A 122,688-nucleotide genomic window follows, 5' to 3' on the forward strand; every position below is an offset into this window, starting at 1 on the left:
ATCTTTGTTAGTTCGGAGCGGTTTAGAGCAGGAAGTGACCATATTTGGACGAGCTGGGGGAGGAGCCAGAGGTGGATCTGACCGATCTGATCGGAAACCTGACGATACTACGTCCCGCCCACCGATAGCTGTAACTTGACTGCACCACAGGCCTGTCAATCAAACAGACACGCCCCCAAAAACAGGTCTTCTTGAATCTTCTTTTCTAATGAATGAGGGATTATTTTCAGATGGACCTCCAGAAAACTAAGAAGAAGGAGTGACTTTAGCTAACAACACCGAGATAACTGATGGACACATTTTATTCACTTTGGATTTGATGAGAGAAGTTGAATGGGAGTCTATGGAGCCGGAGGCTTTTTGGAGCCGACCTCTAGTGGCACTCGCTGGTATTGCAGCTGAAGACACTTCTGGATCAGAACCATTTTACAGACCTGGAAACTAAGAACACTTATAAACAGTCTGTCGTAATAATTAAGTACTCAAAAGCTAAACACATTCTGTAATGTGTGACAACGTGCACCGTTATGAGCTTTCACCAAGTTGCACACTGAAACTTTAAATCAATCTGTTTACCAAAGCCTAAAACTTTGCTCTACACATTAAACAGACCTGAACATACAGTATTGTGTGATCTGCAGTCAAAATATGGTTCCTGCTTATCAGTTTCTGGCCATTTTAAAAAGATAACAAACGTCTCAGCAGTGTGGTTGTTAACTCTGTCGTTAACTTACAACATGATACTTATTATTCTGCTCCGTACATTAAATCACTTGAAGAACATTAGGGTAGACGGATATTTCTGACCAATAAGAGATGCTTTAGGGAAGTTTTCTGACACTAAATTCAATAAATAACATGATCTAAAGTTATTTTTTATTAAGTATTTTAATTCAGTGAACAGAATATGAAGACTAACGCTTGATGAATGAGCTGAATAGGCTCGATAATGACACCAAGATTTGAACAAAGGACACAAGAATTCAGTAATGCTTGTAAGGAAATTAAATTTCCTGTTATTGATGAGACAATCTGTGATACAGCTCATGCCCTTAGTGATCCATCTGTGATACAGCTCATGCCCTTAGTGATCCAAAAACATGCACCTCAGGTCAGGTTACCTGGCGCCGCGGTCGTGGCAGCCTGCGGCAGCATCTCCCCCCTGAGAGCCCCCCTGCTGTAGTGAAGAAATTTCCCCTCGGGGATTAATAAAGTGTATAAAATCAAAAATAAAATCAAAAAAAAATTTCCCTTCAGTGTGTACATGTGTGCAGGAGAGGAAAAGGAGACATGAAGGAGGCTGGGATCCGTTTCATATCCTGACGGGTAATTGTCAGTGATTGCTGCTCATCAGACCGGCTGTCACACATAAAACCAAACAAGATATCACCGCATGCGTTTCTCTGGAGCAGCTCCATCTCTGAAGCGTTTGAGTTTAGAGGGTTTACAGGCAATTATCAACACAAAACATAAGAGCTTTCAAATGTTGTTGTCGGCAGTAAAGAGACACTGAAATTCTACAATTTACAGATGTCCCATAAACACCTCACATGCCAACTAACAGCAGATTCTATATCTTGCTGGTCTGTACTCTGCAGTTATAACAGCGAACACAACTCAGGCAGGCATGCGGACAAAACATGTTTTAAAAGAAGGAAATAAGGTGTTTTAATGTGAGATTTAACTGAGCTGAGCCTTTGTGTGGTAAACACGGCAGCCCATTAACGCTGATGAGATTTACTCCTGCGTAAACTAAACACGTCAGTGTGGATGTAGCCTGGGTTCAGAAGTTTGGTTCTTTCTACCGCTCGTGAAATCTTCTCTTCAGGAAACATCCTTAAGGGATAAAAGGGCTTTCTACTCATCCACAAGATGATAGTTCCCATGGGCATATTTTTAAAGAGCAAAACCAACTGTCTTCAATATCGTAGAGATTTTTTTTTTTTTTCTGAGCATCAGTTTTGTGTTCTTAACTAGCACGGTCCCATGTTTTCATTCAAAGCTGACTTTTTTTTTTTAACTCTCCATGACATGAAAAAAAAACACAGAAAAGGCGTTCAGCGCCTCGTACCCCTGCTGGAGTTTGAAACAAACATGGTTCTCCCTTTAAAAACTATTTGCACTCAGGGTGTACCGAGGTCTACGCCCAGGAGGATGGAACGACTGTGAACTCATTCATTATGGAGCGTTACCCACAGACTGGATATAAAAGAGTTCGTAGCTTCAGGTCTGTAAAATGGTTCTGATCCAGAAGTGTCTTCAGCTGCAATACCAGCGAGTGCCACTAGAGGTCGGCCGAATGGATCAAATTCTGATTTTGTGACACTTAAAACAAGTTTACAACTGTAATGACACGTAGGCTACCGTGTGTGTTTGTGTTCAGAGTTCACGATTAATAATGAAAAAATTAAACAAACAAAAAACGAAATCCAATCTACGTTGTACCTGTGTCATTATTATAGTAATCACTTGTTATTACTCTGAGTTAAATTGGCGTGACAACTCCTTGGAGACATTAACTTCAACACAGGAACAAACATGCAGACATGAAAAGGAGGCATAGCAATTATCAGCTACTTCTGTCAGCGCGCTGCAAAGACGGCTAATTTCTATCGAGCACGATGATGAGAATCTGGAGCCTCAACACAGACTCGTATATCAAAGATGTAGCGACAGCACGAGGCGGCCGATGGCACCAAGAAATGTCTTGTTCATTCAGGCACAGAGGATCAAACACACACACACACGTCTGAGAATCTGAAAACTACAATTACACACAACACATTTGTCACTCACACTTCACATTCAAGAAACCAAGAAGCACAAATCAGAGGCAGGTCTCCCTCTGGGGGTCGCAGCGACTCGTGGATGCTCTTAACCCTTCAGGTTAGTAGATATTCTCGGTAGGGTGAGAGGCCAGGTCCTTGAGCTGATTAAACCTACACTAAGCCTGCAGAGGCTATGGGAACCTGGACCTCCATACACGCATGTCCAAACACCCCGACAGGCTGGTGAACACACGGCAGTGACATGTTTGAGGCATTTGTGATCTCGAAAGGAAAAGACCAGAATTCTCCAACTTTTTTCTCACTGAATAACAACGATAAGAAAATAAGTTATTCACTTTTCTAGATTCCCTCGTCACTGAAAAAGCAACCGTTAACAGAACACGCTCTTCAGTCGGTTAAAATACACACTTGGAGAATCTGAACTCTTCTGTCCTTTAATCTGAACGGCTGCTTAATCAGGTAGGAATGTGTGCAACAGTGTCAGAAACCTGCCTCACGGCCATGAGAGACCTGCTGGAGTGCACACACACACACACACCCACACACACACACACCCTTACTTGCCTTACCTAAACGGTATCTTAATTGAACCTTAGACTAAAAACTGAATGATTCACACGGCCCAAAAGGCAGTCAAGTCCCCACATTTTGAGTTTATATCTCCGCAACATAAGTAAGGCAGGCACACACGCGCACACACAAACACACACACACACACAGGCAACACACACACACACACACACACACACACACACACACACACAGGCAAACACACACACACACACACACACACATGCGCACACACACACACACACACACACACACACACACACACACACACACACACACACACACACACACACACACACAGGCAAACACACACACACACACACACACACACACACACACACACACACACACACACACACACACACACACACACACACACACAGGCAAACACACACACACACACACACACACACACACACACACACACACACACACACATGCGCACACACAAACACACACACACACAAACACACAGACACACACACACATACACACACACACACACACACACACACACACACACACACACACACACACACACACACACACACACACACACACACACACACACACACACACACACACTGTGGTCATCAATTATTTAAGGTGTAAAAGTTGCCAGTTGTCTTGGTGTGAGCTGTGACGTCACCTCGGCTCTGATTTGATGTGTTGACGTCACACAGAACAAACGTTACTTTGTAACGGAGACATCACCAGTCTGAGGAAACGTTGTATCCAACATGTTTCCTTTCAAAAGCCTCATTCATTCAGTCCAAAAAGCCTCTTGTCCTTTCTTAGCGCACCTCTACCTCAGTACCTCAGGTTGAGCTCAGACAAACCTGACGAGTGTCTCCACATAATGAGCACTTCACTTCCAGCAAGAAACACAAATATTCATCCAGTGGAAAACAGGAACTATTCAGAAGAGCAACACCGTTTTTAGTGCTCTAGCAGGGAGTCGCAGTTAATCGTTTATATTTATTTTCCAAGGGGCTCACCTGTTTCCTGACCAACGCTTTCTTTTAATTAAGCTAAAACAAATAAAAAGTGGTCCACTACTTAAACATGACAACAAGCTAACAGCTAACGAAACAAAGATTAATTAGCCTAGCATAAAAGCTGCACAAAGTGCAGTGAGGTTCGTTAAAAGTCCCATTTCAGTGTCGGTAGGGAGATCACAGCAGCCGGACAAACCAGCACTTTCATATCAAGTCAATATTCACTTATGAGAGCACAATGCCCGTCGGAGCCCCTGTGGGAATATTAAAGTACTAAACTTTCCAATCACTTCACCGGTGTGGTCTGGAGGGAACCAGCAAACCCGGGAGGGACACGGAGAGAGCTCACCTGCTCGATGCTTTCCTCTGCGACTTCTTCTCTCCCACTAACACACGCTCACGTCAACTTTCTCTCTTTCGCTTTCTTTCTCCCACACACACACACTCACACACACACACACACACACACACACACACACACACACACACACACACACACACACACACACACACACACACACACACACACACACACACACTCACACACTCACACACACACACACACACACACACACACACACACACACACACACACACACACACACACACACACACACACACACACACACACACACACACACCGACACTCCCCTGTTCCGCAGCGACCGCAACGCCCCGTCTCGTGAGCTCGGTCTGCGGTCCCGCGGAGGGCTCGGCCCCCGCTGGGAGGAGGTGTCTGCCGGCAGGAAAACGGGAGCAGGTGGGACCCGTTGTCGGTGCTGGACCCATCCCACTGAGGCCGAGCCCGCCGGAGATCACTCACTCGTTCAGCAATGCTCAGAAGCAGTTTTTCTCTTCAAACTTTTTGAATAAAACCCATGCAATCATTTTTGCAGACGGAAATAGTCTACAGTCCAATTTAGACAGAAAAGGGGGAAAATGCCACACACTTGTGAATTTTACATTCTTAATTCTGATAGTTATCCAATAAAAGCTTCAAGATAACAGTTAAAAAGATGATTTTACTTTGAAGGAGTGACTCTGAGCCAATGAGTGGCTTATTTTATTATCGGCACCTGGGCTTCTCTGAATGTGACATCACAAAATATCTCCTGTGGAAATGGCCTGTTATTATTCTTGTGCAACAATCCTTTAAACTTTTTTTTCGTGTTTTTTTCTTCCCAGTGCATTATGGGCCTTTTTGCCCATAATGGCCCTTGATGCATAATACACAGTGCACTGTTCATATTTATCTTTTCTCTCAATTACCCATTGTTATTAAAGTGAAAGAGCAACCCAATTTATGTTTTATTACTGTTTCAAATTGGCCTGAAACTTCAACAGACCTGATGTGAGTTGGTTTGCAGAAGTTGAAGCTTTTGTGCCATACATGAGCAATATTTGACTTCTGTTGTCTGTCATTTCTTACAATTCGTTAAAAAGCATGAGGTCTTACCTGCAAATGGAAAGTTGCACATTTAAGTTCAATTCCATCCTTTATCAAGTGTTCCTGGGACGATCTGTGCTCCGGTGTGGTTTTCTCCTGTCCGTAAGGAGGTGTGTTTGTGTACTGATTTCTTCCCATATGAAAGTGACAATGCTGAATAAATAGCACAGAATATGTAAGGTGAAAATGATTTCAGTCTCAGCGTGTCCTGCCTCACAGGGGGAAGATGTAGCCGCAGCTCATCAATGACAGGATGAGTACCGCGAAAATGATCACGAGATGATGACAGTGTCCATCGGCGAGCTCATTATGTGGTGCCAGCCGAGTTAACGGATACAGATCACGTGTCCTCCACCTCACACTGGGACTGTCTCCCCTGCAGGAGGTCAGTGCGTGTTTATGTGTGTGACGGTCTGATGGCTTTTTTGTTCTGTTTTAACCTGACAACCTTACATAAAAGCTAAAGTCGTGATTCACAGACATTTTTACACATCTGTCTGTTCTAGTTCAATTAGTAGCAGAGGAGTTATAACAACATAGATAACAAAATGGAAAATACCTCAATTGACGTTTTAGCCAAAGGATGCAAAATAGGCCTTTTGAATCATCTGAGGCAATCAGGACAAAGCGTGAAATAGACACGCTGGTCTATGACAGCAGAACATGAGATTATCACGCCTTGGGCTGTCTAGGCGTGAAAGTTACACGTTTTGTGGGTGTGAAAGTTACATGCAGGTAAATGTAATCTGACGTGGGATCATGTGACGAAGGTCTCGCAACAGAGGTGTAGAGATCAAGTACAAACAACATTTTGGTTGGTATTAGGAGGGAGAAGAAGTCCAGGAGGTGACAACAGTTTCTTTGAGTAGTTTTTTCTTTCCAAACCCCAACCATGTGCTTATTTCGTAACCTCAACCACGTTTTTTTTGCTAAAAGTTTTCATTTTCCTGTAAATCACTTGGCTCTAAGCATGCAGTACGTTTAATTTTAGTCCACAACAGGAAAACGTGTAACTTTCACACCTAGACAGTGCAAAGCGTGGCTATCTCACGTTTAGCTGTGGTGGACAGGCGTGCATATTTCACGCTTTGCCGTGACACCGGGTTGTCTGATGACAGGAAAAAACCTTCCCTGAGGACATCTGTTATCTGTTTGGTGGAGTTAACAGATAAAAACAAAACCATGTATTTGGACAAATTAATACTAAACTAGGAAACTCACACAAAGTACATATTGACAAAAACATATCGGACCACAATGTTCTGACATAGCGGCAGCTAAAAATCATGTGCAATGCTGATTTTTATTTGAGATTTAAAAGCAGTCTCAGTTGATCGCTGAGCATTTGCTCATTTTAGTAAGTATTGAAATTGATGTGTCACAGAATAAATGTTTCCAGGAAGTTGAAATGCGATGGAAAAAGTGTGGGTTGATGTGTTTACACTGATACTGGGTTGAACTAAACTGAACTGAGATGGAGTGAGATGGACATACAGAAAACATCAGGACAGAGGAGAAGGACCTGTGGAAGCCACTATTTAACACACATTGTGCAAGATGAAGCGCAGGAATGGCTGGAATCCATAATTATCAGCAGCTCTGTCGGAGGATTGTCCTGTAATACAAACATGAAAGCAAACAGCGGGTTGAAGAGTTGTACGTGAAATATAGGATCAGGTGCCAGCCTATACAGCACTGTACGCTCAAGAATGCAGGACACTCGTCAACAAACATGCAAAGCTTTGCTTCAGCAAATGAAATAAACCATGAGATTAAAAAGGAATTTAAAAATGAGACTAAAAGAAACAAGAGAGGTGAGAATCCTGGAAGAGGGGAAGGCTGTAATTGTTAAGAGCTGCACGATTTGGATGAAGAAACATCTGCAGTGTTTTACATGACTGCTACGCTCAGAAAGCAAAAATGAACAGAAGAAGACCTGGATTATCTTCTTCGTTTCATTGTGCATGGGTTGATTTGCTATGTGTGTGTGCATCAGTGGTTGAATGGACATTATTGATTTTGAACATGTGACGAAAAGGAAGCGTCAGAAATACGTATGTACTTTTATTTTGTGGTGGAAGGTTCAAACTTTGAGTGTTGTATTTTGGTTTAAAATGTTTGTTTCAATTCATTTAATTTTTTTCTTAAATCTTAACAATGCATAATTTTAATAGATCAAAAACACCAGTTGGCGTATTTTAAATCTGCAGACAGCTCACAATAGTAATAAACAGGTTGAGTCGGGTAAATCAGGTCACAGATGAATAAAACGGACCGTTTATGGGATGTTTACAGTACAATGCAAATGTGCACATTATAACAGACAAGATTGAATTATAGAAAAACACATTGAGCAGTATTTCTCCAGCATTTGACTTTGATTCCTGATGCATGCTGACTGAAGCACTGACAATACACTCTGACGTGTAACAGCGTTACACTTCACTCACCACAAACGGCCTTTTTGTGTTGACACATAATCCAGATCTGCACCTTCACTTTGCGGCCCAAGTTTAACATGACAGTCCCCTCTAGTGGTGGTTCCTGTTCACTTTGGGCCAGCGGAGGTTGTTACAAACTGAGCTCTAAAGTTTGGAAATGCTTTTATACAATCAAATTTAGCATCAGATTTAAAGGGAAAAAACCATTATCCCAAAACAAATGTGGCTTTTTAACTATATTGCTTCATAATATATAATAACGTGTTATTAAAAATACCAAACGTGTCGAAAATGGTATTTTCATAGCTTGGGAAATGTTATAATACGTCTGGTACTCATTTTAAAATCAGGGCACATACATTCATAAAATTAAAAGTGATTTAAGCGCATAATTAACCCTGTCCATAATATAAAACCCCATTTGAATTTGATTTAAGTTGTGATCATGTAAAGGTCACAGGAGCTAACTGAGTCTTATCGTGAGCCACAGAGGTGTGTTTAAATCTTGATCGGCAAAAACGTATATTTCCAGAGCATCCCTCACAAATGTTCAAAGGAAGAGAGGATCCAGACCGCAGACTGCATGGAAACATTTAAAAGTTTAGGCTAATAGACTATTGGACTACTCCCACAGACTCCAACAACTTCTGTTCAGTGTTCTGGTGGTCCTTCTGAAAAAGATTCCCTCATTAATTACATATTAGGCCACCAGGAGAGGTAAGAGAGGTATGTGTGTGGGTGTGTCTGGTTTGATTGACATTCCTGATGTGCAGTCAGGTTTCCTGTATATTGGTGGGCATAGTGTCTTCTGCTCAGATTCACCACTGGCTCCTCCCTAGTTCGTCCGAATGTGGTCACATCAGGCTCCGAAAAATTAGATGGCAACGGCAAAAATACAAGACTGGAGGTTTCAAAACAGCAGTTCACCATTCAGTAGGTGACATCACGGTAGACTGGTAGGTGGGCCAAACACACAACTCCAGAAGATGGCAGGTTTGAAACAAATTGCTAGCTTTACTGATGTATATCCAGAGTTTACAGGCTAAAAAGAGAGAATAAAAAGAACCATAGGTTGCAAAAAGGGAAAAAAAAACCTCAATAAATTGGCAAGTCATTCATGAAAAGAATAATTACCTGAAAAACCATGAACTTGTGACAAAAAACAAAGACGCAAATACTCAGAGTGCTGATGCGCTAATAAGATACAGGTGAGCACAAGAAGTGGCGGGAGGAGATACAAGGCACAGGAAGTAAAGCACAAGAGATGGGTCATTTCATGCAAAGCTTTGCTTCAGCAAATGAAATAAACCATGAGATTAAAAAGGAATTTAAAAATGAGACTAAAAGAAACAAGAGAGGTGAGAATCCTGGAAGAGGGGAAGGCTGTAATAGTTAAGAGCTGCACGATTTGGATGAAGAAACATCTGCAGTGTTTTACATGACTGCTACGCTCAGAAAGCAAAAATGAACAGAAGAAGACCTGGATTATCTTCTTCGTTTCATTGTGCATGGGTTGATTTGCTATGTGTGTGTGCATCAGTGGTTGAATGGACATTATTGATTTTGAACATGTGACGAAAAGGAAGCGTCAGAAATACGTATGTACTTTTATTTTGTGGTGGAAGGTTCAAACTTTGAGTGTTGTATTTTGGTTTAAAATGTTTGTTTCAATTCATTTAATTTTTTTCTTAAATCTTAACAATGCATAATTTTAATAGATCAAAAACACCAGTTGGCGTATTTTAAATCTGCAGACAGCTCACAATAGTAATAAACAGGTTGAGTCGGGTAAATCAGGTCACAGATGAATAAAACGGACCGTTTATGGGATGTTTACAGTACAATGCAAATGTGCACATTATAACAGACAAGATTGAATTATAGAAAAACACATTGAGCAGTATTTCTCCAGCATTTGACTTTGATTCCTGATGCATGCTGACTGAAGCACTGACAATACACTCTGACGTGTAACAGCGTAAAAAGAACCATAGGTTGCAAAAAGGGAAAAAAAAACCTCAATAAATTGGCAAGTCATTCATGAAAAGAATAATTACCTGAAAAACCATGAACTTGTGACAAAAAACAAAGACGCAAATACTCAGAGTGCTGATGCGCTAATAAGATACAGGTGAGCACAAGAAGTGGCGGGAGGAGATACAAGGCACAGGAAGTAAAGCACAAGAGATGGGTCATTTCAAAATAAAACAGGAAACACAACAACACTTAAAAGCAGAATCATGACAGCGTGTGGTGAATTAAATCTAATTTGGTAATTTCTTCCGGTCCTTCTCCGTGTGATCCAAACGAACACTTGTGGAGTTGTCCAGGTTCTACTGGAAGAAAAGCAGCAGAAGTTTTGGCTTGGCTTGATATGGGGTCCAAATTCTGGACTCACCAGACCAGAGAGGACATCCAGACAGCCTCAGGTTCATCCAGGTATTTTTGTTTCGTCATTGAAGTATGCACATGTATCTCAGAGACAGCAAGCTCTGAAAATATCTCAATGTTACGTTCACACATCATCTCTCTTGGAGAGAATCAGCTTCCAGGCCGTGTTACAGTCCTGTTGAATGCTCTCCAGTTGTAGGTTGGTGTCCTCAGTGGACGGGTAGCCTATATTGTCTCTCCTCACTTACACTAAAATCTCATTAGGATGGAATTTCTTTGTGGGCATAAGGACAGGAGGAACAATTCAAGGACTAAGACGCTGCTTTCACTGAGCGGTGTAACGTCTAAGAGACGTTCGTTAGAAGTGCGGGCAAATGGAGACAATTAATTTAAAGAAATCCTAAAGTTCAGGAGGTGCAGCCGTGTTCGTTACCACGTTTCCCCTCCCTTCCAATGAAGAGTGGGTTTGCATGGATCATTCACATCTTTCTCATTACTTTTTGTTTTGTTCTGGTTATCTTTCAGTTTAAAGATCTAATTTTGTCTGTTGACCTTCAATTCATATTAAAAGAAAATATTAATTTGAATTTGTCACCAAGCAACATGGGTTTTATTGCATTGTTCTTGTTTCAGTTAGGTTGCTAAGATCGATGCTTCATGTCATCAGAACACACAGGCGGGTCTGATAATGAGCTTCAGACAGCGTGGACACAAGCAGCAGGATGTAGGGATCCAAATAAACTTTCATTTCCAGAGTGAGACTTTCTATGAGGAAAATAATTCTCGTGTTTTGAACAAAAGAAGGATAAACAATCCTGTAAGAGAAATGATGTGGTGAAAAACCGACGCAGCTAGAAAGAGAGCAGACAAACGCAAAGGCGGAATAAGTGCAAATGTGAAAAAGTCTGGCGTTGTCAGAGACGGTAGTGAACGGTCTCCTTCTGCATTAAAACCAGCCCACTCATGCACGGATACCAACAAATCTCTGCTGTGTTACTTTACAAAATAGATAATGACCGATATGATATAAAAAAATTAAAAAAAACATAATCTAGATTGCCATTCATGCACCTAACATCCAAATTAATAGAGGTATATAAAAATTTTTTATTATTTTTTTTTTTTTTTTAAAAAGCAACATTTCCTTCTGTCCACTGATAAGATATTATTTAGGGATTTGGTCAATGCTGAAAACTGTCCTCTGCTTTCTGTCACTAACAACGGCTGCATCCACCTGATCTCACCTAGTTTCAGAAAAGGGGCCAATTATTGATACAAACATGTGATCGGGATCCACCGACGCCTCTCCTGCCTCTGTGAACAGTGATAGACTGGTACAGGAAAATAAACGGCACATTCATCACGTAAACATGACACATGTCCTCCAGGTCTTTCGTTTTTTGGCCTCCCATCCTGCTCAGGCCTTCAGCCTACTTGATGCCCACCACCATGTGGATCCACCAGTTGGCCTGCACTGTCCAGCCCAGCTGCTCGCACTCACAGATCTGCTGCAGGAAATGCTGCCTGGCCTCCTCCTCCACCTGGTCCTCCTGCAGCGCCTCCCGCAGGTACCGCATGTCCTCTGCAGCGCTCAGCTCGGGGATGCCCGTGAGCAGCATGAGGGAGAAGAGAGTGACCAGCAGGCGAGAGTGGGAGCGCAGGGAGAGGTAGGCCTGGGTGCACGTGTCCTGATACGGGAAAGACGAGGCAAACAAGACCATAAAACATAAGAAATAATCACATTTGATAAATATCTACATTCATACACATGCAGAGTGGATTGACTTGTCTATTTTCTACGTAAATTAATTTACCCCACTGACTAAATCATCCTGTTATGAGCATTTCAAAGGAATAATGTGCTATTTTTGAAAATAATTGCAAAATAAAAGCCTAATTGAAATGGCTTTGAGTTCTAGAAAAAACATTCATCTCCAAGAAACACATAGCCGTCATTAGTTATGTATTCACATACAACAGACTTCCCTCAGTACACTAACACATAATCCATGTCAGGACTCTTACTGTGCAGTGCAGGAACTTTAACAGAGTAGTGTTGTTTCAAATCACACTGACAGGAAATGACCTCATCATGTGAACACATCAGCCTCCAAAATATCTGCAGCTTTAATTGTTTTACCCAGAAATCAGTGTGTTTATGTGTCCTGTTTAACACTCAATAAACACACTGATTCTTCTGTCCAGCAGTGGAAAAGAAACACTTTGTGTTCAGGAACAGCTGCAGCTTCCTCAGATACTTTTAATTTGAAAATCCTTTATGCCTGTGGCCCCGCCCCCTTCCTCTACGGAGCCAAGATGGCGACCGTTTAGGGTTGAAAGTGTCCAGAGTTTCACACTTCTTGTTTTGTAGCGTTCTGAGTGATTCATCCTGGAACTTGTAGTGTTCTGATGGTTCTGTACTGACAGAGAGAACACACTGATGTACTCAGAGTAGAGAGTTAGTACACAAGTAGAACATCTGGAACACCAAGTAGAACGTCTGGAACACCAAGTAGAACATCTGGAACACAAGTCGAACATCTGGAACACAAGTAGAACATCTGGAATACAAGTAGAACATCTGGAACACAGCAACTGCACTTCTTTTTCTCCCTTCATTTCAAGCTTGAAGATAAGATTAGAGATATTTGTCTACGTTCCTCATTAAACTGATGCTGTAAACAAGTGCTGCGTGTGTTTTAAAGATATTCCTCCAAATAAAACACCACCAGCTCCACACAACCCAGGAACACAATCCCATCTACTGACATACTGACGCCTTCTTACCGTGAACCGCTGAAAGTAGAGGCTGTTGCGACCTTTGACCCTGCCCATGACATACAGGAAGTCGGGTGTGAGGACGAACGGCACGCGCTCCCTGCTCACGCCCAGAAAGTGCTTCCTGTTTCCCAGGATGTGACCGAAGTCGATGTGGAACAAGTTTCCTACGGAGCCGAGAAAAATGAAACTGCTTGTCAGCTGGTAGGATTCAGTGTTTTCTGTCATTAATTCAGCATTCATTCATTCTCTTGGTGAAGAAACAACATCTGTCATATGATAAAGATAATTCATATATATAACAACACAGAGAGAGTTTGTCTCAGCTACTAAGTTCAGTTGATAGTCGGTGCAGTGTGAAGGAGGACTCGTGCCGTGCACCTTGGTCTGTGATCATGATGTTGTCGTTGTGTCGATCTCCGATACCCAGAACGTAAGTGGCCACACAGTAACCGGCGCAGGACTTCACGAACCTCTCCACAGTCTTGTAGTGCTGCAGTTCATAATGAAACGACAGCAGCATAATAACCACTGATGGAAGAAGCACTCTGATATTTTATTAAAGTAAAAGCAGCAGTGTAGAAATACTCTGTTACAGCCCTGCAGTTCAATTGAGCTTAACTAAAACATTTTATGTTAATGCTGTGTTAGTTTCAAAGTATAATCAAAGAACCGAAAGTAAAAGTTTTCATTATAAGCCTATAGATAGGTCAATGAAAAGTGATTAATCACAGCAAAGATAAACAATTTTTTTTTTTTTTTAAATCGGATTCTTCTGAAAATCTGAATTTGACATTTTGTTTTGTCATATTTCATGATTTGGAAAGAAAGCATTTTGAATATAATATCTCTCTTCTTTTTTTTTTTTTACATTTTATCAACAAATAAATTAACTGAGATAATAATCAGATAATTTCTTACTGAAAATAATCCTTAATTGCAGTTTTCGATGCATAAGTGCATATATGACTGGATCCTCTTCTACACCGGTAACCCAGTATCACGGCAAAAGGGTGAAATAGACATGCCGGTCCACTGCAGCAAAACAAGATGTAGCCACGTTTGGGCTGTCTAGGTGTGAAAGTTACACGCTTTGAAAGTGTAAAACACGCATGTAAATATCATGTGATGCTGGATCATGTGACCAAGGTCCCGCAACAGAGGTTTGGAGACTAAGTACAAAGGATATATTTTGGTGGAGGTAGGAGGATGGAGATGTGGTCAGGTGGCATTAGTCACAGACTGCATGCAGGATGAAGATGTTCAAATTCAGGAGGTATCAACATTTTTCTTGAGTAGTGTTTTGTTACCAAACCCCAACCACATTTTTTGTATTTTTTGCTAAAAGTTATATTTTCCTGTAAGTCACGTGGCTCTAAGCATGCAGTCTGTTTAATTTTCGTCCACTACAGGAAAATGTGTAACTTTCACGTCTGGACATGGCTATTTCACACTTTGCTGTGATACTGGGTTGACCCTGTCGTGTGACCAAGCAAAATATCTCATAAAATGCAATCATTTTACAAAGGTTCAGAGTGTATTTGAATCATAACTATAACCCGAAGACAGCTGAACAGACAATGTGCACGCTTTTTCTTTTCCAATCCAATCTCCAAACCATTTGGCTTTGAATTATTTCTTTGCATTTCATTTTACTCACAATTTCCTGGAGTGGACATTTGGACTTGAGCCACTCGAACAGAGCGTCGTTTCTGAAGGCTCCGTTTGTTCCTCCGTGGCCGCGCTGAACCGCAGCGATGGTCGCCGCGTTCCTCACGATCTCAATCATACCTGTTGAGGAAAGCTCAATTAAAAGATGGTTTTCTTTCACAGAGTATGAGGCCCATTAAGTAAAAACATTACTTAAAGAGGATGCTCTTTAAAAAAGAAAACAGTTGATATGTGGAAAATGAACTTGAACTCCAGTTGAAATTTTGAGAATAAATCAAACTACTTTGTGCAAGTTTAGTCTCTTTTAGCAAATAAACAGTTTGGTAATAAGTGTTTGGACTTTAAAGAGATTGTGCTGTCGTCTGTTCAGAAGGAGAAACCAAACAAACTTGGAGGAAGTTTCTATGTACTGAAAATGGACAGATGTGAGGGTATCCATGGTTACACCGGTGCGCAAAACACAATAAGACAACTGATCAAGTTGTTTGAGCCTGAAGGTGGAGCTCAGGTGAGCTCTGCGTCTGAGGGGCCAACAGTATCTTGGAAAAGCGGGAAATAGACACGCCCGTCCACTATAACAAAACGTGAGATAGTCACGCTTTGCGCTGTCTAGGCATGAAAGTTACATGTTTTCCTGTCGTGGATGGAAATGAAACCTACTGCATGCTTAGAGCCACGCGATTAACAGGAAAGTGGATTTATTTTTTTATTTTTTTTAGCAAGAACACGTGGTTGGGGTTACTAAATAAGCACATGGTTGGGGTTTAGGAAACAAAAAACAACTCAAGAAAAACGTTGTCACCTCCTGGATTTGAACCTCAACGTTGAGCACGGCAGGCGGACCAAACCTTCCCTCCTCGCTGCTAATAACACCAAAGAAAATGTCCCTTGTATTTGGTGTCAAATCCTCTGTTTCGGGACCTTAGTCACGTGATCCCGCATCACATGACATTTATGTGTAAGTTTCACGCTTACAAAACGTGTAACTTTCACACCTAGACAGCCCAAAGCGTGGCTATTTCACGTTTTGCCATAATTGGAGGGGTAGGCATCACCGCAACACAGGTCCCAATGCTTTTTCACTTTTGACCATTTCAACTTTATTGTGGAAATGTAAAATAAAAAAGAATTAAAAATCTACCCCCTCCATATATTTTTTTTTCTCACTGTGGCCCTGATACTGTAAATCCTCCTCGTTAAAAGAGAGCATAATTTTGAAGCACTAGCTGCTTCACACACTGTCTTAAAGTGCTTCTGCCTGCTTAGTTCTTCTTTATCTCTGTCACATTCTTGAGAAATTTGCCGTCCTTCAATGTGACAAAAGGTGAACATATTAAAGGGACATTTCACCAATGTCAGACATGAAGTTCTGAGTCTAACAAAATATTACCACGGTCTTAATTTCAGCTTAATAGTCAAGTAATATTCAGCCTGTGCTACAAACTGGAGGTGATGCGTTTGATCAGGCATGAATAGGGTCTACTTTAAGATTAAGGATGCTGGGTTTTTAGTTTAGTTTAATTTAATATTATTCTATTTTTATTTGTATATAAGTTGTATATAATGTGCATATTTACATTTCTTATATTTAATGCTTTTTATTACCTCTATTTTTTATTTGGTTATTTCTATCTAACTATCTATCTATCTATCTATCTATCTATCTATCTATCTATCTATCTATCTATCTATCTATCTATCTATCTATCTATCTATCTATCTATCTATCTATCTATCTATCTATCTATCTATCTATCTATCTATCTATCTATCTATCTATCTATCTATCTATCTATCTATCTATCTATCTATCTATCTATCTATCTTTTGAGAAGTGATTAGTACAACTAACAAAACATTTGGCTTCCTCTGCCTCTGGTGCAACAATCAGGAAAAAGCTTTTTAAGATCAACAAACAACTAGAAACATGACTGAAGTGCAGAAGTGCAAAACATGACAAAGCAATGATAAATGAGTGAAGATAATTTCCCCTTCACACAAACTCAGGAGTATTGTTAGGCTAATTACGTATAATTATGTGTACTTCTGGGCAAATATAATGGATAAATGATGGTAATACTTTATTTTTGTGTCCAAACTGGAAAGACAAACAGCCATCTTTACTAATTATGTGGAAAACCCAGAATCCCGCTGATACTGATACCTATGTTATGTCCTGTGGAGATGCAGCCGTATGGTATGAGGTTGAGGTCCAGAGACTTCTCCTGCCAGATGGAGTCCATCACCACCAGCGTCTGAGCAGGAAGATGAACACACTCAGCTGTCACTTTATCCAACTGGAAAATACATTCATCCTTATTGGGTGAGGAAGATTAATTAAAGTATTTCAGAGGACCTGAATGACCAGCATGTCCTGTCTGAGGTCGTCGCCCTGTTTGAAGATGATCCCGACAGGTGTGGTGGGAGTCGGCGACGGCATGGGCGAGAACTCCAGCCACAGAGGTTTCTTCTTGGACGCCATCACCTTGCATTTGTCCAGCTGGCTCAGAGGGACATGGAGAGAGTTTGACGATATTTTTCTACAGCCCTGATATCAACCTAAGGTTAACAGGTGTCCCATTTTCATTCCTTGTCCCACATTTTGATTGACTCTAGTTTTCAAAAGTCAAGGCTACCGAACAGACACTTTTTCTAAAAATCTATCTTTTGTCCAAAACCTGTTATGAAAGCAGAGAAGGCTGTTATCACGAGCCTGTGTTTGATGTCATTATTTCAGGGTTGGGTGAAAACATACAGATGTTTTGCAGTAACACTTATAAAAGGTTTTTAGGACGGTTTAAGTTAATGTTATCCTACTTTAAGAACACTGGTAACACCAAAAAAAGAACAACCAAAAAACCTTTCCCACTGATAACACTGCCTTTTCCAGCAGGTAAGTTGTTGCTTTTTTTTTGTCGCTTTTTTGACAAGTTATGTCTCAAATTCACACGGTGAGAATATGTTGTGATGCACCTCAGTTTATGAGTCTCAAAAGAAACGTGAGTCTCAAAAGAGCCTGCCAGACAGTGCAGTGGGTGAAATAACTTGTGTTTATCACACTGTGCGGACTGTGTCAGTCAGCTATAGCACCACGTACCATTTACTGTGAAACTTTAGCTTCCTTTATATTTACGTAACGTTGGAGTTCAGAAAGTTGCATTCAAATACAACACATATTTACTCCTTCAGATGCTAAAGGCCGAACCTGTAACCTGCAGAGTCTATTCTCTTTGTTTATTTGATATTTTAAGTTGAATTCACTGAAGGATCTTGGACTACCTCTCAGCATTAGTATCGTGTCCAACACAAACTCTACTCTTTGTTCTACTTTGGGTTTGTTGGGATCTCGTCATCCACCTCTGATAGTGATGGGGTCCTCCATGTGTCCAAGTTAAAACAGTCTCAGTTTCAGTGTTTTTATGATGACCAACCTGTAAACTTTGGTCAAGATCCGGTTGTTTCTTAATGAGTTTGCTGCAGTGTCACTTTGTCTCTGTTTTTGGAGCTGAATCTGCTGATTACACTAATTTTACAGTTATTCTGCTGGTGCGACACTAGTGAGGCCTTTTACCATCTGCAAACAAACCAAAATGCTCTCACACTTCTCTCTCGTAAATAAAAATGTGTTTCCTCTCCTCTGTCCACTAATGGTTTTCACCTTTTCACTGCTTTATATTTTTGCTTTCTAACTCAAAGCTCTTGCTCCGACCAGGAGCTGAAGGATTGAGTGAGGTGACATGAGAACGTGTGAAATCTTTTAGTCCACATCTGGACCAGTGTCCACCTGTTATGTCTGTATACATGGGTTCAGAGGGTGGTGTGACACACAGCCAACATACTCTACTTACTAACACAAAAAGAACATTAGCTCGGCTTACCAGGATCCTTCCAACCTTGATGCGGGGGTCAAAGGGCAGCAGGAATTCATCTGGCAAATTACTGTTTCTGAGAAGGTCTTGAAGCCTGAGTGGAGCTGAAAGAAGAGCGGCACAGACACACTTCAGACACTTGTTTAAACAGATACTTCTTGGCACCTAAAACCCTGTTAATATGAAAAAGAAACAAATCCACAGAGTGTGCAAAAGTACTCCATTACTACAAAAGAGCTAAATGCTGCTCAACATCATTAAAGCTTGAGTAGAGACACGTTCTGTTACACACCGGCTGATGAGCACCAGGAGTGCAGCACTAGTTTACCTTTTTTTTTTGGGGGGGGGGGGGTTGCTGCTTTCCTAAAGCTTATTAACATTCACATGTACACTTACAGCAAGTGTTTGAATAGAAAAAATAAAATAAAAACACGAAAATCCACAGAGATTCAAGTTTCATGATGAATCTTATTTCTTGTGCAACAGAGCTTCATTGTTGTTCACAATAACGCTCCCCAACATATGTGCAGTTTTCCTTCAATTTACAAAAAACAAGATGCAAAGCAAGCAAGATGTATTAGAGATACTGACATTTATTAAAAAAAAAAAATATGTATGTATGTATGTATGTGAAGAGTTTAGGGCGATCTATTGGAAGAAATAAAATATAATGTTGAGAATTATGTTTTCATCAGTGTATAATCACCTGATAGTAAGAATTTTGTTTTTGTTATCTTTGAATGAACCCTTCATATCTACATATGGAGCAGGTCCTCTTTCTACTGTAGCCCAGAGGGGACAAACCAAACACTGGCTCCAGAGAGCACCTTAATGTTTAACACAAATTTCACAACCACCATAGATTCTCTTAGACCGGGGAGGGTGAGTGGAGGGGTGTTCACGTGGTTGTAATCTGTAATCTCTCCAATAGATGCCACTAAATCCTCCACAATGGGCTTAAAACTTTAAGATATACTGTATTTGTAGGTGTCTCATTGTGTTTGTATTGAAGGATTGTTGAAGCTTGAGTCATAAAACAAACTCAAAGTGAGGATATCTCTGTCCCCGATGTGTTGATTTTCACCATTAATGTTTGTATTTCACTCCTTACATGATGTCAGATCTCTTGAAACTTTAATATGAAATCACCGGGCTGGTCTTTAAAATGTGTTGTCACTTGGTATTTCGAGGTCAACCTCGTTGAGGTCGCAAAGTCAAGATGGCAAAAAGAATACAAATCTGACAATAGTCAAAATAAAAAACATTACTCATTTGGATTTGATATCACTGTGAGAAAATGTAAATATCGTAAATGAACCCTTGAACCCTCTTTCTCAGAAGTTTCCCACCTGTAGAAGGGAGGTCAGTCTTGTCGGGGTAGATTGTCTTGATGATGACAGCGATCTCCTGCAGGGCCTCCACAGCCTGGACCTGCCAGGTGAAGCTGTCGATCATGGCCTGACCGCAGCCCAGCAGGTAGGCCTCCAGGATCACAGCCATGCGCTGGCGGAAGTACGGACAGCCTGCCACCTCGCTGCGGACGTACCAGAAGAAGAAGTGGCCGATTCTCTTGCTCTGCAGTGACAGATGAGGACGTGTCAGAGCGGCCGATATGGAAAGTTTGACAGGAAAAACTAAAAAGTGTTTTTTTTATTTATGTCACTACAAAAAAACAAACTGTTAAACCAACAGCTGATATTTCTATTAAGTTACTCAGAAAAGACACAAAACCTTTCATGAGTGTTGTGAATGAAGCTAAAACAAAAGCAGTGTTGATCTATTTTACATGTTTTCCAAAGAATTAGTGCAACAAAAAAAAAAAAAAATCTGCTTTTGGAGCAGGAAGTGACCATATTTGGACAAGCTGCGGGAGGAGCCAGCGGTGGATCTGACTGATCTGATCGGAAACCTGACAATACACGCCCCCAAAAACAGGTGTTCTTGAATCTTCTTTTCTAATGAATGAGGGATTATTTTCAGATGGACCTCCAGAAAACTAAGAAGAAGGAGTGACTTTAGCTAACAACACCGAGATAACTGATGGACACATTTTATTCACTTTGGATTTGATGAGAGAAGTTGAATGGGAGTCTATGGAGCCGGAGGCTTTTTGGAGCCGACCTCTAGTGGCACTCGCTGGTATTGCAGCTGAAGACACTTCTGGATCAGAACCATTTTACAGACCCGGAAGCTACGAACACTTGATGTTGATGTCGATGTTTGGAACCAGCTCCTAGTGGCCCTCAGTGGTATTCTTGAATACTGCTCTTATTAGTTGCTGCATGACCCACCCGCAGAGCTCTTTGGATGAGGTACCGAGCGAGGAAACTGTCATGGTAAGGCTCCACTTTCAGAGTCTGTAAGAAAAGAAGAGGTCAAGTAAAAACTGTACTTTTCTCCCGTTTTATCTACTCAAACTACATAACTTATATTTTAATGCTTCTTATATAACCTTCTTATTTTATGTTTTTGTTGATTTGAATTCATCTTTCAGGTTAAATCTTCCTTCATCTGACAGTAAATGGTGAACTATAGACACTGTCAGGTTGAAAAAAAATGATAACTCCAAACTTAGTGGATAAATATCTCAAATAATCTTAAATGTATTCATATTCTATTAAATGTGTAAACACCTCATCAGACACCTACCTGAACCAGCTGCAGCAGGTACTTCAGCACATCGTCGTTGGACAGGTTCTCCAGTCTCTGGACTGCCAGCCTTCTTCCTATCTCATCAGCAAAGTCCATGCTTAACAGTTCCAGGGCCACCGTTACATCCAGCTCCCCAGGATCCCAGTTCCCCAGTAACCAGTGGACGTCCTCCACCACTCTGCGGTTCATCCAGTCAACGTTGCGTAGGTAGTGAGGGAGGTTGGAGGCGTAGCGGACGCTCTCCTCCCGGAACCTTCTGAGGTAGGCCTTGTTGGTGTTGCTGACTGGAGACGAGGATCTGAGAGCCCGTCGACTGACTCCGTCAGGATCCGCTCCCGTCGGGATGTGAAGCAGAGAGGAAGAACCTGAGCTGGTGGACGGAGGGGAGAAGGAAGGTGCATGAGAGGAGGCAGCAGATTTGGTTGGAGAAAGGTCCGAGCTGGGACTGCCAGAAGATTCGGAGGGGCTGAGGGTGTTTGGAAGAACCACGGGGAAGCTGTAGCGGTCCAGAAGAATGCTGATAGCCATGGAGTCGGCGATGTCTGGGTTGGTAGCAGAGGACAGTTTGTCTGCCTGGTAGGTGACGGCCTCGTCCTCCAGGTCAGGGTAGGACCACATGTGCAGGGTGTAGGGGCCCTGGCTGAGGACAGACCTGAGGAGACCAACGAGGGACCCTTTATGACAGATATCCACAATTTGAATCCGTGTGTAATTAATTCGTTATTGTAACAATATTTCAGGAAATTACTTAAGTAGCAACTCTCCTGTTTGCCTAAATTGTAAATTTATGAGGGAAAATTATGCAGAAACTATGTATACACACAGTATAGTGGCATCTGGACTCATTTTTGTCAGAATGTTTTTCTACCATTTTTAAAACCTTGAGTCTAAAACTAAAAAAAAAAATCAAGCTGAGTCTTGTCTATTGACTTATATGTGCATCGGCTAGTTGTAAATCCGGCACTATCTGATATCTTGAAAGCTGCTGAATACTCCACAAAGTTGCAGTTGATATTTAAAAAAAACTCACCTGTGATCTATGAGGAGCAGATTAATGAAATAGAGCACTTTCCCTTTCTGAAGATCTGGTGTTTTATTGGCTGAAGACGACGGCGGCTTCGAGTCTCTGATGAATGAACATTTCGAGTCTCTGGTCACTGATGGCTTTGGGTCCTTCGTTGGTGGCGAGAATTCACTGGAACTTGCGTTAATCGTGAGACCCAGCTTGGCTCCACGCGGCAAATCCTTGAGTAGAACATCAAAGTCCAGCCACTCGTTCAAGAGCACCTCGTCTGCGAAGGCCTTGGGGAGGGAGGACACTGAAGAGAGGACCTTGCCGCCATAAAGTATGGACGCCTCGACGTAAATGGACTGAGGGTATTTGCTCGGAAGTTCTGGGATATCAAAGCCGAGCAGTTTGACTCTGAGCTTTCTGTTGCAGTCCCACAAAGATATCATGAAGATGTCATCCAGGTCCTTCCCCTCGAGGCTGAGGTCATCGTGGGAACTGAACTGGCCGCTGAAACCGTCGACGAGCGGCCAGTCCACGAAGTTGACGGTCTCTGCGGCGAGGTGCGACACGGGGACCACGGAGAGGTGGAGCTGGTGGTTGGTTCTCAAGCACTGTCGGACCCAGAGGAAGTCGCTGAGGGCGTGGTCTCCGGATAAAAACTCCTCCCTCCCCGAGACTTTCAACACCAGACGATCAGAAGAGTCCCGTTCGAGCCCCTGATCTGCCATCACTCTGCCACAAACATTAAGAACAACCTCCGGCGTCATACTGAAAGACGCCTGGATGCTAAAGCTGAGCTTGCTCATGTAATGCATTGTGACGGGAAACGTTCTGCTCAGCCAGTCCTCCAGGTCGTTTGGTACGGGGGCGCTTGTTATCCAAGGCTCCGTGGCGTACGACTCGTCATCCCGATCCTTCAGCTCCTGTCTTCTGGGAGATGCCAGCTTCCTGCGGGTGAAGGTGAGTTCACCGAGTCTGTCAGATGCTTCGTTCTCCAGGTCGTGTCCAATCAGGTAAGTCAGACACTCTCGCTGTTTCTTCTTCTCCGCTGAATCAACCGCCACCAGTGGTTTTACCACGATGTGCGCCGACAGACACTGAGAGTCATCGCGCGACCACGGAACGTCTAAAGTCCTGATGACCTGGCAGTCGTCATAGGCCTCGTACCACTCATCCCCCCTGGCGTACAGCAGAGTGTATTTCTCTGGGTCCGGGATTGCAAATGGGTTTGGATGGCAGTTTTGTTCCTGTGCCTGCAGGCAGAGTCAAATATTTGGAAAATGTTGATGCTTGGTTACACGTTTGAACCAGAACCTACAGCCTGGCTAGCAGCTAGCGTACGAGGGTAAACCAATAAGTGCCGAGATTAATATTCATGCGCACACAAGGATCATGTTTCTATCTGGTTTACATGGTAGAGTTTTAAACTGCATTAGTGGACGCATCGATGAACTGCAGACAATGGTTTTCACAAGTGTTCCTGAGCCCATGCAGTGATTTCCACTCCAGAATAGTGTGTTTTTAATGCAGTGCTGCCTGAGGGCCCGAAGATCACCACCATCCAATATTGGTTTCCAGCCTTGTCCCTTGTGTTCAGAGATTTCTCCAGATTCTCTGAATCTTTTAATGATATTATGAACCGTAGACGATGAAATCCACTAATTCTTTGTAGTTTTACGTTGAGGAACATTATTCTTAGATTGTTGAACTATTTTCCAACACAGTCTTTCAGAGTGGTGAACCTCTCCCCATCTTCACTGGAGAGAGACTCTGCCTCTCTGAAATCATATTTTATACCCAATCATGTTACTGATCTGTTGTCGCGGTAACCTCATCAGTTGTCAGATGTTCCACCAGGTGTTTTTTTTTTTTTTTTTGCATTACACAACATTTCTAGTCTTTTGTTGAACCTGTCACAACTTTTTTAAAACATGTTGCTGTTATCAGCACTCTCATATTTTTCACATAACAAAACTCATTTCTCTGTTTTAACATTTGAAATGTTGTCTTTGGTCTAATTTTGATTAAATATGGGTTTATGTGATTTTCAAATCACTGCTTTTAATTTTTTGTTTTTTTTACATTTTACAAAGAGTCCCATTTTTTGGGGGAAACACGGTTGTATTTATCTATAAAGAGTTTGAGAATGTAGTAAGTTAAAAGAACCTGTTCAGAAATGTACCAAAACTGCACAAACAAAACTCCCACAACACAGAAACTGATGTAAAACCCACTTATAAAGAGTAGATGGTCGAGTGACCTTGAGTATACCTGCATGGAGATACGTAGCCGCAGCTGGTGGACGCTGCACTGCGCCGGGAGGACGACCGAGACAGACTCACAATCTGTACCGGCGTTCTCATCAGCAGACGTCTGCCGGGGTTCAGGCTTAAACTCACAGATAAACTTCAGGTTGTTCTCGGAGCAGCTCTGGGTCGACATCCCTGGTGGACTGATTTAGGAACACTGTAGTATCCACTGATAGTTTAAAGGGAGCAAAACATGCACAGAAATGAAGTTTTCCTAAAACTGAACTGAATTCTCAAATTTAAATGACAAAGAAAGTTTTGAATCTTTCTGCGTCTGCCGTCGGCGGCACCTGTCTGACTGTATGAGTCTGTGTTCTCTTTTTGTGACTGCTCAGCGACTTCCTCATTCTTTTACACCACAGTTCTCTGACACCAACATAAATAAATACTAACAGCACATTTACTGACATTGTCAGAGTCGACTTCCTTGTTCCCTTTTTTGCACATTGATAACAAAAACTTTTCTGACATCCTCACATAAGAAATAGAAGAGGAAAATGTCAACTTCTGCATTTCACTTTTAAATTAAACAGGTCAAAACAGTGCAGCAGACTGCGTCTTACACCAACAAGACAAACCAGTTTGGGTTGTTTGGCTTTCTGTTCTGCGAAGACATGCAGTCAGTGGTGATTTTTTTGTATGATTATGAGTCACTTTACTGTTACCTGTAATGGGTGTTCTCTGAAACTTCCTGCTCTGAACTCACACTCTTCTCTGTCAGTTTATTCAGGATAGCACCTTTTGTTTCAGACGAACATCCAGAGAGAGAAAAGAAACAGAAAGCATTTGGATTTGATCCGTGTACATTTTGGTTTTGTACCTTTACCATGCTGACTCTGGGGAGTCAACACCCTGACCAAAGAAAAGAAGCAGGTGAGGCGTAAAACACTGGGCAAAAATCAAAAGGTTAAAACCATGGACTGTCTGTATAAATGGACGTAGTGCAAACTGCAGAAGTGCCTTGAAGTGCAATACTTCTGAAGGCCAGTTCACTCCTGCAGTGGTCTGGTGCTCCATCTGAAAATACTGCTAGAAATAGTTTGATATTAGGCTTCGAAGAAAGTGTTTGAAAGTGTCCTTGATTTGATTGACATGCTGGGGGGTTTCCAGCATAAATGGTGTAGCATAGCGTCCTCAGGTTCTCGGCCGCCCCTCGGTCCTCCTCACTTCGTCCAATAATGGCTAAAGAAGGCTAAAACGCCGCGCTGTGTTCCAAATGACAAACATCTCTAAGTACACGAAGAAAAGGTGCTCTTCCATGTTGGGAATGTGCAGGAATTTTGACAGATTAGTGTTGTTTCAAATTGCTATTTTGAGTGTGTTCACACTGTCAGTACAGAAACATGTAGTACACTACAAGGATGATGCACTCAAAATTATTTTTTTTGGTACAAGTTTAATTTCCCTGCAGGTCACATGGCTCCCAACATACAGTAGGTTTTGTTTTCATCCACTACAGGAAACTTTCACGCCTAGACAGTGCAAAGCGTGGCTATCTGGCGTTTTGTGTGCCACGATGTCAGTTTAATTCGATTCTATTGTATTCATATTATCATCATTTTTATTCATGATAATATAATTTGTATTATAGAAAGGAACCCAACACTTTGGTTTGCACATCGTTCCTCAGGGGTATGCATTCACACGGTGGTGCAGTGGTTAGCACTGTCGCCTCACAGCAAAAAGGTTCTGGGTTCGAATCCGGTCCTGGGCCTTTCTGTGCGGAGTTTGCATGTTCTCCCTGTGCTTGCGTGGGTTCTCTCCGGGTTCTCCGGCTTCCTCCCATCATCCAAAAACATGCACCTCAGGTCAGGTTACCTGGCGCCGCGCTAGTGGCAGCCTGCTGCAGCAGCTCCCCCCTGAGAGCCCCCCTGCTGTAGTGAAGACATTTCCCCTCGGGGATTAATAAAGTGTATAAAATCAAAATCAAAAAAAAATCTGAGAGAGAGAGAGAGAGTGATACACATATAGGTCATAGGTGTGATGAGCTTCAATATCATATACCATAATTCTTTTTCAAGTATTTCATATGTATTTTTATTGAGAAACCATTTTCTAACAATACATTTGTCATCATAGCACATATTTTCTAGAAATGTGACACAATATAGACAGTTATATCCCAGAAAAAAAGTATTAACACTTGATTAAATATTCTATCAATCAAGTCAATCCAAACATTCCCCTCCATATGCATGTAAATGTTCTCAAGAGATTACTTGGCACTTTGATGTATTATCCATTATTTAATTGTAAATAGCAAAGAACCCAACGATCAAAGAAAGTGTAACCAAGTTATTATCTGGACCCTCTACGATTCACTTCATTTGGTGTTTCTTCAGGATTTTTTAAAACAGCAAATGAAAGTACAAAAGTTCAGTGCTCTTACTCACACGACAACAAAACACTGAGCCACACAAACAGATGCATCGTACCCATAATTTCAAAAGTGGTTCCTGCTGAAGTCACGAGTTTTACCAGAAACCTAAAGACTGATCGCATCTAAACAATGGCAACATATTTCTGTAAATACCTGCTGTGTGCACATTAGAAAACAAGATCTCCTGCTGCAACATCGTGATCGCAACTTTACATCCACACAGGATTACATGAATGAACAAAACGAAACCACACAAAGCAACATGGCTGCAGTTACAGCAGGGGGCGGAAGGACGAAGGACGTTCAGGTGTCACAGCTAAAAGGTGAGATGGATTGAGCAGCAAGATCTCCGTTTCACTTTCATTGAGGCAGGTGTTTTCATCAGCCTGGCAGCTCATTCATGAATTCACAGAGGCAGTGCCAGATTTCAGGGGGAGGTATATTTGACTATAGTTGGCATAGAGGTGATAGGAAATGTTATGTTTTTGGAAAATAGATCCAAGATGCATGTACAGTGAGAACAGAATTGGACCCCTGCGGTACCCCAGAACAACATTGTCCCGCATCCATCGCTCTGAAACAGGAGCGGACGCCACCTGAGGTCATCCGGGACGCACAATGTTTCAAACTCCTCTCTCCGCCGCGCCCCTCCTCTGTCCACCACAGGAACATCCTGACCAGCGCCTGTCTCACCTCCACGTTCCTCAGTCCGGACACCAGCGGGTTGATGCACGGCGGCACTATGAGCATGATCAGCAGGGGCACGTGCAGCACCGCCGCCGTGCCCGAGAGGGTCGGCTTCACGCTGCAGAGGTAGTAGTGAGGTAGACCGAGAGGAGACCCCCACCATCGCCACGGTCCCGTCGACCTCCCACAGCGCGTCCGAGATGACTTTGAGCAGCACTGGCTGCAGCTGCATGAACAGCATGCCGCAGTAGAAGAGCACAGTCTTGCGCGCTGAGGTGTTCACCACGTTGAGCGGTACCACTGTGTTGAGCGGTACCACTGTGTTGCGTTGAGCGGTACCACTGTGTTGAGCGGTACCACTGTGTTGAGCGGTACCACTGTGTTGAGCGGTACCACTGTGTTGCGCGCCTCCTGGTACATCCTCAGGTAGGAGAAGGCGCAGGCCAGCAGACACAGCAGCAGAGTGATGAAGCCTGCGACTTTGCGAAAGATGGCAGAGGCCCGGGGGGAGCCCATGTGCTGCTTCATGATGTCCGGCTCGCACAGCAGCCCCTGGGTGACCTGTCCGTTCACTTCTCCTCCCTCCGTGTGCAGCAGCACCATGATGATGACACCGATGGCGATGGAGTAGACCCAGATGAAGGCCAGGACGCGTCGCAGGCGCACGTTAGTGAGGATAACCAGGTAGCGGGTGGCGTGGCACACGTACAGGTAGCGCTCCAGTGCCATGCAGGTGATGGGGAAGAGGCTGGAGAAGATGGTGGTACATCCAAAGAAGAACTGAACGTAACACCAGGTGCTGAATGCCGTGGTGCGGCGCTGGACCAGAGAGTGGATGACCGCCGGACCGAAGGTAGCAGTCTGCACCAGGTGGCTCAGAATCAGGTTCTTCAGGAAGGTGAGGCGCGGCTGCCAGGAGAGGTCGTCGGACCGGCCGAGGCAGAACAGCGTGAGCACGTTCACTGTAAACGAGAAGAGAGTCATGACAACAAAAGTGCATATCAACGCCGGCACAGCCTGTCCGGAAGGCACTATGGAGAGAAAGAGGCAACCACCGGTGTCCAGCCGCTCGGTGACGCGCGGCTCCGTTTGGTTGTCCTGGCTGCAGTCGCGCTGCTCGGTGAGCTGCTGCGCGTCCGTTCCCGGAATCACAGCGGACATGTTTGGTTGAAATGGACTCAACAGTCTGTGTGGGTAACCATCACCATCAGCAAGGCAGGGGCGTTGAAAAATCAATCTAGTGCAAGCTGATAGTTTGAATTGCCTTTTGCTTTAGAGAGTGTTGAATTTAGTCACATAAATTGCTTGAACTCTTTGCTGACGGCTTCTTGTAAATTTACATTTATAGATATGAGATTTGGCCATTATAATGATGATTTATCATGCGAGTGTTTTTCTGTAACAATACATTTTTCCAAAATAAAGTAAATCCATTCAAATGTGATTATACACCCTGTGGGACAAAAAAAAGAAACGTGTCAGAGTTTCTTACCTGCTGACTCGGAGCAGAAAGTTTCTCTTCCTGAACCTTTGAAACAAAAATTATCAGTTTTATTCTCGTTTAGCTGCAAATTTTGTGACTTCAAGTCGCAAATTGATCGAAAATTTTCGCCACAGTCCAGAGAAGAATGTCTTTTTTGGAAAACTGCTGTCATGAAATGATGTTCAGACTGAAAGAGTGAGACTGCCCCCCGGTGGTGAAGACGGGTATCTGTGGAGGAGCAGTCACTATCAGCCGATTTAAAGCTGCACGGTGCAGTTCCAGTCTGTCAAACAGAAGACATGATGGTGTAGCTATAATACTGCATGTATTGTAATGAGTTCTATTAAAGACTGATGCAGGCTAGCGGTGCAGACGGTGAATGAATGACTCCTGTAGCCTGACAAGGCACTACAAAAAAAAAATTATTTTCCAGATTTAAAATGCTGCTAACATTTTCAGGGAAATTTACAAAAATGCCCAAAACAACCTGCAAAACACTGAAACAGTGTGAAGTACAAAAAAACAAAAAAAATGAGGGCTTCTTCACCTGCCAACCTAAAGTTCTGTTTAAAGAGATTTCAGTAAGATATTATCATACGATTCAGAGTAATTCTTTTAATGTGTAAATGTATCCTCAATTTGGATTTGACAAGATATTTTAAAAAAAAACAAAAAAACCACTCAATTTTAAGAAATAAAAAAAAAAAAAAAGTATTTCTATGGCTATACAGAACATCAGCCCTCAGCCAACCCAGAGGACGGTGAGACAGCAGGTCTGAGCATCTCGGAGGGACATGACGTCGTCTTTCTTCTGAGGGACAAAAACCCTGCCGAGGATTGTGGGTCAGAACATCCAGAGCAGAGCAGCATGCTGACCTGCAGACTGTAAAATATGACCGGATGTAGCAGAACATCCTGGTACTTTTGGCATCCTACATTTAACATACTACGTACTGGGACATACGACATCTTACTAAATAGCGTGGTAGTATGGATACCGGAGTGTAAACTTACAGACAGAAGCTTCCATCACAAATCAAAGCTTAACCCAAATCCAGACCTCAAATGATGAAAGACTCAGTCAGGGAGTCGAGGTTTGTTAAAGAGATCCATGTCAGCTGGTGGGAAGATAGAAGACCGGCGTGTCTATTTCACGTTTTGCCGTAGTGTACATGCGTGTCTATTTCACGTTTTCCCCCATAGTGGTCATGCGTGTCTATTTCACGTTTTGTCGTAGAGGACCGACGTGTCTATTTCACGCCTTTGCAACAGAAGACGTGGTGATTCTCAGAGATGAGCAGTCGAGCAGAGAGGGAGATCAGACATGAGAGAGGGAACACAGACAGACTGACAGACAAAACTAAAATACACCGAGCACCCGTCAGTCAGTGAAAAGGCTGAAAATGATAGAAATACTACAAACAGAAAGCTTCGGAGAGATCGAGACAGACGGAGCGTCAGTTTTTGTTAACTATTTATTTACATTTTTTTGATTAATTTTGTATACATATCAACAAATTAATTTCATTATAAATTTTATAATTAAGTCTCGAGTCTGCCGAAGGTAAATGCTGACATCAGCATGTATGCTCACAGTGCTTATTGTGATGTTTAGCAGGTATAATGTGTGCCATGTTCTCCATCTTCAGCCTGCTAACAGGTTAATCATCCAGTAAAGTGCAAGTACATGGTCCAATCATGTCGCATTAAATAGAAGTAAAGGGATCACCAAGTTCATTAGACTTCATCAATCCCCTTCATCAGGGAGGCTGCAGCTCAGACGGTAGAGAGGGTTGAACACTAATCAGAAGGTTGGTGGTTCAATCCCCAGCTCCTCCTGTCCACATGCCTAAGTGTCCCTGAGCAAGACACTGAACCCTAAGTTGCTCCTGATGGTGAACCCTAAGTGTGTGAATGTTCTCCTGATGGCAGCACCTTACATGGTGATCTGTCTCATTAGTGGGTGAATGGAAAAACATGTGAAAGTACTTTGAGACCAAAAGGTGATAAAGCGCTGTACTTACCATTTACCATTGTGTGTACAACATGAAGGTCAGGATAAAACAGAGTGAATTTTAGTTTACTCTTTTGAGTGCAGCTTAAAATGGGATTAATTGTTCATAAACTCACAAGTCAGCTTTTCATCAGAAATTGCTCTCAAAAATGACCAGAGAGGGTTTCATCAACATTTGTGGCACACTGGAAGAGCAGCTTCATTAAAACTGTACTGGATTGTGATTTTGTGTTATTTCTGTTACACTCGTACAACACTGGACCAAACATGAATGTGTGGCAGAGACAACCAGAGGACAGGGGACAGTTTAGAGGGACGGTGGGGGAGGAGGGGCAGAGAGAGAGACGAAAGAGGAGCAGAGGGATCAGGATGGAGGGGGGGGACGGTGATGGCATACCTCCAGCCTTATTTAGGGTGCGTTTGTCTGGAGGGCTCAGCTGCTCCGCTGGGAATGTCCAGGAATAGAAGGAGGTGGAAGAGAAGAAAGAACGACAAAGAAAAAAATACTCAAAAGAAGGAAAACTATTTCATCTTAATCTTTCTTCTACAAACTAACGTCATCTGCCTGTTCAAGCGTTTTTATTTAACACAGTTCGACTGCTGGGAAATCAGAAGAGGAGCAGCTGGTGCTGTCAGTCAAACACCAAACAGGCACTTAATGAAGGAGGTGACACAAGCTGGACAGCGTGGAAGCTGAACCGGCCCTCTGGGACCGGGAGGCGGGGGGGGGGTTAAAAAAGGAAAGAGGAGACAGAGGGGATCAAAACAAGCAAAACATTCAGAGGGAGATAAAAAAAAAAAAAAGAAAAAAAGAGGAGCGTTGTTCAAAGGGGCAGAAAGAAAGAGGAGAGGGAAGAAGAAAACAGGGAGGATTCTGGGTAACGGTGTGTTATTAAAAGAGGTGGATCAAATATTTTCAAGGAAGACTTTATGTTTAAAGTGTTGAACCACGCAGCTTTCATTTCCCCATCGACTCAATCAAGTTTGATTTCAATCTTGAGTGCTTTTTCGGTGAAACTGAACGAGATGGTGGAACAGCATTCCTTCTCGAGAGATTGTTTAGACAAAAGATTTTTAAAAACTAACTAAATAAATAAAACTCAAAGGAGAAGAAGCGCTCGGCCGGAAACCTTTTGTTTTTATTCAAGTGAGAGTTAAACTGCTGGACTTTTATTCCAATTCTATCAAGAACTTAGTTCTATTTGACTTTCTACCTATGAGGTAAATAGGTTTTGTTCAGAACCAGTTTGTGGCAATATTTGGAGATTTTGTGAAAAGTTTCTTTTGTTTAGAAATCAGCTGAGTTTCTATTGCTGCCCATTTGAACCACCTGGTGCCTGTAGGTGTAATGAGCAGGGGGGTGTGGTCTGACCAGCTGTAGCCAACCATCGTCAACCCTGTTGTATAACCAGGAAGTGTTTGAAGGGTCAGTTTCAGCGGCCAAGATTTGTCGTATGAAAACTCGGAGGATAAAGACAAAGGAGTCTTTCGTTGGAGTCTCCGGGGGACGCTGAGTATAACTACTACTATCTGAGTATGTGTGTACTTTCCGTCCCTGTGCGTATATCTACTCGTAGATACTACAGGCCTCACACTCGTTCACACCAACACCGTAACCTTTCCTCTCTTCTCTATCCCACCCGTTCCACTCATACCCAACACCTCGTCACAGGAGGACTCTGGAACTGTGATCAGCTGATCGCGCTGAGTAGACCTCTACGGCTGCTGCCCGGAGCGAGGCCTGAAATCCCCGATGAACTTCGGAGAAGACGTCGGGGTTGCAGAGCTGGAGCTAAGATGAAGGTGAAGAGGAGGAGATATAAACCATCGGTACCAGAGATTTTAATGGGGAACGTGAGGTCGTTGGTTAACAAGAAGGACGAGCTCGGTGCTGGTAAAGACCCAGAGAGAGTACCGGGAGTGCAGCATCATGTGTTTCACCGAGACATGGCTGCACTCACATCTCCCGGACCGCAGCGCGGCCGTACCCGGCTTCAGGACTGTTCGGGCGGACGGAGACGTTGTTCGGAGCGGCAAGAAGAAAGGTGGAGGGATTGTAGTCTGTGAACGAGAGGTGGTGCAATCCCGACCACGTGTGTGTGAAGGAACGTTTCTGTAGCCCGGACATTGAACTTCTAGCCGTGGGGATGCGCCCTTATTATTTACTGAGGGAGTTCACGTCCTCCATTGTTATCGTTGTTTACATTCCTCCATCAGCTGACGCAGAGGCAGCAGTGGACACCATCCACTCCACTGTGTCCAAACTTCAGACTAAGCATCCCGGTGCATTTTTGTTAGTTACTGGAGACTTTAACCAGTCTGGATAAAATACTGCCAACTGTTCACCAGTATGTGAACTGCCCCACAAGGAACAATAAAACTCTGGACTTACTGTATGCTAATGCCATGGATGCATACAGTGCTACTGCCCTTCCCCCCCTTGGTAGATCAGACCACAACCTGGTCCTGCTGACTCCCAGGTATGTCCCCCTGGTGCAGAGGCAGCCTGTGTCCACCAGGACTGTGAGGAGGTGGACACAGGAGGCTAAAGATGCCCTGCAGGACTGCTTTGGGTCCACGGACTGGAATGCGCTGTGTGGACCACATGGGGAGGACATCAACAGCAGGACGGACTGTATCACAGAATACATCAAATTCTGTGAACACACCACCGTACCATCCCGGACTTTACACTGCTTCCTCAACAACAAGCCGTGGATCACCAGTGACCTGAAAGTTCTTCTTAATAAGAAGAAAGCAGCCTTCAGGTCTGGGGACAGGGACGAGCTCAGGAGAGTGCAGCGCCACCTGAAGGAGAAGATGAGGGAGTGCAAGGACTCCTACAAGAGGAAGCTAGAGGCCAAACTCCAGCAGAACAACGTGAGGGAGGTGTGGACCGGTATGAAGGAGATTACTGGGTTCAAGAGGAGAGAGAGACAACCAGGGGGAACCTGGAGAGGAACAACCAGGGGGAACCTGGTTCAATGAGCTGAACTGTTTCTTCAACAGGTTTAGTTCACCACCCTCATCTGTCTCCTCCACACCTCACACCTCCAAAACACCTCTGCTGCCTTCCCCCCTCCCCCCTCTGGTGAGCTGCATGGACACAGAGTCCTCAATTCCAAAGGGCTCTTCCTCCATCGACGCCATGACCCCCCCCTTCCCTCCCCCCCTTTGTGACGACTGGCCAGGTTAGGAGACAGCTGGAGAGAATCCACCAGCGCAAGGCTGCAGGACCTGACGGCATCAGCCCCGTGGTCCTGAAGACCTGAAGGCATCGGCCCTGGGGTCCTGAAGACCTGACGGCATCAGCCCCGTGGTCCTGAAGACCTGAAGGCATCGGCCCTGGGGTCCTGAAGACCTGACGGCATCAGCCCCGGGGTCCTGAAGACCTGCGCCGTCCAGCTGGCTGAGGTCCTACAACACCTCTTCAACCTGAGCCTGAAGCAGGAGGAGGTCCCGGTGCTGTGGAAGACGTCCTGCCTGGTTCCTGTACCGAAGAAGACGACTCCATCCGGCCTCAACGACTACCGACCGGTTGCCCTCACATCTCATGTGATGAAGGTGCTGGAGAGGCTGGTCTTGGCCCACCTCAGACCGCTGGTGAAATCTTCTCTGGACCCTCTGCAATTTGCGTACCAGCCTCGTGTGGGAGTGGACGACGCCATCATCTACCTGCTGCAACGAGCTCAGTCTCACCTGGATGGAACCGGTGACTCTGTGAGAATCACTTTCTTTGATTTCTCCAGTGCATTCAACACCATCCAACCACTGCTGCTGAGTGAGAAGCTACGGGTGGGGAGGTGGGGGTGGACGCGCCCACCGTCTCCTGGATCAATGACTACCTGACAGGCAGACCACAGTTTGTCCGTCTGGGCAGTGTGCTGTCTGATACGGTGGTCAGTGGTACTGGAGCTCCTCAGGGAACTGTTCTGTCTCCCTTCCTGTTCACCTTATACACCACTGACTTCCAGAACAACTCAGAGTCAAGACATCTGCAGAAGTTCTCTGATGACTCTGCAGTGGTGGGATGTATAAGGGATGGACGGGAGGAGGAGTCAGTGGTCCGGTGTATAAGGGATGGACGGGAGGATGAGTACAGGGCAGTAGTGGAGGACTTTGTGGAGTGGGCGGGAAGAAATCACCTCCTTCTGAACGTGGCCAAGACCAGAGAGATGGTGGTCGACTTCAGGAGGAAGACGACGGCTCCACAACCGCTGAGAGTTCTGGGAGAGGAGGTGGACATGGTTGAGGAGTACAAGTACCTGGTGTCTCCATGACAACAGACTGAACTGGAAGACCAACATCAACGCTGTCTACAAGAAGGTGATGAGTCGACTCTTTTTCTTGAGGAAACTTCGATCCTTCAATGTGTGCAGCATGATGTTGGAGATGTTCTACCATCTGTTGTGGCCAGTGAACTGTACTTCTAGTAGTCTGCTGGGGGGGAAGGAGGGAAGAAGGGGGGCAGCATTGGAGCCGGTGACACCAACAGACTTAACAAACTGGTTAAGAGGGCCGGCTCCATTATTGGCTGCAAACTGGACAGTCTGGAAAAGGTGGTGGAGAGGAGGACGCTGAACAAACTATTATCCATATTGGATAATCCTGACCACCCTCTCCACCTGCTGCAGGGACAGAGGAGGACGTTCTCCAAAAGACTCCTCCAGCTCTGCTGTCACAAGGACAGATACAGGAGATCATTCCAGATACAGGAGATCATTCCTGATACAGGAGATCATTCCCGATACAGGAGATCATTCCAGATACAGGAGATCATTCCTGTCCACTGCAATAAGACTGTACAATAACTCACCTCTGGCAAAATCCATCACACAACAATAACACTGTTGTTTGTTTAAATAATATATGTATGTATATATAACTAAACAATAGTGCAAAGTGTTTTATATTCCACTATACCATATATCTATATAGATATCTATAATATAAAACACTTTGCACTATTGTTTAGTTAGTTTTAATTTAATTATTTTATTGTGTATATACTGTGCATTTTTATATTTAATATATTTTACTGTTATTTTATTTATTTCCTGTATCTATAAATGCTGCTGTAGCGAAAAAAAAAATCTCCCCTTGGGGATCAATAAAGTAACTACCTACCCAGCTACCCTACAAAGAGGTCAGCTATGCAGAGATTCACAACAACTCCCGACTCTTCTTGCTAACTTCTGGCGTCGGCTCGTTTCAAATCAGGTTTGTGTCAAATATCTTCAGCCGAGTTACCCGCGAGCTTTGCTCTTAACAGACTATGCTACTACCAGTTGTTTCCTAAACCTCGTTTACATGTCTTCACTCAGCTGAGTGCTTTCAGGGAGAATATAGTGAGGCTGAATGCATATTTCAATGTGGACCGTGTCTGCACAAATCACCCAGCTTCAGTTTATTTAATAAAACAAATAGTAACAGGCAAACAATTCACACACGCACACTATTTGCTGATCAAAATAAAGTACATATTTAATTTCTTATATGACTAGCTTGACATTTTTTTCAGTCGCTCATTGTTGAGCGACAGTGAATATAGCCTCGCTATAATTATTATTGTTAATAATTATAGCGAGGCTATATTAAAAAAAAGAAGTTTTGTAAATAGTTCTCTTACTCTCCTGATCAAAAGCATTCCTCTGAAGCACAATTCTGGGGCATTTCTGCTCATAGTTTTTGAATAAATAGTATATTTAAAAATTTCTGATCAACTTTGGTTAGTTCACACCCACTTCCGGTCTAAGCAAGGCCACCTTCGGATTAAACACCGCCCACTCCGAGCAGATAAACGGATAAAGATTATTTAGTTGGTCTAACAGATAATGTTGGACTCACTCGTCCATAAGTTCCAGGCAGAAGTACAGTCCAAGGAAGGTCCAAGGGTAAAGACGGTACACAAAAACTCCGAAAATACTGGAGAAGAAACTTACAAATACTGCGGAAGGACTCTGGGAAGACGAGCCGGAAGTCACCGACCTCACGTGACGAAGAAGGAGATCGGGAGCACATCGTCTGGACACGCATGACGTCAGGAGATAATTACACGCAGCTGGAAACAATCATGGTGGGGAAGACACGAGGGCCGGAAGTTAAGACAACAGAGGTGAGACAAGAAGGTGAGTTATCAAAATAAAAGAGGAAGTGAATATGAAAGCCTTTTAAGGACAGGGAGATAAAACTAAACAACGAGAACAGACTAAAATGGAAGAGAAGAAACTGATATGACAAAAAAAAAAATTGTGTTGGGATGTGATGTGTTCTCATGAAGGTTCTTTAAGGCTGATAAAACAATATTTAATTAGCAATGATTATAGATCATCACCTTTATTTTGATATATGACCAAGCGGCAGCCAACAGTGATGTCATCAACCATCAGTGATGTCATCGTTGGTTTGTGAACGTTATGAATCCTCCAGTTCAGATTTCTGTCCGTCACCATCTTTGCTAGTTCAGAGCGGTTTGGAGCAGGAAGTGACCATATTTGGACAAGCTGGGGGAGCTTAAGACACTTCTGCATCGGCCTCATTTTTCAGACCTGGAAGCTACGAACACTTTTATATACAATCTGTGCATATGGACACAGGAAACACAATCCAAAGGTACACACAGAGATGGACTTTTACTTATTAGTGTAGTTATAAATGTCTGTAGGATTATGATTGAGGTTTTCTGACCTCTGGAACAGAACCGTTTCGATCCAGTTTCACTCTGGCTCTCTGTTACACTGATTACAGATTTCCTGCTTGATGCTGAGATGTTTCTGTTTGTTTACATGTTGACGGAGTGAAGAACAGATAGCTGAAATGGACAAAGACGAGATCGCACGCGTCTTTGCACACCTCTTATGTTACAGGTATCATAGACACAAGGGCAAGTCAACAGCAGCGAGGACAGCCGGACGGGCGGATAGATGGATGGACAGACGCTGCTGAAGGGCCAGAGAATGGGAGGTGTTAATCTGCGTGTGCGTGTGCGTGTGCGTGTGCGACGGGGTCATGCGCAGTATGTGAAATCAAGTGTCCATCCCAGTTGATCTGCTGCCAAAATAATCTCCTGCCACCTCATGCCTGGGCAGTGTTTTCTTTTTTTTGTCTGATAAATGTCAGGGAGCTTGTCTGTTCTCTAAATATGGGAGATTGGAGGTAACACAAGGGGATGTCCATCAGGAGATTCTACCACAGCACGAACTAAAGTTGGATTTGATTGGCCGGCTCTGATCCTAGGACGGGGTCTCCGGCCCAATCCTGATCAAAGGGTAGCTGGATGAGAGGGTACTTATGGAGGGGAGCGAAGCCACTGAACCCGACCTGTGTGCAGGGAAGACCGTCTTCCTCAGTCATCTGTCGTTTGTTCTGTTGTCTGTTGTTCAGCAAAGCCGGCCGCCATGGTAAGAAACTGAAAACTGAGCAGGAATTGAAAGAAGACGAAGGAAAAGGACGTTTTAGTCGTAATGAGTTTTTGATTTCCAACTGATGAGGATGAAAGCCAGCTGGCAGAAGATGGAGATAATTATCTGAAGGGAAGCAAGTCCTCATCTGCAACTGGATTTATAGACAAGTGGTGTTTTATCTCTTCTGGATTCCTGAAATTCTCTGGGAGTTTAATTTGGGGGAATTTAATGTTCTTCTGACAGACAAAGCAGCTTCTTTGCTGCTGGAAACGTCTGCGGACACTTCTGTCACTCATCTCTGCTGTTTGCTTACAGGCTCACACGCTGCTTTTGTGTTCCTTAGTAACTAAAGTCACTGTGATAGATGTTTAGATGAGAGGGAGTGATACTAAAGATAGAAAGCACACAGCTGAGGAAAGTGAGAAGACTTTTCTGAATGTCCCAACTTACGACATTCACCTTGGGAAAAATTCCTCTCAAATCCTCTCCCAAAATCTCACTTTAAAAATAGCTTTAAAGTTGACGGGTTTGCGTGACCTTCCATAAGTTATGATATGTGTCAAGCAAACTGGGAGAGAGCAGAAATAACTTACTGTCAGGAGTCTATAAAACAACTAAACCGGGAATCAATTTTAATCCATTTAAGTATCGGTTTGTTTATTTTCTTCTTTGTTCTTCTCAAAAACATTCCTGCTACGAATCTCAATCAGTGCTTGGGAGAACAACGGATGATGTTTCTTGACTTTTTGAAATGAGAATTGTCAACAAAAAATGGAAAAAATAGCCAGTGCTGCCAAAAGTTGTAGAAACGCCGGTCCACAACAGCAAAAACATGAGATAGCCACGCTTCGGGCTGTCTAAGCGTGAAAGTTACACGATTTGTAAGCGTGAAACTTACACGCACGTAAATGTCATGTGACGCGGGGTGATGTGATGTTTTGACGGTATTAGGAGGGGTGTCTCGGTGTCACTAGTCACAGGCTGCCATGCGGGACGACAACGTTTTAATTCAGGAGGTGACAACGTTTTTCTTGAGTCGTTTTTCTGTTTCTAAACCCCAACCACGTGTTTTTGCTAAAAGTTTCATTTTCCTGTAAATCACATGGCTCTGAACATGCCGTAGTTTCCATTTCCGCCTACTACATGAAAACGTGTAATTTTCATGCTTTGGCTTTGGGCCTTCAAAGCGTGGCTATTTCATGTTTTTGCTGTAGTGGACCAGCGTGTCTATTTCACGCTTTGCCGTGATACTGCGTTGGCATAAGTGCAAACTGAGGCAGCAGCTTTAAGCGTAAGTGCTGGACTGTATTAAAACCAGTTACTATATAAAACCAAACTATATAAAAATCAAATTATTGCATTCCTCGTCAGGAATATTGACTCGACGCTACTTAATTCGTGGGAAGTGTTTTACTTTACTGCGTGGCGTTGCCCTTTAAGAACCAACACTCACAAGCTCAGCCAGCCAGCGGAGGATTAAACAGGACTTCTTTCTGGCTATATCTAGGCTGTCACTTCATCACTGATACTTCTGTCTTTGGCTTTCAGCTGCTCTTTCTATTTCTCTGAGGAGAAGGAGGGCTCACATACCATTATATGTTTTAGAATAAAAAGCTTCAACACATATGGCCTTAACCCTGATGCATTACATCAAAGAATAATGAAGACTTTATAACTTGATCTTCATGTGGTGAATAGAAAGTGGCTGCCTGTGAAACGGAGGCCTTGAATGATGGTTCTCTAGTAATCTGTAGAATATGAATTGTAGGAAATGGGAACTATCATGCAGTACAAATGTGCTTTTCCTGGAAACCATGCTGAGACTGGCTGAGGAGACCGCTTGGGGCAGCTACAGAATAAAATCACATTTTTTACAGGTTAAATGTAATAATTACATTATTTCTTTCAACCTAGCGAGGTCCTAACTCCGTGCATGCAGGTTTGCTTCAATGGTATTGCCTGACTGATAATCAAACTTAATCATTAATGCGGTTATTTCCACCTGTGCTTTTCTGACTTTATGAAAAAGCTTATTATCCTCTCGCTGTAATTTCTCTTTAAAAGCTGTTCTGATAATTATCGATTATGTCTGACTGTTCTTCCTGTCATTTTTCCTCCACTGCTCCTCCCACTTTTTTCCTTTTATTCTCCTTTCTTAAGCCCACTGACGCCCAAAGCGACGCCCGGTCCTTCCTGACTGAGGAGATGATTGCAGGTCTGTTTTTCTCTTGAAATTAAACTTAATGAGGCTTTTTACACTGATTTTCAAAAGAACTTCATTCTTTTTGTATTAAATGTAGTCGAATAACAAGCATGAAGTCAGTTGAGCAATCGAGTGATTTTTGTTCCCTTTGTCCTTTGATGTTCTTAGTAAATTAGCTCATCCCCCCCCCCCCCCAAAAAACACAAAAAACATAAGCCCTGATTCTGCTTTGCTAGTTCTAACCTGTCTGCATGTGAATTATGTCTCTTCTCTTTTCCAGAGTTCAAAGCTGCCTTCGACATGTTCGACACAGACGGAGGCGGTGACATCAGCACCAAGGAGCTCGGTACCGTGATGAGGATGTTGGGCCAGAACCCGTCGAGGGAGGAGCTGGATGCCATCATTGAGGAGGTCGATGAGGACGGTGAGATCGTTTTACGTCTTCCAAACTTCATGCCGCCATAGATCACATTTCTGTCAAATGCATGAAGCCTCAAGTCAACTTCAAGACTTCAAAACGCTCCCACCGAAGCTGCAGATGACAACACGCAGCTGTTTTCACAGGCTTTAGTTGGATTCCTGGTGATGAGTGGGCGGACCTTTGTGTGAAACCGGCGGAGTGTCCCTTTAAGAGTTTTCGAAGGCCTTTTGGAGAAAAACGATCACAGGATAAATAGAAAAGACAGGAAAGTGTGAAGAAATGTTATGTTGCACATAATCTCAAACTACTTCCCAGAATGCAGTAGTTAAAAATATTGACAATGTACTTGTAGTTCAAATTAAAGTTTTATGGGAGTTTTATGAGTTTATGAGTTTGTGACCTTTTATCATCTGTTCTGTGATCATTCGAGTCAAAGACGGAGGTCATGTGACCAACTTTTATTTATTTTTTTATCAACTTTATTTCGAACATAAAACAACTATGACAATCTTGTTTCTGTACATGTCAGTCGAGCATCATCTGCCTTCAGGTCACACCTCCAATATACAATACAATATTTATTTTTTTTCACAAACGCACGTCAATATGGAGAAACATATAGACAAGGGAGGCCGGAGAAAACCCAGGGTTTGTAAGGAAAAACAAAACAGAAAAATAAACAGAAAAAAGGGTAGAAAATTAAATCATATTGAGACAAAGTGCAGATAGCTGGTCATGTGACAAAATAGAAAGAGTGTCAATGTGTGAAGGGTAGAGGTCAGGGGTCATCGGATGGAACAAACATAGAATTTACACCAAACCAAAGTCAACATGAATTTATTTTAAGTGACATAAGTAAGTTACCTGTGCAGCCTAATAAAATCTCTTTCACTTGCACAACGTATAAAGTAAACTACGTGACATGTGTAATACTAATGAGGTCAAAATGATCATTATCATCATGATCTTTATCTAAACCTGACCAGGTGGTTTTTGGTGCCTAATCTGTGAATCTGAGTCCCCAGCAGGCTGCGACTCGACGGCAGTGTTGACAACATGTGAACTCCATCCTCACTTCCTCACCGGATCTCTTCTCAGGCAGCGGCACCATCGACTTCGAGGAGTTCTTGGTCATGATGGTGCAGCAGCTAAAGGAGGACCAGGCCGGCAAGAGCGAAGAGGAGCTTTCAGAGTGCTTCCGTATTTTTGACAAGTATGATACTCCATGAGGAACATAAAGCCACATACGAACACCACATTCTGTATTATATATGTGATATTCTTCATAAAGTGAGGAAAACAGAATACAGTTGATATAATATACAAAGCTTCAAACTGAATATTTTGGGCACGAGGCACATTAACGTGGTGTAGTGGTTCATTCTCACCATTTAACTCGGTATCACGGCAAAGCGTGAAATAGACACGCCGGTCCACTACAGCAAAACGTGAGATAGCCACGCTTGGTGCTGTCTAGGTGTTAAAGTTCGGTTCGAACTTCGAACTTTGGTTTAATTGTTTTTTTCTTAACCCCAACCACATGTTGTAGCTATAAGTTTCATTTTCCTGTAAGTCGCATGTCATTTTCGTCCACGACAGGAAAACGTGTGACGTGTAGTCTTTTTCACCCTTTCCTTTAATACTGGGTTGAAACATTCCTCGGTATTTTACAATTACAAATTTGGGTGAAAGAACCTGCAAAAGCAACGGAAACAGGAACACTCACCCATCACCCTGTAAAATGATCTGGAAACAGATGCATGTTTAAATGTCCGTCAATCACTGAGCGACATTGTCATTAATGTGGTGTCTTAATGTTTCAGATCACTTTGTGTGTCTCTTTTAGCTTGTTAGTTGGTTTATGAGGGAAACATCTGGCTCTGCAGCTGGTCACGTTTGCCTACAGTCTGTTCACCAGCTGGTCACGGCCTGTTTCCGTCTGCCAGGCAGTGAGTGAACAGTAGTTATTGGAGCTTTTTCACTGCTGTGAACAAACAGTAAAACTGTGGACAGACAGCTCAACAATCAGCTGAAACCGTCGCGCTCCATGAAGCAGATGAGTCTCTGGGGCTTCATTCAATGCTGATAAAAACAAAGTTGATAACACAATATTTAAATAACACTCTGCCGACTGTCTGGATTGATGATTTCAGCATATTTCTGGTCCTAGTTTCATAGTTTAATTTGTTCCTAGATGTTTTCAATTTATCATCATTAACTTTGATTACCTTTTTATTTTGAATAATATTGTATATCCTGCTTTGCACAGATGAGCACTTTCGATTCTGACTGTATTAATGTTAGGAAATTGGGGGGGGGGTTTGGTTTTTTTTCTACTGTATGAATGTTTTATCTCACTTTTTGTATCTTTTTAATTTTGTGCAAGCAAACAAACCAACAAGCACAAATTCGTGTTAACAATGGATCAAATTACTAAAAGTAATGTAAAACAGGTTGTCGTAAGGAAACCAAAGATAATTTTGGCCACCTCTACTATTCTCCTCAGCACTTTAGCATCTCTCAGCTTATTGTTTTGGTTTTCTAGCCCACTCTCATCGCTTCGTTCCAGGCTGTGGTGTAAAACCGATAAATCCATTCTATGTTTCTTCGTATCTGCTGGATGTGTAAATAAGCAACTCGGTATCACAGCACGGCGTGAAATAGTCACACCCTGCCACGACCGCAAAACGTGAGATAGTCAAGCTTTGGGCTACCGAGTTGAAAGGAGACTTTCTGAACTGATTGTTTCATGTTGATGGAGGAGTTCACTACCAATAAAAAAAATGGCAGATATAAATTTATCACTAATACACTGCTTCAACGTGTATGTTGGCAGATAACAACAATACTGCTTAGTACATATCTTGGTGACAACAGCCTGGCGTTACGTTTTCAGGTCGTCTGACCCGTTCTCGTGAGCACAATATCTCAAGAACACCTTGAGGGAATTTTTTCAAATTTGTTACAAACATTTATTTGATTCCAAAGATGAAATGATTTGATTTTGGGGGTCAAAGGCCAAACGTCAAGATTACTTTTGCTTTTACTTCAAGTCGAAGAATTCTGGTGAACGTGATTGCTCAGGAAAGCTTTGAGGGAATTTATAAAAATTTCACTTTAAAATTTCAAACATTCACTTTGACTCACGAATGAACTGATTAGATGTCAGGGGTCAAAGGTCACAGGCACCATGACCTTGTGTCTATCCAACCAATCCTTCCTGTTCTTGTGAAGATAATCTCTCAGGAACAGTTTGAGGGGATTTCTTCAAATTTGGCAAAAACGGTTTTTCTTGGACTGAAGGATGAACTGATTTTGGTGGTAAAAGGTCAAAGGTCACTATGACCTCACAAAACACATTCTTGGCCAAAACTCAATAATTCATTTGCTAATTATTATAGAATTTCACACAAATGTCTGATTGCATTAACGGGTGAAAAGAGGATATTTTACATCACTTCACTGTGACGTCACTTTTTTAGCCAGAACTCAGGAACAGAAGAGGAGACTTGAACTATATTTCACATTTGGCCTGACACTTCATCTTGTCTTTTGTCCACAGGAACGGAGACGGTTTCGTTGACCGGGAGGAATTTGGAGAAATCCTCCATCTTACTGGAGAACCAGTTGTAGAGGAAGATATCGATGAGATGTTTGGGGAAGCGGACTCTAACAAAGATGGAAAGCTTGATTTTGATGGTAAGATTGAAGAAGAAAGCCTTTCTTCACACCTGTGGACTACAGAGCATCTTTCATAATGTTTGTTATATTAGTAGAGGATGAAGAAAAGAAACCGAACTCCCACTAGCAACATTTTTACTGTTTTAGTTTCATATGAGGGCGTAAGCAGCTGCAGGTTGAGCAGAAGAATAAAGCAGGTTTATGTTTATGAGTAAAAATGAAATCCATTGGATTTGATTTGTTATGAGGAGTTAGTTGAGAAGTTCAGTACAGCTCTGTTGTTAGCTACAGTTGTATGACAGACCTGGCAATCACTGCAGACCAGGCCTGTCAATCAAACTACCCACAAACATATAACTAGGAAAGTCTTGCAGAATTTTTTTGTGTGACTGGTTGCTATGGTGATCTTGAGGGAACAGAGATGGGAGGGGCTCTCTCATGCCCACACCCTGACAGGAGAAGTGGAGGGGGGAAATCAGGACGCTGACGAGGAGGAGAGCCTTCGAAAAGTCCTCACCAGACAAAAACTACCAATCCTATCGCAAAAATGATTTCACCGGGAGTGGCAGAAACTTGTCAGTGATAGCTGTGTTAAATGTTCCTACTTCATATTCTATAGACTCAGTCGCAGGTTAGAGAAACCCACCGTTTCTGATTTAGACCCGAACTTTCAGAGCTCGGTTATAATGGGAGTCTATTGGACAGTGCGGATAGCACTCGGCGCTCAAAGGGGATTTTGGCCAAAACTGAATCCCATCTCAATGAAAGATAACACAAGTCCCAACAGTTTGATGGATCAATTAAATATGTAGAGTGAAAAAGTGCAGGCAAAATACAGGTTCAACACAACTGTTTTCACAATATCTCAGGGGGCAAAAGTTAGAGTGGGCGACATCACACATGACATCATCAACTCCAGATTCCACTCGCTTCATGACGTCCGTAGAAGAGTGATATTTTTCTCTTATGCCTGCAGTAACATATATCTTTATATCTCTCATCTTCAGACGAGATTGTAAATAAGAATATTTCCCAAAATACCAAAGATCACCTTGAGATAAATCCCAACAAATAAAATATAGTTCAAAACTATTCTATATGTATCAAATGAGACATTTAAACAAATAGATGGAAACTGTTTGTAGGCATGAATGGCAGAAATATTAGCTGTTAATTAAAAAATTGGACAGTAGAAAATATCTCCAGGATTTGACTGACTGATTCAGTAATCCCTCCGGTGGATTGGCCGCCGGCTGCTGATCTGTCCTCCGCTCTGTCTCCCTGCAGAGTTCCTGAAGATGATGGAGAACGTCCAGTAAGGAGAGCGGCAATACATTCCTCGGTGATCCTTCCCTCAGAGAGAAAACGAAGCCCGTGTGTGACGGAAATCTGAAATTAAACTCTCCACAAATATGAATCTGATGATGTCGTTCCTGAGACGTCGAAGCGTCCCCCCCCCCCCCACTCCCCCTCCTCACATGAAACCCAGCGGCTTGTTGAGTATATCTATAAATACCCGCTCAAACCTTTTAAGACGAAGGCGCTGTCCCCCCCTGGCCACCCAGCTGTCCCCCCTCTTCCCCACCGGCAGCTGCTGTTTCTACAGAAATCCTACACCACCTATAACTTCAACCCCCCCCCCCCCCAGCCCCTCCTGTCTCCTCCACCCTGATCTTTCTAAATAAACCTGACTTCCTTTTCCTCCCTCGTTTCTTCATCTCTGATCATTATTCTGCCGCCTGACGTTGTCTTGTTATCAGATTGTTGTCTCTTTCGTTCTCCTTTCTGGGACTTTCAGATCGCCGCTGTTAGCCTGTCTGATGCATGATAACAGTTCAAAGTGATCTGACACATGACATACGAGCGTGCACCTTCTACTTCCTCTCTTTACACAAACAATACGACTGCACATTTCAGTCCCAAATTCAAAAAGTCCTACAGGTTGTTCTTTGGAAACCTACATAGAACTTATTATGCTCCCTGTCTCACTCAGCACAAGAGACCTGTCACCTCTGAGGAGATCTTCAGGTTCAAACTGATCTCTTCCATTTCGTTCTCCACTTAAATCTGTCATAAATGTTATTGATCTTCACCGAGCAGTCTCCCAGAAACAGAAATCAGAAACAGAAAAGAGGTGAAGCCCAGCAGCCGGCCAGCGTCAGAGAGCGGATGAGTTCATTCTCCGTTTGCAAAGTGCAGGTCTCCCTCTGGGTATATAGCCTGCAAGCCCTCCACCACCTGTCAGAGGCTACAGATCCCATCCTCCCCTCTCACCTTGGGCCCCTCCCTCCAGGAACCGCACACCATATAAGGAGCATCAGGTCGTGTTTATCGGGCGACGTGGCACCGGGATAGAAGGCTTGCTCGCCTCACGTCCCCCTCTGCCTGCTATTCGAGGCACAGTGGCAGGGGGGAAAAGGGGGGGGGGGCGTTAGGGATGGTGAGATGGGGTCCGGCCCCGCTGCATTTTTTTCTCCCGGTTTTGGGTTTCAGATCCCAGATTAAAACTCCATCGTCACAAAACCGATGACCAACTTAGAAATCTTGTGCTCCCCCGCGGTTCACTGTGTTTACAAGGCCTCCATAGAATTCAACTGTTATCTGAGCTGCAATATCTGGAGTTTTGTTTAGTTTTTAAATTTTATTAATTAGTGTAGAAGATCAAAACTGAAAGCGAGAACATTTTTTAGTTAGTGTGCTATTTGCTATTTGAGTTCTGAGTGAATTCTTTCACAGGATGTCACAGTTCCTTCTCACATCCTCTGACAACAAACATAATGAAATATCCACTGCATTTTTTTTAATTCTCCTCCATTATTCCTCACGTTTCTATTTTCCGACCGTGACCCAGATCTGAAAAGTGTCCTAAAAACTTCTGCTTTACTTCTTTTACATTCTCAACTCTGCAACTTCAAGAATACTAGAGCGTTCCTGTCCAAAGTGTGATTGGCTTGCCCTGGCCCCAGAACCCTAAAAGTTCAGGATACTAAATCTGGAGGCCTGTGAGAGGCAGGGGGCGGGACCTGGCTGTGCCGTTTAAAGTGTCTCTGAACCTTCACTTGACGTCTAGTCTCTCTGTTGGGGTGCACACGGATTGACCACTCCTTTGGGCTTTTCTTTTTTTCCTTGGATATTTGGGGGGAAAAAGCTAATCCACAGACATGGTAAGAATCCAATCGATTGTGCAAGTGGACTGCTCCAAGTTGATCAGACAACCAGTCATTAGTTGTTAAACTATATTAATGATTGAGTAATAAAGGCATGTGAAAGTGCAAAAATTATTCTGCTGAGCTGCACTGAAGTGTGTTTCCTGCTGCTGGTGAAGCTCAGATGTTCATCTCTTGGCTTCACCTTGTAATATCTAAATTATATTTTTTTCTAAATTCAGCATTTAAATACAGATTTTTATATTTTGTTGGATTTTAATGGAATTCCTCCTAAATTTACATAAATTAATTCTTTTTGTTGGTTTTTTTGTTGTTGTTGTTGTTGCAAATACTCTGAATCCTTGTAGAGGGTTTAAACACTGCTGCTGTTAGGGAGAAAGGTGGGTGTCAACCGGAGAGGTGCGGGTTGTGCTTAGGCAACAGATTCCTGGGATTGGATGTCTGCAGGCCATATACAGCGAGCCTCAAGGTGTTGAGCCTGAAATAGCTGCGCTAATTTTCACCAAGCTCCACAATCCTTTGGAGACGCAGCGACTACATCCTGCAACACATGACTCATGAAACCATGTTAATATGTTGTTGTTACAGACAATTATTCCCACCGTGACGTAAAAATGAAATAGTATCTGTAGAATATTTCTTTAATGCTCCAAAAATGCATCGCTGGTTCTGTGTGTAAAAGTAGTTTTAAAGATTTTTCTAATATTTTTAACATTTACAGTGTAAATATTATTATTATTATTATTATTATTTGTAATATTGTTTTTAAAATGAATCCAGCCAGTATGTGAAGGGAATTCTTTCTTTCGCCATCGTGACAATGACGGTTTGGCCTTCAGGATTAATTTGTTGAGTTTATGATTGAAGCCCGTATGTAGCCTAAATGAACGATGACGTCACAGTGGCCCCTCTTCTCTTGCAGACTGACGCGCAACAAGAGGCCCGCTCCTACCTGAGCGAGGAAATGCTGGCCGGTGAGTATGCGGTAACGCGTTACTTGTGTAACGTGATTACTTTGACCATGTATGTCCCAGGTTGCTTTTCAAATGCGGCATAGTTGTTGTTTTTTTGTTGTTTTTTTCAATTTTAACACCTTGAAAAAACATCATTAAAATATATCCTGCAGTTAAACGACATGCTGCTCCTGCAAAAAAAGGAAAGGCAATTTATTTAATATGCGTGAAATCTGGCCCAGTATTTCATGGATTTTAATGAAACGCAGAGGTTATTAGTTACCATGGTGACACGTGGCGATAGATCTCGCTTTTTTTCCCGTGAATCAGTTTTTCAATCTATAAAGAAAGCCTGAGGCCTTTATTCTCAGCATAAATGCAACCTCCTCTTTCTCCAGAGTTCAAGGCCGCCTTCGACATGTTTGACACCGACGGTGGCGGTGACATCAGCACCAAGGAGTTGGGTACCGTGATGAGAATGCTGGGCCAGAACCCGACAAGAGAGGAGTTGGATGAGATCATCGAGGAGGTCGATGAGGACGGTGAGCAACGGGAAATGTAGTATGGAAGCAACACAGCACACCTGCCGTGCGCCATGAGTGTTTTTGCGCACGAGTAACACGACTCCGGCATTTTACGCGTGTCCTATAGCTGTTAAATCATAGCAAATAAAGAAAGAGAAAGGTTGATCCTGAAGGCCCCATCAGCATTAACTTCAGACAGATCATTTTTATTAGTTCTGCTTTGAATTATCAGGAAATTAAACAGTTCATGTCTTATTTGTGCTCCCTGTGTTTCCATGGGTAACTAACTACGTGCCAAGATGAGCAGGACATTGGGCCGACTATTGATCCTGAACTATGTGGCCTCTTGTAAACCTCCAGGTAGCGGCACCATTGACTTCGAGGAGTTCTTGGTCATGATGGTGAGGCTGCTAAAGGAGGACCAGGCCGGCAAGAGCGAGGAAGAGTTGGCAGAGTGCTTCCGTGTGTTCGACAAGTACGTCCACGCGGTCGCTGTCGCGCAGCTCGGTTCACATCGTAGTCTTGTAGTATTTCAAGTATTACTTTATCCTCACGGTACCACATTTTCTTCTGTGTTTCCCCCGCAGGAACGGCGACGGCTACATCGACAGAGAAGAGTTCGCCCTCATCATCCGCAGCACCGGCGAGCCCATCTCAGAGGACGAGATCGACGAGCTGTTGAAGGATGGAGACAAGAACGCCGACGGCATGCTGGACTTTGACGGTACGTGTATATTAATGATGATGATGATCAACGTGTTAAGTCAGGTGTTTTTTTTTTACTTTATTAAACAAGATATGCATTTACAAAAGATGTAGACAAGTACTCATTATATCGTACAGAAAAACAGAAATGTAGAATTAAATAAGTCAGTAAAATAATAAATCAAACTTGAATAAAGATAAATGGACTTGGACATGAATTCTACTGATGTAAAATCATCATAGGAAAAAAGAGACAAAAAGAAAAATAGCAAATTATTACTCTTTAAGAAGTTCAGCATACAGTTGGACAGGTTGTTGGTTTTTTTGTACTCTTCCTATTACTAATACGTTTGAGAGTCTCAACATATTCTTTAAATTCACCCAAAAATCCAGTGAAGTTTGGGGGAGATTTGATGACATTCTACATTTATGAGTGAAAAATTTGTCATAGAGGATCAGGATTTTAAGTCAAAACACCAAAAATATGTTATTTTATGTATTAAGTCCCAGTGAGAGACAGTGAGAAGGTGTGTGGCAACCTCAAGAATTCAAAGTGTTGAATATGCTGTTGATTGAATATCCAGCGTTAGTATGGGGAGGTTTTTGTGACCTTCATTTTGGCTACTTGACTGTGTTGTAAATATATTTTTGTAAATTTACAGTTTCAAGCCTCTAATTCTCATCTTACAATCAAATCACACAACTTGGAAAGAAAATCTTTAAATTTGCTGATGATGATGATCACAGGTGAATTTTTATTTTTTTTATTTCTGTAATCCGATCTGTCTTTTCTTTTCCAGAATTCCTCAAGATGATGGAGAATGTGCAGTAAAACATGAAAGACTCATGGACATTCCTCCACCCTCCTGTGAACCCCAATCCGAAACTCATCTGACCCCCCCTCCCACCCCATCCTCCCTACCCCCCACCCCCCTCTTCCTGTCCACCTGGTTCACTGCCTTCTCTTCTCCATCCTTTAACTCATCCTCAACAGACAGCTAGGGCACCTGGCGGGTCGCTGGCTGGGCTCGACACTCTTCCCCCGGCGCGCTTCGAATGCAGACGCTGACACTGTAGCCTGTAACAGGATGGCACGGCTGCAGCGCACACACCTCTTGCAGTATGCATGGCGTAACATGTCATCGGCGACCCCTCCCCCTCCCCCTCCTCTCTCTCTGCTGGTAAAGCTCTATAATCTAGATGTAGTCTAGATAGATTGGGCAGCCTGTTACCTGCTGCGTAGACCAATTCATTCAACCACTTTACTGTGCAAAGAAGAAGTAATTCGCTTGAACAGAATAAATGAACTAACACATGCTCACTGGTCCGTTATATTTATGGTCTGTGTACAAAATTTTGTTTTGAGGAATATCAATAAAATCTGTTTGTTTCTTCTTTTTGTCCATTTTGTTTTAGGCAGAGCCAGCGTTGCCTTCGCTATCACTTTCAGACCAATCGGAAGGTTTTGACTGGGTCAGAAGTTTGAAGGGGACCCACAAAAAAAAAGAAAGATGTATTGAGTTTGAGGGCACAGATGAGACATTTATTATGTCCAGAATTCCTGGCTGTGATCACGTGGTTTTATTAAAGGTTTCAAGCCTGTGAAATACTCAATGAAACCACTTGCTTTCAAAAATAACTCTTTTCTCTACAATTTTTTTAAGTTTAATCTCTAAATAATTTTAAAAACAAATGTCAGTTTCGGAGTGAAAGTTGTGCAACGAACACTTAAAAGTCCGGAAATACTAAAGACAAAAGGAAACCATCCAATATTAAAGCTGGAGAAGACTGAACCAAAGACAAAGTTTGACATAAGCGACGGCCTGATGGCGCCGGGCCAGTAGAACCTCACACAGGCCCGGTTGAGTCTGAACATGGACTGTAGCACCTTCAGCAGTTTTAACCCTCAGTGTTATCATAAACTCTGCTCTTATTTAATAAACAACCAAATTTAAAGGGAACTTTTTTTTGCCTGAAAATATACAATGGGCCAGAGAAATATTAATATATTAAAACTTATTTGGACAAAACATGAATTAGAAAAGATGCCTGGGGTCAAATATATTGTTTTATTTGTGTTTTTTGTAGTTATTTATGATTCTAAACTCCCAGTGAAGTTTACTGTTTCAGTGTGAAGAAACTAGAAAACATCCTGCCAAGTGTTTGATATCCATGTTTGAGGATCAATATACTCGTCGTGTTCATTGTGACACTGAAGCTGCACACTTTGTCGGATGATGTGCGTTCTGGAGAGCTGTGGTTTGATGACGTAACCTTGTGCGGTGAGCAGTGAGACCGGTGAAGATCTGAGGAGCAGTGTGACAGGTGGAGGTCTGAGGAGCAGTGTGAAGATCTGAGGAGCAGTGAGACCGGTGGAGGTCTGAGGAGCAGTGTGACCGGTGAAGGTCTGAGGAGCAGTGTGAAGATCTGAGGAGCAGTGAGACCGGTGGAGGAGTCTGAGGAGCAGTGTGACCGGTGGAGGTCTGAGGAGCAGTGAGACCGGTGGAGGTCTGAGGAGCAGTGTGACCGGTGAAGGTCTGAGGAGCAGTGTGAAGATCTGAGGAGCAGTGAGACCGGTGGACGTCTGAGGAGTCTGAGGAGCAGTGAGACCGGTGGAGGTCTGAGGAGCAGTGAGACCGGTGGAGGTCTGAGGAGTCTGAGGAGCAGTGTGACCGGTGGAGGTCTGAGGAGCAGTGTCTTCTGGGTATTCTGCTCCTCAGATGAACTGCACGGACTCCTCAAGTCAAAACAAAAACGTGACGTACTTTATTCAAACAGTCCCAGAGAGCAGGACATTCAGCACCTGAACTGTGTTTCATGACATCACAGACCACAAACAGTTTGGACATCGATGAAGAACAAGAAGAGAAATAAACAGTCAGCTTTAAGTCCATTAAAAGAAATGAACCTCCAAATTCGGTTTCTGTAGAAAACTAAAGGTGTGAGTTTAAGAGCCGTAGTTGGCTTCATCGAAAGCCTTGCGGGCTCTCTTCAGCTCCTCGTTCATCGTCAGCAGGTCTTTGACTCTCGCGAACTTCCGGGGGTCTTTCCGGATGAGGAAGACGATGTCCTCCACCTGCACGCGGCCCTGCCGTCCGATGGACATCGCCTTGTGCGTCATTTCCGTGATGAACTCGATTACCAGGTCCTCCAGGATGTCCACGGACTCCGTGTACGGGTTCTGGTCGTCTCCGAACCCGTACATCATGCACCGCAGCTCCTTGGAGAAGAGCCGCTTCCTCTTCCCGTGGCCGACGTCGACTCCGGCGGAGCCGTCGTCCAGCTCTTCGTCGAAGCCGGTCTCGTCTTCCTCATCCGCCATTCTGCTGAGAAAACAACACGTGGTTTAACGCAGCACTTCACGCGTTTGTTCCCACGACCCGGGACACGACCCGGGACACAACCCGGGACACGACCCGGGACACGACGACCAACAGCCCTTACCTTCCCAGAGCACAGCTCACAATAACAGGAAGTGGCTGGCGTGCACTTCCGGTTCCGCTCCGTTTGACTGAGGAAGTAGTAATTCGGACAGAAAAGCTCTAATGATTGTCGACACTGCCCCTAGCGGCCGTCTTTCTGCGGACAGCGCCGAGCTTCACGTGTTTACTATTCGGTCACACGGTCAACACGGCTGACGGTACGTTTTCTTTTTACGGTACTCTCCGTTTTGTTGACCTGGTCGCGCGCTGTCGTGCTCGGAGACACCGGACAGACTTCATGAAAACACCGGACAGACTTCATGAAAACACCGGACAGACTTCATGAAAACACCGGACAGACTTCATGAAAACACCGGACAGACTTCATTAAAACACCGGACAGACTTCATGAAAACACCGGGCAGACTTCATGAAAACACCGGACAGACTTCATGAAAACACCGGACAGACTTCATGAAAACACCGGGCAGACTGATCACCGGTGTGTTGGTCATCCATGTTTTCACCGGAGTGTTTTTGCGCTTTGTTCGTGGCCTTTCGGTGAAACAATCCACCGAGCGAGCAGCTTGAAGTGGAACTAACATTTGATTTCTAATCCCACTTGTTTCTGGGGAAAGCCGCAGTGAGGAACACGTCATAACAACTCGCGGAAAGCCTTTAAATCGCGATGCACGTGACTTGTAGGCTTCAAAACAAACGCTGCCACCGTGAACGGAGCGGTTGAAGGGAGTCCGGTCCGTGAGAGGTGCCCGGGTGCTCCGGTGCCCCGGTGCTGCGGTGCCGCCGTGCCCCGGTGCTGCGGTGCCGCCGTGCCCCGGTGCTCCGGTGCTCCCGTGCCCCGGTGCCCCGGTGCCCCGGTGCTGATAACGCTGCTGCGTCCAGCTCACAGTGCAGCTGCAGCTCTGATAAGCATGTGCCTGCTCAGCTGTAACTGACGTCACTGTGTACACAGATGCTCCAGCCCTGTTTCTCCTCCTCTACCCCCCGCAGCGTCCCCTGTTCGTGACAGGAGGCGGTGAGGACTCCGTTTTGGTGATGGACCCTGGACACTAGTACTGGACAGCTGACCCCTGCATGGCGTGCCCGGTCCAGTTCCTGTGCCGGGGGCTTCGCACCGTGGGACTAGTTCTCCTGTACTACGTCTTCTCCATCGGCATCACATTCTACAACAAATGGCTGATGCAGGTACGTGAACTAACTGGTCTTTCTCCCTTGGAGGTCAGTAGGCCGTGACCCAGTGTCTCAGGGTCCAGGACCCCCCGAGTGTCCCCAGACCCTGAGACAAAGAGGGGAACTAGGCCATCTGAGGTGACCCCGTCTGTCTCTCCGTCTCTCTCAGGGCTTCCGTTATCCCCTCTTCATGACGTTAGTCCATCTCACCATCAACTTCTGCCTGTCAGCTCTGACCCGGCGGGCCATGCAGTGCTGGACTGGGAAACCTCGCATTCTTCTGAGCTGGAAGGATTACCTCCGGAAAGTGTCTCCAACAGGTGAGTTGACTGATCGACGAAGCTGCCAGTGAAGAATGCTTTTGACTAAAGTCCACAGTGACATAAAAATCATATCACACCTAAAGGGGTTAGTTTTTATAGTCTTACACCAGGTAACCACCATAAATAAAGAAGACTGATTGACAGCAAGTTGCACACAAAGCACCACAGGCTGCCTCTGAGGTGCAACTCAGAACTAAAACAGGAAAAGGGACCGCGTCACGCCCGTTACAACTCCCAGTATGTTTTAGAATTGATTTTAAGATTTTACTGTTGACTTTTAAGTCTGACCTGAATGTTCAATACAAGCCTGTTAGTCTGAGATCCTCAGACAAAAAACGTGTATCTGTTCTGGAGACATGTTTTAAAACTAAAGGTGACAAAGCATTTTCAGTCAGAGCCCCCAAAAGTTATGGAACGAGCTGCCTGAGGAAATAAAGTAAATATCTTGAAATCTCTTCTTGAAACAGACTTTTATCGGTGAGCCTTTGATGATTTTAGTGATCAATTCTTATTTTTTTTATCCTCCTGTTTTAATAGTTTTTATGATTGCTTTATACGATCATTGTGTTTGTTAAAGGCTCGTTAGAATTCACTTGTTGTTTTGTATTTAATGGCTTATTTTATGTGAAGCACTTTGAAACGAGTTTAGAAAAGTGCCATACAAATAAAGTTTATTATTTATTATTATTATTTTCTGCATTGTTTATAGACAGTAACGGACAGAAGCCAGACTTTAATATAAAATAGCGATACACTACCAACATATTAGAAAAATGTGTTAAATTAGTTTCTAAAAACACTCAGTCCAGTAAATATATGTCCACTCTGCCTGCGATAGAACATGTTGCATAGATTAGAAAGAGGTCTCCTCCGCGGACTTCTACTTTACCTCGCTGAGCCTCCAGGTGAGCAAGTTATCAGTTATATATTTTACTTTTCAGTCCTTCTCTACAAATAATATGTCAGCTCACATCAGCACTGTGACTGAGCCACATCATAATCCACAGCAGCCCTTGTATAGAGTGTCGCCATGAAGCTCTTCTATTTATATATCTTTTATATCTTATTTAGGACATGACAAGGGGAAAAAATGGGAGATAAGAGTTTTTTCCACATCATTGTTGGTGCAACACGGTTTTTCAACTACACAACGAGACAGCAACTCTTTGGCACGGCGTTATTATTTAAAGCAGCTTTAAATCTGAAGTTTGGAGGAAAAGTCTCAACTTCCTCTGATTCTCTGTTGCTGTCAATGCAGTATTGTTTTCCTCCAGAAAGGGGCCTGTCAATCAAACAGACACGCCCCCAAAACCAGGTCTTCTTGAATCTTCTTTTCTAATGAATGAGGGATTATTTTCAGATGGACCTCCAGAAAACTAATAAGAAGGAGTGACTTTAGCTAACAACACCGAGATAACTGATGGACACATTTTATTCACTTTGGATTTGATGAGAGAAGTTGAATGGGAGTCTATGGAGCCGGAGGCTTTTTGGAGCCGACCTCTAGTGGCACTCGCTGGTATTGCAGCTGAAGACACTTCTGGATCAACCTCATTTTTCAGACCCAGAAGCTCCGAGAACTTTCATGTACAGTCTAAGGTTCGAACCGAGGCTCAAACCCTGAACCTTCTTACTGTGAGGCGACAGTGTAGTAAAACCAGGAGTTTTCACTGGTGTTCAGGTCATTATTTCTTGCAGTATAACACTTCTAAATTCTGTTCATCTTCCCCACAGCCTTTGCAACAGCACTGGATATCGGTCTTTCCAACTGGAGCTTCCTCTTCATCACCATCAGCTTGTAAGTTTGTCAAAACACTATTTCAGCAGAAGCAGAGAAACTGAAGGCTGTGATTATTGTATTTTACCAATAACTGGATTCTTCCATTTTTATTGTGTGGAACTTTTTTGTGTGTTGTTCCAGGTACACCATGACCAAGTCCTCCGCAGTGCTGTTCATCCTCTTTTTCTCCCTGGTCTTTAAGCTGGAGGAGCCGGTGAGTCGGCCCCTCACGGTTGTTTTACAGAATTATTGGAATCGTTTCTGTCTGTTTGTATAAAAGCGTTGGATGAAACTCAGAAATGTCAGATTTCCTTCATCATTTGAGGTTTTACTGGTGCTCTTTTAATGACGTCATCTCTTCGCTTCCCTTTCTTCTGTTACGGTTTAATAGCACGAGCCATCAACTGTCTCGAGACCCTTAATCTCTTCTTCTCGGTTGAATAGCGCAGCGAGTATTCATCACAGAGAGATGAATGAGATGTCTCGTGAAACTGCACGACGAGAGCTTCCCAGAAATGCCGGCACCTCCTCTGTGTGACGAAGCATTGCAGAGAAAATTCATTGAATAATTCCCAAAGTCCCGATTGCTTCACATCGGCTGTATATCAAAATAAAGAGCAGAACTTCCCTTTCTGATGATACCTGTCGTTTCTCTGGATGACGAAGCGTTTTCAACTCATCCGGTCTTTAAATCGCAGCTGACTTCTGTATATTCTCCAAAAGTACATCCCACTTTGTTGAAAAAAACCCAACAATAATAGCGTATTTGAGGCGTGACGAGTTATTGGTACATATCACAGGGTTGTATGCACTAAACACGCAGGAGCAGTGCCTTTGTGATTGTAAATGAGGAGTTATTTGTGTTATTAAAGTGAGTTTTGTTTGAAAAGACTTACTTTATGCTGTTAATACTTTCAGCACAGATTTTGGTGACGACATTTTTTTCCGTAAGAATTGCAGGAATTAAAAAGAAATTGCAGGATCACGTTTTCCTGGAGGGACCAATCAGATACTGATTACATATTCGTACTATAGCTGTTGCATTAATGCTAAAATACAAAGACAAGTTGAAAAGCTATAACCAGTTGAAAAAGTCCAAATATATACTGATGAAGTCATCAGGAAGTTACTGAAAAGCCCACTTTCAAAATAAAACCACTATTATACTGTGTCTGTTGGTCATGAATGAGAAAGGTCGTTTTTATTTCCTGAATGATAATGTGTTTAATGGAGGGAACGATCTTACAGAATTAGTCAGCATCTTCTTTTATATTTTTTTTTTAAATGTTCTTCTCCATGTATTAACTCCTGCTCCTCTTCTCTATCTCCATGTCTGCTTTTCTTTTAGTTTTTCTGACCCCATCACACACTTTCTTTCTCCTTTCCTCAACCAGAACCCATTCCTGATCCTGGTGGTCCTGCTGATCTCCTGCGGTCTCTTTATGTTTACATTCGAGTCGACCCAGTTCAACTTGGAGGGCTTCATCATGGTGCTGCTGGCATCCTTCTTAGGGGGGATCCGCTGGACCCTCACTCAGGTCCTCATGCAGAAAGCAGAGCTGGGTAAATATTGAAGTCACCGTTGAAATTGATGAATACGAGGTGCATGCGTCCCAAGTTATGTCACTTAATCAACATCAGGTCCACATGTTTTTGTTGACCACTGGTACGCATTTATTTGCGATTTCACCATGGACGTAGTCAGCCCGCAATAAATTCATCTCAAACTCTGGAAATCAGCAACATAGTTACTTCGAAATGCTTCAGAAAGTCTACGGAAATGTGGAAAGAACCGGACGAGGTGTTCTGTGTGACGTTCACGTTTCAAGAGGGGGCGGAGCTTCACTGTCCGAGACCAAAGAAGAAGGCGCGTCAGGTCAGGAGACACCAGCTGGGTTTTCTTTGTGTCACCGTGAATTTGTTCCCCAGAGTCAGACTGTCAACACCGAGTTCCACTGGGACCTTCTGAGGCGTCTGAGAGGAAAACGTTCACTTCAAACCACCTGAGCTGTGGCACCATGGCAACAGGCTTCTCCAATATGACAACACGCATGAACAATACAGTTGTAGCTCCTCACTCTGCCGACTCACTGTATTTGCTCCCCTGCTACTTCCTCCTGCTCCGCAAAAATGTGACACATTATTTAATGTGCTTTCTTCTTAAAGTTTCAGGTCCATGGTGAAATTGCAAATGTTTGTTTTAATGATTTGCCAGCAGTGAGAAATTGATTTCAGAAACTTGTACAAAATTTCCAGTTTTATCTCCTTCTCTACACCTTTTTCGATTTCCACTTTTTTCAGGCCTTCAGAACCCGATAGACGCCATGTACCACCTGCAGCCTCTCATGTTCCTTGGCCTCTTTCCCCTCTTCCTCTACAATGAAGGTGGGTGGAGTCTGTGTTTTGTCATTTTCAGGTCTGTTGTCTCTGATCTCTTCTTACAAATTCAACTCTAATGCTGCAACTAACCATTATTTTCTTGATTAGTTGTCTGATCTTTGAAATATCAATTAAAATGGTTGAAAAGATCTGCCAGTGCATCCTAAAATATCTGCAATAAAACAAGTAGATACAGACACAATATTTTTTCATTTGCTACATTATATTTTAACTCCAATGAGACAGTGGAGTTGTGGCAGCTATCCAGTCCCTCCAGGAAACAGCGATCTTGTGATGTCAATAATTAACACAAATTCAAGCAAACTGCGATATTTGCAGTTATATTTACGCAAAAAATGTCGTCAGCAGAAACTGTGCTGAAAGTATTAATGACATAAAGTAAGTCTATTAAATCAAACTCACTTTATTAACAAAAATAACTTCTCATTTACAATCAGAAAGGTTCTCATCCTGTTTTCTCATCATCAAAAAAAATGATGTGATTAAATGTTTGTGATCAGAGGAAGTGAGTCCATATTACTGGATGTTAAATGAGTTTTGTCCACACGTCCAGTTGTCAGAGACGTCTCTTTGTTGGTTTCATCCAGCAGGTCTATGTGTTGAATGAACATGAATTAAACAGCATCTAAAGCTCTTATTTTGAAAGGCTGATGTAGTCCTTGTTTCTATATTCCAGTTACAGGCGGTCTGTTCTGGAAACATACACAGCTTTTAGGACCTTTTAGGCACTTTTAGGACCTTTTAGGAGTTTTCAGCCTCATGGTTCTCCAAGTTTTATAAGATTAAATAAAACATTAAAACTTAAATATTTCTGTGATGTGCAGCACGATTATTATCAAAGGAAGTGATTACATATCATCTTTTATCAGGTAGTGCTTAAAAAAAAAAACCTATTTTTTTTCTGGCCTGATTTAAAGATTTATGCAATTTTATGCAAAAGAATTCACTTAAAACAATGTTTGCAATGTTGTATGCTGCAAAATTAAACATTTTTTATCACAACAATCACAAAAAAGTCCTGGAGGGACTGATTATGAGTTTGAGACAGAGCCCATGTAAACAGTCTCCCCAGACTGTGTTAACACAACTGTTGATAAAGTGAGGATAGTTTCATTAAAACTCTGGTTGTTGACTCTCCAGACTCTTTAATCTCTCTGGGACTCTCCTCTCTGCTTTTCGTGACCCACATGTCCTGATTCTGTTTGTCCTTCCAGGGCTGAGCCTCAGTACCTCGGAGAAGTTGTTCCGGGTGACGGAGGTCTCTCCTCTCCTCTATTCACTCTTCACTCTGAGTATCGGAGGCTTGCTGGCCTTCGGTTTGGGCTTCTCAGAGTTCCTGCTTGTCTCCCGGACCTCCAGCCTCACTTTATCAATATCAGGGATCTTCAAGGTACTTTCAAACTGTGTGTGTGTGTGTGTGTGTGTGTGTGTGTGTGTGTGTGTGTGTGTGTGTGTGTGTGTGTGTGTGTGTGTGTGTGTGTGTGTGTGTGTGTGTGTGTGTGTGTGTGTGTGTGTGTGTGTGTTGAGCTTCCTTTTTTTCAGACAGACGAAGATGCTGTTTAAACCTGGCATTAACATGTGGCCAGCTCAAAGTACAGGTGTGAAGCCACTCTGGATGCTTTGGGAACACACTGAGATCCGATGTGCTCAGACTAACCTCTGGGTTGGTGGTCCGGGACACATACCGACACATTATTTTAGCAACGTGAGCCCCAAATGCATGCTGGGCCTCGATGAAGAACCGTCTACTCAACTGACATCGTGTGATGAAGGAATACAAATATCCAATAGAAGAAATATTCCTGCTTGATTCTGCTGAGTGCAGCTGAACTGACAGGAAATAGATTTACCTGCAAACTGAACCAGTGTCTACTTGACACTTCTTTCACCAAAGACTCCTCTGGGTTTAGCTGCAGAAGAGCCCGCCCCCTCACACAGTTCATTTATCCACCGCAGTGCAGAGCCCGACCCTCCTAAATAATCCAAGCCTGAACCGACGCAATCTGGTCGAGCCTGACGGTTCAGGTTGTAAATTACTAACTTTAGTGTTTATTATTATAAACTCGTTCAGTGAAATATATAGATGTAAAATAAGTACTTCAATTTTGTTTTACATGCTCACGTGTTTATTTACTTCTTTATTTACATAATATATGTGTTCATTTGCATATGGATGAGGAGAGAAATGAGATCCGGTCACAAGTGGTCACTGGAGAGTGAGAGTGCTTTTGGTGCTTTTGGGCTCCTAAACCTATACACGCATATTAAAACGATATTAGTATTTTATGTCTGAAAATGTAAACATTTTTGGATTAGCTGTAATCTAACTGAAGCTGTGAACGCTGAGGATCTGAGCACATCAAAATCTCTAGTTTTCATCTTGTCAACAACGTTTGTGTCGCGCTGCGTTGTGGTCTTTCTCTACGACTTTTCTTTATTTCTGTTCTCGTCTTGTGTTGTCGTAGGAGGTGTGCACTCTGCTGCTGGCTGCATCTCTAATGGGAGACAGGATGAGTCTGCTGAACTGGCTGGGATTCGCTGTGTGTGTGTGTGGCATTTCACTGCATGTTGGACTAAAGACATATTATTCCAAAAGTAAGTGTTCATTTTTTATTTTTTTTATTTTTTATGATTGTTTGTGATACTGTCTAAAATTGTATTGGTACAACATCACAAGAAAAAAAATGCAAGATTTTATTTTTTCCACAAGAGAAAATTACATTTTTGAAAAATTACATGTATTCTTTCTCCCTCATTGAAAAATCCAGAATCTATTAATATGAATATATGAAAATAGTGTTTTTTTTAACAAATAACTACTGTACTGTAAAATAATAATTTGAATCATCAATACGAACTGAAGGCTTCAAATTGCTGAGATCGGCACCGCCCCACTGCGACCCGAGTCATTGGATTAGAACGGGAGGAAATGAAAAATGATTATGAAAACAAATACAAAGTACAGTAGGACAAATAGTGACTCGTGTATTTCACTGCTCTTCTGACTGAGCCGCTGCATCCTGACTCCGCTCTGCAGCGGTTCTTTCTTCTAAAGCCGGCGGTGCAGGTGTGGTTTTTCGAGAGAAGAACATAGTTATCGGTAGTTGTTGTCGCTCTTTTTTCTTCTGGGCAAAAAGATTCTTATAAACCGACATGCCACCATCGATTATTTTTAATTTGGCAAGCTGTTTTACGTACGTGTACATATTAAACCGCAACGTTATTGACAAACAGGTAGAGAAGAAGCGGAGAGACTGTTTAGCCAATCAGAATGCAGAACACAATGCACGATGCAAATCCGTGAAGTAGCGAGACCGCGAAAAGTGAACCGCGTTATAGCGAGGGTTCACTGTATAAAACGACATAATGTCGCCCGCTGTCAGGCTTCAGGTTTCCACATCACACTTTGCGTCTGTCATTAACTTGGTTCTGGGCGATCTGATCACGTGGTGACGCATGTTAATGGCTTGTTTGAAATGAGCCGGGCCGGCGCGGCGGGACTGATCACCAGCGATCGGCGTGCAGTGCATGCCGGTCAGACTTCTGTCCGACTCGCATCATTTAATGTCGCCTGTAGTTTTTGGAGCCCAGCGCCTGTTTTATTTCAGCTCCGCGTCAGTTTCATTGACGGTGTTTCTATCTTTGCTCGCTGTGTGTTTCATGAACAGTGCGGTTCAGCCTCAAATAGTTGCATTACCCTAAGTTTAATTCAAGTGCAACAAAAGCCTCAAATTTATTTATTAACAGACTTACATTGACCACCAAACTTGAGAAAATCTTGCCAAAATATATATCATTTTTTTATGTACCCAACCTGAATCTGCTGCTGAACATGCTTCAATTGATAAAAAATATTAAAAAAAAATCTTGCACATGTTGTTGAATTTAAGCTACAAACTGTATAAAGCATCAATTTGTTGTCGTTCACATAAAAGAAGCTGAGTCAGCTGGTTTGGGTGGAGCTCAGCTATGTAAATAAATGTTAATAAACATGAGGAGCTCTCGGAGGATAAAAGGTTGAAGACTTCTGCTTTCAGAGGTGCTGATAATGTTGTTACTGTTGATCTTGTTATATTCCCATCAGATAAGGGCCCTTTAATACGGCAGCTCAACAGTAAGAGCCCCGAGCTGCAGCTGCCGTTGCTTCGGCAGAACGGAGATCACGGGGAGGAATCTGCTGCTGATGAATACAACGACGAAGAGGAGGAACAAGAAATCACTCTCCACTGACAGTACAGGACACAGATCTCATCTTCAGGTGATCTGAATGAACAGGGATGTCAAAGAAGTGCTTTAAAAACTCCCAAAAAGTTTTTTTTTTGGGAGTGACACTGCCACAAAAAGAAGAAATCTTCCGTTGTGTTCTCGTCCTCGGGCCAGACCTCCTTGTCAGCTGTACATTATCTGTGGACTTTAAACATGACACACGTTATGATGTTTTGCCTGCGGGGAGGTTCAACACAGCAGATACATGATATATGGAGACGGAGCGTGAGACAGCTTTAAAGGGATAATTTGACACCTTGAAGTACAGTCGTCATTTTTCTTCAACTCGCCACCCTGGAAACATCCTCTTACTTTGTTTTATGATCGGAAACTGAAGGATATCTTGGAAGATGTGTGGAGAACAACCAGATAGAGCTGTGAATAGAAAAGTGGTAACTTGACTTCAGATGACATCATTTCTTTCTCTTCATAATTTATTCCGATTCCCAAGAGAAGTTATTTTGCGTAAAAACAAGAATACCTGAAAAATGCTAATTCTTGCAGCTGTCTTTGCTCTAACTGATGTCTGTGGAGCTGCAACACATTATTATTATTATTATTATTATTATTATTATCAATAAATACACAGGTTGTTCTCTAATTTATCCATTAATTGTTTGATCTGAAGAAGAAAAAGGAAATGGTCCTCCTAGTTTCATGAATCCTCAAGCATCAATCCTTTATTTATTTGATTGATTGTTGATTGACTTCTAATCTGTCGACTGTTTGTTAGACAGTAAATCCTAAAAGTGAAAGAGACCTTTTGATGCTCTCTGCAAACATCCCACCGTTCAGACTGATGTCGGGGTCGGTGATATTAAGTCTTCATGAATGTCAGCTTATAATGTGTGTCTGAATACTGAGACGTGTAACAACGTGGAGATTTAAATCAAATGAACTTTCGAGGCGAGCTGTGCTAACTGAAAATAACATTCCTTGATTGCATGTAATGAGATGCGGCGCTGCAGATGACTGATTCCATCATCGATGGTCTTTGAGTCATAATTTAAAGGGATGTGAGGTGATCTTAATGTGCCTTATTAACAGCGGTCAGCAAGAAGACTGCTTTAAAGAGCTATTTTCAGACTCCATGGAGACCGAGTTTGAGTGGTTGTGTAGCTGAATTATTTGAGTTTTAAGCCATTTATAAAAACTTTTGAACGCTTTTGTCATGATCTTCTGTAAAATGCACTGTCGCTGCAATACGTTAAGAAATAAAGTGGGAAAAAGGAGGAAAACAAATGTCACTGTTTTCATTTTAGAATAATTCATTTGAATGATTCGATTCCTCTCCATTAACAACGTCGTCATGGAGACGTCTGATTGGACCCAAATATCCAGCCGGAGTCATAAATAAGTTTTATTTAATGTTCCCCACTGAAAAATGGATAATCTTGACTTCCCCTGCAAAAAATCCTAACATTTGAAATACTCATGCATTATTACACAGTGTGCATTTGTAAATGTAAATCTGCGTCTGTTCCTTCAAGTGCACCTGGTTGACCTGCCGAACAAGCACAGCTGTTTGGAAATGAGTTCCACACACGCAGTAATGCAGCTCTCATAGAAGAATACAGACTAACCTGTATTCTGCAAAAGCTATTTATTGTTAATAATGATAATAAACTTAATTTTTGGATAGCAACTTTCATGCAGAACTTTCAAAGTGCTTTACAGCAAGAAAATGACACGTAATGTTTCACATAAAAACAGATACAAAGGAACATTTAAAAGAGTAGAACAGAAATAAAATGCATAAGAACAGATAGAAATGCTTTAAATGAAACACAAAACATTAATAAAGTAGAATATGGGTAAAATATAGAAGAAAGCAATATGCATTTGTGTGCAAAGTGCAGGCAAGTGTTGTTTTCCACTAAAGTATTCTGCGTATTTTATATGCAATATAAAATATTTGACCTTTTCCTCCTCTCTATTTATGAAACAAGTTTTGTTACTTTTAGGAGGAAGATTTGACTTAATGGAAAACATTATAAGCTCTTAAAATGCAACACGTTGCCAAAGCAGTTCGTGGTCGAGGTCACATTTCAGATGTTAGTCAGTTGTTAAAAGCTGCATTTCTCCTCTGAACTTCTCACCAGCTTTCATTTCAAGAAATGTTCAAATAATCTTACATCTCACCAAAAATCTAAAACTTATTTTCTCTTCTTCATTCTTCTCCCGGTAATCATCTGATGACTCCGCACATGTATCTGCTGTCTATTAGTAGAAACTACAGCTCCAGACCTGCAGCAGCAGCAGCGGCAACATGCTGATGACACATCGATTATTCACTATTAAACATCTAATGAAGTCATGAATCAGTCAGAGGGACCAAACCAGTACTTTTACTTTAATACTTTAAAAACATTTTGCTGCTAATACTTTTACTGAAGTGGAATTTTTCGTGCAGGACTTTAGGTATTTTTACTTTGCTGTATTGGTACTTTTACTTAAGCATAGAATCTGAATACTTCATCAACTACTGCTTCATAGAGCAACATTTAGAGGGTGTTCTCTGCAAGCCACGCGCTTTTATCCATTGATCAACTGCACTGCAGCTATTAAATTAAAAAATGCCTTTAGAAGTATTGAAAGAGTCACATATCACACTTGTACGACAGCAGAAGTTCTGTGCCTGAGTTACATGAAACTGATAGGTGAAACATTAAAGATAATACATCCATAAGTCCAGTCTTCATAGGTGATTATAATGTTCAGTTGTTTTTCAGTCTGATTGGAAGTGTTGATTCATCTAAACGGTAGGCTAATGTATTTTGTTTTAATGTTATTATCAAAAATAGGCAAAATTATCAAAATAAATGCAAACATACACAGGAAACTATTTACATAAAGGCAAAAAACTAAAATAAACTAAATCTATTCAAGAATTATTTTTTTTAACAAAATAAATGCAAAAGAATTTTCACAAACTGAAACAATAAAACTAAACATAAACCAGAGAATTAAAAAAACGAAATCTCCACACACACAAAAAGAAAGCACCAAAATAAGCATTGCGAATGATGTAGAAGGCTGTGATTTGTGGTGCTGTTGAACTGCACTGGGTTATACTGACATCCCAAGTCATTTAAATGGGAGGGACAACATATCAGGTACACCTTTCAGGATAACAGTTTACAGTTTGACTGTAAATACCAAGTCTCAATCTGACTAAATAACAATAATCGATATATATCTATTATTTATTTCTGGGCTGTAGTTTTAAACTTTATGCTTCACCTGTCAGTGGTTCTAACATTGTAAATCCTATAGAAATGACAGGGAGAGGTGAAGGTTCCTTTGGATTCAGGCCTTGTTTTATCATTTTAAAGTGCATGTTTTTTGGCCTCGTTTGCGCTGCGGAGGTGTTTTTCCAGCATTCTTGAGAGGGCCCCGCCCACTTCTGGAGCAGGGGAGGAGCTACCTTCTCGGGTTTCACCCCGCGGTGCTCAGACCGGAGCTGATGTGGGAGCTGATGTAGGAGCTGATGTAGGAGCTGATGTAGGAGCCGCCTTCCACCACAGCTCGGCCGAACCTGCGCGTGCTGACATCCCCACCTCTGGAATGCTTGTGAGGGAATAACCTGGACTCACGACCCGCCAGGTAAGACCTCACCTGGCCGCCTCACCTGGCCGCTCCCACACAGCGAAGTTCTTCTGTCGGGGTCGAGCGCAGCTTTTTTGATGTTGTTGGTTGGTTCTCTTCAGGTGCTGAAGTTTCAGGTGGACGACCTCAATAAGCTTCACTTGAAGGAGTTAGTTGGAGTCCATTGTTTGAAACTGACCACTGAACACATGGACATGAGCAACGATGACGTTATGATGTTAACCAAACTTAACCACCCATACGACTAACTTGTGTGTCGCTTTGCAACAGTTCAGTAGCTGTACTTCTTCACGAAGTATATAAACATTAAAACCAACTGCCATAATTTGAGTTTTATTCATTGAAATAAACAGAAATTAATATTTAATGCATTTTACGAATTTCAGTTAACTGACGCAGTTATTTCGCCTCGCGCTGCGTTCGGTGCGTCAATCATCAAACTGCCTCGAGCCTCAAACAGCACGAGCACTGAGCAGATACTGTATGTAACGTACTTCTAATACTACTCAGCTTGTGTGTGCAGTTTTTGGTAGTTTTTATGTAATTAAATGAATTGTAAATCAATATATGTAAACATTGTGTTTACGTGATACTTCAAACCTCAGTCAAAAACCTGCTGAGGAAAACAGCTGTCAGCCTTTTGGCTCAAAAATCAAATCCGATATGTGCAGTTGAATGTTGCATATTTTGTAGCTGTCCTGTTCACCAGCAGGCCACCTGGGCACTGACCAGGTTCACTGGAGCTCAAGCTTCTGGGATGTGGTGTCATTTTTTCCAGGTGAGGTCACTCCAAGGGCAATAAAGGCATCAAGTAATCAGTAAATGATGATGCTGACTTGGGACCGAGTGCACAGAATGAGAAATCAGACATCAAACAACATTAACATTGAATGGAAAATCTTTCACATATTAAAAATTCATACACAGATCCATGTTTTTTCTCTCCAAAAGGCTCTAATTTGTAAAAAGACCACCACCAACAACAACAACAAAACAATATGAGGGCCTATTATTATAATTAATAGTATTATTATTATTATTTTGATTATTGCTGTGGTGTTCAGTCAAAGTGAAATGTGCACTAAATGTCAGCAGAGTAAACTGCGTTGGCTCATTCTGATGACTCAAAGGATCAGTCGTCTTTAAACTGGCTTTGTGCTCATTTTTCTTGTTTGTGTAACTTCAATGCATCCTGTCAAAAATGTCAAAATGGTCTCAGACAAAGAGGAAACTCTAGGGTTGCATAACAACACCCATCCTGTCCTCTCCGTCCGTCGGACGTGCGGGCAGGTATGCACGAGGTACGACTCGAAGAGTAACCGCAGACCTGAGAACATTCAGACAAGCAGGTACACGTGAAAACATACGAAAAGCTGCAACACGGTTACAAACTGCACATGACGGTTGTACGTCGGCGGGTCTGGAGAGCCTTCGGGCTCGCTGCAAACTTTCTCTCGTCTGTGGTGGCCCGTCTTGTCCCGAGGTACATCTGAGAAGCTCAGACAGGAAGTCACGGAAATAAAACTCAATGCAGAATAAAACCATTCAGGATCCGTTCTTCACCGATCAGCCCCGATCCTTTGTTTTGATCACGTACTTCCTGTGCGGTCGCAGGTCTGTGAACTCCAGCTGTGTCACCAGATGGTTAAATGCAGCTTTTGTTCAGCCTGAAACAATGTTCTTATTCACAAAGAGCAAATGGCGCACTTTTCCCCCGTTGTTTTCCAGAGATCACCTGCCTACACAAATCACTCTCCTACAGCTGTTTCACTGTATTTCAAAATAACAAACTACAGTCCTTTGAAATGTGTTTGATTCACGCCTCCACATTCAAGTCACATGTTCTCATGAAGTTTGTGATGTGTTGCAGCAGAGTGGAAACTTTCTGCATTTCCTCAAGATAACTTTGAGAGAACGATGGGAGGGTTTCCCCCTTTCAGTGCGTTCTCATCGGGAGAACGTAGAACCTTTTCGTTCCCATAACTACGTTTTGTGGGGACTTTTTTTTTGCTCCTCCCCCGTTGCCATAGGAACTGTGGTGACACAGGAGCACAGACAACCGGCAGGTTTAAAACACACAGTAAACAGGTGAACTACAGAATAAAGTTTCAACTGGAGGCACACAATACTGAGAAATGTGCTGGCTTTATTAAGCCGATACACATCGGAGGAAATGCAAATGTTTCACAATAAAAGCCTTTTTATAGGGTGATTTCTTCCTTATGAAAGGCTACAGGGCTTTTAGTTTGAAAAATATAGGAAATGCAAATGGCAGCGTATCATAAGGAGGCTTCAAGTGAATCAGTTAATAAATATTAAATGTAATTATGAGTACTGTGAATGTTCCTTTTGTTTTTATCGGCCCTCTTGAATGAAACACGCTTTGGATCTTCAAACAGATAAAATATGAAGATGAATTTCAACCGGATCAAGTAAACTGAAAGCTGCATGGTGGAGCGTCGCTCCGGCAGCAGAGAGTCTTTTCTCAGGTCCCGTCGGCGCTCCGAATGCAAACAGCAAAAGGCCTCATAACCCTTTTGGTTGTGGGGTAAATCAGCGGGGGCGTAGAAAGTCCCCAGAACTGTGTGGTCCGAAAACACCTTTTATATTAATGAAAAACGTTCAGTCGGGGAACCAGAACTAGTCGAAGGCATTTGGTGCACATTGTAGTGGTGAACGTTGACCCGCTCAGACGGAGGCGTGTTGGTTTCATGGCCTCTTCAAGCGCTGCTTGTTTGTTAATGTTACAGCTCTGTGTGTCATTAGCTGTGAAGTTTGAGGGTCTGTAACGGGGACAAGCACCGACACATCTGCAGTCCGACTCGGCCATAAAAGAGTTCCCATGGGAAAAGCTGAAGGGACGTGTTTGTCACCACCTGTTTTTGTTTTCTGACACCCAGCTGGTATTAAACAAAATAATAGTTGAAAAAAGGAAACTTCGAAATACAACTGGATTAATTGTTTAGACGATAAATTGAATTTGCTTAAAAGAAAACTCAGATAGAAGTTGATTTTGCTGTCATGGAAAAGAAAGAAAAGCAGCAAATCTTTACATTTGAGCAACTTTTATAATATTTAAGAATACTTGATTATCAAAACAAATTGTTGATCTTTAATTGACATCAATTGACATGATATACGAGGTTTTCACGCACCAGTCAGCCACATCTCTTTAATCTAAAAGATAAATGAAAATGAAGTTCATATAAAATGGTCATAGCATTGTTTTTTTCATGTTCTTAGGCTCCACTCATGTCGCCTCACCTCCTTCCTTCATCATCATCATCATCATCGTCTTTCTGGCTCATGGTGTGTTTCCTGCTCGGTGTCCTCCTGCTGCTGTCCCCGGGGGTCCACGGCCAAGGTAGTCTGCCTCTCCTTATCACCCCTTAATTAGCACAAATAGAGGAGTGTGTTACAGCTGAGGGGGCCGGATATGATGAAGTTGCTTTAATTAAACTATTGATAAAATGATAACACTGACATAAAACAGGGTGCTGACATCTTCTGTCTCACACTGCCAAAACAAATCTCACACCAAAATAAGAGGAAGCCTCAAAGTCCTTCTTTTATGATTATATATGATAACGCAACTTTTTTTCTGCACAACAGGCTTTTCTCCCATTTCAGCACCAATACTGGAGAGCAGCAGAATCCATAAGAGCGTCTCCAAAGCCAGATGCATTAATGCACATTGCATTCATTAAATGTATTACATTTTTACATTTTACAATCTCGCAGCATGATATTTGCAGTATTGTCATTATTGTGCGTGCAGACGTGTTCCCTCTTTAATCATTAAAGTAATGACCAAAATATGACAGCAGGGAACCGACTAACAATGAAAACACATGTTATCGTATCATAAGTTGCTGTATTTAGATAAATGATCATCATACATGGAGATCATTTTCAGTGTCACGCAGTCAGTAGTTTTGGTTTTGTTATTAACTATTTATTTGGGGTTGTCTTTTTTTTTTCTGGGCAATTTAAAAGGTAAATTGTTATAATAATAATTACAATTATTAGTATTTCTAACATATCAATACTCAACCCACACAAAAAAAGTGTATTAAATGTGAACAAAGAATATTTGGTTAATTTTCTCAGAATACTAATTTGTAATATTTTTTCATGCATCGGTGCAACTCAATAATATTTATTGCGTTTGAGAATTTCCCAGTTTTTCCTTATTTATATTTCCTGTTTACTTTATGCTACATTTCATAAAAGAAACAATCAGGAAAAACTGAAAAGGGCTTAAACTAAAAATGATGAACAGCTGCTCTTTGCCCACAAATCACGGAGTACAATACGGACTCTGTGTTTGTGTGTTGTTGTTGTTAGTGGGTCTGTCAGACCTTGACCCCGTCTCTCTAAATCCCCGTCGGACCCCATCTGATCCTCTGCCAGGCGACCAACAGGATGAAGACCCTCCAGAGGCCCCTGGTCCACACACACACACACACACACACACACACACACACACACACACACACACACACACACACACACACACACACACACACACACACATGCATGGAAGTCAGAAAAAGATCCGTTGAGTGCTGAGGGTCATACGTCCACAGACGTGATGAAGACAGAGTTCTGTGATTCATGCGGTTCGGTCTTCGTTGCTTCCGTTTACCCTCCGCCCCCACCCCCATCTTCCTCTCCATTTATTACCCCACTACATACTACATACAAAAACCCTGTCACAGTGTAACTCTGTGACACTCTCTCTGACATGACCTTTGACCCTCCAGTCCCCAAACCGGCACCCTGTTCCTGTTCCTCCACCAGAAGAGAGGACAGGGCACGCTTTGATGGATGGAGGGGCAGCTGGAGGGATGGACGGGTGGAGGACGGGAGCACGGGAACATGAAAGACATGGCTTGTTGGAAAAACCCCTGCTGGAAATTATGGAGATGAAGTCTGAACAAGAGATGGATTTGATTTGTGGGGAAGGAAGCGAGAGGGGTTAGACCGCCGTGGAGGGTGGGAGGAGTCAAGTGTTTTTCATCTTTGAAAATACTGCAACTGTCACTTTCTTTTGACCCAAATCTTTGACGAAATGACCAGAACAGGGTTTTTGGGGGTTTTCTCCCCCTTATCTCTGTCAAGGTCGTCTGAAGCTGACAGTCCTGTCTGAAGACAGACTGCAGATGAAATGGAAGGAGGCTGACGGACCCGTTCAGGGCTACAAGGTCCGAGTGAGACCGATCTCAGGTGAGACTTTCCAAGTGATGAAAGCAGTCCTTTGTGAAATTTTAACAAAAAATGAAATAACTTGATTGCACTCATCCACAAAATGAGCAGCTTTGTATGAGCAGAAAAAAAAAACTTTATTTATTTAGAATCACATAGCAACTCCATTAAAAGAATATGTTCTGTATTTTTTAAGTACTATCATTTTTTTTTCCATTTGTTTGTAAATTTATTTCTTCCATTATGAAATTGATTGACCAAAATCCAAACTCAATCTGATCAAACACATTTGTCTGAAGTTGAAGCCTTGGTTTCCCTCCGCTAGTATTAACTGCGTATAAATGTGGTGTGACAGTATCTTTCATCCAGACTGCCATGAATGTGTCAGCTCCCTCTCCTCCCCTCTTTCTTCACATCTGTGCTTCATCCTGCCCCTCAAACATCTTTCTTATGATTGTTTTCCTTCCTATCTGCCATTCCTCGCTGAATTCGGTCTGACACAAGACTCGTGGTGCCTGGAGGTGGAGGATCTGGGAGGGGGCAGCAGTTAGGAGCATGAAAAGGTGGTGTTGACGAGATTAAAGGGAGAAGGAAGTCCAATTCTGGAAAGTGCATTAAAAAGAATTGCAGAAGGTTGCAACATACATCTGCCACAGGGGAAACGGAAGAGGAGGCAGTGCATCATTTATATAGACAAGAAAAGATGGTGAAGACAAGGTGGAGAAGAAAGAGTGATCACACAGCATGTCGCTGAGAAGTCCCAAAAACATCTGGAGGGAATTTCTTCAAATTTGGCACAAATGTTCACTCGGTTTCAAGAATGACCCGATTCGATTTTGTTGGTCAAAGACCACTGTGAACTCATTCTTGTGTGTGCAACATGACAGGAATACATTGGTCACAGGTCAAAGGTTACTGGTACTTCACAAAACACAGACTGGATATAAAAGTGTTCGTAGCTTCAGGTCTGAAAAATGGTTCCGATGCAGAAGTTCCTTAAGGTGCAATACCACCAAGTGCCACTAGAGGTCAGCTCTACAGTACACATTGATGCATAAATATAAGAACAGAACTGAAAACAGGCGTTCTTGTTCTGATTTCTTAAAATTTTGGGGCAATAAAGATCTCAGCCCCCGACACCGCAGGAGTCCCGGCTCTCACCCCAAACGCTTGTCTTTTCCAGAGGTGCCGCAGCCGGAGCTGATGCTGACCACCACCCGGGGCCGGGCAACGGTGGCAGGACTGGACTCCAGTCAGGAATATTCCCTCCAAGTCCTCGTCCTCAATGGAACCACAGAGAAACTTCTCGCAAAGAGACGATTCACCAGTAAGAAACCCACCTGTCTGATTTATAGTTCCTAAAATGAGCAAATTTCAGATAACTCTTGCAGCTCTGTCAAATTATACGAATATTATATTTTGATAAGGTCTATATATGGGCTTTATCTTTTATTGTCTACAGAATTCTTAGAGATAAAAGTAAGTAGAAAGATTGTGTTTGCAGTGAACAGGATGAACATAGTATCGTAAAGAAATAGATAAAAGAGTGTGGACCACAGACTGGATATAAAAGAGTTCGTAGCTTCAGGTCTCAAAAAAGGTTCCGATGCAGAAGTGTCTTCAGCTGCAATCCCAGCGAGTGCCACTAGAGGTCAGCTCCAAAAAGCCTCCGGCTCCATAGACTCCCATTCAACTTCTCTCATCAAATCCAAAGTGAATAAAATGTGTCCATCAGTTATCTCGGTGTTGTTAGCTAAAGTCACTCCTTCTTATTAGTTTTCTGGAGGTCCATCTGAAAATAATCCCTCATTCATTAGAAAAGAAGATTCAAGAAGACCTGTTTTTGGGGGCGTGTCTGTTTGATTGACAGGCCTGTGGTGCAGTCAGGTTACAGCTATCGGTGGGCGGGACGTAGTATCATCAGGTTTCCAATCAGATCGGTCAGATCCACCGCTGGCTCCTCCCCCAGCTCGTCCAAATATGGTCACTTCCTGCTCCAAACCGCTCCGAACTGGCAAGATGGTGACGGACAGAATCTGAACTGGAGGATTCATAACGTTCACAAACCAACGGATAACGTAAAAAAAAAACGTAGATATGTATGCGTGAGTAAAACTGCATATCTGTACGAGCCATCTTAAATAGTAAAGGGATTTTTTTTTTTTCCAATTTGCAATCTACTCATTTTAATCCCAACTAACTGCAGCTGAAAAAAACATGATGTGATGTACGACACTGATCAGAGACTAAAAGAAACACGGTCCTTCTGCTGTTGACTCAGTTGGTACTGTGAGATACCGTTGCAAAGACAAGAGTCGTATTGTAGGACATTCTTACCTTTGTGAGTGCAGTGGCTGGACACACACACACACACTGTGGGTGGGTATACAGTACACACTGCCACCGCCTGATTACAGGCTGTGTTTGAACTTACCGTGTTTACTTACACGAGGGAAGTGTTGTAAATCTGCTCTCTAACGCTTGTTCATCTGTGGCCCACAAAGTCCACCTTTACCAGCTAGGTTCCAGCGTCCGTGGTGGCTCTGTACCCACAGCCTGTCTGTGTTTCAGGATGAGCAGCTTCCAGAGAGGAAAACACTCAAGTTTACTGCTCATTTCTAGAGAAGAATGAGGCGTCAGCTGTTTTTGGAAGATGAGGAAACACTATTCTCACACTACTCCTCACCTCCTCACAGCTCTCGGTCTATAAACTCCCTCCCCTCACTGATTTGTGAGTGCCTGTCACTTTTGCCACTTTATTGTTAGTCTGTGATTGATTCCCTCCCGGGGCTCATATGGGATCGTATAACATGTGGATGTTGCCTGTGGTTGCTTGCTGGCTCAGTGATAGTAGGTTACTGTGCCGAGCCGAGCGTGCCCGGGCAGGCTAGGAAAGAAAAAAAACACCTCCATTTGGAAATTCGTAACACTGGCTGTCACTCAGGAATGATGGCAGTCTGGGAATTCCTTCCTGATGCGTCTTTGTCTTTTCCCATCGGATTTAACCACCTCGAGGCTGCGTGCTTGTTTCGAGCCGTGGCGGTGATTGTAGGTTACCATGTCGAGGCAATTCTTACTTCCTCGGAAATGTCACCCTCAATTTGCCGTTGTTGACCTCGTCTCTTGACTCCAGGCAAGGATTTGCTCGCAACAGCTGGTGAAGCAGTTGAGCCAGAGAAGTTACAGCGTACCAAACGCAATCTAGCTTTGACTCTAACATGTTTAATGTTCTGTCTCTAACCTCAAACCTTCAGAGTACTGAAATCCAGTAAATAAATAGACACGTCATCCCGAGAATGAAGAGTCCTGTAAAGCTTTACTTTTTGATCAAAAGCAGAGGAAATTCAACTTTTTTACATAAAAAAAAAAAACACGATTAGCTGAGTTACTGTGCAGCTTTTACTTCATCATCATCATCATCATCATCAGCCTTTTGAAAGCTATTAATTCAATACAATGTCACGAAACTGACGGCAAGAATGAATCACTTACTGATGCATTATCACAGCAGGAGCCGAACCAGATGCCCCTGAGTGCTACTTTTTAATCCTGCTGTTTATAAATATAGCTTTTATTCAGGTGATGGTCACTTAGAGTTGTAGTTCTTGATTAACCGTTGGCTGTACGGAGGGCAGTCTTGGTCTAGTGACTACTATTACTGACAATATTACACAGTCCCTCCAGGAAATCGCGATCTTGTGATCGTAATAATTAACAACAATTCCAGCAAACTCTTGCAAATTGTTGGAGCATGCAATTTTTTTTATTTGCACGACCTTTCTGCAAAACAAAAAGTCATCAACTGAATCTGTGCTGAAAGTATTGACGACATAAAGGAGGTCTTTTCAAACAAAACTCACTTTATTAACAAAAATAACTCTGAAATCAGAAAGGTTTTTCTCCTGTTTCATCACCAAATAAAACCTAATAAAACGAGCAGAAAAACAGGAAGTGACGGGGTTTGTGGGAAATGTGTTCTTCACATTAAACTGATGTGATTAAATGTTTGTGATCAAAGGAAGTGAGTCCATATTACTGGATGTTAAATGAGTTTTGTCCACACGTCCAGTTGTCAGAGACGTCTCTTTGTTGGTTTCATCCAGCAGGTCTATGTGTTGAATGAACATGAATTAAACAGCATCTAAAGCTCTTATTTTGACAGCTGATGTCGTCCTTGTTTCTATATTCCAGTCACAGACGCTCTGTTCTGGAAACATACGCAGCTTCTAGGACCTTTTAGGACCTTTTAGGAGCTTTAAGCTTCATGGTTCTAAGTTCAATAAATAAAATAAAAAAGTTTAGAGCTAAAATATTTCTGTGATGTGCAGCAGGATTATTATCACAGGAAGTGATTTATTGTTTATTCCTTTATCAGGCAGTGCTTTAAAAAATATTTTTTTTCGAGAGTAATTACAATTTTATTGATTTTAATACGAGTATAGATTATTGCGATGCACTTTCTCTCCTCCAGTGGAGGGTCTGCGGGAGGAGGAGATGATCCGCAGCGGCAGCCGGGAGCAGAGGAAGAAGATGTTGCCCGGCGGGTCGGGGTCGGGAGACCTGGACGATGTAACAGAGGCTCTGCAGGGTCTGCCAACGGTTCTGTATCCAGAGCCCACGACCACCACCGCTGCTGCAACGACCGCAGGTAGGCCCGGCTAGAGGATATCAATAATAACAACAACAACAACAACAACACACACACACACATGTTGGTGTTATTACAGTACAGTGTGATGACTTAGGTCAGGGGTGTCAAACATACGTCCCGCGGGCCGGATCTGGCCCGCCAGGGGGTCCAGCTCGGCCTGCCAGGGGGTCCAGCTCGGCCCGCCGGATGACTTTGCTAAGTGTGAAAATTACAGAAAGACATAAATTGCATTTCTATGAGAATATGGAGGTTTATGAGTACAAACGTTTTGTTATTTCTTTTTTTAATCGATCCAGTAATTGCTTCAAAAACAGCGTAAATGCGACGTCTGCTCCGGAGGGAGCAGCGCTCGCTGCTCGCTTTGTGACGCGTTTGACGTGAAACGCGTCACAAAGCGAGGGAATCTGCAGAGGAGAGCCGGGGCAGAGAAACAGTGGGCTGATGTCTGAGTTTTTGGTCTTTATGTTTCTAGTTTATTGTAGAAAGACCTTAAAATAGGGTTTATCATCCAAAAACCTTCACCAATGATTTAAACAAAGAGAAATATTGTCGCTATGTATGCGTTATTATGCTATGATTTTACTGGTCGGGCCCACTTGAGATCAAAGTGGGCAGTATGTGGCCCCTTAACTAAAGTGAGTTTGACACCCCTGACTTAGGTTGAAGCAACTCAAGAAGCAATTCACACCCAAACCCCATAAATGTCTTAAGAAAGATTTTAAAATGAACTTTTATATATTCGCTGCAAAATGTTTGCATGTTATGAACCTTTAAATCAGATCATTTCCACCGAGCGTGGAGAAGTAATGCTTTTTATCTGCCACCTCTGAAGTGATGCAGTCACTGTAAGCTTCAGTCGCCGTGGAGGTCCGTCGGTCTGACTCTTTAACACGTCCTCGCTGTGACTGTTGAAGAGAATTACTGCACTGCTGGAGGTTATTACAGCGCGGCTCAAGCACTTTAATTATATTCTGATATATTCTCCACGACTGCACAGAGCTGCACATTTTTAGCTATAAATATCCGCAATGCTTTACTTTTTGCCCGGAATCTGAATGGAGATGCTGTTTAAATGCTGCGGGGGGAAGGAGCTGCTCTTCCACCCAAATCTGGGTTGATGTCTGCTTAAATGTCTTCAGGATATTGGAAGTATTGCTGCTAGTCGAAGCAACATGTTGCACAGTCGCCATCAACCCCCTTTTTTTTTCTGTCATCGTCATGACAGTGTCACTGGCTGCCGGAGTGAATCGCCGTCATTGAAGTCCGTCTCACCAGCGTCGAGTCTATTTCTGACAGAAGCCGTTCGGAGACTGCGGAATGATGAACAGAGCAGGAAGTCGGTCAAGAAAATAAGATAAAATTGCAAAAGCACATCACTACATCACCGTCGACTCCTGCGGTCTTTCAATCTGGAAAATAAATGCCTTCTCCTTCTGCTACAGACACAGTATGTGATTGTGACGAACATCTTGCCGTCACCGTGGGTTCTTTCAGGGTGAACGAACAACAACCAGCCAAAGTACTGCTCAACGTGTTTATTCCAAACACAAACAATATCAATCACCGTGTGCTCTTCTGCCGACCATCTGAGCACGCGTCACACGTCCGGCTGCAGCCAGCCTGCTGCTCAGTCTCTCCAGGAGTGCGAACCCTCTTGTGTCCTGCCACTTGTTTTTTAAGGAGAAGAGAGGGACAATCAGGGATGTGATTCAGCTGGGGTGAATGAAGCCCCTTCCAGGGACCGTTCCCTGAACCACTCCCCCAATCAGTCCCTCCTGCAGCTGAGCCAAACCACGCCCTAGTACCACAGTGATTTAATTACACAATAAACAGGAGGATTCATGTTTTAATGACTAAAACACAGCAGCTGTATTAACTGTGTCTGCAGGCTGCAGCACAAAGTAGAAAATAACAACAATAAATACAAAACGGACAAAAAAGAAACTGTTTGACAACGTTCACCCGCGATAGAAGAACAGACATCAAGGAAACATGATCAAATGAGGAGGGAAGATAAAACAACAGCACGCTTCAGACATGCTGCCGGTGGAGATGAAGCCGTGCAGAGGACTGAAGAAAATAGGGACCCGTGTTCAGTGGAAGATGCAGGTAAACCTGAAATGCTCCCATAAAGTGGACAAAACGACGCTGGTGGATGTTTCACTGGGTCATTGGCACGAGGCTTTTTTTCCCCCCTAACAGCTATTTTTTTAGTGTTTCTCTGCGCTTCCCTCATAGCTCTTTTAAAATGAACCGAACGATACAGACATGACCTGAACCGCGACCAGAGAACCGAAGTGGTCCGATTTTCTCTCCACCCATACAACAGATTCACGTGCAACCACACTTTGTGTTCAGCAGCCCTCTGCAGCTTTGACTAATCCTGTTAAAAATCTACAACAGAACTCCCTGGTGCTCATTTTCATCTCTGCTCTGATCTTTCGTGGCCTTTCTTTGTCGTTATGATGCTACAACAGTGTGTGATACAGAAAACACACACCTAAAAACAGACACACACTTCACAGTATACTGTCCAGCAAGAGGGAAATTAAAGCAGGGACGTGCTGGGCGAGGCAGGTCGGGGTGAAGGCTTCTTAGAAATTGGTGATGCTTTATCTGTCAAGCAAAGTCAAACCACATCTCCTGTTTATCTTAAAATGAAAGTGTTTATATGTTTAACAGGAAAATATGTTTTTCTCTCACTTTGGCCTTTGATTCTGAGGCGGTCAGAGCGATCTGTCGTCAACAAGAAGATTTCCTGTCACTTATCTCACTGTAACCCCACCCATGCACCTCCCCTCCAGAGCCCCCGGCTGCAGAAACCCCCTCTCAACTCCCAGACGAGACCCCGGAGAAAAGCGGCAAAGAGAAGAGGAAGAGGAAGAAGGAAAAAGAGCGGGATCGTTCAAAGGTGGAGAACAAGGAGGAGCAGGGGACCTCACAGGGAAAACCGGCCGAGGAGAAACCCCGGAAGACGGCTTTCACCACTCAGCCCGTTACAGGTAACCTCTGCTCTGCAGTGTGCCACAAACAGGACACGATCTCCCATCCAAACTACTGCTTTTATTAACATCTGCTGCTTTAATGAACCAAAGCACAACGGTTTAGCTTCAGGGACGTCTGTCCTCCCTCATCTCGGACTGGTCTTGTGAGCTCAGGAACATGAGGCTTAGCAGCGGTAAGTGTTGGTTTGAATTGTGATGACAGTGTTTACACAAGGGAGGGACAGGTAGAGCGTAATGACAGGCCTTCCTGTTCGGCTACAGGCGCATGCCTACCACAAAATCCCTTGAACACACACACACACACACACACACACACACACACACACACACACACACACACACACACACACACACACACACACACACACACACACATTCACATGCATGGAGATTCACTCGTGTTCATGTGTGCACCACATAGTAGTTACACACCGACATTTTAACATTTACACCTCTTTTTGACTGCCTCGCGTCACAGAGACATCTGATTTAAGACCACGCATTCACTCGTACACACTGATGACATGAAAAAACATTGTAAAGTGGAACATAAAGAGCTGCTTCAATGCTCTTTGAACTCTGACCAGTTTGACGCTGTTTACTCTTTGTGTCTTTGTTTTTAAGGTATGTCTCCAAGGAAACCATTTGAGTGTGACAGCGATGCAGCGGCAGACATCATGTTGTTGGTGGACGGCTCGTGGAGCATCGGACGCACCAACTTCAGACGGGTCAGAGACTTCTTGGAGGGCCTGATGACGCCCTTCAACATCGGGCCGGATTACATTCAGATCGGTGAGGATCCGAGTATACGAGGAGTGCGGTGGAGAAACCTCCTGTATTACCTTCTGTAACCGGTATTCATGTAGCCACACAGTGGATTTTCACGTCATCAGTCATACTGCATTGCATGAGTTCCTGAGCCCATGCAGTGATTTCCACTCCAGAATAGTGTGTTTAAAATGCAGTGCTGCCTGATATAACAAATAACCAATATTGGTTTCCAGCCTTGTCCCTTGTGTTCAGAGATTTCTCCAGATTCTCTGAATCTTTTAATGATATTATCATCAGCCAAGTTGCTGCCATCAAATTCAAAATGAGCAGATCTTTTTTTTTTTTTTAAACGACACAATTTCTCAGTTTTAGTATTTTATATGTTGTCTTTGGTCTATTTTCAATAATGATTTTTCCTAATGGCCCGTCCCACATAATAAACTCTGATGAGGTGAAGTGTTTTTGTCCAGGTCTGACCCAGTACAGTGGAGACCCCCGCACAGAGTGGCAGCTTAACAACTTCACCACCAAAGACCAGCTGTTGGAGGCAGTGAGGAGCTTCAGATACAAGGGAGGAAACACATTCACAGGTAAACACGCATCCAGTGTGCAGCTTCAGATGCTGTATGATGCTGTATGTAACCACGCATCCCTCTCCCAGGTCAGGCACTGCTCCACGTCATGGAGGAGAACATGAGGCCGGAGGCGGGTTCCAGGTCAGACACACCATTTTTCCTGGTCTTGTTGACTGATGGAAAATCTCAGGATGACGCCATCGCCGCTGCAAACCGGCTGAAGAGTGCAGGCGTGGAAATCATCGCCGTAGGTGAGACTGAGGAACTAGAGGTTCAAGGTTGGAGTCAGATCTTATTGTTGGTATGCAAACCACTTCCTGTGAAGCTCTCTTCATTGTGTGCTCAGAAGCATTTTGTCATTAATAGTTTAACTGTCAAGCAGGTTGAATGTTTTACTACTTTTGACCGACTTTGTGTCATTCAGGTGTGAAGAATGCCGACGAAGCCGAGTTGAGACAAGTGGCGTCGGAGCCGGTGGATCTGAACGTGTACAATGTCAATGACTTCCCTCTGCTCAGCAAGCTGGTGGCCCGACTGGTCCACATCCTGTGTGGGAGGATCAAGGATCGGGGCATCACAAAACGTGACCCGTCTTGTCTTTCTCGCTGTCTGTTGGTCCTTCTTTTCTTGCCAGTTTCAAATCATGGCTGTGTTGTTAAGGTCTAATTGTCTGTGTTGCTGCGTCCCCAGGGATGGAGCCCGGGCCCACAGCTGACCCGGCCCTGTCCTACCCCAGTCCGACTGATCTCCGGTTTTCTGAACTCGGTTCCAGAGAGGTGAAGCTTCACTGGACCAATCCTGCCGTGCCGGTCCAACAGTACAGAGTGGTTTACCACAGCGCAGAGGGTCAGAGTCCACAGGAGGTCAGACACACGGCCTCTTTTAGCATTTGTTTCAGGTTCTCAACACGTGTTCTCGTAGTTTATTACAACACCGGGATGAGACATGAGCCCGAATTCAACGAGAATTGATACCCAGAGGTCGTACGCCTCCGCTAACCACTCAAGTTGTGGTTTACAGGTATATCTGTCCTAATCCATATCGATATTGAACTCACAGTGGCCTTGACCTCTGACCTCCAAAATCGAAACAGTTCATTGCTGATCCGTAGTGAACATTTGCGAGAAATTTGAAGAAATTCCTGAAAAATTGCGTTCACAGACATGGGTTAATGTGAGGTGACAGTGACCTTGACGTTTGACCTTTAGCCATTAGAATTAGAAAACAGGACGGACAGATGAGGAGAGCGTGAAGTCATAGTCTCTTTGAACTTTGACCTTTGACCTTCAAACTCTCATTAGTGTCATCCTAGAGGTCAAAGTAAACGATTGTGACACATTTATTAAAAAGAACTCCATCCAGGTGTTCCTGTGATATCATGTTGATGTGCTTGTGTCGAATTGAGTCACAGTGACTTTGAACTTCGGCACTGATATTTAATCTATTTGGGGTATTTTTCTGAAAACAACATGCCAAGCAACGTCCGTCTTGAATTCACCCGACAGCTTCACAACTCTCAGACCAGAGTTTTACAAACACGTGTTGAGTTTAAATATTAATTGTTGGCACCAATAATTTGATTTAATTAGCTGCTGATGTTTTTCCACTTTTCCATCAGTTTCCATCAGTCAGAGACCCGGCTTTTTATGCAAAAACTTGATCCTTTCTTTGTAATTATCAAACGGGAGAATATATTAGGAGTAATTACGTGTTTGCAGGATATTAGAGTTTGAACATACTGTACATGTGCTGCCGTTCTTGTCTGTCTGTGCGATGCTCGGTCTGCAGGCGGTGCTGCCCGGCTCAGAGTCCACGGTGCTGCTGGACGGCCTGTCCTCTCAGACGCTGTACCACGTGTCCATCTTCCCCGTGTATGAACACTCCGTCGGCCTCGCACTCAGAGGAACCGTCACCACACGTAAGAGCGACATCACCGCTGAGTAGTCAACATGCCGTCACCTGCGAGTGCTCATTTTAGTTCAAGGTTTTATTGTCATGCCAAACATCCGACATATTATATTTGATTACATATTAAAAACACACACGTTACGTGTGTCAACTGTGTTTGTTTGTCAATGTGTCACTTGTAACTCAGTCAATACTGTAATTAAACTTGAAATGATGCATTTCAGCACTTTTTACCCGTTTGGATGATATGCTGCTTTAAAAAAAAAAAAGTCTGCTGATATTCAGTCTTGTATATTTACTGCATGTAGAGTATTTTAACAGATGTTTTTTTGCAGTGATTCCTCAAATGTGCTTATCAAACACTTATGACCCTTGTGATAAACATGTTATGGAGGCAGGATATTTTCCAGCTTATTGTCCACACTAACATCAGTGCACTAAAACAATAAACTTCACTGGGATTTGGATGATTATAAATAATTATGAAAAAGCATCTTTTTTGCATTTTACTCTTTCAGCAAAAGTTTTCATATCGGCGCATGTTGATCAAAATATCCACTGATATGATAAACAATACAATCGTCCTGTTGGGTAAAAAGTGTATCACAAAGAAGGGCTTGTGGGTAAAATATGTAAATTAGTAAGAAGCTGTTTCACATAAGTCTACTTGCTACATTCTCTAACTTCTTTCATTCTCCTTTTGAGGGTGTTGACCTGAGCGTCCGTTTTACATTGTGAATTCAGCCTCTCAAATAAAAGGGCCGATAGTAAATCAGTCTCTGCAGGAGATTTTTGCGATCAAAAATACTGAATTTTGCAGCAGCTTTTCACAAAACGTTTGACCAAATTTGTAGTTGTATGAGATTTTTTTTTTTTTTGCCCTGACCCTTTCTTTCCCAAGCTTTTTCACTTTTGGATTTTTATTTTTCAACTTTTACGAAGTTTTACCTTTGTTTTATTCCAAGTATTAATATTTTAAGGTGGAGGGAGTTTTTTTTAAATTTTCTTTTCTTTTCATTTTGTTAAATTATACAACTGTATATAAACCCTTTAGATACGGCTGTAAAAAATAGAGGAAAAAAAACAAGAAAACGGCTGGAAAATTTGTGAATATGATTGTATAAGTTGTCAAAAAATAGTGGGCTGCAGTCACTGTTCTTATCACTGCAGCAAACAGAGGACACAAGGAGTGTAACATACATCAACATTAACTGTCCCTACTTTACAGGCTTGTTTGTAAAACCATGTTTTCTATACTTGAAACCACTCCTTGTGTTTCTTTTCCCTCCTGATTCTGTCATCTCCTTTCCTTCCTCCCTCAGTGCCCCTGGCCATGCCTGCAGACCTGGAGGTGACTCCTTCCTCTTACAGCTCGCTGCGAGTGAGTTGGGATGCAGCGACCGGTGCAACACAGTACATGATCCTGTACTCGGCACTCAGCCACGGGGAGCCTGACGACGCCAAGGAGGTGAGAGCTGGGTCCATCTGTCCACCCCCTTCTTCTTTATCTAACTGTGAAGCAAGTATTCATCACACAGAGATGAATGAGACGGCACAATTTGAGCTTTCTAACAATGTCAGGGCCTCGTCTGTGTGACAAAGCGCTGCGGAGAAAATCAACTTTAAATTTACATCGAATTTATCCGTCGTTATGAAGCTCTGCGTCCATCTCAACACCCGATTCTCTCGATTGAATAATTCCCAAAGTCGTGATCACTTCACAACGTATCGCATATTTAACAAACAGTTAAAACATAAAGATTTCAAATGATGAAACTTTTTTTCCCCTTGATATAGAGGCTAATATAAAAACATCTGTAAGGATTATCAAATAATGAAATACTTGGATAGTCCAGACTGTCCTGAATAAAACAAGGGATGAGTGGTTCACACCTATAATGCAATGAAACCTACTCATGCTTATTTATGGAAGTTATAGCCTCCCTGTGTTTTCAGCACGTCACGGTGCTGCACACTCAAGCAGCCTCTGAACTTTTCAATCGACCTTTGTGTGTGTGTGTGTGTGTGTGTGTGTGTCTATTTTTAATAAATACATATAGTGCATCCGGAAAGTATTCACAGCGCTTCACTTTTTACACATTTTGTTATGTTACAGATTTATTCCAAAATGGATTAAATTCATTTTTTTCCTCAAAATTCTACACACAATATCCCATAATGACAAAGTGAAAATAGTTTGTTTAAAATTTTTGCAAATCTATTAAAAATAAAGAACGAAAATATAACATGTACATAAGTATTCACAGCCTTTGCTCAATACTTTGTTGAAGCACCTTTGGCAGAAATTACAGCCTCAAGTTTTTTTGAGTATGATGCTATAAGCTTGGCTCCTATTCTTGGGCAGTTTCTCCCATTCTTCTTTGCAGGACCTCTCAAGCTCCATCAGGTTGGATGGGGAGCGTTGGTGCTCAGACATCTTCAGATCTCTCCAGAGATGTTCAATCGGGTTCAAGTCTGGGCTCTGCCTGGGCCTCTCAAAGACATTCACAGAGTTGTCCCGAAGCCACTCCTTTGTTATCTTGGCTGTGTGCTTTGGGTCGTTGTCCTGTTGGAAGATGAACATTCGCCCCAGTCTGAGGTCCAGAGCGCTCTGGAGAAGGTTTTCATCAAGGATGTCTCTGTACATTGCTGCATTCATCTTTCCCTCCATCCTGACTAGTCTCCCAGTTCCTGCTGCTGAAAAACATCCCCACAGCATGATGCTGCCACCACCGTGCTTCACCGTAGAGATGGTGTTGGCCAGGTGATGAGCGGTGCCTGGTTTCCTCCAAACATGATGCTTGGCATTCAGGCCAAAGAGTTCAATCTTTGTTTCATCAGACCAGAGAATTTAGTTTCTCATGGTCTGACAGTCCTTCAGGTGACTTTTGGTAAACTCCAGGTGGGCTGTCATGAGCCTTTTACTGAGGAGTGTCTTCCGTCTGGTCACTCTACCATACAGGCCTGCTTGGTGGAGTGCTGCAGAGATGGTTGTCCTTCTGGAAGGTTCTCCTCTCTTCACAGAGCAACGTTGGAGCTCTGTCAGAGTGACCATCGGGTTCTTGGTCATCTCCCTGATGAAGGCCCTTCTCCCCCGATCGCTCAGTTTGGCCGGGCGGCCGACTCTAGGAAGAGTCCTGGTGGTTCCAAACTTCTTCTATTTACAGATGATGGAGGCCACTGTGCTCATTGGGACCTTCAATGCTGCAGAAATTTTTCTGTACCCTTCCCCAGATCTGTGCCTCGATACAATCCTGTCTCGGAGGTCTACAGACAATTCTTTGGACTTCATGTCTTGGTTTGTGCTCTGACATGCACTGTCAACTGTGGGACCTTATGTAGACGGTGTGTGTCTTTCCAAATCATGTCCAATCAACTGAATTTACCAGGTGGACTCCAATCAAGTTGTAGAAACATCTCAAGAATGATCAGTGGAAACAGGATGCACCTGAGCTCAGTTTTGAGTGTAATGGCAAAGGCTGTGAATACTTATGTACATGTGATTTTTGTTTTGTTTTTTATTTTTAATAGATTTGCAAAAATTTCAAATTTTTTTTTATTTCACCTTGTCATTATGGGGTATTGTGTGTAGAATTTTGAGTGAAAAAATGAATTTAATCCATTTTGGAATAAGGCTGTAACATAACAAAATGTGGAAAAAGTGAAGCACTGTGAATACTTTCTGGATGCACTGTAAAGAAATAGTACATTTCTGAACTTTATAACTGTCATCAATAACATTTTGGAAGGCTGTTTATTTCCATGATCACATCAACGAGCCTCCAACTCCACGTTTGCCGTTTGTTTGTGCGTCTGTGCAGGAGAAGTTCGGTGCGGAGCAGACGGTGGCGGAGCTGGCCGGTTTACTGCCGGCCACGGACTACTCCGTCACTCTGTACGCCCTCTATGATGAAGATCCCAGCGACCCCGTCACTGCTGTGGCCACCACATGTAAGATCTTCCTCAAACCTTCTCACAACTCCTTCATATTTCCTTCAAATTTGGACTCATCATCATTTCTCTTGACTTGTCCTTCATCTTATTTCACCGTGCCTCCCTACAGTCGATCTCCCACCACCGGTGAGCGTTCAGTTCCCGATGGTCACCCACAGTGTGCTGAGGGTGAGCTGGGTGCCCGGCGCCGTGGACGTCACCGGCCACAGGATCACTTACAGCACCAACCACGGCAGCGACGTCAAGCAGGTGACGTCCCGAACACACCGGCCTCAATAATAATTTATCATTTATTTCACTGACTCTTACAGTTATGTTTTATCCTTTTTCAAAGCATTTTCACAAAATGCTTTGGGTTGAAATATTTCAGACAATTTCAACCAAGAAAAGAGTTTTTTTAATCACAAAATAAAAGCCTTTTTGGTTTAAACTTCAAAATAAAGCTGTACAAAGATCCACTGAACATTTCAAATGGATGTGACATACCTTCTTATGAAGCGTGTCCAGTTTCAGATTGAACTTTTTATTCTTTAAAATGTTTATTATGAATAGTCAAATGGAGTATGACTCTTAAAAGCTGTATAAAGAGATGAAAATATTATTGAAACAATATCGTTGCTGTAAGTAGTGAATAGCTATTAGCCAGCAGGGAAAACATCCAGACCATGAAACTAAAGCAGCTAAATGGAATTTGCAATTATTGATTTTATTATTTCAACCTTTGCTTTTTCCATTGTGACGCATCAAAATGAGCCTATAAACTGAAAGCTTCTCTCCACTGCAGTTATCTGAGGCGAACTACTTTCTGATGATCATATTGATTTTGTAGAGACAAAAGTGCTCGTCCATGTTTTTAAACTGACGTTTGTACTGGTAGAATAATGTCACTAATGAAACCTCATGGAAACGCTGATTGTCTTTGACAGTTCGACAGTCATTCATCTTAAAAATCGTTGCAGGTGGAGGTAACCGGGCTGAACTTGGTGCTGGTGCAGAACCTGTCCTCTCTATCCAGATACCTGGTTTCAGTCCAGTCCCATTACCCACAAGGCCTTTCTGCAGCACTCACCAGTAACATCACCACACGTAAGACACACGCACACGCTAAGACTTCTTTACCTGCCTTTGATGCATCAGTGGAAGAGTTTGATTTGACAACGCCGTTCAATTAGACCTCATCAATAAACGTAAAAAGAGTGTATAAGTGTCTTTATTTCTGTCCTCACACGCGTACCTTGTTTCCCAGTGAAGGTGCCGTCTCCGTCGGACCTGAGAGTGACCAACTTCTCGGGCAGTGACATCACCGTGCGCTGGGAGGCTGCGGCGGATGATGTCGTCTCTTACCTCATCAAGTGGATCTCTCTGAGCGGAGGAGACCTGAGTCAGGTAGGGAAGGATTTGTTGGATAGTTTGAGTGCATGATGTGTAACAATGAATCGAGTTTGATTGATCCTTGTGTTTCAGCTGAGGGTGAGCGGTGACAGCGAAGGGGCGATCCTGGAGGGGGTGCAGGACGATAAGGAGTACCAGATCTCTCTGTCTGCTCTTTATGGAGATGGAGCTCAGAGTGAAGCTGTGGCCATACGATACAGCACCTGTGAGTCACACACACACTTAGAAATAAAATGCTCTCGGCACCATTGGAGTCATTTCTGTCCCGGTCCTGTCCGGGACACTGCAGTGTGCTGCTCATTGCAACCGTCCACATTTACTCCCGGCACTTGTCATTTTCTACAATAACCAGGAGTCAGAACAAGGATTGGGACGTTCCTAAATTTACAGACGTCACAGATCAGTATTTAAGAGGAAGAAGTGGAAACTGGAAAGTAGCTTTGATGGCAATGCAGAAGAAAGACGCACAAAATCTCACATTCTTTAGAGGTCTCATGGTTTTAAATGATGCCGTATTTAATGTACCATAAACATATTCCCTGGGGTTCCCTGCACAGTCATTTCCGACACGGCTCCTGTTGGTCGCGAGCTGTGTGCAGCAGCGTGACGTGCACAGAACCGCAGGAAGGTTTAACCATGAAAGATCAAAATCAGCAGCCGGTCCGGGAGCAGCCGCCATTTTATTACGCATCTGAAACTTGAGCAGAGAAAAAAAAAGTTTGTGACAAATTAACAGAAAGAAGCAGCAGGGAGACAAATCCGGTGAGTACAACTGGTGTGGAGAGACGATTGTTTTATTGTGGGTGAGAAACTTGTGATTTTAGATGCGCTGTGAGTGGTGGAGAACCCTGTTGCCATGGCGCCACAGTTTAGGTCATTTGCAGTGAATGTTTACCTTCGAAAGTCCCGGTGGAACTCGTGTTGACAGTCTGACTCTGGGGGACGAATTCACGGTGACACAAAGGAAACCCAGCTGGTGTCTCCTGACCTGACGCGCCTTCTTCGGTCTCTGACAGTGAAGCTCCGCCCCCTCTTGAAACGTGACGTCACTCCAAACACCTCGCCCGGCCCGTCGCTTCATCGCCGTAGACTTTCTGAAGCACTTTTAAGTTTCTCCGTTGCCGATATGCAGAGTTTGACCCAGAATTTGATGGTCGTTGAGAAACCAGCGCTCACAGAAACGTGCATAACTCAGGTGCTGATTTGCATCAAGCGATGAAATTTGTACCACTTCCTCTTTAGGGTTTTACCTCCTTTCTGCTCCGTGCACGTTACGGTGCTGCACATAGTTTGACCGCATCAGGAGCAGTCGCGGTACTTATTGATCCTCCCTCGTGTTGTATCCATATTCCTTTTGTTGCATTGTGTCTCGTTTTGTATAATTGTGTTTTTATTGTGTTCATGTTTTTTATTCGTCCTTGCTGGAAACATGATTACCTCTTGTGGGACAATAAAGATTTAACATAAAGGAAATATTCCCTGTATGTTTTGTGTTGTGCTGTTTTCAGTGGCAGGTGGAGGCCCGTCCAGTGTGACGGTTTCTGAAGAGACCGCGGTCGGCCTGGTGGTCAGCTGGGTTCCTCCTAACGCTCACGTCCTCCAGTACCGCGTGTCCTACACCGCACTGACCGGAGCTGAGACCCAGGACAGCACCGTGAGTGGGCCGCAGTCATCACCTCGTCAGCTTCCCCTCCATCCAGGTGGACGTGACTCTGAACGGTCCGTTTGTCGTCTCCAGGTGTTGGTGCCCGGTGGTGAGAGGCAGGTGGAGCTCGAGTCGTTACAGCCAGATACACGTTACAGCATCCTGGTCACCGCCGAGTACCGCAACAGAGAAGGAGGCAGCGGATCAGCTCAGGGCAAAACCAGTGAGTACTTCTCTGCATTTGCTTTGATGTAAACGTGCTTACCTGGCGTTTTCTGTTCACCTCCATTTAGATGTGCCTCTTTGCCTTTCCTGGCCCTGTGTTTGACCTGTGTGTCGCCTCTCCAGCCAGTCTGAGGGTGAGCAGCGTGAGCGTGGTCCGGTCCGACCACTCCAGCATCTGCGTGTCGTGGAGACCCGTGTCCGCCGTCGACGGGTATCGTATCATCGTCCAGTCCGTTGAAGGTAATCTGTGGTCACGCGTGTACAAACCGACAGTTTTCAGTTGAATCAGAAGCCGCGCTGATGTACCCGTCATCTCTGCACGTATGTGCGTCCTGTGTGTTTGTGCACAGACAAGCAAACCCAGCAGGAAGTTGTGGATGAGTCCAGCAGCAGTCATTGTTTCCTCCACCTGGAAGCGGAGACTCTGTATCGCATCAGCGTGCACTCCCTCCTGGGGTCAGCAGAGGGCGCCGCCGTGTCTATCCTCCATCCTACAGGTGTGATGTCATCTCAGTAACACACACTGTATGTTAGACAACAGAAGCTGATTTTGACCTGATTTTTATTAATTTCTTCATTAAATAAATAATTCACACATTTAGTCAGGGAAATAAATGTCTTCAAATCTTTCAATAACTGTAGCAGTAACAGTTTCTGAAGAAAAATGCAGACAGTTCATTATGTTTGAACAATAAAACTTTAAAATATTTTTTCTGGCGGTTAGTTTGTCCTGATTGTTTCTTCTACAGCCACAGCTCCAGCCAGGATTCCCATCCATCCCCGGCTCTACCCCATCCACAACGAAGGTGACTTTTCATTTGGCACACGTGTAGACAGAAATTACTATAATTTTTCTTATGATGTCGTTTTATCACAGGTTGAGCAGAAATGTTAAATACGGTAGGCAGTTTGATGGGCATGAGGGAGGATGCTTGACTTTTTACCTGACTGAGGTTTGTGCAGGTTACAATCTGTGGCCCCGACCACGACTCTGAAATATCATCAGCTGCTAAACAGTCCTGTGGATTCATAAACCACATCGTATTGAATGTCAAGAGAAATTTATCCGACTAAGACTCCAAAAAGAGATATTTCGTAAAAGATGGACTATACACGCATACACACAACTCCTCTCCCTGATCTGTAGTTTCCCTCTTTTTATTTTTTTGTCTTCTTTTGTTTGTTTGTTTTGAAGAAAACAACTCCCAACAGATCCATTTTGATATTTCTTTTTCCCCTAAATGGAAGCTGCTTGTTTTATAGATTCAACCCACATGAATGTGAATCAGGCAATCAGAATACTCTCTTAGTTTTGCAGTAAAATCCCAATGAAAGGGGAAAAATAAGTAATAATGTGTTTTTGTGTCCTTTTGCCCAGGCTACAGTTTTGTGAATCATACTTTGCCAATTGTTCAGATTTGTGTTAATGTTTCTGGAGCCCATAGAGACACTTGTGATATTATTTTGTCTAAATAAAAGAAAAATGCCTTTAACTCCTGGTTTGTCTGCCGTGACTTTAACGAGTCACCGCTGCCCTCTTGTGTTGCAGTCTGTCCTGAAGTCACCATCAGAAACAGCATCGTTAAAGGTGAGACGAGCAACACTTTACTTTAGGAGTTCATAAAAGAAGCTGCCCCTCGTGCCGTCTTCTTCCGTCATGCGTGTGCTATGTTCATCCGTCATGCGTGTGCTGTGTTCATCCGTCATGTGTGTGCTGTGTTCATCCGTCATGCGTGTGCTGTGTTCATCCGTCATGTGTGTGCTGTGTTCATCCGTCATGTGTGTGCTGTGTTCATCCGTCATGCGTGTGCTGTGTTCATCCGTCATGCGTGTGCTGTGTTCATCCGTCATGCGTGTGCTGTCTCAGGCTTTGACATGATGGAGGCGTTCGGTCTGACCCGGAGAGCTCACTCCTCGGTGGAGGGCGTAGCGGCCGAGCCGTTCGTCTTCAACACCGTCCCCACCTACACGCTGTACCGGGACGTCCAGCTGACACAGAGCACCAAGTGAGACTTTTACTAATGCTTAATGAGCCTCCTCTTCACCACTTGTATCTATACGTAAATACATTTTTGTATATATTTGAATAAACACTCTGACAACAGACTCTTGTCCTTTTGCAGGTTTATCCACCCTGCAGGTTTCTCTCCAGAGCACACCATCAGCGTGGCCTTCCGCCTGCTGCAGGACTCGCCGAAGGAGCCCTTCGCTCTGTGGCAGCTCACCGACAACGACTTCCAGCCCAAGATGGGAGTGGTGATTGACCGTGAGCAGGATTTCTGCATCTCTTTCAGCAACTTCATCGTCACTCATTTTTTATCTCATCTGATCTTGTTTTTTGTGGGTTTGTTTTTTTCCGCAGCCGCCACCAAACACCTGCTTTACTTCAGTCTGGACTACAGAGGAGAGGTGCAGGAGCTCACCTTCGACCAGCCGGAGGTCCGCCGGCTCTTCTACGGCAGCTTTCACAAGGTGAGACGAAAACACGCTTTCAATGAAAATCAGGTTTTTAACCATGTTAACATCTCCATGTGGTGTTTTTTATGTTCTATGAGACGTATTAATGAGGGAGTGAAGCAGTCGGTGTCGCTGAGGATAAATGCAGATTCTGATCATGACACAGTAACACGAGTGTTACGAGGTTTGCCGCTTGTTTGTATCACGTTGACGTCAATGTGATACAAACAAGCGGCAACCCTCAGTGATGTCATCAACCCTCAGTGATGTCATCAACCATCAGTGATGTCATCAACCATCAGTGATGTGATCGTTGGTTTGTGAACGTTATGAAGCCTCCAGTTCAGATTCTGTCCGTCACCATCTTTGCTAGTTCGGAGCGGCGGTGGTCGAATTTTGGCACACAGCATACATTATATGGTGTCACAGCTGCTCCAATAGCTTCAAAATGAAGCCGAGGTTTTATGCCCAGTAGGATGCAACACCAGGCTGGTTGTATTCAGCACGTCCATATGAACGCTGCCCTCTTGTGGTATTCACGACCTCGTTCACACGTTGTAACCAATCAACAACCAGCAGTGATGTCATCGTTGGTTTGTGAACGTTATGAATCCTCCAGTTCAGATTCTGTCCGTCACCATCTTGGTAGTTCGGAGCAGTTTGGAGCAGGAAGTGACCATATTTGGACGAGCTGGGGGAGGAGCCAGAGGTGGATCTGACCGATCTGATCGGAAACCTGACGATACTACGTCCCGCCCACCGATAGCTGTAACCTGACTGCACCACAGGCCTGTCTATTTGATGAGAGAAGTTGAATGGGAGTCTATGGAGCCGGAAGCTTTTTGGAGCCGACCTCTAGTGGCACTCGCTGGTATTGCAGCTTAAGACACTTCTGCATCGGCCTCATTTTTCTACGTCCACTTTTATATACAGTCTATGGATACAACCCTTACAGCTCACAGACAGGCTGAGCATTTTGTTGGATGAATCAGTGTAAAAATTATGAAGTATAGAGAAAAACACGACGCTGATTCTGCTTGTTTTTAAAAATGATGAAATACGAACTCCTCTTTCTTAATACACATTTAAAAGATGGGAGAAGATGAAAGCATTTGACAAACATTCTGTCAGTTAAAGGTCACAAACACTGACAATCATACTGCCTTTGGTTTTTTTTATGGATGTGAGATGAAAACCTGATGAAAACTTTTAAAGACTCTTACTGCCGAGATGTCATCTGCATCAATTCCGACTTCTTCTTCTATGAGTTACAGCCATGATCATCATAATTTCCTTTTTCTGAGGATATCATTATTCCCGATGTGCATCATGAATAAATCTGCAAAGAAATCACAGAAAAAAAGAACCCACTGAGGCTCAAACTGTCTGACTTTGAAAGCCTCCGTCTGATTATTCTTGGATTAATTTAATAGAATAAAATATGATAGACTGGGATTTCATGTCATTCTTCTATCCTCTTGTCTCCTATTGGCAGGTTCACCTGTCTGTCAGCCAGGTGGGCGTGTCCCTGTCTGTGGACTGCCAGCGTGTGGGCGAGAGGCCGGCCCGTCCCCTAGGCAACCTGCCGACCGATGGGTTCGAGATGCTGGGGAAGCTGGTGAAGACCCGTGGACCCAACAGTGGATCGGCCCCGGTACTTTTTATTCTTCTTGGATTTCATTACCAGAAAAAGAAAATTAAAAAAACCGTGGGTCACTTCCTGAACCCGTTTATATGTTCTTCACGGTTTCCAGTTCCAGCTGCAGTCCTTTGAGATCGTCTGTAACACCACGTGGGCTTCAGAGGACACCTGCTGTGACCTGCCTGGAGTGGTCAGTTAACCTTTATTCGACCTTCATTATTCAGTTCGTCCAGGAAGTCGGGATCGCAATAATTAATGCAAATTCAAGTGATTTACGCGACATTTCCGGGAGCTTGCAATTTTTTTTTTTTATTCCTGCAATTTTACCGCCAAACAAAGTCATCATCAGAATCTGTGCTGAAAGTATTAACGACATAAAGTTCATCTTTTCAAACAAAACTCACTTTATTAACACAAGTAACTCCTCATTCACAGTCAGAAAGAACAGGAAGTGACAGGGTTTGTGGGAAATGTGTTCTTCACATTAAAATGATGATTAAATGTTTGTGATCAAAGGAAGTGATTCCATATTACTGGATGTTAAATGAGTTTTGTCCACACGTCCAGTTGTCAGAGACGTCTCTTTGTTTGTTTCATCCAGCAGGTCTATGTGTTGAATGAACATGAATTAAACAGCATCTAAAGCTCTTATTTTGAAAGGCTGATGTAGTCCTTGTTTCTATATTCCAGTCACAGACGCTCTGTTCTGGAAACATACGCAGCTTCTAGGACCTTTGAGGAACTTTTAGGAGCTTTTAGGAACTTTTAGGAGTTCAATACATAAATAAAAAAAGATTAGAAATTAAATACTTATGTGATGTGCAGCATGATGATTATCAAAGGAACTGATTACATATCATTGTTTATCAGGTCTTGCTAAAAAAAAAAAAAAAAAAAAAAAAAAAAGATTCTCAACTTGCAAGTTTTTTCTAATTGCCGCAATTTTACACAAAAAAACTCACTTAAAAATCCACAAATTTCTTCGCAATTTTTTTTGAAAATCTGCTGCAAAATCAAACAGTTTTGATCAAAACAATCACAAAAAAACCTCATTGAAATCCTGGAACGACAGGTTATTATGGTATGGTCAAACGATGTGAGAATGACTACTATCTGAAACATTACATTACATTTCTTGCATTTCACAAAGTCATATTGCTGCCGTTAGTTTTTTACAAATTTTCTTAAAAGAGGTTTAATTTTTTAAAGGCTGACTTCCTGTCTTTATTGTTAACGTGTGTGTCGTCCTCAGAGAGACGAGGAAAGCTGCCCCGCCCCCGCCTACACCTGCACCTGTTCCTCCGACATCCCCGGGGCTCCCGGTTCCCCCGGACCGAACGTACGTCACTTCACACGGGCCCGGAGAACTTGACGAGTCATGTTTTATGTGATTCGGTTGGTTGATAACACATGAAGATTCATTTCTCTTTCTTCTTTCTCAGGGGAAGCCGGGTCCTCGTGGTGAGAAAGGAGAGAAGGGAGAGCAAGGTCACAAGGTGAAAAGGATTTCGATCTTGTTGTCTATCTGTCGGGGTTTTATGTCATGTTTGATATCAGAAGAATTAGGATGTGTTGGGAAGTTCCTGAAATGTGCGAGACAAGAGATTATTTTACGTTGACCTCATCTTTTTTTTTTCTTATAGAAGTGTAGGTGTTGAAATCTGCTGCTCTGAAATGAGCAGAATGCAGTTTTTTAAAGTTGTGCAGGATCATCATCCACCAGGTCTTTTTAATTTACACGTCACAGTGCGTGTTTTATTTTGAAGGAGCTGATACCCTTCTGTGGATGTTTTCAGGGGGAGGTGGGTCCTCCAGGAAAGGCTGGATTTGAGGGAGGCCTCGGCTCTGTGGGCGGCGCGGGACCCCGAGGCATCACGATGCAGGGCAAAGTGGTGGGTGACCTTCGTCGCCTTTAACTCGTACCTGTCGGGCAGCAACTGGACCGATGTCTATAATTTAGGAATCTAATTGTTTTCTTTTTTGATATTTTACCCGTTAGGGTCCTCCAGGAGCGAGAGGAGAAAAGGGAGAGCCCGGACGACCCGGAGTTCAGGTCCGCTTAAAGTGAAAAAGTGGAGTCGCACACTGATCCATCTGCCTCTAACTGCTCCGTCCAATCATCTTCTTCTGTCCACCTGCAGGGTTCACCGGGACCTCCAGGTCCGAAGGGGGGGGAGGGGATCCCAGGACCCAAGGTGAGCTGTTCGACCCACGACAGTGAACGTTAACAGCTCTTCATCCGGCTGAGGTTCTGGATCTGTCCTCATCTCTCTGTGATGTGCTTCACAGGGCATCAGGGGCCTCGAGGGGAACATCGGTCCACCGGGCCTCACCGGACCCAGAGTAAGACTGAACCTCCTCTTTATCCGTCTGGAAACATGTTTTACATTGGTGCCTTCTTTGGGTCAGAAGTTACCCTCAAACAGCAGTTTGGTCCCAGACACAGAATTTTTAAAAAAAGGGATGAGACAGAAATTCCCTCATTGTGATTAACGATATTTTTGTGATGGAGAAACTCACTTTTGTTTGAAGACTTGATGGTTCTTTTAGCTGCTCCTCTGTTCAATGTTCATATTTCAATTTTTTTTAACATTTTAAAAAATTTTAACATCTTTTTAACATAAAAATTTTCCGATGAGGGATTAATAAAGTATATATCTATCTGTCCATCATCTATGTATCTATTTTCTCATCTATTTATTTAAAAAAAAAATGTCATATGTATTATTTACAGTGTGCACTTTCACGTTGTTTTGCTTTTTTGTTTTCCCTTTTCACCCTTGTTAAAATGGGAACGTCTTTCAAGGTTTTAAAAGATAGTGTTTAAATTCTGTTCCAAATAAAAATTTTAAATAAAATAAAAAAAATTAAAATCAGACAGTCGCTCCGAAAATAAAAGTTTTAGCTGTTGATTTGAGTCCTACTGAAAAAAAGAAGAATTATAAATGTTTTATTTTTTTAAAAACCGAATCTAATTGAATGATGCATTTTAAATTGATGGAGGATGAACCCTTTCATGAACGTCCCTCTAGCACCACCTGCTGGCCACAGCGCCTCGTTTGGATTTCTGAAGTAAGATGCAGAAATGTAGTTTCTGTAGATTCACTCACTTTAATGTGTTTTGACCTAATTATGGAAAGTCATAAAAAGACATGAATTTTTACATCATGGCCTCGGTGAGAGGTCTTTATTATTAATCAAATGAGATGACACTGTTAGGTATCAGTGTCTGTGACCTCCATCACCAGTCATCTCTTTATCGTACAGGGTTTCCAAGGAATGCCGGGATACCCGGGACCGCTGGGGGAGAGGGGCCCCTCAGGACCGGCTGGACCTACGGTAAGACCGCAGGGACAAAAAGCAGCATAAGTCCTGTCTGTCCTCACTTTTAGTTAATTATCTTTACGCTCTGATGTTGTTGTTTTTTTACAGGGTCTGCCGGGGAATAAAGGGGAGCGAGGAGAAAAGGTGCTTCGAGCTTTATGATTGTTTTGTCTCACTGCACCTCTTAATGTCTAATTTCAAAATCCTACATTGATTTTGAGTGGAGCTGTAGTTGGTGAATGTGCTGCTGTTTGACAGGGGGAACCTCAGTCTATGGCCATGATCTACCAGCTGGTGTCGGAGGCCTGTGGGCAGCTCGTCCACAGTAAGAACTCCATTCACAAGTCTGTAAAAAACACCAGGACTTCTATGACAATAAATAATGCATCTTGTTTTCTCAGAGGAGGTGTTGAAGCTCGACATGTTCATTAACGAGATAAGTCGTAAGCCGGCTCCTATTGAGGAGCCCGTGGGGCCCCCCGGGGAGCCCGGTGTACCGGGGCCCAAGGGCCCACCGGGCGACCGGGGCAACCAGGGCGACGTCGGCACCAGAGGGAGACCCGGCCGGGGGGGATATCCTGGAGAACAGGGTACGACTGACGAGTGAAAGGAGGACCGTCTAGTCAGAGTTCATTCTGCTGACTTGTTTTCTTCCCTCTCTGCAGGAAGGAGAGGGACGGCCGGGGGGAAGGGGGACGCGGGCACCAACGTTCAGGGGCCCTCGGGCGTCAAAGGATTTGCAGGTCAACGAGTCATTTCTTTATTTGGGGCTGTAATGTAACACACTGTCCTCTAAATCACCACTGAAGGTTCCTCTGCTGACATAAATGTGTTGTTTGCTATGTGTGTCACCACCAGGTCCTCCAGGTGAGTCCAAGCTGGGACTCCCAGGGTCCAAAGGAGACGATGGTAAACCGGGCCCGCCGGGAGCTCCCGGACCTCCGGGTCAGCCAGGCGAGATCGGACCACCGGGTGTGTGTGACAGCAGCGGAGGCTGCCGGGGAGTTCCTCAGGAAACAGGTGAGCTGCTGATGACACGCAGCCGGGAGACGTACAGGTGTGAGGAGGAGGAGGAGGAGGAGGAGGAGGAGGGTCACATGAAGTAGGAGTAATAAAATAAACACAACATTGTCGTATTATAACAGTCAAATTATAAAGTTTTGTTATATCTACATAATGTGCTGTCGATTATCAATAACTAAACATTAACAACAGTAAATATACTGTTGTTATTTATTGCCAGAATGATGCAGAACAACAAGCTGACATTACCATAGTATCACCTCATATAGAGTTACAATAATTTTAATAATAATAATAATCAATGTAATATTATTTCTGAAGCGCTTTTCAAAAACAAGTTACAAAGTGTTTTACATGTTTTAAAAACACAAAAGGCAACAAGTAATAAAATACAATGATACAAACACAACAAACAGGGAATCAATAAAAGTAAAACCACCAAAACGCAAGTCTAAAATAATGCGTCCTTCAGGGTGACTTTAAAGAAGACTGTGTGTTTGTGTCTTTAATCTGCTGTGGTCGTCGTTCCTGAACAGAAAAGAGCTTTAAAATCTCTTGTAAAGAGGACGAGGACGTCTGAAGTGAGTGTAGGAGCGCTGTGACGTGATCTCTCCTGGTGGAGTTCATTATGTGGAACGTGTCAGACAGGAGGACAGGAGCACCGCACGGATCTAATCAGGATGAATTTCTCTTTTCTCAATAGAAATGACCTGATTTAAAAAAAACTTATTTTCCCGAGTTTAAAAAGTCATGATTGGACAGAAATGGTGAACATCTTGTCGAACGGATGTCTGAATACAGATCCAGCAGACACTCAGCAACGCTCACATTCATGGAGTTGTGATTTTGTTTACCTGAATGTACGTCTCATATTCACTGCTGCCGCCTGTTACCTCCTCATGTTCACTGGAAGAACACGGAAAAAGGATTCCTGAAATCCAAAGGTTTTTCAAATTTGCATCGATCACCATCTGATATCACTGATGAACACAGTGTTGAGTCGTATTGATTAGATTGCTGACTGTGTGTGTGTGTGTGTGTGTGTGTGTGTGTGTGTGTGTGTGTGTGTGTGTGTGTGTGTGTGTGTGTGTGTGTGTGTGTGTGTGTGCGCTCTCTTCATCCAGAAGACCCTTTTTACGGCTACCAGCCCTGAGTGGAGACGAACCGGCGGCGCTGAGGTGACTGACGTCCGGTGCAACGACGGTGTTTCCTTTAAAGCTCGACGACGGACTGATAACGGAGTTTAAAAGCATCGAGGAGGTTTCACGTGTTGAACTTGTACCTGGCTGATGTGGAAGCTTCACGGCGCGTCAGAAGATTAAGGAAAATCTCCTCCTGGTGGGATCGGTAACGTGCTGTCCTATACGACGTATTCGCACTGAAACCTTTTGTTAATTATGTTTATGTATTCATGCACTGTATCAACGCCGCGTAGTTTAGTTCCTCTGTGCATTTCATTTTGCCCTTCGAACCTAAACTGCCTCAACGATAATGAAAATGCGTCATCCATGGTGTGAAAGGTATAAACGATACTGTGAGAATGTGATAAGTATGATCGGTTGTATATTGTTTATTGTATTTATCCAGTTATGTATCCAGTTAATCATGTATATTTTATTTTATTTTATACTGCATCAATTCCAATTGATAACTCATGTTTACATTTTCTGATTTCCAAGGGTGTAGGTGATAAACGTGTGTGTGTGTGTGTGTGTGTGTGTTGCGTGCGCGCGTGCGCATGTGTGAGGATTATTTTTCTTTAGGTGTATGTTTTGTTTTGTTTTTTTGTTCTGTTTTTTACCTTGTTAATAAAACTTCATAAGTATGTGTCTCATAAAGTGTTGTGTTCCTGTTGTTTTTTTTTCAAAATAAAATGAGTATAAAGTCGGAAGTTCATTGTCGGAACCTTTGTAGGAGAGAGAATTGTTTACAGTGGGGTCTATTTTTGAAGAGCACAATGGAGGTTAAAAAACTAAGCGTTTAAGCAAGCGGCTTTGTCAAAGCAGCTTCAGTGACACGCGCAGTTTCCGGTTTCATCTCCAATGTTTCCTAGTTTGAAAAATAAAACAAAACAATCATGTTTGTTGAAGCTCGTACGAATCAATTAAATAATAGTTCAAAAGTGTTCTTCAAACACAGCTGATTTGCAGTGAGTGTGTGAGGTCGTGGTTGCGAGGTGCACCTGAATATTTTACACATTAAACCCTCACATTACAACCAAAGTTGATGCTGATACATGACAATAGTTAAACAGGGACAACTGTTCAGGAAGCAAGAAAGTGAATTTGAATAGTTTGATGCCGGATTTTTTTATTATTATTTGCTGAGTATTTTTCTACATTGTGATCTTAATATATTTCTCAACGCTTTCTGTCACAATTGCAACAACAACAAAAAAACGTTAGCCCCAACGATAGCGATTTTATTTTGAAAACACCAAAACGGACGTCGCGTCGCACTGTCCTTCCGCTTCACGCAGCGCGACGACGGTGGAGTCACGTCGTCATGGCGAGCCGAAAAACTCCGCAAACAAACCGAGACCAAGCGGACAAATACTCCGTGTTACTGCCGACCTACAACGAGCGGGACAACCTGCCTCTGATCGTCTGGCTGCTGGTGAAGTCTTTCGGTGAAAGGTGAGCTCCGCGAGCCGGAAACAGCTGCTCGGCTCGCGCTGTCCGTCGTGAACTGCGGCGGTAGCACCAGCCGGTGATGAGCTGTCTGTCAACCTGTTTCCATAGTCACGAGGACTAGTTCAGGTTAACAACCGTGGTTATGAACACAAACACAATTTGAGAGTTAAGGTTGGGTTTCAGAGTTAATATTAGGATTAAGTTTAAATTAGGATTGAGGTGAAACACTTCGTTGCAATGATTACGGTAAGAGACGAGGGGATGCATTATGTAAATAAATGTCCTCACAAAGATAGAAAGACCAACGTATGTGTGTTAGAAAAAACCCTGACCTACAAAACGGACCTAAACGAGTTGAGTTTACTTTGTTGAACTTTTGCACCTCCAGTGGATTTAACTACGAAATCATCGTCATTGACGACGGAAGCCCGGATGGGACATTAGAGGTGGCGAAGCAGCTGCAGAAAATTTATGGGGAGGACAAGATGGTAAGTCAACAAGCAGCACTATTTGGAAATTAAAATTGCATTTGATATTGATCAATTATAATTCATTACATATTCATAAATATATCTTGCTGTTAAAAATACAAACTTATTTACCTTCTGTGTTACAGCTTCTACGACCGAGGGCCAAAAAATTAGGCCTCGGTAAGTTGGACACGGTAAAAAAACAAATAGTGTGTTCGGTCTGGTGACTCTGTCCTCCCACTGATGGCCTGCTGTTTCTCTTCAAAGGCACCGCCTACATCCACGGCATGAAGCACGCTTCTGGCAACTTCATCATCATCATGGACGCAGACCTCTCTCATCATGTGAGTGGAGCTTGTTCCATTGTGTGTGTGTGTGTGTGTGTGTGTGTGTGTGTGTGTGTGTGTGTGTGTGTGTGTGTGTGTGTGTGTGTGTGTGTGTGTGTGTGTGTGTGTGTGTGTGTGTCAGTTTAAACCCCAAAGATTTTCATGTTCTTGCTCTGTTTTCCTTCCTATAATCTAAAAAGCTCTGAGTGATATTTCACTATTGTCAGGATGATATTTAATTCTTCTTTGTAATTTTTTTTTTTTATTTCAGCCCAAGTTTATCCCAGAATTTATTGAGTAAGTGTCTCAAAATTTGGTCACTTTTTATCAGTTCAAATATAATTACCAAAATAAATATATATATTTATAGTCACTGAGCCACAAATGGCAGTTTAAAAAATTGTTTCGCCTTCTTTAACAGAAAGCAGAAGGAGGGAAATTACGACCTGGTGTCAGGTACTCGTTACCAAGGCAACGGAGGTGTGTACGGCTGGGACCTGCGCAGGAAGCTCATCAGGTAGCTGCTCGCAGCAGTGCTTTGTTTTCAGTTTCGACTCCCTCGAGGCAGCAGTTTAATGTTCTTTGTCTTCGTTCTGGCTCCTCTCGTTCACAGTCGGGGGGCCAACTTTTTGAGCCAAGTGTTGTTGAGACCCGGAGCTTCAGACCTCACAGGCAGCTTCAGGTAAGTGGTGCCAGTTTAGTGGATTAACGCCCGGTTCACACCTGGTATCAACATGTGTTCACAAGTGGACAGCTTGAAGTCCAATCTGTTCAGACCACTTCAGGAGCTGGTCCTAAATCAGGGGTCTCCAACTTTTTTTTCCTCCGAGAGCTACTTTGACAAAATGAAAGTGTCTAAGATCTACTCAGTAACATTCATTCACATAGCTGAGCTCCACCCAAACCAGCTGAAGAAGCTTCTTTTTTGTGAACAATAACAAATTGATACTCAATATACAGATGTTGTGTCACAACAGCTTAAATTGCCACATTGTAGCAGCATTTAACGCAATGCATTCTGGGCCACAATGAAGAACCACGTCCTCAACTGATGTCCTTTGAATAAGCAATAAAAAAATGTCCAGTTGAACTTCTGAGACACATCAGTCACAGTTCATATGTCCAGCGCAGCGCAGACCCCTACCCTCTCAAACAAAATGATTGAAGCCTGAACCGACATGATCGGGTCGAGCCTGACGGTTCAGCTTTTGAATTACAAACTGGAGTTATCAGACATTTACAAACGTGAAATACGTCACACTTTGTAATTGACGGCACATTCAAATGAGGCTCCGGTGAACGGAGGTGTCGGTTTGTTGAACGCCGGCTGCTTCGACTGCTCACGTTTCTGTTGGTGTTCACGTGTTTATCTATTTGTTTTCTTACACTGCTGCTACTTTTATCTGACTTACGTCAGGTTGTACAAGAAGCATGTTCTGGAGGGTCTGGTGGAGCGGTGCGTGTCCAAAGGGTACGTCTTCCAGATGGAGATGATCGTCCGAGCCAGACAGCTCAACTACACCATCGGAGAGGTGAGATCCTGATTTCAGTTTCAATCACTTGATCTTGTGTTTATTAACTCATTGATGTGGACGCTGCCATGATTTGAGTCTATGTGTGATTTGCTGTTTTCATATTGAGCTGGGAAGACAAAATCTGAAAAAGAAAAAGATTATTAGGAATTTCATTATTCATTTGAGTGAAACACAAGAAACTAAGAAGTGCTTTTTTCATACTTTAGATTGTATGTCAGTCAGAAATAGTAAATTAAATAATAATAGAATTCCATTTTGATCAACTAATCCGTCGGATTCTAATGATGTAATGCTTCACTGTGATTTTGTCTGAAAACCCTGTTCACACTCTGACCAATCAGCAACCAGTGGGTGTGGCTAATGCGATAACGTCGAAGTAGTTCCAATATTAGCGGTCGAATTTCGGTACACAACACACGTTATATGGTGGTCACTGCTGATTGGTTGACGGCTGCTCCAATAGCTTGAACATGAAGCCGAGGTTTTATGCCCAGTAGGATGCAACACCAGGCTGGTTGTATTCAGCACGTCCATATGAACGCTGCCCTCTTGTGGTATTCACGACCTCGTTCACGCGTTGTAACCATTTAGCAACCAACAGTGACATCGCCACGGTGGTTTGTGAACGTTATGAATCCTCCAGTTCAGATTCTGTCCGTCACCATCTTGGTAGTTCGGAGTGGTTTGGAGCAGGAAGTGACCATATTTGGATGAGATGGGGGAGGAGCCAGCGGTGGATCTGACCGATCTGATCGGAAACCTGACAATACTACGTCCCGCCCACCGATAGCTGTAACCTGACTGCACCACAGGCCTGTCAATCAAACAGACACGCCCCCAAAACCAGGTCTTCTTGAATCTTCTTTTCTAATGAATGAGGGATTATTTTCAGATGGACCTCCAGAAAACTAAGAAGAAGGAGTGACTTTAGCTAACAACACCGAGATAACTGATGGACACATTTTATTCACTTTGGATTTGATGAGAGAAGTTGAATGGGAGTCTATGGAGCCGGAGGCTTTTTGGAGCCGACCTCTAGTGGCACTCGCTGGTATTGCAGCTGAAGACACTTCTGGATCGGAACCGTTTTACAGACCTGAAGCTACGAACACAAAGTCTGTGGGTGTGATGTGTTTTTAGAAATAGCAGAGTCCATGAAAGTTGTTACTTGTTATATAATAAGTTACTATATTGTAATTTTAGTCATATAGTGTTTTTCTTCATAACCTAATATGTCTGACGGCCTCATCTTCTGTCATTTTGCCTTTTGTATTTCCTGCATTATGTTACCTGCCTGCTAGTTTGCTAAATTATTAGCCAAACAACAGCGCTGTTGCCTAGCAACAGTGTTCTCATGACGACCACGAGCTCACCACTTCCATTTGAAGGAAGTATTCACAATAATATAACTTAAGACTTTAAATACAATTTAGACTCACCTTCGATTTCCCATCAAACCCTCAGAACAGAAGCCGACTTCAGCGTTGTTTTGCTTTTGGACGTGAAACTGATTCTGATTCTTCTTCTTCTTCGTCCTCCTGACGACAGGTGCCCATCTCCTTTGTGGATCGAGTATACGGAGAGTCCAAACTGGGAGGCAACGAGATCGTGTCGTTCGTGAAAGGACTGCTCACGCTCTTCGCTACGACGTGATGAGGACATCCCGCGGTCCCCTCGTATTTGTCCTCACTTTTAAAGTCCGTCTTTAATACAGTAGTTCTATCAGAGTTGCATTGAAATGACAGTAAACAACAGACGTCTCCGCCTGAAGGAACGCAGCGCTTCACATTCCCATCGGCCTCCGTCATCAGCTCGTCGTTCCCGGAGACGGCCGACCGAAGCGCTCAGCACACGTCCGCCTGCGTCACCTGAGACTGTCGCAAAATGAACAACGTTTGTATGTTTGACTTTTTTGTTTTTGTTTGTTTGTTTTAACCGTGTGTGAAAATGAAAAATGTTGTTACAGACGGTGACCTGCTTCTCTTCATAAGTCATTCATCAAACTGTAACCTGAAACAGACAATATATTCACCTTCAAAGACCTGTGGGTGATGACGATGATGTCTGAATTCATATAAAGCGGTAAAATGTGAAGCCAAATATTTGTAGTTCACTCTTTGATTTTGTTTGCAGCAGTTTGACACTTAAAAAAAACCCTTAAAAAACCTCCACCTTTTGGTGCTTCAGTCTCCACCAGCAGCCTTCACGAGGTCGCGTGCTGCTGCCGGAGGTCAACGGGCTCCAGGCTCAGAGCACTTCTTGTATCTCGGTGACCGGCTGACGGACAGGCTGACGGACAGGCTGACGGACAGGCTGCTCCACTGGCCGGAGACGAAGACGTCCGAGACCCTCCAGGGTCCCTGAAACCGCCACGGCTTAGTCTGTTTATTAAAATCATACGTGTTGCATACTGGAAAATGAACATATACACACATATATATATATATATATATATATATATATATATATACATATATACATGTGCTCAATGCACAGAGTGTCAGTAGAAGGAGGGGTGATGGTGATGGTGATGATGATGATGATGATGGGTGGGGGGTTAGGAGGACCCGAATCAGCTGGGGGAGAACTTTTCCCATCACATTAACCATGTGAGAGCAGGTCACCAGCGGACTGAGGGCCGAAGCACAGCTCTTCTCCCGGCTCCGAGCAGGAAAGTAGTCCCGGCAGCTGCAGCAGGATTGGACGGTCGGAAACACTACAGCGCCACCTGTCGTCCGCTCAACCGCTCACACCGCTCCCGCTGAGTGCTGAGGCACTGTGTACATCCGACCCTCCGCGGGGGGAGGGAGGGGGGAGGGGAGAACGCCAGATGTAGCTACACCGCGCATGCGCATCAATCGAAGAAACCCACTCCAAGAAGGACGCCCGCTGTCGGCCGGTTCCCGCCACTACTGCGCCGGGTTGTTTACCCTACAGGAGCCGGACACGGGAACACCGGAGGCCCGCGGCAGGCTGCGTAGGTACGACGGAGGTATTTTTTTTTTTAAACAAACATTTGCTTAATTGGCCAAATTGATTGACAGACCAATCAAGAGTTTTAATGAGGCGGGCTCACGAGGAGCTCACAATGAGATTATTTATGCTAATCAAGTAGATGTCACTTCCGCCCCTTTTTATTTGCGCCATTTTGGATAGGGCAGTTTCCTCGGCTGGATGTGTGTGTGTATTGTCTGTCAGGAGCAGAATGGGCACAACGTCGTCGGCTGCCCGGCGGTCACAGGCGGAGTTCGGCTCGTTTCTTTGAGAGGGAGCCGGGAGCGCCGGTAGTTGTTCCCCGAACGGCGGGACATGAGTCCGCCTTCACGGCGCCAGGAGAATGGAGGTTTTCATTGTCTGATGCAGCTCGGAGGCTCCCCGTGCCCGCTGGCCGACCGGAGGGGAAGAGGGTAGCCCGTGTCCGAAGAAGGGACAGCCGGGGGTGGATCGACGGTTCTCCCCCTCACGAAGCAGCTCGTCACCCTCAGCGGATATTAACCGAGTGGAAGTGTCCTTCCGCCGGCTCGGTCCCCGAGGACGTCTCACTCCGACGGGGAGCGCTGGATGCTGGAAGCAGGTAAACTCTCCGTCACGGACCGAGAGCCCGGAGGAGGCTGCCGGAGCCCGCTGCTAGCCGCGGCTACCTGCGGTGATGCGGTGTTGAACTACCGCTGAGGTAACTTACGGATAACCTGCGAGTTGAATGACTTGTCCGGTCGCTTCAGTTTCTAACATGTGTGAGCCCGTAGACGGAGCTCCTCGGAGGGGATGGAGCACGGCTGGCTTGAAAAGCTCCGTGTTGTTTGGTGCGAGTTGGTTAGCTTAGCATGCTAACTTAGCCCCAGTCTTTGTCAGTGAAACCTCCGATCTGGTCCTGACAGATGTTGGACCAGACAGATGTTGGACCAGACAGCACTTCAACGGCCATCATCCCGAGCACGAGTTGGGTTGTTGAGTCCCACAGCTTAAAAAAAGAAACACCTCCATGGACACCCACCCCCCACCCCCATCTTTACATCCTCAACGTGGGAGCTAGTTTTATCTTCAGGATTGTATATTTGTGAAACGGGAAGTTTTTCCTCAACCTCTTCAGAGAGAGAGAGAGAGAGAGAGAGAGAGAGAGAGAGAGAGAGAGAGAGAGAGAGAGAGAGAGAGAGAGAGAGAGAGAGAGAGAGAGAGAGAGAGAGAGAGAGAGAGAGAGAGAGAGAGAGAGAGAGAGAGAAGAGAGAGAGAGAGAGAGAGAGAGAGAGAGAGAGAGAGAGAGAGAGAGAGAGAGAGAGAGAGAAAGGTGGTCCAGAGGTGAGAGGAGAGGACTCTACCTGGTTGGACAGGGGGGACGGGGCACTCAGACTGGGGGGTGTCAGACAGGTGTGGACCGGGGAGGGGGAGGGAGGGGGGTGCATGTAAAGAAAGTTTTGTGTGTGTGTGTGTCAGCGTGGATGTCACCAGCAGCGTAAACATCATCCCACCACACACACACACACACACACACACACACACAGGGAGGAGTGTAAACAGCAGCAGTCAGTGGGAGCAGAGGTTATCACGTCCCAGCAGGGGACAGATGGACAGATGGACAGACGGACGGAGAGCGTGAGGAAATCTGTGGTTGAAGGTTTGAAGGCCTATTTTTTATTTTTTTCCTCCCTCAGCTCCCTCGAAGGGGGAGACCTGTTTTCTGCCAACAGAGCTGAGCAGAGCAGAGCAGCCTCCTCTTCCTCCCTCTCCTCCTCCTCCCCTCCCTCTCAGCCTCTCCTTGGCTTTTTTCCTCCTCCCCTCCTCTCCATCGCCCCCTCTTTCTCTCACCCTCTTCCATTTTCTCTCTTCCTCACCCTCCCCTCCAAGCCCTGCCTGTCCGACCTCCCCTGCCTCCCCATCCCTTCCCCTCCCCCTCCTCTCCTTCACTTCCGTCGCTCACTCTCTGTCCCTCTCCCCTTTCCTCTCACCCCTCCTCCCTCCCCGTCCTCCCACCCAGCTCCCTCATCCTCTCTCACCCTCCCCCCCTCTTCCCTGATCTCTTTCTCTCTCTGGCTCCTTCTGTCCCTCCCCTTCCTCCCTTCCAACATCCCTCCCTCCTCTTCCTCCCTTCCCTCCCCCTCTCTCCCTCCACTGCAGACATATTGTAGAAGCTGCTGCTGACTCAATAGGAGGCGCCATTCTGTGATGGTATTGCGAGGTAGGGAGGAGAGAAAAAAAAAAGGGGGCAGGCAGAATATAGGGACACTTACATAATGGAGGTCCTCTCTAGCGCCATCTACACGTAATGGGAGGAAGCAGGAAAAGGGACGGTGGGGGGGGGGGACAGGCAGGCAGGCAAGGGGGTTTGTCTTTCACTCACTCTTAACATCTCCTGATGTCAGGCAGACAGGAAGTGGACAGACAGACATGTCTCCGCACCAGTGGATCCTCTCGCTGTTGTCCCTCTTCTTCTTCTCTGTTTTCTAGAAGGGGAATAAGCTGAGGTGTTCACAGGGATTGTTTGGGACTGGTGCTGATTGTTGTCATTGTGTGTCAGCGACCTTTGACCTTTTTAAACATGGAGCTTGTGATGTGAATATGCCCACCGGACTGGCACCACTGTTGAAAAGCCAATTTAATAATATTTGCATCTTCTGGCAAGCGGTGACTTTATGAATGCTAGATGATAAAGGAGATAATGAATGGGAGGATGTTGGTTTTACTGTGTTTCTGTCGGCAACCTTTCAACCCGTCGGCTCAGTGACGCTCGGATCAAAACCTCAGAAAATAATTTTACTTTATTGAACAGAAACCACTGAGTGCAAAAATATAACCTGTTATAACGAGCAACAAGTCGCTGAGCAATGGTTATTTTAATTGCTATTTTGTGTCGGAGTTTTTCCTTCTGTTGGAGGTTTCTTCTGTTAAAAGAGAGTTTTTCCTTTTGTTGGAGGTTTCTTCATGTTAAAAGATAGTTTTTCCTTTTGTTGGAGGTTTTTTCTGTTAAAAGAGAGTTTTTCCTTCTACTGAAGGTTTCTTCTGTAAAGAGAGTTTTTCCTTCTGTTGCAGGTTTCTTCTGTAAAGAGAGTTTTTCCTTCTGTTGGAGGTTTCTTCTGTTAAAAGAGAGTTTTTCCTTTTGTTGGAGGTTTCTTCATGTTAAAAGATAGTTTTTCCTTTTGTTGGAGGTTTTTTCTGTTAAAAGAGAGTTTTTCCTTCTACTGAAGGTTTCTTCTGTAAAGAGAGTTTTTCCTTCTGTTGGAGGTTTCTTCTGTAAAGAGAGTTTTTCCTTCTGTTGGAGGTTTCTTCTGTAAAGAGAGTTTTTCCTTCTGCTGAAGGTTTCTTCTGTTAAGAGAGTTTTTCCTTCTGTTGGAGGTTTCTTCATGTTAAAAGAGAGTTTTTCCTTCTGTTGGATGTTTCTTCTGTGAAGAGAGTTTTTCCTTCTGTTGGAGGTTTTGTCTGTTAAAAGAGAGTTTTTCCTTCTGTTGGAGGTTTCTTCTGTTAAAAGAGAGTTTTTCCTTCTGTTGGAGGTTTCTTCTGTTAAAAGAGAGTTTTTCCTTCTGTTGGAGGTTTCTTCATGTTAAAAGAGAGTTTTTCCTTCTGTTGGAGGTTTCTTGTTAAAAGAGAGTTTTTCCTTCTGTTGGAGGTTTCTTCATGTTAAAAGAGAGTTTTTCCTTCTGTTGGAGGTTTCTTCTGTGAAGAGAGTTTTTCCTTCTGTTGGAGGTTTCTTCTGTGAAGAGAGTTTTTCCTTCTGTTGGAGGTTTCTTCTGTAAAGAGAGTTTTTCCTTCTGTTGGAGGTTTCTTCATGTTAAAAGAGAGTTTTTCCTTCTGGTGGAGGTTTCTTCATGTTAAAAGAGAGTTTTTCCTTCTGGTGGAGGTTTCTTCATGTTAAAAGAGAGTTTTTCCTTCTGTTGGAGGTTTCTTCTGTAAAGAGAGTTTTTCCTTCTGTTGGAGGTTTCTTCTGTTAAGAGAGTTTTTCCTTCTGTTGGAGGTTTCTTCTGTAAAGAGAGTTTTTCCTTCTGTTGGAGGTTTCTTCATGTTAAAAGAGAGTTTTTCCTTCTGTTGGAGGTTTCTTCATGTTAAAAGAGAGTTTTTCCTTCTGTTGGAGGTTTCTTCTGTTAAGAGAGTTTTTTCTTCTGTTGGAGGTTTCTTCTGTTAAAAGAGAGTTTTTCCTTCTGTTGGAGGTTTCTTCTGTTAAAAGAGAGTTTTTCCTTCTGTTGGAGGTTTCTTCTGTTAAAAGAGTTTTTCCTTCTGTTGGATGTTTCTTCTGTTAAAAGAGTTTTTCCTTCCTTCTGTTGGAGGTTTCTTTTGTTAAAAGAGAGTTTTTCCTTCTGTTGGAGGTTTCTTCTGTTAAAAGAGAGTTTTTCCTTCTGTTGGAGGTTTCTTCTGTTAAAAGAGTTTTTCCTTCCTTCTGTTGGAGGTTACACTTTAGTAAAGCACACCTTTGAGTGTACTATTGCGATTATACAACAAGTTACCAACTAAATGAAATATTTTTTTCACATTGTGCGGCAATTCGCTCTCAAAATATAAAACTTTTTGTTCGTGCGACCTCCGTTTCCATGGCAACACATGGAGTATGACTAACAACTAGAAAACAATCTGTCTCGTCGGTAACGTATGTAATGTTTACTACTCCAGGAAATAGTCGGACCCTTAGCAACCACCTAGCAACAGAGAGGATTTCTAGTCTCCAACTGAATAAATACAGAACATAGAAACACTAAACTGATCAGCTAGCTCAGTCTGGTTGGAACAAAGATATCTGATGAACAAAGATATCCATGGACTCATGTGTTTTTAACATTTTAGCTCCGTGTCATGTGTTCAAACCAAACCGGTCCAGCTAGCCTCCTCTAGGATTGTAAGTGCGTGACTATCCGTGGTGTTACGGTACGGGTGCTCGGAGCGACCAAAAAGGACCAAAAGAGACCCGACTTCACCAAATGGGTCATTTAATAGAACTATAACAACTATAACTATTCTAATTCTATATTCCCATTGAGGAGGTGGAGTGGTATTTCTAGTGATGAGCAGGATGTGATGTCATGATGATTTGTTCCAGATGTTCAGTTGACCAATCAGATCTCTGGGGGTGGAGCTACTTGCTTGTGTAGTGTGATTTCAAACATATTGCATGATGCAGAAGTATTGTGATTTATTGCCTTTTCTGTTCTGTAAATAATGTCCCCAAAGAATCTCTCTCTGCATCAGTTTGATAAAATCTGTTCATCTCACTTAAATCACTTTTATTGCAGTGAAACAGGAAGCAGACAGACTCACCAGCACTGTCATAAACACCTCTCATTAACGTTGCATGAACCTGACAAATGTATTTATATAAAAACCTGGCGTCCATGAATTTATACGATATTGCCCCACAAAATATTACAATTCTCAGTTCATGATTTTCCTAACACGTTGTGCAAGATGTGAAAACGGCAGTATTGTTTTTAATTTAAATGTCCACTTTTTGAATAAAAGGTCACACTTTGGCTTCGTCATCAGAAGCACAGCAGCTTCTTGACTCCGATGGCTGCTGCTTACAGATGTGAAAATGACTACTTGTCTGCAATTACATCTCAATAAAGCCAATAAAAACAGCATAGTAATGCCAAAAAGCTGTGACTTTGTCTTGTGGAAAGTTTCATATTCCTTGCAACTTCCACATTTAGCTGTTAGTTTATTTAAGTAACCAGTCCTTTTACTTCCTGACGTTTGTATCCAGTTTCCAGACACCTGTTCAGATTCTGAGGTTTCTTCCTGTTAAGAGAGTTTTTCCTTCCTGCTGTTGGAGGTTTTTCTCCCTTAAGGAGGACTATGTTCCTCCTGGCTTACATGGGAGTGTTTGAATTGTAGGGTTCCTGTGTATAATGTTGTAAAATTTTGTGTTCAGTGTGATGATGTGCCCACACCTGTTGATAGACGCTGTGTGTGTTTTGTGTCCAGGCAGGCAAAATGTTCCAGCTCCCCGTCAATAACCTGGGCAGTCTGCGCAAAGCCAGGAAAAATGTCAAGAAGGTCCTGGGTGACATCGGGATGGAGTTCTGCAGAGATCACTTGGAGGTGAGACCAATCTGCCTCTGGCTCAACACACCAGGAAGAGCTTCCACAGTTTAGTTCTTATACTAACAAACACAATGTGGATTTCTTCAGATTCACACTGACTGCATCACATTTAAAGGTTTTTTTTTGGAAACACAGCCTGAATGTACGTGGGTCAGTCTGGGAAGTGAGGATCCAGCAGCACGGGGCCGGGTACTGCAGCATGAATGTATATAATGTAATATAACACCAATGTATTGGCTGGATTCATATAATGTAGCACGTACAGTACTGTGATTACCCTCATTGACATTGTGTCCTCCTCCTCCTCCTCCTGTGTCTCATTTAATGGAGAAGAAAAAGGCTTAAAAGCATACAACTTTACATAATTCAACATAAACATGGAGAATTACACAGATTTGGTCACATTTGATGGGCTTTTAAGGAATTGTGAATTTCAACTCCTAATTTTTTGACAGATTTTAGTGTAAAAATAAAATATGTAAAGAGACCATACGTAAACATACAGACATATTTCAGGACCAACGTGTGTCCCAGAGGACAGTAGACAGCTGGAAGCAGAGGTGAGAGTTCAAGCCTGCAAAAGACTTCGGAGGAAATCAGCATTTGATTGACATGCAAAACAGCAGAGGATCATTTTGTGTGTTTGATGCTGTGTTCCAGATGTTGTGGTGGTGTTCCAGATGTTGTTCAAGATGTTGTAGTGGTGTTCCAGATGTTGTAGTGGTGTCCAGATGTTGTGGTGGTGTTCCAGATGATGTTCCAGATGTTGTGGTGGTATTCCAGATGTTGTTCCAGATATTGTAGTGGTGTTCCAGATGTTGTACTGGTGTTCACACTGTCAGTACAGAAACATCAGAGTAAAAAAAGAAGTGTGAAACTCTGGACACTTTCCACCCTAAACAGTCGCCATCTTGGCTCTGTAGAGGAAGGGGGCGTGGCCACAAAAACACACTGATTTCTGGGTAAAATAATTAAAGCTGCAGATATTTTGGAAGGTGACATGTTCACATGATGAGGTCATTTCCTGTCTGTGATTTGAAACAACACGATTGTTAAAACTCCTGTTCTACCCAGTAAGAGTCCTGACATGGAAGAGAACTATTGGTTAGTGTCCTGAGGGAAGTCTGTCATCTGGAACACAGCATGAGTCTTGCATGTTATCAAATCTGTTGCTTAAAGTTACCCAGAATCCTTCACTCGGTCCCCCCACGTGCAGATGTAACACCACAGAAAGAAATGGTTTGTCGCTGCGTTGTGAATGTGTGATTGCATCTTTGTTTCATCATGATCGTGTGTTAAATCTTCACTTCTTTGGTCGGTAGGACTATAAAGACTTCACTCCTCCAGACGTGTACATAAAGCACACCAGCTGGGAGGATGTGTGCATGTGGGAGCCGTCGCATACCAAAGTCCAGGTGTGTGACCAACACTCAGAGTTCATGTTTTAACTCTGTTGTTGTGCATTTTGTTTCTTTTATATATTTTTAGATGTGCCTTTATATCTGTTTTAATGTGAAACGCTGCATGTAATGTTTGAGCAACATTTCTTGTATGAAAGGTGATTATTATTATTATTATATTATATAATATTATAAATATCCTGTTTTGTTTTTTTTGCACAGGTATTGAAATAGATTATTGTGGTTTGTTTTTTGAATACGAGTGTGCGTTTTGGCTGGTTGTGAGTTGATTTCCTCGTCCTCTGTGTCTCCAGGACTACAGATCGAAGCCTTTCTGCTGCTCCGGCTGCCTCTTTTCATCCAAGTACTTCTCTGCATACAAGAGCCACTTCCGCAACGTGCACAGCGAGGACTTCGAGAACAACATTCTGCTCAACTGCCCGTACTGCACCTACAATGGCAACAAAAAGACCCTGGAAACGCACATCAAGCTCTTCCACATGCCCAACAGCGTCGTGCGGCAGGGCCCCGGCGGGATGGTGGCGGGCGGCGTCGTGATGAAGGACGGCGTGCTGAAGAGGAGCGGCGACAGCGTGGAGCAGGCGGTGTACTACTGCAAGAAGTGCACCTACAGGGACCCTTTGTACAATGTGGTGCGAAAGCACATCTACCGGGAACACTTTCAGCCGGTGGCGCAGCCCTACATCGTGAAGCCCGGCGACAAGGCTCAGAACGGCGGCGCCGACGGGAACAACGGCAGCAACCAGATCCACTGCAAGAAGTGTCTGTTCGTCCCGCGGACCTACGAGGCGCTCGTTCAGCACGTCATCGAGGACCACGAGAGGATCGGCTACCAGGTGACGGCGATGATCGGACACACCAGCGTGATCGTCCCCCGCCCCAAACCCATCATCATGATCCCCCCCAAAACCCAAGGAGACAAGACCATCATCGGGATGGGCCCCAAAGGCGCCGTCATGGCGACGACCAGGACCGCCGGCTCCCAGCAGCTGGGCCGGGTGATCATCTCGTCCAAGGCCAGCTTCAACTCTCTGCTGTCCGGGATGAAACACGACGCGGTCGGGCTGAAGGCCGGCTCCGCCCAACCGTTCTCCATCGGCAACCAGCAGGTCCGAGTGACTCTGCCGGGGAACGCCCAGGTTTCGGTGCCGCTGCAGTCGCACGCGGCGAAGCAGCTGATCTCCGGCGGCGGCCTGCGGAGCCCGGTCATGGTCGGCTCCTCCTCGCTCAAGTCCAACCCTCTGGGTTCCCGCGTCCAGGCGGCGGCCACCACCGTCGCCTCCGTCACGGCCAAGAAAGGAGGCTCGTCGGTCCTCGGCACCTCCTACACCCAGAAGTGGAAGATCTGCACCATCTGCAACGAGCTCTTCCCGGAGAACGTGTACAGCTCCCACTTTGAGAAGGAGCACAAGGCGGAGAAGGTTCCCGCCGTGGCCAACTACATCATGAAGATCCACAACTTCACCAGCAAGTGTCTCTACTGCAACCGCTACCTGCCCAGCGACACGCTCCTGAACCACATGTTGATCCACGGCCTGTCCTGCCCGCACTGCCGCGCCACCTTCAACGACGTGGAGAAGATGGTGGCGCACATGCGGCTCTCGCATCCGGACGAGAAGGTGGGCCCGCGCACGGACTCCCCCCTGACCTTTGACCTCACCCTGCAGCAGGGCAACCCCAAAAATGTTCAGCTGATCGTCACGACGTACAACATGAGAGACGCGCCCGAGGAGTCGGTGGCGTTTCACGCTCAGAACAACAACTCGTCCGTGTCCAACCTGTCGGCGTCGCTCGTATCAGGAAAGAGGTCGATGCCTCCTCATCCGCCCAAAACCCCGTCGGGGCCCGCGGACGGCACCTCGGCCAAGAGCGTCCCTCAGGCCTCGGTGCCCTACAAGAGGGACGTGGGCAAGACTCTGTGTCCTCTCTGCTTCTCCATCCTCAAGGGCCCGATCTCGGACTCTCTGGCCCACCATCTGAGGGACCGGCACCAGGTGATCCAGACGGTCCACCCCGTAGAAAAGAAACTCACCTACAAGTGCATCCACTGTTTGGGCGTTTACACGAGCAACATGACGGCCTCCACCATCACTCTGCACCTGGTGCACTGTCGAGGCGTCGGGAAGTCCCAGAACGGGCAGGAGAGCCGGGCCGCGCATTCCTCTCGGGTCGGCCAGGTCCAGAGCGGCGCTCTGAAACGGGCCGGCTTCGACGGCTCGGACACTAGCGCGCCAAAACGAAGGAGGCCGGGACCGCCGGGGGAGCGGGCCCACCCTCGGGATCTCAACGGTCCGTCCGCCTTCGTGGAGAACCCGGATGAGCCCGTGGTTCTGGCTCTCGACCCGAAAGGACACGAAAACCAGTCGTACGAATCCAGGAAGGCGTTTCTGACGCAGTATTTCAACCGAGCGCCGTACCCGTCGCAGCGGGAGGTGGAGAAGCTGGCGGCCAGTCTGTGGCTGTGGAAGTCCGACATCTCCAGCCACTTCGTCAACAGGCGGAGGAAATGCGTGCAGGAGTGCGAAGGCCACGGCGCCAGCGTGCTGCTCGGGTTCAGCATGCACGAGCTGAGCAAAGTGAGTCACGAGCTGGCGCTGGAGCAGGGCGGCGTGTTCGAGGGCCGACACAGCAAGCGGCGGACGTCGAGGGCGCGGAGGGGCGTGTCGGAGCGGGTTCTGCAGAGACACCGGGAGCTGGTGGCGGCGAACGGCGGCGCGGCTCCGCCCGCCGGGAAGGCGGCGCCGTCCGCTCCCAAACCTCACGGCGCCGGCAGAGACCAAACCGAGACAATCAACAGCACCTTACCACAGAAAATACCTCTCGACCTGTCCGAGCCCATCGCCGTCGACTCCGACAGCGACGAGGAAGAGCGGCGGGACGATGACGAGGACCCGGAGGGAGAGGTGCGTCTCCATGGCAACCAACCGCTTCCTGAAGCCAAGGAGAGAACGGAGTCGAGGACGGGGGCCAAGATGGCTTCAGATCTGGATGACGTGTCGGACGACGACGATGACGACGACGACGAGGAGGAAGAGGAGGAGGAGGAGGAGGATGATGATGATGATGAGGACGATGAGGACGATGAGGACGAAGGAGCACACGTGGAGAACGGCTTCGGGCCCGCGGGCCGGCCGGCTGCTAAAGGAAGGGACGCTCTCCCCATCATCATCCCCAAGTTTGTTCCGTCGTCGGCGAGGAGCGGCAGAGACGGAGGCCAGCTGGGGAAGCAGCAGGTCTGACGGAGGACGGCGGAAAGACTTCACGCAAAGATCCGACCAGCGCCAACACATCTGCCTCGCCTGAACCCACGGACACGCCGCGGGTCCGCCGGGCTTCTGCGAAGGAGCCGCGGAGGGAAATCCAAACAAGCCATCCGAGGACGCGGCGGCAGGACTCGGCGAGCAGCTACGACTGATGTAAAGATTTGTTCTCAAAGTTTTTAACGTGTTTTTTTCCCCCCACCGAGTGGAAGGGGAGCAGAGACAGTGAAGTTACACCAAACAAACAGACTCCACGTTTTTTGCCTTCTGTAAACTTTATTACATTGAGATGAGGAGTTATTTACGGTGGTTGGAAGTGTGGCTTCAGATGCGGAGCCGTTTTGAGGTTAAAGCTTTTGAGCCGACCAGATAATCCACCATCTTTCATGTAGTTCTACTGAGGTAGGTAGTGTACATTTGTACAGTCTTTTAGACATGTTTGGACAGATGTTGCCGTACATGTACCCCTAAATATTTGCTATTACATGTGTGTAAGGTAGCGTCATATGTTCTACATGCTTAACAGTAGGTGTCGCATTGGTGGCTGGTATTTTCCTGTATGTTTAAGTTTATTTTTTAACAAAAAAAATAGGGTTTTTTCTTTTGGTTTTTTTTGTTTGCAAAATAATATATCTATATCTAAATAAAATGACAGTTTTGTTTTTTTTGCTCTAATCTTGATTAGATTTTATTTTTTTAATTTTGTTTTTTTTCTGAAGGACTAGTGGCACCAAGCTCTTCTCATTCTGCTCCAGTATAAAGGAGCATTTCATCTACTTTTTGCTCATTAGCCTTGACTGTACTTGTACATGCTTTCTATTTTCACCATTTGAACTTGATGTTTCTTTGCCCCCCCCCCTCCCCCCCTCCAAGACCAGACAGTAACCACCATACTGTCGACCACACATGTGAAAGCAGTTTTTCTGTTTCCCCAAAAAGACGTAGTTGTGTTTACTATGTGTTCTTTGAATTGTGTATTTGTTTTATGTTTTCATTTTTCACTTTAAGCATTTATGAATAATAAAGTGCTGTAATTGTGCTTCTCACAGAGCCAGTTGGCCGTGCCGGTTTCTTTGTTCAGAGTGAAGAACAGAGGGATTGTGCACACCGATGATTCCTGGTGCTTGTTGATGCACAGCAGTACAGAGAAGAGCTTTTCACTGCGTTGCTCTCTTTTAGCTTTAAGCATCGGAAACCTGCTTTTGTCTGCCAGTCTAAACATTTCTCCTTAAATTTGATTTCTTAAAACTGAAAGGAGGATACTCCTCCGTACAGGCCTATGGGTGTTTGATTTATGGTGCAAAATACGCTTTTGATGGCTGTTTTTAAATACTGTATCGCCGTGGAAGAGATTCCCCAGATATCCCAAAGGTCACCAGGTCATTAAAGGTCCCATATTTACTGTTTTCCTGTGTTTTATTTGCAGTCGTGATTTCCATCAGATCATTTTTGGGTTTTGAGTACCAAAACTAAAAAATAGAAGCTAGTTTTACATCTCTGTTGAGAGTTTTACCGACAGCATCCTGTCTTTAGGGCCCTCTCTTCTGATTGGACGACTCTTTTCTGAGATACATGCCCGGGCCAATCAGGTTTTATCCGTTATGTAGCTCACTAGCTCCGCGATAGAACGACAACTTGTTTTCTTCCACATAAAGGTTTGGACAGAGGGCGGTGCTGAGGCTGGACATGAGCAGATTTGTGACATCACAAAGTTATGGTAGTCAAAGCAGCACTCTGCTGCATACGGTCTACACACACATATATATATATATATATATATATATATATATATATATATATATATATATAGTGTGTGTGTATATATATATATATATATATAAATGGAAATCTGAATTTATACAATATGGGATCTTTAATGAGACTCAGAAAATGGGTCATTTTCAGTTTTCTTTTACAACTTCAGCCCCTCAATGTCTTTAAAATAAAATCTAAAAGAACCAACGTCTTGCAGCTCATGACCACTGAGGCCATAACTTGGAAAGAAGTTTTTTGCTTCAGGCCAGAAAGATTGAAATCCACCACTGTAGTGAAACTGCCGGTTTGGATGTCTCAACTTTAAATCTTTCATCAAATGCAAAAAAATATCTCTGTTGCAAAGTATTGGAAATATGTGCTTTTATAAATAAAACGCTCAGCTAGAAAAACTGAATTTATTCATAAAATGCTCGGTGACTTGAGGGAGGGGGCCGTGATCAAAGAAATAAGCCTTTGTTTCATCACGTTTAGTTAGTAGTGAACTTTTGAATCTAGTGTCTTGAGTACAGTTGTTGCCATGGCATCAGAGTAAAACCTCCAGTAATACCTCCAGGTATGATGAAGATATACCCCCCCTCCCCCCCTCGAGTCAAAATCCTTTTTCAGAGAGTTAAAATTAGCCAGTTAAATATTTCATTCACCAGTCAGGTCTGAAGTGTTCTGACGTTTCCATTATCCTTCAGCGCATCCTAATGAGGTTTCCATTGCTTTGTGGTTTGGAAGGACAGCAGAGAGTCATGTTGTTCCCTCTTTGTATCATAACAGAAATATATATATTCTCCGTCCACCACAACTTAAACGAGGAACACCTTGAATGAAGGAGTTCACTTTCGAAAAATATCCAGCATGTAAAAGCTGAAAACCAATTTACCCGCACAAGAGGAGAGTTTTTTTCCTGGTCTGATGGACAACGCGGTATCACGGCAAAACGTGAAGTAGCCACACTTCGCCCGATCTCGGCGTGACAGTTACACGTTTTAAAAGCGTGAAACTTACACGGAAATGTCACGTAATGTGGGATCATGTGACCGCCACGTATTTTAGCTTGTTTAGATTTTCCTGCACATGCAGTCGAATTCATTTTCGCCCACTCCAGGAAAACGTGTAACTTTCACAGCTAGCCAGGTCTAAAGCGTGGGTATTTCACGCTTTGCTGTAGCGGACCGACGTGTCTTATTTGGCGTTTTGTCGTGATACCGGGGTGGACAACGAACGTCCACGGGTACGAACTTGTGCAGCGTAATGATTTTCCTGCCAGAAAAAAAAAGGCCTCGTTAGTTTCCGTTTGACCGTAAAAATAATACGGGTGAAGGAGTCGGTGATGTCATCAATGATGTCATTCAGCGTTTGTGTTTTGAATGCCGATGGTGGGGTCACGAACTGTGCCTTCAACGTGGCCTAACGTCCCTCCACATGTTACGTTGTCCTCTTTCCAGGTGTATAATGAACACACAAATGGACTCAGTGTTCGTAACCAATGACTACATGTGGAAGAGCCTCTGTGAAATAAAACGACATGATTAACCCTTTGCTGGATGAAAGGTACTCCATCACTAGAACGCAGGTAAATTCAGGGAGATCGGATTCTTTTTTTATTTCATTAAAATGCCATCCTTTGCTGCCCTGGGATGAGGAATCTAAAATGGAGGGAAATTACCCCAGTGCAAGAGGGAGGGAGGGAGGGAGAGAGAGAGAGAGGCAAGACTATCCTTGGCTGGCTAGTCAGTGTTGCTATGCTGTTGTAAGGAGAGGGAGGGAGGAGGGAGGGAGAGGTGGGGGAGTCTGAAGGAGAGAGTAGAGAGAGGCCTGGCAGACTGTGGGGGAGGCGGAGGCCTCATCTGCAGTGCTGTGTGCAGAAGGAGCGCTTAACAGCCTTTCAAAAGGGGGGAGGGGGGGCGAGAGGGAGGGGAAGGGAATGGGTGGGGAAAGGAGAGGGTTCGGGGGGGGGGGGAGCAAGATGGGAGTCAGAGGAAGGAGAACAAGGGGTGAGGGTGGAGGAGCGAGGTGGAAAAAGGGGGTGATGGTGGTGGTGTAGAGAGACTGGCGCCCCCTGTAGCTGGAGGAGGTCCCAGTGTGTGTGTGTGTGTGTGTGTGTGTGTGTGTGTGTGTGTGTGTGTGTGTGTGTGTGTGTGTGTGTGTGTGTGTGTGTGTGTGTGTGTGTGTGTGTGTGTGTGTGTGTGTGTGTGTGTGTGTGTGTGTGTGTGTGTGTGTGTGTGTGTGTGTGTGTGTGTGTGTGTGTGTGTGTGTGTGTGTGTGTGTGTGCTGTCAGACACAAAGAGGTGTGCTGGCTGCTGAGACAAAAAGAGTATTTAACAGGGAGGAAGATAATTGGTTGAAGCGGCTGCGGGTCACTTTGGCACCTCCTCCCCTCCCCCCTCCCCGCTGAGCCCGCCTCCACCTGAGAAGAGAGACCAGGGGTGAGGGACAGGGGGAGACAAAGGTGAGACAGGAGGGAGGAGGGAGGTGTGTCTCTGACAGCGCCCCCTGTAGGAAACTAACAGCAGTTTCCTTTCGGTAAAACCTATCACACCAATATATTTTTAAAGAAGCTCGTGATGTTACGAGGAAGTTCTTCACATCCTCTGAACATCAGCTGTCAATAGAGGTCATCCAGATCAGGGCACCGCAGAGTGAGACACCAGCGGGGGGGGGGGGGGGCTGAAGAAAGGCCTTGCTGACTGCAGGAGAGACAAGAGGCCTCTTCTGCAGTGCTGGGTGATGGAGGCTGGGGGAGGGGAGGGGAGGGGGGGCAGAGAGAGATGGTTGCAGACTGTTTCTGCTGCTAGCGCCTCCTGCAGTTAGAGAACGGTCTTGCTGCACACACACACACACACACACACACACACACACACACACACACACACACACACACACACACACACACACACACACACACACACACACACACACACATGATTCATGGAAAG

General features: G+C 43.8%; 10 protein-coding genes and 1 long non-coding RNA gene across 15 annotated transcripts in view; 6 read left to right on the forward strand and 5 right to left on the reverse strand.

The window, feature by feature from the left end:
* lamb2l (laminin, beta 2-like) overlaps positions 1–5,060 on the reverse strand; it is a 59,156-nt gene extending 54,096 nt beyond the window's left edge. The window contains exon 1 of the mRNA XM_069708355.1: positions 4,707–5,060. The gene's annotated coding sequence lies outside the window, so the exon portion shown is untranslated. The remainder of the gene's footprint in view (positions 1–4,706) is intronic.
* A 6,711-nt stretch (positions 5,061–11,771) lies between these two features.
* On the reverse strand, positions 11,772–25,060 carry LOC138626597 (phosphatidylinositol 4,5-bisphosphate 3-kinase catalytic subunit gamma isoform). Its single transcript, XM_069708335.1, has 12 exons — positions 24,890–25,060; positions 22,637–23,871; positions 21,604–22,258; positions 21,246–21,311; positions 20,304–20,529; positions 18,964–19,058; positions 17,442–17,585; positions 17,250–17,340; positions 15,075–15,205; positions 13,796–13,907; positions 13,424–13,581; positions 11,772–12,324 (listed from the first exon to the last, which is right to left on the reverse strand). The coding sequence occupies exons 1-12, from the start codon at positions 25,058–25,060 to the stop codon at positions 12,067–12,069; spliced, it is 3,342 nt and encodes a 1,113-aa protein (XP_069564436.1). The 3' UTR covers positions 11,772–12,066.
* A 3,213-nt stretch (positions 25,061–28,273) lies between these two features.
* Positions 28,274–30,446, reverse strand: LOC138626598 (olfactory receptor 13C4). The gene is made up of 4 exons (XM_069708336.1): positions 30,432–30,446; positions 30,229–30,288; positions 29,487–29,559; positions 28,274–28,956 (listed from the first exon to the last, which is right to left on the reverse strand). The coding sequence occupies exons 1-4, from the start codon at positions 30,444–30,446 to the stop codon at positions 28,274–28,276; spliced, it is 831 nt and encodes a 276-aa protein (XP_069564437.1).
* An 8,347-nt stretch (positions 30,447–38,793) lies between these two features.
* tnnc2.1 (troponin C2, fast skeletal type, tandem duplicate 1) lies at positions 38,794–46,903 on the forward strand. Its single transcript, XM_069708342.1, has 6 exons — positions 38,794–38,891; positions 41,055–41,109; positions 41,378–41,521; positions 42,617–42,731; positions 45,081–45,217; positions 46,487–46,903. The coding sequence occupies exons 1-6, from the start codon at positions 38,889–38,891 to the stop codon at positions 46,516–46,518; spliced, it is 486 nt and encodes a 161-aa protein (XP_069564443.1). The 5' UTR covers positions 38,794–38,888; the 3' UTR covers positions 46,519–46,903.
* On the reverse strand, positions 46,486–47,372 carry LOC138626603 (uncharacterized). Its single transcript, XR_011311305.1, has 2 exons — positions 47,203–47,372; positions 46,486–47,156 (listed from the first exon to the last, which is right to left on the reverse strand). It is a non-coding gene; the product is annotated as an uncharacterized lncRNA (long non-coding RNA).
* Positions 47,373–48,252: 880 nt separating this feature from the next.
* Positions 48,253–51,943, forward strand: tnnc2.2 (troponin C2, fast skeletal type, tandem duplicate 2). Its single transcript, XM_069708343.1, has 6 exons — positions 48,253–48,363; positions 49,289–49,340; positions 49,718–49,861; positions 50,204–50,318; positions 50,431–50,567; positions 51,349–51,943. Exons 1-6 carry the CDS (start codon positions 48,361–48,363, stop codon positions 51,378–51,380), a joined length of 483 nt encoding a protein of 160 aa, XP_069564444.1. The 5' UTR covers positions 48,253–48,360; the 3' UTR covers positions 51,381–51,943.
* Positions 51,944–53,291: 1,348 nt separating this feature from the next.
* Positions 53,292–53,932, reverse strand: taf13 (TATA-box binding protein associated factor 13). The gene has a single exon (XM_069708344.1). It carries the CDS (start codon positions 53,868–53,870, stop codon positions 53,496–53,498), a length of 375 nt encoding a protein of 124 aa, XP_069564445.1. The 5' UTR covers positions 53,871–53,932; the 3' UTR covers positions 53,292–53,495.
* Positions 53,933–54,126: 194 nt separating this feature from the next.
* slc35c2 (solute carrier family 35 member C2) lies at positions 54,127–65,162 on the forward strand. Of its 2 annotated transcripts, XM_069708368.1 has the most exons (10): positions 54,127–54,188; positions 54,982–55,176; positions 55,331–55,481; positions 57,219–57,282; positions 57,406–57,478; positions 58,659–58,827; positions 59,566–59,649; positions 60,879–61,054; positions 62,130–62,259; positions 63,749–65,162. In XM_069708368.1, the coding sequence occupies exons 2-10, from the start codon at positions 55,066–55,068 to the stop codon at positions 63,892–63,894; spliced, it is 1,104 nt and encodes a 367-aa protein (XP_069564469.1). In that variant the 5' UTR covers positions 54,127–54,188; positions 54,982–55,065; the 3' UTR covers positions 63,895–65,162. The 2 variants fall into 2 exon arrangements, with proteins under 2 accessions (XP_069564469.1, XP_069564470.1); XM_069708369.1 differs by lacking the exon at positions 54,127–54,188 and having other exon boundaries at positions 54,843–55,176.
* Positions 65,163–67,404: 2,242 nt separating this feature from the next.
* Positions 67,405–101,157, forward strand: LOC138626612 (collagen alpha-1(XX) chain). 3 transcript variants are annotated; one of them, XM_069708358.1, is made up of 42 exons: positions 67,405–67,536; positions 70,783–70,903; positions 72,664–72,768; positions 73,931–74,074; positions 77,219–77,395; positions 80,203–80,400; positions 81,028–81,195; positions 81,645–81,764; positions 81,836–82,000; positions 82,174–82,332; positions 82,440–82,612; positions 83,538–83,667; positions 84,980–85,125; positions 87,479–87,608; positions 87,721–87,860; positions 88,571–88,697; positions 88,858–88,997; positions 89,076–89,208; positions 90,512–90,657; positions 90,742–90,871; positions 90,997–91,113; positions 91,224–91,370; positions 91,623–91,679; positions 92,423–92,461; positions 92,741–92,879; positions 92,997–93,139; positions 93,236–93,345; positions 94,826–94,984; positions 95,085–95,162; positions 96,225–96,311; positions 96,415–96,468; positions 96,769–96,864; positions 96,972–97,025; positions 97,114–97,167; positions 97,262–97,315; positions 98,240–98,311; positions 98,405–98,440; positions 98,555–98,621; positions 98,698–98,886; positions 98,962–99,039; positions 99,155–99,316; positions 100,444–101,157. In XM_069708358.1, exons 2-42 carry the CDS (start codon positions 70,792–70,794, stop codon positions 100,470–100,472), a joined length of 4,764 nt encoding a protein of 1,587 aa, XP_069564459.1. In that variant the 5' UTR covers positions 67,405–67,536; positions 70,783–70,791; the 3' UTR covers positions 100,473–101,157. The 3 variants fall into 3 exon arrangements, with proteins under 3 accessions (XP_069564459.1, XP_069564460.1, XP_069564461.1); XM_069708359.1 differs by having other exon boundaries at positions 100,447–101,157; XM_069708360.1 differs by lacking the exons at positions 67,405–67,536; positions 70,783–70,903; positions 72,664–72,768; positions 73,931–74,074; positions 77,219–77,395 and adding an exon at positions 78,676–79,507.
* Positions 101,158–101,780: 623 nt separating this feature from the next.
* On the forward strand, positions 101,781–106,383 carry dpm1 (dolichyl-phosphate mannosyltransferase subunit 1, catalytic). The gene is made up of 9 exons (XM_069708346.1): positions 101,781–101,955; positions 102,341–102,440; positions 102,569–102,602; positions 102,690–102,766; positions 103,020–103,045; positions 103,170–103,265; positions 103,362–103,430; positions 104,166–104,280; positions 105,832–106,383. The coding sequence occupies exons 1-9, from the start codon at positions 101,825–101,827 to the stop codon at positions 105,934–105,936; spliced, it is 753 nt and encodes a 250-aa protein (XP_069564447.1). The 5' UTR covers positions 101,781–101,824; the 3' UTR covers positions 105,937–106,383.
* Positions 106,384–107,166: 783 nt separating this feature from the next.
* Positions 107,167–119,035, forward strand: adnpb (activity-dependent neuroprotector homeobox b). Of its 2 annotated transcripts, XM_069708347.1 has the most exons (5): positions 107,181–107,264; positions 107,445–107,857; positions 113,185–113,301; positions 114,627–114,719; positions 115,019–119,035. In XM_069708347.1, exons 3-5 carry the CDS (start codon positions 113,194–113,196, stop codon positions 117,962–117,964), a joined length of 3,147 nt encoding a protein of 1,048 aa, XP_069564448.1. In that variant the 5' UTR covers positions 107,181–107,264; positions 107,445–107,857; positions 113,185–113,193; the 3' UTR covers positions 117,965–119,035. The 2 variants fall into 2 exon arrangements, with proteins under 2 accessions (XP_069564449.1, XP_069564448.1); XM_069708348.1 differs by lacking the exon at positions 107,445–107,857 and having other exon boundaries at positions 107,167–107,264.
* The last annotated feature ends 3,653 nt before the right edge of the window (positions 119,036–122,688 follow it).

This window comes from Brachyistius frenatus, unplaced genomic scaffold (assembly GCF_029030835.1).
Source record: "Brachyistius frenatus isolate BFR_SWC_R1_liver_20210118 unplaced genomic scaffold, ASM2903083v1 Contig_75, whole genome shotgun sequence".
Classification (NCBI taxonomy): Eukaryota; Metazoa; Chordata; class Actinopteri; family Embiotocidae; genus Brachyistius; species Brachyistius frenatus.

What these genes read in the sequence shown, in the direction of transcription:
- LOC138626597 (XM_069708335.1), bottom strand. Translation starts at nt 25,060, where the DNA reads ATGTCGACCCAGAGCTGCTCCGAGAACAACCTGAAGTTTATCTGTGAG. An exon ending in CTGCTCCTCATAGATCACAG is followed by an intron (nt 22,259 to 22,636) that starts GTGAGTTTTTTT and finishes TGGTCTCCTCAG; the next exon opens with GTCTGTCCTCAGCCAGGGCC. An exon ending in CATCATGATCACAGACCAAG is followed by an intron (nt 13,582 to 13,795) that starts GTGCACGGCACG and finishes TCGGCTCCGTAG; the next exon opens with GAAACTTGTTCCACATCGAC.
- LOC138626598 (XM_069708336.1), bottom strand. An exon ending in GCTGTCTCACCGTCCTCTGG is followed by an intron (nt 29,560 to 30,228) that starts GTTGGCTGAGGG and finishes CAAAATTTGCAG; the next exon opens with CTAAACGAGAATAAAACTGA. An exon ending in TTTCTGCTCCGAGTCAGCAG is followed by an intron (nt 28,957 to 29,486) that starts GTAAGAAACTCT and finishes TCTCGTTTACAG; the next exon opens with TGAACGTGCTCACGCTGTTC.
- tnnc2.1 (XM_069708342.1), top strand. An exon ending in TGAGGAGGTCGATGAGGACG is followed by an intron (nt 41,522 to 42,616) that starts GTGAGATCGTTT and finishes ATCTCTTCTCAG; the next exon opens with GCAGCGGCACCATCGACTTC. An exon ending in TGGAAAGCTTGATTTTGATG is followed by an intron (nt 45,218 to 46,486) that starts GTAAGATTGAAG and finishes GTCTCCCTGCAG; the next exon opens with AGTTCCTGAAGATGATGGAG.
- tnnc2.2 (XM_069708343.1), top strand. An exon ending in GAGCGAGGAAATGCTGGCCG is followed by an intron (nt 49,341 to 49,717) that starts GTGAGTATGCGG and finishes CTCTTTCTCCAG; the next exon opens with AGTTCAAGGCCGCCTTCGAC. An exon ending in TGCTTCCGTGTGTTCGACAA is followed by an intron (nt 50,319 to 50,430) that starts GTACGTCCACGC and finishes TTTCCCCCGCAG; the next exon opens with GAACGGCGACGGCTACATCG.
- taf13 (XM_069708344.1), bottom strand. Translation starts at nt 53,870, where the DNA reads ATGGCGGATGAGGAAGACGAGACCGGCTTCGACGAAGAGCTGGACGAC.
- slc35c2 (XM_069708368.1), top strand. Translation starts at nt 55,066, where the DNA reads ATGGCGTGCCCGGTCCAGTTCCTGTGCCGGGGGCTTCGCACCGTGGGA. An exon ending in ACAACAAATGGCTGATGCAG is followed by an intron (nt 55,177 to 55,330) that starts GTACGTGAACTA and finishes CGTCTCTCTCAG; the next exon opens with GGCTTCCGTTATCCCCTCTT. An exon ending in TCTTTAAGCTGGAGGAGCCG is followed by an intron (nt 57,479 to 58,658) that starts GTGAGTCGGCCC and finishes TTCCTCAACCAG; the next exon opens with AACCCATTCCTGATCCTGGT.
- LOC138626612 (XM_069708358.1), top strand. Translation starts at nt 70,792, where the DNA reads ATGTCGCCTCACCTCCTTCCTTCATCATCATCATCATCATCGTCTTTC. An exon ending in CGTGGAAATCATCGCCGTAG is followed by an intron (nt 82,001 to 82,173) that starts GTGAGACTGAGG and finishes TGTGTCATTCAG; the next exon opens with GTGTGAAGAATGCCGACGAA. An exon ending in TCTACGGCAGCTTTCACAAG is followed by an intron (nt 93,346 to 94,825) that starts GTGAGACGAAAA and finishes TCCTATTGGCAG; the next exon opens with GTTCACCTGTCTGTCAGCCA.
- dpm1 (XM_069708346.1), top strand. Translation starts at nt 101,825, where the DNA reads ATGGCGAGCCGAAAAACTCCGCAAACAAACCGAGACCAAGCGGACAAA. An exon ending in TTTATGGGGAGGACAAGATG is followed by an intron (nt 102,441 to 102,568) that starts GTAAGTCAACAA and finishes TCTGTGTTACAG; the next exon opens with CTTCTACGACCGAGGGCCAA. An exon ending in GGCCAAAAAATTAGGCCTCG is followed by an intron (nt 102,603 to 102,689) that starts GTAAGTTGGACA and finishes TTCTCTTCAAAG; the next exon opens with GCACCGCCTACATCCACGGC.
- adnpb (XM_069708348.1), top strand. Translation starts at nt 113,194, where the DNA reads ATGTTCCAGCTCCCCGTCAATAACCTGGGCAGTCTGCGCAAAGCCAGG. An exon ending in TCTGCAGAGATCACTTGGAG is followed by an intron (nt 113,302 to 114,626) that starts GTGAGACCAATC and finishes TTTGGTCGGTAG; the next exon opens with GACTATAAAGACTTCACTCC. An exon ending in CGTCGCATACCAAAGTCCAG is followed by an intron (nt 114,720 to 115,018) that starts GTGTGTGACCAA and finishes CTGTGTCTCCAG; the next exon opens with GACTACAGATCGAAGCCTTT.